We start from the raw sequence: 144,179 nt of genomic DNA, 5'->3' as shown, positions 1-144,179 counted from the left end.
TCCACACAATAAAAAATCAATGAAAAAACTTAATTGTTTGAATTAAATGAAAATTAACACCTTTTTTATTTATGATATTCATGAAATAAAATATTTTTATCCCTTGAATAAAACTAACTAAGAAATTGGCCAAAAGGCGGTAAGGTACCTTTTTAAAACATTGCTAAACGTGTTATGAGACACTCTTAAAGGTGTTATCAGACAGTCTTAAAGGTGTTATGAGACAGTCTTAAAGGTGTTATGAGACACTCTTAAAGTGTTATTTTAAACACGCAAAGGTGCTATGCCTCACCCCGTAAGGAATTGATCAACACTGATAAAAGAGTAACAATTAACTTTAAGTGCAATATAAGAGTTAAAAAGGTGCTAAACTGCACCTCATTTGCACAATTTCTATTCTTATTTTTGAAACCCATAGTTCAAATAAGTGTGATTAAATGCTTTCAGAGGTGTAAATGAACACTTGAAACTGTCTCAAATTTGGACCCATTAAAACTTCTTTAAAGGTGTTAAAACATATCCAATTTTGAGTGTGTAGACAAAGGAACAGCAAGCTGTGGCATTTTAAGACCAAGGGAAATGAGTTATTTTTTTTACTGCCAGAGTCACCTTTTGTCAGAATATAGAAACGTTTTGAACGAAAAGCCGTAATTTCTTGATCGTGAGTAATTGTCTTTCACCAATTTATGATGATGAAAATTCAGAAATACGTGGCCCTCGTAAAAAAAGCGAAGTTGATGAGGAAGATTTCATCAAGGTCGATGTAATTTAATCAAAGTTCTTTATATAGCGGTCAAAGTTGTTTTTCTCATAATACGATATTATAAGGCATCAATTTGAAAATTCCAGTGAGATGGGATTAAGTGAATCAACGAGCTAAAAAATATATAAAGCATCGAAGCTTATTAGAACAAAACATATTCGAAGATTTTTCAACATCTTTACATAGAAACGTTGATTTTATTGCAGTGTAATTGTTGTTAAATCTCGATATAAGGTTGTGGCACCGCCACCTAGAGTATACTCTGGGTGGCGGTGGTTGTGGGTATTTCATCAGCAGGCGATAGTCCGGTATGATTGGTACGAATCGAAGTTTAGACAAATCCTAATGAAATTATACGGTACAGTTATCCGACCAAGCCAGTAAAAATAATAATATTGACTACTTCTAAAAGCTACACTAGTGAATGTATCATAAAATAAATACGCTCCATGAACCCATCAGTGGCTGTTAGGTAGATCATCATTCCTTGTTTCCTTTAAAGTTAGCGCTTACAACAGGACAGGCGAATGAAAAAGTTTTATTCACCAAATCTCGTCGCTTGTTAATGCCACAACCTTTTGTGGCATTTTCATAGTATTGTTTTCCTCCCATTAGCTCCGAGCTGTATTTTTTCTAAGATCACGCGTTAATTTCCCATTCCTTGCTCTACCGAATTTTTTCGTTTCGATAGACAAACTCACAAACACGGCGAAGCACACTCTAAGAAATTGGAGTGTGATTTAACACCTTTATAAGTACTTTATATGGGTCCAAATTTGACACCGTTACAGGTGTACATTTACACCCCTGAAGGGATTTAATCACACTTACACTCTAAGAAAATGGGGTGTGCTTTAACACCTTTAAAAGTAGTTTATATGGGTCCAAATTTGACACCGTTACAGGTGTTCATTTACACCCCTGAAAGGGTTTAATAACACTTATTTGAGCAATTGGTGGCAAAGATAAGAATAAAATTGTGCAAAAGAGGTGCAGTTTAACACCTTTTTAACTCTTATATCGCACTGAAAGTGAATTTTTACTCTCATATTAGTGTTGTGCAACTCCTTAAAGGGTGCGGCATAGCACCTTTCAGAGTGTCGCTTCACACCTTTAAGAGTGGGAGATTATTTGGTAGGATAGTAGTAGAAATTCTAGTACTTTTCTTAGACTTAAGAGCAAAACCGATGACGTAAAAAACACTATAGTGGCTACATTTAGATCACTCATGAGGCATAACTCAAATATCGAGTATGGTTTTCCTGTTTAATTAAATTTTGATTATCCGCCATTCCGCAGTATTATTAGCAATTAATGCTATATTCATAGCAGGGTTCAAGGGAACTTCATCACCTATAGGGAGGAAAGTTCTCACATGCAGAACTATACCTCTTTAAGCGAAGGTTGTTGCATAAAAAGTCATTTTTGCGGGTTTATAAACTTCTGAAAAAGGCAGAAAGTTTTCAATTCGTACAAATGCATAGTGTTGGGATCATAATAGACCTTAAATAATAGACTAATAATAGACTTAACCGATAGATTAATAATAGACATAAAAGACAATACTGATTACGCAAGTTATCCGAACACTGCAATTTTGGCACAACGCTCAACCGTATGCTGCGCGACCGTCTGGTCTGTGGTATCAACGACGAACACACCCAAAAACAATTGTTGGACATCGAGAACATCACGCTAGAAAAAGCTGTATCCAAAGCGCTTGCCATGGAAACCATAAACAACGACATCCGGACCATAAAAGGTCATCCGGACGACTCCACTATTAATCGGATCACACCATACCTCCAGCACCAACACACAAAGTCTACCCAACCTCCGTCGGGAGCGCAAAGGCCACGTGCATATAACGAAAGACCCATACGAACGTCAAACCAACCTTGTATTCGGTGTAACAGTAGAGAACACCCAGAATGGGAATGCCCTTATAAAGCATATACTTGTCGAAGTTGTAACACCATCGGACATCTTTCGAAGGCCTGTCGAAAAACATTACGTAAATACAATCAGCCAGATGCTAGAAGCCGCTCCGATCGACACCTGTATCCATACCGTTCCAACCTAATAACGGACCCAACCGACTCGGATCATATCAACAGGATCCACAACGTCAAGTCATCAAATCATCTCGAAAATACCGTCCCTACCGCCCACGAGCACATGCCGGAATACGATACGTTCATGATACAGGATCAGCAGGAAGCAGTCAACACTGTGAAAAGCAGCCTCGCCTCCTCGCCGCACAACACCAACGACATCATCTTCTGGAATAGCACTCAGGACAAACCACCCCCAGCGGTGAGAATAACCTGTTTAGTCAACAACACACCACTGTCCTTCCAACTCGACACCGGTTCTGGATACACCATTGTGTCTCAGGCCGTCTTGTCAAACACACTGAACTACAACGGACCATTAGCACCTGGACCTGAGCACCTGACTGGATACACGGGACATCCTCTGGACATAAGAGGCCAAATAACGGTCGACGTCACCGGGCATGGGTTGTTTGAAGAATGTCAAAGTAAAATTACATATACGCAAGGACGCAACTACCCCTCGTTTCTATAAGGCCCGATCGGTACCCTATCACCTGAAGGCCGACGTTGAAGAAGAACTGCGACGCCTAGAGAACGAAGGCATCATAACCCCAATTCCATTTGCTAATTTTGCCACTCCTATCGTTCCATTACGAAAGAAAAACAAGAGTGTACGAATATGCGAGAAGCAACCATGAACGACCCGCTGCTCCAGACAGTCGCCAAATACACCAGAGAAGGCTGGCCCAAGAAGTCCGCGTCTTTGTCCGAAGACTTAAAAAAATATCATCGTCGAGAGTTCGACATATCTACGGCAGACAACATACTTCTGATGGGCAACAGAGTTATTGTTCCCGCGTCGCTCCGTCAATTGGTCAAAACCGACCTCCACAGTACACATCAAGGGTCACGATCCATGAAGGAAATAGCGCGATCAAAGGTGTGGTGGCCGGGCATTGACGCAGAACTCGAGGAACTATCAAAAACGTGCGAAACATGCAGAAGTCACGCAACTATGCTAGCGAAACAGTTTTCCCCTTGGCCGCAAGAGTCTGCTCCATGGCGAAGGGTGCACGTTGATTTTGCTGGACCCAGAGAGAACAGATATCTGCTGATCACTGTCGACTCCTACTCCAAATGGATAGAAGTAGACATTACGAATTCGACATCTTCTTCAACAGTCATCAGACATTTACGACAACATATGTCACGTTTCGGAATAATTCCGCTATTAATTTCTGATAACGCCCCTTGTTTCACTAGCGAGGAGTTTCGCGAATTTACCAAGAACAACGGCGTCACTCACGTCACAACGGCACCTTACCACCCCGCATCCAACGGCCAAGCCGAACGATCCGTCCAAACCGTCAAACGGACTCTGCAGAAAATGACAGGTGGATCAGCCTACGGAACGGAACTTCTCAAGGACGGCCTATTAAAATACAACGACGGTTCGTTGGAATGGCGAATTTCCCGGATACTGACAAACTACAGGAGAACACCCCTCAACGGCGGCCCATCTCCCGCTGAAAGAATGTTCAATCGCCCCGTTTTGACATCTCTTGACGTATTTCACCCGGACCAAAACAAGGCGAGCGAAGAAAATAAAATTCACGACTTCGACGCACACGAAGGACAACAAGTATACGCCCGAAATTTTGGTAAAGGTGAAAAATGGATAACCGGCCATATTATCGGTCGGAAAGGTCGCGTTATGTACACCATCAAAACTAATTCTGGAGCGACCATCCGCCGGCACGTAAATCAATTACGTTTTCAAGGAACCATCCGGTCTGAAGAGGAAGAGGGTCCACCTATGCCTAGTCATACTACATCACTATCACCCCTCAATCGAATGGATTCTGATGAGGACACCACCACCCATATAACATACAATTTAGATCATGGACACCGTATCGACGGAACCATTCAACCAAACACAACAGCAAATGCAGCTAGTGGGACAGAAACTATTCCAAACTGTCACGGGCCAGCAACGTCGCTAAATCCACAAAAACCAAGCGAGCCGACAACCCATATCCATCACGACATAGATACCGGACCAAGACGCTCAACTCGCATACATAAACCGCGCGCGATATTTAGTTTATAGATAAAAAAAAAAAAAAAAAAAGGGGGAAATGATGTTGGGATCATAATAGACCTTAAATAATAGACTAATAATAGACTTAACCGATAGATTAATAATAGACATAAAAGACAATACTGATAAGGAAATAGGTGATAAGCGAACTTTCATGTAGAGTGAAGTTAACGACGACGGCAGTTCGGCCTGAGATAACAACATGACAACTTAGAATCAATACCACGCGTGTAATCTTTTATCAGTAATAAATGTTTTAATATTATCACGTTGCTTCGTTTAATCTAATCCTTAACACATAGGGTATTAAATTAGTTTTGGAGGCTATAATATTCAAGCAGTAGATATAGACGTTCTTGTTAAATTTAATAATCTCTTTTCACTAAGAGTTTTTCGAGCACCAGAAACGCGTTAAATCTAATTTGCACTACAGATTTTACAAAAAAAAATCCATTTAGTACTCTAATATTTCTCAAAATAATGATAAAACATGTCACAAAAGCAAGTGCCCCACTTTGGCTTCTCAAGCTGGCCCTACTGTGAGGCCAGTATCTAACCTAGTCTCGTTTTTTAAGAGTATCGCTTAACACCTGTAAGAGTGTCGCCTAACACGTTTAGCATAGTTTTATGAAGGTACAACACCGCCAGATTACCAATTTCACGTGTGTGTGTGTGTGTCTGTCTGTGTGTGTGTGTGTCTGTTGTTACACCCACGTGACCGCGTTCGCAGTTTCCAAATCGGAGCAAACGTGTTCGCCATTTCCGAACTGCTTTCACAGTCACGGAAATGGCTCCTCTACTTGAGTTCTCACACCACCATCTTCTGGTTTTTGTCCACCCCACACGGACACCAGTCTGTACTTACTGGCTTCTAATCACCACCATCTTTTGGTCTTCGTCCATCCCACATGGACACCAGTCTGTACATACTGGCTTCTAATCACCACCATCTTCTGGTCTTCGTCCATTCCACTTGGACACCAGTCTGTACATACTGGCTTCTATTCACCACCAACTTTTGGTCTTCGTCCATCCCACATGGACACCAGTCTGTACATACTGGCTTCTAATCACCACCATCTTTTGGTCTTCGTCCATCCCACATGGACACCAGTCTGTACATACTGGCTTCTAACCACCACCATCTTCTGGTCTTCGTCCATTCCACTTGGACACCAGTCTGTACACCTGGCTTCTACTCCATCGTCATCGTTGGGTTTAAGACATTCGCGGCGATCAGCTAGGGTTACGAGAAACGTCTAGCCTCCCTAAGGTGGGATCGCCACCAAAGGTTTTCGCAATTGCGGTTGTTCTTGCTTTTAGCTGTAGTTCAACACCCTTATATACTACCTATTTGAGTAAGGCCAAGCAACCGGCGTATGCTTCATTTCAAACGCCAATATTAGTCAAGTCTCTCAAGATTGTTTAATTGTTCTTTTTTAAAACGATGTAACGTTCAATAAGGCGAATAACTAACGAAGAAATTATTAAATATTAATTATATTTATTTTAATATTTAAGATAATCATGTTTCTCAATTCAAAATTAATACGGAAAGAGTTAAAACGCAGTCTATGTTTTTGTCTGTGTGTGTCCGTCCGTTGTTACAGTAGTGCGCTGCGTTAAAAAATCGTTTTGTTTTGATGTGTAAAGAAATTCTACAGAACCATAATATTCCCTTTATCCTTAATATATATAAAGTGAATATGTGGAAATATTTTTCGTAATTTTGATGCATTTAGTACTTTTGTAGCTTTAAAGCTCTATTTCATTTTGATATTCCAAAGATTTTTTTTAATATTATTATTTAAAATGGATGTTTATATATTACTTAAGCTATACTACATCTGTTTATAGCATAATCCTTTCTAAAGTGAATACAAGCACAACGCTACTATGTTGGTCAAATGAACTTTTATTTGTCAATAGGCCTAGTGAACCAAAAAGTAAACGCTTGGGTTTGGTTTTCGTTTCTGTAATGCAGAGACATTAACGGTTCAGAGTGAGCCGAAAGTTAAATACACTCTTAAATAATTAGGCTTAGATTTTGGGCGCGTTCAGTAACGCTCAACGGAGGCTCCGTTGAACGATTTTCGGAACTTCCGGTTTGACGTAACGATTGTAAGCGAAGAGGCATCGAAGTCATCGGCTGTAAGAGCCGATTACTTCGTTGAGCAACGCATTTGTGACGTAGCAGCAATGGAGGAAACTTATCTCCCTGAACGATTTCGAGAAGTTAATTTGATGGATAATTTCGGAACTATTTATAAAATCGGTGTAACATCGACTGAATGCGAATGAATAGTGTCTGTTAATTATTTTATGAAATTTTTTCAATTATATCTATGAAGCTTTAAAAGTTATTGGGTTTGAAAGTTTAAGCCTTGGCTAAGTTACGGGTCAGAGTTTGCTCTTATTTCGGCTAGCAGGTCCTTGCGTTTGCATTTCCATGAACTGTAAGCAGATGATGCAACGCAAAGTTTGCAAAAACCGTTCAGTAGCCTAATACGTCACATGACATCACGTTGATCAACGGAGCTCAACGCGTTTGGTATCCGTTTAGCGTTACTCAACGCACCCTTTATAATCATGGTGGAAATCTGGGTCGCGTTCAGCAGAGCCCAGCGCTGTTAGCAGTATCCTGCATAACGGGATTTTGTTTTTGAATTGTGACGTCACGGTGTTTAGCGCTGAGCTAGCGCGGTCTTCAAAGAAAATAGTCGGCTTTTTGGATAACGTGACGTAAAACGCGTAGTTCTCAGCTTGGCGAAAAAACCATGGAGGAATTAATACAAATAGCTCTATGGGACTATAGCTATTTAATTGGCGTGAAACCAGTTGATCACGCGAGAATTTTAAGAGATATGTTAGTTTCTAATTTTAATTATAAAAGTTGTTATCAATCTCTATAAATATGTTATCATACAATTTTTGTTAAGCCTTGGTACCTTGCACGCTTTATTGCGCTAGCGTCATTTATAAAACGCTATGACGACAGAGCTCACCGGTAAACATTTCCAAAATCCGCTGTCTTTTTTGGTGAGCTCTGCTGAACGCAGCCCAGACCAGTGAAAGGTCTGATCGTAATCGGATAATAGCTTCGTGTTTTCATGCTTTTTATGGTACGCATTTACTTTCAGTGTGTGTAGCCACAAATAAGCTTTGGTGTTTGTAACGTTAACAGTCATGTTGACAAACTAAGAAAATTGTTGAGGTGAAACGAGAGGATAGTGTTTACATGGCAACCCTGTTGTGAATATGGCTTTGAACATAGAGGGCATACAGTTGAGGAGTAGAAAATCAGGCCTTTACAAACACGTAAAGGTAATATCCCTCCAAAGTTTTATCTCTTCATTTCCTGTTTTTCCCCCCATCGGATGATTTTAATGTGTACAAGTATATCATTATTGGATGTAAAATGTCGTCTGATTTACAGTATATTTGCTATGCTTTGTATACTGCTTTAATATTTCATAAATTTTAACTTAAGAAACATTTCCATATCTGGGCAAATAAGTTTGTAAGTAGTCGTCTTGACTCGGAGAGGTAATATTTTGGTTTTCCCAACTTGTTTTATTTAAAGGATAAAACTGTTTTCTTTCATGAATATCATCTTTAAAAAAGGTTTAACAAGTACATTTTTCAATAATTTTTTACTGTTTGTATTTACTTTAATATTAAAACATTAATGAAAAATAAACGAAAGACCTTATTTAAGAAACCCGCAGTATTATAATTTTTCATGTTTAATTTCAAACGGTGTTTTAATAGTGTTATTTTACACCGAATTTACACTTTAAATTGGCCTCTAAAAACTCAAGGTAATAAAACACTCTTTTGGGTGTTTTTACGGTGTTTGCACCGTTTTAACACCTTTTTAACACTTCCATTTCTTAGAGTGCACTTACAGGTTTAAAAATACTTTTTAAGATAGCATGCAATAACTCTAACAGCGTGTCAAGTTTCAAGGGCCATCAAATCAGACACGCGATCTTGTATAGACAATTATGTGATAGAAAATTACGGAACGACCCTATCAGGAGTATTTCTTTATTCAACTCAACTTTCGAAATTAAAGTACGCTAAACTAAAGTGTAATAAAAGTCTCTTATAATTCAATTCCAGGTTTTGGGGTGAAATGGAGTGTAGGCAGACATAGGTACTTAGAGGTCATTTCCATTATGTTTACGTGGATACTGCAGGTAGAATAGTGAAAAATTAGTGTACAATATATGATTAAATACTTACGTTGATAAATTATGTAACTGAAATTTGCAATGAGAGAATGTTCAAAGCCAGGTTCATAAGATATTTTGCTGAAAACATCCGTCAAATTCATTGTGCATTATATTATCGAGGTCCATAAATTGTTTAATGGCGTTGAGCCAGGATCTGACAAGAATATTTAATAAGAAAAACTGGTGCAAGTTTTATCGACGTACGAAAAGGCCGGGGATTGTTTTCTTCTGCATCGACAAGTTAACGATAATTTCGCAAAAGAACACCAGCAATGACAAAGAAAGTCCCCATGCAATGATCCAAAAAACGTTGGCGAGAAATTCAACGGAGAGCGGTCCAAACTCCTGAAGAGAAGACTTTCCTAAAAGCAGTATTTTTCTAAATCTCAAAGCATCACGTCTTTTCCTCGGTTCGGATTGTCTCGTCTCGTCAAACAGTAAAATTCTGAAATAATATGAAAATGGTTCATGCACCCTTGATTGTTTTACTAATTGAGATATTCAATGTTTCCCGAAATAAAGTTTGAGCAGGGATAGATTTAATTTTCGAAGTAGGAATGGAGAACGGTTAGTAATTACTTCATTGAGACTTATAGCCCAGTATGGAGCCCCTCCCTCCAACACGAAACGAAAAGATTAAATTGTCTTATTGGCTGCTCACTTAAACTACGTTTTGATGACGTTGCTGACGGGGACGGCAAAAAATACTTAATTAATTCCTTTTTACCTCTGTCACTATGACCCGCCTCTTCTTTCATTCCCCCCGTCCCGCGGAAGGGGGTCCGGGACTTTGACGCGCACCCAAATTACTCTGTTCTCCATTCCTACTTCTAAAATTAAATCTATCCCTGGTTTGAGCTACTTTGTTAATTTTTTTATAAATAAAATTAACAATAGAACGGAACAATAGGAACGAGGGCACTGCAAAATAGGAATTGACTTTTCTGGATATTTAAGCCCTTATTTCGCATAATATGATGGAAACGTTTGATATTTGAAATAGAGAATAATTGTGATAAGATGATACTAGAATTTCTGTCGCATTTGTAAACTCTTTTTAGACTTGAGATAAGAACCGATTAAAAATTGTTGTTTTTGATTCAAATTTCAAACGATCGCGTACATATATATGTTCCGCTCGTTATTTAAGCAGGAAATTGTTAAGCTTATCCAGGACTACACCGCAACCATTATCTTCAAAAAGTATGCACCACCTCCTTTGAGGAATTTTTCGAGTAAATTTAACTGTATTTTTAACTCACAAGTAGTTCAGTCGTTCATGAACAATCAAAGGAAGTCGTTTGTTGAATAGGGCATAACCGATTGTTGGTAAAACATTCTCTTTTCCAATGTAAACTTTTCTGTTCAATTTTTCTATTTCATCTATATGGTCCAAGAGAAAATCAAACATAATGTAGTCGCCTATGATCAATGCTCCAACTCCACTGGCGAAAAGTCCTACTTGCTATTTTAAATCTTTTAGGAAAATTCCGTTTTTCTCCATTCTTTTTGCAAGGCGAGAAAACTTCGCAGTTGTTTTATTCTTGACAACATGAATGAGAAACAAATAGGCCTTTAAGACTTCCTATTTAAGGTGTTAAGTGTGTGATTTTTGCTATTTATCGACGTTAAGTGGTTCTGCATTGATGTTAAAAGTGAAATAATGAAATATTCTAATGTTATAGAAAAGGTTTCACATATTAGCCGTTGCACCCGTTGAAGTGCTAAAACGAACATTTTATCACTACTTAAAATCCTCATTACTCGTCCGATTAGGGAACTTTCAGTTAAAAGAGGTTTTTCTTCAACAACTTAATAAATATAATAAATATTATTTTCATAAATTGTTATTTTAATTATTTGTAGTTAAATCTTTTTAAGAAACTTTAGTCCTAACATCATTTGAAACTTTGCTATTTTGGATGTTCGACATCTAGCGTATACTTTTTTGCGATTGTTTGAAAATTGGTGTATATAAAGCGGCTTATTCCGAAAATCTGATAGGAAAAAGCATATTCTTGTGAACCCTTGGAGGAAGCCTCGCCATGCGAGGCTAGCCGATCGCCGCGTATATCTTATCCCCAACGATTATAATGGAGTAGAAACGAATGTTACAGGTTCGTTTCTATGTGGTATAGTCAAAAACCAGAAGATGCTGTTGTATGAAGCCGCTAAGTACAGATTGGTGCCAATAAGGATAGATGGTGGTGTCTCTGTGGAATGGACGACTAACTAAGCTGTCTGTCGATAAGACATGATTTAGTGCGATATAAATCGACCAAATGTCTGTGAACCGTGAACTCTGTCCAGATCTTGGGAACAATTTGCTCTGATTTGCTAACTGCGAACACGGTTCCCGCCAGACAGACACGGACGTTTTCGTCCGGTGTAAAGCGTGACGTCACGGTTATTGTGTTAGCGATACCGTAAGCATGCCCATAGCCATGCCCATTACAAAAAAAATTATATAGCAAAAATAAATATTTATTACTCTAATTGCCACGCCAACCGCATAGTGTTGTTGTATTATGGGTCTTAGTCGAGGATTTTGTAGAAGGTCGTCGATATTATCCACGAATACCGATTTGTCAATTGTCATTTCGCTCTTGAGTGCGGAGGAATACAATTTTAAGAAAGCAAAAGAGAAGAATAACCAGGAACATCTTAAAACGACTGAGCGCTTGTCGAAGTTCGTTGGAACTGTAAAGATTTGAACTTGGTTAAAATTCAACATTCTGACTTAACTCGAGGAGCTGTGTCAACCGGCAATTAGAGGGTGGAATGTTCAATGCAGTACTTAACAGTTTTCGAAGAAACAACAGGTGAGTTCCCACAGATTTTCGTAAAAGGCTGTCAACTGAGAACAGACCATTGTTTTGAGGTTTTCTTCAAGATGTGATACGAAAGCCACTGCCACGATTAACAGGATCGTAATTAGCCAAGTAGTTGAATCGAAGCCTTCTATCAATAAACGTTCATCATCGTGGTTGTTGAGGGCGTTGACGGTCGTAATTATATAATGTTCTTCATACTGAGCGGGAGATGGTAGGTGAACGATCTGAGTAACATTTGGATATGTCAGGTAATATGTCGAAGAGGCATCCGCAATCTATAAAATAAATCGCAAATCATAAGGTAGGAAGCCAATAGTTTTGTCGGTACAGATAGGTGGTAGCAGACGAAAATGCAGTTGATGATTTATGTTGCTAATATTATTACCACAATAGTCCTTGAATTTTTGACATGCCGAATAGTAATTTTGATTCATAGTCACTTCAGTATGATCCTATTTCCGGAATCGAGTCTTAAAATCTCGGTTATATATCAAAGAACTAAGTAAATGTTTTTCTTTGATTTACTTTAAATTTCTATTTAAAACTATACATTCAATTAACCTCTTCTACTCGTGTCATGATGATTTAAAAACAATGGGAGTATGTTTTGTGTTAGAATTATATGAAACTCAGGCTTAATAAAAGTGATTTAGGGTATTTTCCATTCCCGAGACCAAAAACTGATCTTAAACGACGCTCAAGAAGGATTTGTGCTTGCGGACGTTTTTATAATCGGATTACAATAGAAAAAAATTAAGAAAACAAATTATTATATCTGTTCGAATAATTTAGGGAGGGGGGTAATTACTGATGTTGGCACGAGACATTTCCAAATTTATTTGAATTTGCAGACAATGTTTACAATCCGAAAAATTTAATAAAAATATCCTGCTCTAGAGCGTCAGCTTTCGCCACCATCTTGGAAAGTTGCTGCCAGAAATGCCAGCAATTGCGTTCACAGGCTTCTTAAAAATTATGAAAATTGGTTCATACTGTAAATGGAACCACTTAAACATCAAACTAAAATATTAAAGCTCTGCGTGGAATTTACAGTAATGAAAATAGCATCCCATGTATGTACACGAACATTTTTTTGTTTGTGGAATCTTCGACTAAATAAAGCTTTACCAGGATATCTCTTTCCAATCAATACCCCATAGTAAATAATTTCTTCTCAAACTTTAATAACCTTAAAATTAACGTTACCAACTGTTAAAAAAATAATAATAATATTTTATATATATATTTTTGGAGCTGTAAGGCTATCCCAGCCCTAGCTCGTCACTTCGAAGGAACAAAAAAAAACTACTGGACTTAATGATTATCATTAAAGTATTGTTTTTTGTTACTAATGGGTGCAGTTTTAAACTTATTTCAACTCGGCCTTTAATCCGAATTTCTTAGTTATGTGGTTTTTCAATCGGAAACATTTACAGTGCAAAATTAGGTCTCCCTTATATTTACGATAAATCCCCCCCCCCCCAGATTAATTGGATTATCCCTAAAGAACATGACGGTTACTATTTAAGTACGAAAAATAATCTTTACGCAGCCGAAAAATTCACTCGAGGTTGCCGAGACTTCCTTTTAGGGCAACTATCTCGGTAAAGAGATCACTCAAGATAGGAGGTAGACAACAATGATGTTATCCCACTTTCCGCAAACGGAAAACTAGACAATCGACTGGTCTTATCCCACTACTGTTGCGGATGTGATTCCGTCAAATATACGTACGGCATGGCGACCAATTATCTAGGAGAATGGGTTGGTGCGCACGGACCTTAGCCAGTTGATACTAAGTTCTGATAATATATATGTTTTGATATCGAAGTGAAACCTTCGAAAGAGTTCTTTGACATGGGCCGAGTGAAAAAACTGGGATATTCCAGTTTTTTATATTTAAGCGAAATATTATTTTTAAAACCTTACGAATTTAATTATATCGAATGGCAATGTTTGTCACATTGATGTGCGATTAAAAGTGGCATTTTTGTATATTTCAATCTCCGAGTTATGGTAGCTGATTTCCATGCCACCTTCTCATGTACCATCAAAATTTGACATTTTACACTATTTATACATGCTACAGCAATATTGGAATAGAAAAATATTACCCCGAATTCTATGGCGTATCTTATAATCATGTTGTCAAATTCATCTTTTTTTACTCCATGGTCTTCACAGACAATCGATTTCACCTCGCTAAAATTTAACAGTTCTAGGCTGAAAACATAATAAACAGGAAATGAACTATTAGTATAAGTATCATAACAACAGTAAGTGTGACACTCAATGAAATACCTTAATTGAGGTAATTTTGCGAAAAACAAAATCGAAAATCCTTCTCTATGCTTAAAACTCGACAGTAAAACCTTAGATATTTCGCGATATTTCTCCTCCGGACGCGCGCAATTAGATGTTAGGGGGAGGGCCTTGTGGGTTACTGTTATGACACGACTTTGCGCAGCCGTATGATACACAAAGTTTGCACAAACTTCTGTTATAGACATGTGCGCGCATGTCTGTAACACTACTAAGTTAACGTACACGTCTGTGACAGGAGTTTGTCCATACGTCTATGAAACGAGGTTTTCCACACTTCTACGATACACAGTTTTGCGATCACGTTTATGACACGACTTTGCGCACACGTCTACGACACGAGTTCATGCACACGTATAAGACATGCATTTGCGCACACATCCACGACCCTAGTTTGAGCATACGTTTGTGACACTAGTAAGCACAAACTCGTGTTATAAACGTATGCGCACACGTCTCTGACATAAGTTTATAAATACCTCTACGATACAAGTTTGACTATCCTTCAACGATACAAGTTTGTCTATCCTTCTACGATACAAGTTTTTCTATCCTTCTACGATACAAGTTTGTCTATCCTTCTACGATACAAGTTTGTCCAAATTTCCACGATCTACGTTTGTCCACACTCCCACGATCTACGTTTGTCCACACTCCCACGATCTACGTTTGTCCACACTCCCACGATCTACGTTTTTCCACACTCCCACGATCTACGTTTGTCACCACTCCCACGATCTGCGTTTGTCCACACTCCCACGATCTACGTTTGTCCACACTATCACGATCTACGTTTGTCCAAGCTTCCACGAGAAACGTTTGTCCACATTTCCACGATCCACGTTTGCCCACACTTCCACGATCTACGTTTGTCCACACTTCCACGATCTACGTTTGTCCACAATTCCACGATCTACGTACGTCCAAACTTCCACGATCTACGTTTGTCCACACTTCCACGAGAAACGTTTGTCCACATTTCCACGATCCACGTTTGCCCACACTTCCACGATCTACGTTTGTCCACACTTCCACGATCCACGTTTGCCCACACTTTTAACGATCTATGTTTGTTCTCACTTCCACGATTAACGTTTCTCCACACTTGCATGATCTGCACCATGGGAAATTCGAGATTTCACCAATTAGTGAACGATCCCAACTTAGTATCAAGAATTCTTCGCATTTCGCATATCAAATCCGTAAAACGATTTCAAAGTTTATTTGGCATAGTTTTGTTTACAATAACTATTGAGGGCGACTTATTGCCCTGCTTAAATTTGAAAAATTTAACATGAATAGAAAATAGTTAAAATTTTAAGTTTAAGTAGTAAAATATCTACATCACTATAACAGAAATAAATTAAAAAAAAACAAAGAGAATAAACAAAAACAATTAAAATTATAATATTGGTTCAGAAATAAGATTTTAATATTTATTGGGAAGAATAATTTTTTTATGGTGACCTTCATCTTAGATAAGGAATTTTTTTATTGAGTTGGGGATATATGATGTTATATTGCTTAATTCTAGCATGGTATACTGAATTTAGCTGTGTTTTTTTTCCTATGTTTTACACCCTGTTATTTTTAATAAATTATAACTTCTTGTGCTTGAAATTAGATTTTTAGTTTGGAATATGTCACGCGCTCCGTCAATATTTTTGTGTATAAAAACCAAGTTATTGTATGTTGTTAATTGAAATATGTTCAGAAGTCTGATTCCTTCCATTGATGAAACGCACTTATATCATATATTAACCAGGGTTGTTTGATTTAAATCACTGATTTAAATCATGATTTAAATCAAGCGATTTTTTTAAAAAATCATTTGATTAAAATCAAGAATATATTTTTATTTTTAAAAAAAGTTTTCTAAGATTCCAAGAAGTAGTTTAAGAAACTTGACTAGAAAAGACCTAAAATTAAAAACAATCATGGGTTTGGTATATTTATAAGTTTATATATATAAGTATATATAAGTTTTTCCCAGAACTCCAGTTTGTCTTGCTGGAAAGGCTAGGAAATGAAATAGCGGTCAAGCTAGTCTTTTTATACAAGCATTTGAATAGTAACAATATCCAATAGCTGCTTGAATGTCATGATTATTATGGTTTTGGTTAATTTTGACTCAAAAGTTTTCATGTTGGTAATTTACTATCTAGTAGTTCAATAAATATACAAAAAATAAAATAAATCCGATTTAAATCAAAAAAATCGATTTTTTTGAAAAAATCAAAAAAATCAACAACAATGATATTAACCACTTTTAAAGGCGCAGTCAGTCAAAAATTATTTTATTTATTTGACCTTTAGGTGGAACTTTGAATAGAATTGCATGACAAATATTGGGCTAAATGAGGGGAAAAAGTTTTTTTACGCTTAAATTTGGAAGTGTTTTAAATCCCTTAGAACCAGTTTTTACGTGTATTTTTACCTCTCCGTGTGACGTAGTCCAGGAGAGGTTCTGTAACGGCCGTGTCTGTGTGTGTGTCTGTCTGTGTGTCTGTCTGTCCGTTGTTACACCCACGTGACCGCGTTCGCAGTTTGCGTATCGGAGCAAACGTGTTCGCCATTTCCGAACTGCTTTCACAGTCACGGAAATGGCTCCTCTACTTGAGTTCTCACACCACCATCTTCTGGTCTTTGTCCATCCCACACGGACACCAGTCTGTTCTTACTGGCTTCTAATCACCACCATCTTCTGTTCTTTGTCAATCCCACATTGACACCAGTCTGCACTTACACTGGCTTCTAACACCACCATCCACTGGTCTTCCGTCTATTCCACATAGACACCAATCTGTATCATTGGCTTCTACTCCATTATCATCGTTTGGTTTTAGGATATACGCGGCGATCAGCTAGGGTTACGAGAAACGTCTAGCCTCCCTAAGGTGGGATCGCCACCAAAGGTTTTCGCAATTGCGCTTTTTCCTTACTATTATAATGGAAACGAATCGTATATATACCCCAAATTTGAAAAAAGCGGGCAAGAGGGGTACCCTTCACTTTAAACGTCAATATTAGCAAAGTTTGAGAAGATAATAGGTATAACTTTATTTTAAACGATTTAACTATTATTAATGTTAATTATTGAAGATTAAAATAATTAAAAATAATTATATTTATTTAAATATTAAAGATAAACCTCTCGTGCAAAGAGAGAGATTATCATTGCCTCCTATATCTACCAAGGCCCGTGCATGCGATATATTTCCTTCATTGCCTCCTATATCTATCAAGGCCCGTGCATTGTGATATATTTCATTCATTGCCTCCTATATCTATCAAGGCCCGTGCATTGCGATATATTTTTCAAAACAACAACAAAAATGGGAAACCCCAACTCAGAAACATAATAACGTTTTCATTGGATACTTAAGTTTATATAATCTTCTTGACACGGAGAGGTAATATTTTGGTTTTCCCAACTTGTAATATTACGTAATCACAATTTTTACTTGTTAAATTTGAATGTTTTTTTATGAAATGTTTCTTCTTTTAAAGAGATGACGATACATTTAAACATATATATTTCAAGTACCTGATCTCGCTCTTTAAACTTACGCTTAAGAAGTTCAACTCACGTCACTTTTGGAATATTTGATAAAATGTACGAAAATTGCGTTTTCCACTTAAAATCATGAAGAGAAACTTTGTTGCTCGAAATATTTTCAAAAAGATTCTCATCTTCCTATTTAAAAAACGAAACAAATTATTTTGAAACAATTGTCAAGTCATTGTAATAATTTTATTAAAAATTTAGCCCTGAAGCCGTCAAACACAGAACAAGAACAATTATATATATATATAATATACAGGGTGATTCAGAGATGTTTGCGTTCCTTGTAACAGTAGATTCCTTGCTAAACTTGGTGTCGAAATTTCCTGATCGGTTTTGGTCTACAGAGTTACCTTAAACCCCGGGCCCATTTGGGCCCTAATACCCTCTTCGGACGGTGTGTAAAATATTGGTCTAGTAAGACATAGTTTGTCTAATACTCTTGTTACTTTCGAAAAAAATGATTGTAATGCGATTTTAGTATAACGAAATTTAGGTTTTCTGAAGAAACTCACGATATCTAACAATGCCTGTCACTACCTTTCTCAAGTTCTTAAAAATTCACATTTTGCCTCCAAGCTTCCGCTGATAGGCAGCTAGAGCTTTCCACCCACTTCAGACGAAGCATAAAAAAGTACTTAAGTCGAGATGCTATTTGTGAGGATGAAATTAAGAGGTCGAATGCATAAGCTTTACTTTCAATACAAAACGATAATTTAGGAAATTTCTTTATTTCGGTGTAACAAAAGATTTAAATTGAAAAAGGTCATATTAAGGAAGTTGCTCAAAATGAGCACCATTGGCGCATGCCTGAGCCCGACGTTTAATAGACCCTTGCACACTGTTTAGCATTCCAGTGTTCTCTTTTGATATGATGTCCGAGAACATAAGAGTGCCATTCTAATACCTATATGATTTGACGCCAGGAATATTTAGGTTAGGTAATTTACAGCAATGAAAATTATTAGTGATAATAATTCGAAATAAAATTGATCTTGTTCTGGGGCTTCACTGCCCCATTATTATTACTTATGATCTGGATTTTACGTACCGGTTCCATTAAAAACCTGAACGTCATGTTCCTGTAAGTAATTTAATAATTTCATTTAAATCAGTCAACCACGATTGTTAGTTTGATCAGGAATACATGTATTTCGTCTATTACTCTATGTATTCCTGGCCTGATATATTGTGTGTTTGTGTGTGTACAGAGTACTGAAACTTTGTTCTACAAAAATCTAAAATAAGTTTTAATTAAAAGCAGAGCGGTGAAACAAACCCGAATTTGCAGAACATGCTTAGGTTAGTACCGGTTATTTTCAGCCATATGTAAAGACGTTTAGCGAGCCTGTATGTTTTGTTTCAAATATGCACATCAGCGATCTGCTTTCCCATTGGATTTACCATGGTACGGGTACGATTTCGTACCATGAAGAAAACCCCATTTTGAAGTGAAATCAGCGTATACTTTACCGACGAAGTTAGTTCCGTTATCGGTTATCAACACCTGCGGGACGGTATGTTATCGATTGGGCGTGTTATCAAAACAGCATTGTCCAAAACGGCTTTTTCATAAACGCGTTTGCCATAATAGCCATTTCTCGTTTTAGCGCATTTTGATTACAGCGTTTATATCTTGAGCGTACGAAAGTACGCCTTTTCCAAAATATTGTTGTTTATCTTCATTGACTTCCCAAAACAATATGCCTTTTCCAAAAAATTATATTTTATATTTACTTCCAATATAACATTACTCCTTTCTGCATAATATTGTTCTTTGTTCTATATACTTAATATAATAGAGATTTCCCTCCCTATCAATCACAGTTTGGGCGGAAACAGCAACCGCTGTTTCGGGAAATAGCGCTGTATTGAGAAACGCGGAAACAGCAACCGCGGTTTTGCTTCCACGCGGTTTTGCAAACCGCTGTTTTAGGAACCGCTTTATTCCAAAACGCTCTTTTGAAAACCGCTCAACTACCCGTGAACCCTGCGGGACGCGGTGTCTAGCAAAATGAGCTCTGGTGTTTTTGACTAATGTCGCGGACGTCAGGTTTTCAGGATGTCGAGTTCCCAGAACCTACTATAATAGTCAACGGTGACCAGATACTGCGTGTCTTGCGCTACCATTTGCCATGGGAGCGTTGGAATTTCTAAAGGCTTCAGTGATTCCCGATGCGAATTTTAACATCGAAGCGATTAGCGTATGAGCGTAATCGGTAATATTCGCCTTGGAAGATGCGCGTTCAATGCTCTCTTGACGATTCGGCCGAGCCAAATGTCTCTGCCGTGCCTGCATCGGAGGGTTGACCCCCCTCGCCCGTCATTCTCGCCAGCCCGTCTACCCTAAACCCTTACGCCACACCGTTCGTCCCTGCCTCGTCTGCCTTTATGGCTACCTCTCTTATAAATCGGCTTGCTCCGGTTGCAAATGACATTTCTAAACGCGCCGATGTCGGTGTTCTCCGCACCCTTGTACATTGTTCTCCTTGTGAGGAACTGAAAATTCTAAGTACAAACGCGGAATCGTTGTTAAGTAAAATTCTCGAGTTACGGAGTCTCGTCTGGGTCGAGTTGCCCCATGTGATTGCTGTCTCCGAGTCTTGGCTCAAAGACGGAACTAGTAGCATTGATGTAACAGATGGATAAAGAATGTCACGTTTCCTGGAATGAATAGACTAACTATAGACAACAACGCCTGTTGGGGTGCTCCACTAAAAGTGGGGCTGTAGCGTTGGAAACATCGCTACAAGGGGCTCTTAGGAGTACCAAAACCCCCGGTGTTCAATGATAATATTTCCAGTTACTCGCTTTACTCCAAATGAATATGATGCATTTTCAATGTGAATCGTAACTAAGGAGCTCGCGCTCTTTCATATTACAAGTTTCAATGAAAACGGTTTGCCTTTTTTTTGAGGAATTTTCCGAACAATTATGCGAAATTTTATTTACGGTTTCGTTAAACTTAGGTTGGTGAAAACCAGCCTTTACTCTCCTTTCTCTAAACCCACCCAAGAGAAACGAAACAGGTGGGAGATTTTGTTTACGTTGCCACGGCAACAGATTTGCTATGACAACGGATGGTAGCAAGTAGAAAAGGGGGAGTAAAAATAAGTAAAACAAACTAACTGTAAGTTTTAAAACCTGGGCGGGGCACATTTTTTCTCCCTATATTTTTGGATGGAAATTTAGGAGAGTAAAAAATAAAAAATAAAATAATATAAGTAAAAAAAAAAAATTCTCCGAAATTGGAATAAGCCACAATTTTTAGCTTTCATCTATAGTATGTAACTGTCGGCGTTCCAACTTTAGACGCGCCTAACCCGTGTTAGTTCTTAACTCTATTAACTGGTGGGATCAGGCTGATTCGTTTACTCTTAAGGCTCGTTTTCATAGAAGCTAGAAAATTCGAAAACGCTCACGCTTCACGAGCTTGAATACGCGCGGTAATGTATTTTTTTCGAACGTTTCCGCTTTCGCTCGAAATTTTCACGCAACTCGCGCCTATGAAAACGAGCCCTTAGAGATCAAACTTTCTATCAATTCAGAAAAATACTGTGATTTAAGTTTTCGATGAAACAAAGTTTGACTTTGATTATGTAAAGCATTCATTGTTCAATATAGAGTCGAAATTATTCCAAAAGATTCTTTATAACGCCAATAGTCATATAAATAAATAAGTTGGTAAATCCTTACAGCCACATTCAAGTAGCCGACCAACCAATAAATAACTGCCATTCTTAAATGTCCCAAATCAAAACGTGAAAATAGGAATAAGTAAACTAGCGAATAATTTTAAAACGCCGAAAAGGGCTTATAGGTATTGAAGTTCAAATAAAAGTAATGATTACTGTCCTGAAAGAGTGAATGGTCAAAATGTAATGTAATCTGGAACATCTATTACTCACCAGGATTATTTGCATAAAGATTGTGCTGAGAATCAAGCATTGATTGAAGAATCGATTGCTTAGTTAACTTTTACGTTGGAATGATTTTAATGAGTTACCTTTCATGCAATATCTTAAAATAAATGCAGTTGTGACGCAATAATGACGTGTAGTTATCAATAAAAATAAAGCATTTGAAGCTGAAGCACTAACCTTTCATGACTCTCGGCCGTGGTCTCCTGAAGTGGTACGGCTGCAGCACAAAGGGTTAGAGCAATCATGAAGAAATTCATCTTTCTTCATTGAATTACGCTATGAAAATTATGGCTACTCCTTTGATAATATTTTTTCTTTACGAATTTTATTAATCTCTATTCCAATAATATTATTTTAATAATATATATTACATGAAATTTAAGGCGCAAAAGTGTTGTTAAACTTCAATACACCTAAAAATAAATTCATTCAAAATTTACAACGGCCATACGAGTTTCTAAACCGGGCTTTCACGAATGAGGGGTGATCTTATTGGTTCGCTTAGAAATGCGCAGAGGCAGAATTTTAGTGTCAGAATGTTTTCAGCCAATGAAAAATTGTCACCTTTGAGTTTGTATTTCTGTTCACTAGATGGCGCTTCCTTCATTTTCAATCTGCCCCTTAACGGGCGTATATATATGGCCAGCTTGTTTATTTTATTTTTAGGTATATTGCGTACTGCTCTCTTTCTTTACCAATATTGACTAAAGGGTTTAGTAGAGCCGTTTATTTTATGTAATTATCGGTATTTCTCCTCTGACTTTTAATTTATTACAAAGTATTTTTAGTTTTTGTTCCCGCTATTGTCTACACTATACTTGCGAACAAATGACTCTTGGGGCTAGATTAATCTGGGAATATTTTTCCCTATTGCGTGCAATCAAATGGTTATACGCGCTTGATTAAACGGACAAGTTTTCTTACTACCTCTGCGAGTGACAATAACTTTCACAGAGAGGTATTACACTGTCTGTATGTGTGTTTGTCCGTTCACAGTTCGCATATAAGAGCAAACTTATTTGCAATATCCGAACCGTGTTCGCAGTTCACAGAAAGCAATGTTGGTTTCTACACCATTATCATCGTTATGGTTAAGAAGTACGTGGCGATTGGCTATGGTTACGAGAAGCGTCTAGCCTCCCAATGGCAGGGCTTCCACCAAAGGTTCACACAATTGCGCATTTTCTTACTAATCACTGTGAATCAATCGCCTTACATATACCCTAAATTTCCTGAATTGTGAAAAAGATGTTCACTAGAAGTCAAACGTTAAGAATAGCTATGTCTAAAATGATTTTGGACTAACGTTTCTTAAAACGACTTATTTTGAATTAAGGTAATAACTAGCGATTAAAGTAATTTATTTAATTATTTAAGAAAAACCTCTTATTTGGGTAGATAGCCCACGTCTAGACTCGGAGAGGTTTATTTTGATTTCTTAACTTGTTTTAGTCACGCATCTACCGTTTGCGTGTTTTACAGTAAAGATAATATATCCTTTTCAAAAATATTCTTTCAATTGTATCACCTTAATTCAAAATAAGTCGTTTTAAGAAACGTTAGTCCTATAATCATTTTAGACATAACTATTCTTAACGTTTGAACATATTCTATAAGCCCTTTTCGGCGTTTTAAAATTATTCGCTATATTTACTTATTCCTATTTTCACGTTTTGATTTGGGACATTTAAGGATGGCAGTTATTTAGGGAAGCCTTCACATGAGCAGTTCCCTTATGAGCGGATTTCATAATAGCGGTCCTCATAACAACAGTTCTCTAAATAGCGGTTCCCGAAATGGCAGTTTACCCATTACAGCAATTACCGATACAGCGGTTCTCGTAAACGTGGCGTACCCTTACAGCAGTTCTCTAAAGTAGTGTTCGTACGGGGTAAAAATATAATCGGGGTCGGGGTCGGGGGCAGGTTATCCCCGAAAAAAACAAGTCGGGGTCGGGGTCGGGGTAAGACATCGCATGCTGAAAAATTTTGGAAAAATGATGAAAAAAATCGTTTAATTTCTGGGTGTTTGGAAAGAAGCTTTATTTTCGTATCGCACTTAGCTAGTGACTCTTAGCTAGTAGGCAAGAAACTGTAAAAAAGCCCAATAAATTCCGACTTTCCGAGCTACGCAGCTACGATTCCCACGAAAGACCACTGCCATTACAAAAGACGGGGGAGGGCCGCCGATCCACGAGAGGGAGGATGGTGAACTTTGGAATTTTGGTGACTGTTTTTACTGTATTTTGTTTGTTGTTAGTTACCCCCTTGCCCTTTTTATTTTTGCACACGCCATCTGGCGGAGCAAAAATGTTAGTCTCTATACGGGACAATTGGCGAGGGAGAAGCCACTCGGCAATAAAGTCTTTCTGAGGGTGTAAGATGTGAAGCGTATTACGCCGTATAACGTGGAAATACACTCGGGATTACTTTTTTACAATTTTTATTTCAATATTATAAGTTTATAACAGATTGTAGGCATATCACCCGAATTTACGGCATTAAAACCTCCAAAGAGGTAATACCGGGAGAATACACCAGTAGCTGATCCCTCGGACGACGACGTTATTATCTCGTTCCCTCGAGAGCGTCGTTCTGCAGTGCGAGCCGCTCGAGCGCGTCGTTCTGCAGTCCGCGACGTTCTGCAGTGCGTCTGCGGGGGGGGGGGTCCTTCTGCAGCCTGCAGGGATGCCATCGGTCTGCAGCTTGCAGGGATGCCATCGGTCTGCAGCTTGCAGGGATGCCATATTGGGCGGGAAAGCCACCAATTGGGCTGCTTCTCTAAAATATTGGCAGGAATTCCAAATTTTTGACTTGTTTGGGCGGTTTTTTAAACTAAGGGGAGATTGCCGCGGCGCGTCAGGACTCAGGCAGCTCAGGCTCAGCTTTTCCGGTAGCCTTAATTCTTATATTATGTACGCGGGAATCTTTTATCTTCATCGCCGTCGTCAAGCTCTAACTGAATTTTCTACTTTGATTTAAATATTAATTTTTCAAGCTAAGTATAATTTTTGTGATCTAAGTGAAACCATGAACACTGTGTATTGGGCGGGCCCGCGGAATATTTCCCTCTTGGCCTTTCTTTCTCCTAATAAAAAAAAAAATCTAAGTGAAACCTTTTTTGTTCGTAATATATTGTTTTACTAATAGCTCCTAGCTTTCGCCTTTCGGCTTTGACGGCCCGGGGAGTATTGTACGCGGGAATATCTCGTATTTTCATTGCCGACGGACGTCAATGCTCTAAGCCTTTGCTTAACTGAATTTTCTACTTTGATTTAAATATTAATTTTTCAAGCTAAGTATAATTTTTGTGGTCTAAGTGAGACCATTTTTGTTCGTAATATATTATTTTACTATTAGCTCCTTAGATGATTGATTTTCGTCAAGTGTTGTTTAAATTAGAGGAATTTTAGCTGCACGAGCTTTCGCCTTTCGGCTTTGACGGCGGGAGAACGGGAGCTTGGCCGGGAGTCTTGTACGCGGGAATCTCGAAGGCAACGCTCGCTTTCACGGCGATTCGATCTTTTCCAGTAGATAATTGTTTGATATTGATATTTTAGTTTCATTGATTTTAAATAAATTGCTACTGACATCGGTTAATTTACGATATTTGCCAATTGATCATCACTAATATTTTAAATAATTTCAATTAAACGGTTCAAAACCTTTAGGATAAGCTTAGTTTTATAATGAGTAAAATTCTAATTTCAAATTAATTTATCGTAAATAATTAATTTGTCGTAGATAATTTATCGTAGATAATTTTATTAATTTATTTATCGTAGATAATTTATTTATCGTAGATAATTAATTTATCGTAAATAATTAATTTAGCGTAGATAATTAATTTTTCGTAGATAATTAATTTTTCGTAGATAATTAATTTTTCGTAGATAATTAATTTATCGTAGATAATTAATTTGTCGTAGATAATTAATATATCGTAGATAATTAATATATCGTAGATAATTAATATATCGTAGATAATTAATATATCGTAGATAATTAATTTATCGTAGATAATTAATTTATCGTAGATAATTAATATATCGTAGATAATTAATTTATCGTACATAATTAAGCTGAAATAAAAATACCGCAATGAAAGAGGAAGTGACTACATACGGGATCGGTAAATGTTTGGCGGGAGATTCAAATGTCGATTTGGATTTGGGTTAGAAAAATAAGAGAATATGGTTTTAAGCACCCTCTCCATATGGACCCAACCCTATTGTTTAGATTTAGATTTGGGTTTCTAATCATTTACATTTTTAGAGAATAGTGTCCCTGGACCCTGTATACTTTTGAAGTGTTTTGCTAATTTCCGCTCTCGCGAATTTCCTGGAGGCTGAAAGTATTTGACTTATTTTCGCCCCTTTTCAACCTTGTCTTGCTGTGAGCTATCAGGGTTCATACAAACCTGGAAAAATCAGGGAAATAAATAGTTGACAAAAACCTCAGGGAAAACTCAGGGAAATTTAGAATCTTTAGTAAAATTCAGGGAAATCAGGGAACTTTGCGTCAAACAGAGGCCGAGTAATTAAGCAAAATGTTCATGACATGAACATACCCTCCATAGGATTAACATTACACTAATCTTTGGAGGCTCATAACTCTGGTTCTACTAGAGATACGGGGATGTCCTTCGAGTATGTTTTAGTCTTATTTGCCTTACCATCCAACGATACTAAAAACTTGGGATTTTGTCAAACAGGGGCCGAGTAATTAAGCAAAATGTTCGTGAACATAACACTATGCTTTGGAGGCTCATAACTCTGATTATTTATTTATTTTATTTATTTAGTGCAACTCGAGTGATAGGGTTGTGAAGCCGCCAGGGCTTGGGTAAAAAAACAAAAACAGCATAGTTTTATTGAATGATAAGCATCGAATAGTTTTTAACCTAACGATATAAACATGACGTGTCTTGTCTTATATTAGAGATGCGGGGATGCCCTTTGATTATGTAATTGTCCTATTTACCTTTCCTCCTTCGTTAACATTTGATCCATAGGATACTCCATATACGGGAAAAACCTGGGAAACTCAGGGAAGTATATGGGGAAAAACCTGGAAATCTCAGGGAAATTTGTTTTCCAAAGTTGTATGAACCCTGCCTATTGTGTCGGTTTTCTATTTAGCCGGGACGTAAATAAGATAACTTTGAGACACTTATAGGGGTCACTGCCTCACTGGACCAATGTCCTATAAATTGATTGGGTGTGCAAAAATGTTCTGGTTGCTTGACCAGCTTGTTTTCATAAAGGAGAAGCGGAGCACTTATTTGAGACGAATGAGATTGTTTTTGGCGCAGGACAAAAAATAATTTGCTAAAAATAACCTAACCAAAATCTAACCCCGACTACATTTTACATGTTAGGTACCGGGGTCGGGGTCGGGGGAAAAAGTCGGGGATCCCCCGGTTTTCGGGGTCGGGGTCGGGGTCGGGGTCCCCGTACGAACACTACTCTAAAGAGCTGAAAAACAGATATGCGAAAAACCATAGTTGTTTATTATGGTGTAAGCTTGCCCAGCTGGGTTATATGAACTCAAATAGACCTAGGCCAGATAAGGATAATTTGGTTAGGTTAAAGTTGATTATTTCAACTAAATAGTATTAGGTTAGGTTTTGTTTCGTTTGGTTAGACTTAGGTTAGTAATAATTTGGAAATGATGTAACAATGTTACGCCTTTTCCAAAAAATTAATGTTTACAATTATCTACTTCCGAAATAAAATAACCTTTCTCGAATTATAATATGCCTTTTCCAAAAAACTACTGATTACAATTATCTGGCGGAATAGTTTTCGACTTTTCGACTTTTCCGCAAATTTTTATGGAGAGGAAAGCGGTGGCCAATAGGAAGCGATGAATGCGTGACGTCATAGGCATAGTTTTGGTAAGGTTTTTTCCGACGCCATATTTTTTTTAAATGAAGACGTTTGTTTTGTCAAGTTAAATTTCTAAAAATGTATAGACCCGAAGAATTTTTTGCAGATTTCCTTAATCGTTATTTATACAATAAAACTGTACGTCTTAAAAAAAAATTTTAGAAGATTTTAGCGAAAAATTATGCGAAATTTTATTTACGATTCCGTGAAACTTTGGTCGGTGAAAACGAGCCTTTAATCTCCTTTCTCTTAACCTACCCTAGAGAAACGAAAAAGGGGGAAAATTTTGTTTACGTTGTCACGACAACAGATTTGCTATGACAACGGTCGGTAGCAAGTAGCAACAGGGGATTAAAAATTCGTAAAACAAACTGTAAATTTTAAAACCTGGGCGAGAACACATTTTTTCTCCCTATATTTTTGGAAGGGATTTTAGACAATAAGGGCTAGAGTCCCGCATAGTAATCTTTTAAAATTATAATAAATTTTGAGAAATTGGAATAAGCCACAATTTATCGCTTTTTAGCTTTCATATATAGAATTTAACTGTCGGCGTTCCAACTCTAGAAGCACTTAACCTAATACTGTTTAGTCCTTAACTCTATACTATAATACATATATTAGATATTAGCAAATGTGGATGAGAGGGAAAGTATGACAATAGCCTTATAGCCTGTGTTAAAAAACGCGGACATTAAAGTTTCGCCAATAACTATTTAGTTTACTAGTGACTGATGGACTTGCAAACTCGCGACTGAAAGTAGTTCAGACATTTATGCTCCTTGGTTTAACCATAGCCCACTCGATCACGCGCATCACGACGCAAGCTGCTCGTGCTATAGTTAAATTACCGAGATTTGATTTAAACGTATCTAGTTTTATGTGCTCTTCTATTGCTTCGATAACCTTACTTAAATCAATATTATACCTTCAAATACCTTTTAAAACATTACCAGCTACTCTGTCCTGACAACAAACACAAATCGAGGAAGTTCTAGCATACACAATAGCAGACGACGGTAACCGCGTAACCGCGAATTAACAAGATCTATTTTAAGGGAGTGAAAAGGCCCAGTATAGCTACGCCAATAAAACGGTCAACTACGGCGAAACTCAGATGACTCGCGACTTTTGGCCATTTTCATACTTTTCCTCTCATCTACTTTTAATATTAGTTAACATTTATAATAAAAATTAATGATGAATACACCCGGCTAGTAAAGGTGAATACAAGTAACATTTTGAAGATAGTATGGCTGGAAATGCAGGCGTTCTTTAGGTGGGACCAGACTAGAGATGTGAGTCGGTAATTTACCGTCCGTAAATTACCGGTAATTTACCAAATACCGCGTAAATTACCGTTTTATATTTTACCGTAATTTTACAATGGTAATTTACCGGTAAATTACGGCGGTAAATTACCGTGGTGAATTACCAAACATTTTAATTACGCCTTAAAACTTCATTTTACACTTAAGCGATCAATTATTTCTGTGTTTACTTGCAAAATGACTCACTAGGCGCTACTCGCTAGCCAGTACTTACAAAGTTGCGCTACACTACAAATTAGTCTTTTAATAAATATTTAGTTAGAGTTCAGATTAGAAAGGCCACGGCTGCCGTCTTGGTAGCAAAAGCCGCAAATACGTGTAAAGCAGTCAAGATAGTGCTCACAATTAAACGTTGTATAAAGTAATGGATTGTAAGTAAGGGGCAATATAAATTACCAAAAATTACCGGCTGAACGGTAATTTTTGTTCTCCCTAAATTTCAATCGGTAAATTACCGGTAATTTCACATCTCTAGACCAGACTGACCCCGTTACTCTTAGAGATAATTTTTCTTCCATCAATTAAGGAAAAAAACGGATTTTTTTTCGATCAAACAAATTGTTCAATATAGAGTCGAAGTTATTTCAAATCATTCTGATAGTCATATAAATCTATCCTTACATTCACATTCAAGTAGCCGACCAAGCAATAAAAACTGCCAACCCCAAGCAAGCATAAACGTGAAGACAGGAATAAGTAAACTATTGACTTATTTTAAATTGCTGAAAAGAGCTCAGGTATAGTAGTTCCAATTTTACGCGTACTATGCCTCTATAAAAGTAATGCTTTATGCCCTGAATACAATGGTCAAAATGCAAAATTTGCATATCTGGAACAGCTACTATTCCACCAGAATTATTTGCATTGAAATTATGCTGTGAAACAAGCATTGATCAGATTTATTGAAAATGCTTCAAGAAAAGATTGCTAGGTTAACTTTTACATTAGAGTGAATTTAATGAGTTACTTTTCCATGCAATATCTTAAAATACACGCAATTGTGACGAAATAATGAGGTGTAGTTATCAATAAGAAATTAAAGCATTTGAAGTTGAAGCACTAACCTTTCATGACTCTCAGCCGTGATCTCCTGAATTGGTACAGCTACGGCACATAGAGTTAGAGCAATCATGAAGAAATTCATCTTTCTTCATAGAGTTACGCTATGAAAACTATGGCTGAGTCTACTTGACTACTATAACTCCTTCGATAATATTATTTGAATATTATATTTTTCTTGAAATTTAAGGCATAGAAATGCTTTTGAACTTCAACCGCGTACTGCTCTCTTACTTAACTAAAAGCGACTAAAGGGTTTAGTTTAAACATAGAGCCGTTTAATAGGAGTATAACGTGACAGTAAACGTATTCACGCATTAATTATGTAGCTTCGTCGATATCTTTGCTCTGGCTTTTAAAATATTACAAAGTATTTTTAGCTTTTTTTCTCCCCTCTATTCTCTACAGTATGTTGTGAACAAATGACTCTTCTGGCTTGATTAAAGAGATACTCTCAATCTTTTTCGACTAGTATTAGATGGTGGCAGTTTTAGGTAGAAAAATGCGCCTAAAATTATGTATGATACAAAAAATCTCGACTTAAAGCGTTTAAAATTAAGAAAAAGTACGTTAGATAACCAACCGCGAAATACCAGCTATCTTGTTTTCCCCGTTGTGACGTCATAAAGGGGACCTTGTTTCCTTTTTTCCATTGGTTGTTTGCAAATAGGAGAATGTAGGGAACTCTAGACGACTGTATAGTAGTTTTTCACCTATACTGGGAAGCGGCGCATATTTGAAAACACTTTTGTAAACATAATTTTGATTTTTCATGTTTATAATCTATTGTTCTCTTAACTCTTGGTTACGTTGTAGAGTAAGGATGATAGAGATTTATCCAAATTGTTACAGGTCTTGTCCAAAACACCACATTTTTTAAGCTATTTTGGCAAAGGCTTAGGGTCCTTGTATAATAATGGCATTGGTTTATTTTAGCCAACTGGTCCTAATCTAAGCTTTAACATATTTTTTTGTAATTAAACATGGTAAAGCTCTTACTTTAAACACCAAAATTACAGTGAAACTATTTTCGTTCCTTTATAACTTTCAAAGAATCCATGTCGAAATGAGTTATATAAAATAGGCGAAAATGCAAAATAGTGTCAATACTTTTAAAAATTAATTAAAAATAGTTAAGTCATTAAAACTATCCATTTATACTTGAAACCGTAATTTTAGGATCTATCTGATTAAAAAAATATGGAAGCTTTCTTTAGTAGCCAAAAGAATGATTCTATCCCTTTAATCAGGGAATATCATTCCCTACGACAGACACACATACAGACAGGTCCAGAGTAATAGCTCTCCGTGACGTCATCCTCACTTGGAGAGGTAAAAATTAGCAATCATGTATTGATAACGGTGTGTAAATGCCAACCTATTTGTGAATAGACCTTTTTTTACAACGTTCGAATAATTCTTAACTATAATTTTAACGGCAGTATTAAATAGAAATAAACTATGCATATTCAGGGAAAATAAATGACATTCCAATTGACTCGGAGAGATAATATTTGGGGTTTTCCCAACTTGTATTTTAATGAATTTAAAGGACCAAAGGGAAAAATCAAACGTTCAAAAGCCTAGGGTGAGACATAAAAATATCATTAAACGCTGCTTTAGCATTCGTTTCTAAAAATTATTAGGGCAAGTGGATTGGGCAAACCAATGATAAACACAAGCCACTTGTAGTGAGAATATAACCTGTCAGTGGAGTTGTCTCACTAAAATTGCCTGTCAGCTTAGTTGTCTCATCAAAATAGTCAGTCAGCGTAGTAAGTCTCAACACGTCTAGGACGGTCTAGTTCACATCATTGCTTCTTTCAGACCACGTGTCTCATTATTTAGAGTAGTTAAACGCAAAATGACACACTCGCCAATTTTTATTGTGTGGGTAATCGCTACTGGTCAACTGGAAGCCCTCAAATTCAGCAGGAAATCTTTCTTTCTTTAGAATATTTCTAAAATGACCAAAAACTCTATCTTCACAGGACATCAAATAAATAAGAATAAGTATTTATAAGTTGAATTTTATTAAAGTAATACTATTCACGTGATATTTTAATCCCCTCGGTATTTTGGATTATTAAGCAACCCAAGGCACATATAAAAAATAGAAAGTGTGTAATAACGAGAGACGTAAGATGGTGATTCGTATTCAAACTTTATTTTGCAATAAATTTATCCCGAAAAATAGTCGACCCTTAAGTGTCCACTTACAAGTAATTTAAAGTGATTAAACACAATCATTTAAATTCTAAAAGCAATAAAGTGCTAATATATAATTATTATAATTATTTTAATTAAATTATAAATTTAGTATAAGAAAGTAAAAAATCTATGTTCAGCAAAAGTGTAATATTAGCCGTGATCGTTTTGTTATTCATATTCAAAATACATATTTTTATTCTATCCAGTATATCCTTAAAATTGGAAAAAGGATTTTTATTTAACTTTAATTTTCCTTGTTTTAGTTTATTAAAAAAATCTTTTAATTTTTAATTTGTTTATGTTATTTGTGGTTCAAACGGTTTCCCATTAGTGTCACTGAGCAAAAATCTTTGATTTCATATCTTAGAACTACCTCAACAAGTAATGGGTTTAAATGAATTTTCGAACATAATAGTTTAAATTAGAGGTAATTTCAAAATTAACTTAAAAAATAAAATTGTATATTTAAAAATACCATTTCGGTTTAAATTAGTAATTTTGGTAAGAATCTAAAACGTTCAATTTACGAGAAATACAAATGAAATTAGCGAAAGTTTATTTTATTTTTCCTTATTGTTGTTATAAAAAATAAATCTTTTAATTTTTAATTTGTTTATATTATTTGTGGTTCAAACGGTTTCCCATTAGTATCACTGATCAAAAATCTTTGATTTGACATCTTTGAACCACCTCAACAAGTAAAAGATTTAAATGAATTTTCGAACATTGAAAAAAATATCTTTTCAATTTAAATTAGTCTTTTTTCAAGCATTTTAAACGTTCAATTTACAAGAAATGCAAATGAAATTAAACATAAACAGAAAATAACGTTTCGTATTGATAAAAATTTGCAAATAATTTTGAAAAGGAGTTTGAACATTCTATTTTCGAAAAATAAAACTGAAATTTCGGAAAGTTTCACATTGTAATTTTTGAGCTGAAATTAAAGGGCATATAACCTCAAAGGTCTTTTCACAACAAACAGCTACATTTACATGAGTTTAAAGAATAAGACGAATATTTAGTTACAACTCCTGCCTATGCAATATCCAGCGTGTGAAATGTACCCTTATTTTATGGACGAAGATTGTCTCTAAGCTTGTACCGTATTATGCTTGGTTTTAGACTCACTGGCGTATTACCTTCATTATTCTTAGCCTCAATATCGGCTCCTTTTTTAATCAAACATTCAACCACACTAAAACTATTCTCGCGAAGGGCAAGATGCAACGGTGTGTCTCCGTCATAGTCAGCCGCATTGACTAGCGCGCCCTTGTCCAACAGTAAACTAACCACTTCAACGCTACCTTTTTCAGCAGCTATATGAAGCGGAGACTGGCCGAGAGAATTTTCCGCGTTAACTTCGGCTCCTTTATTCAATAATGCTGATACAGCGTTAGCATTTCTGTGTAACGCGGCGTAATGAAGTACTGTGAAATTCATGTAACTAATTTGGTGAACACCGGCACCTGCATTCAGCAGTATAATAACGATATCAAAGTAACCTTTCATTGATGCCAAAAGAAGGGAATCATCAAGACGTTTAATGCTTTTATCGTAATTAAGCAAGAATTCCACAATTTCGGATAAGTTGTAATAAACTGAGAATTGCAACTGAGACCACCCATAATATGTCCCGTTGATATTGGCCCCATTTTTCAAAAGAAATTCAATCATATTGACATCTGAATTTTTTATTGCGTTGTACAAGGGTGGCACAATACACTTCAGCTTGGGACAACTGTAATCTTCTGATTCTTCAGGAAAAGGTGGGTTCAATGGGAGCCCGTTTTCTATAAGGTAAGTGACGGATTCAACATGGCCTTGGTCCACTGCTAGATTTAATGCAGTGTAATACGAAACTTTAGCCAATATTACAATTCCAAAGTCATTCTTTTTTTCAGAGGCGAATGATAGCCTTTGACGCATCTCCGGGTTAGCCTCCTGAAAAATTTCTTTCAATTGATCGAGTTTACCAGAAATCGCCGCTTCATTTAATTTAAGTAGGGACTGTGAAGTTTCTTCAAACTCACGACGAATGTCATCGAGAAAATCGAAGTTCCTTATGAGATTTATTAAAGGTTTTAAACGTTCTTGTATAGCATTGTCGTGATATACAGTTGCCTCTAAAATTATCTTCCTGTCTCCTGGAGTGCAGAACTGAAGAGACTTTAGAATAATGTTGGAAAGTTCAGTGTCTTCGGAGTCGAGAGTTAAGCATAGTGCCGTTTGCGAATTGGTGTTAAGAGATGTAAGATGATGAACCAATAAAGGAGTGTTTTTAAAACAGTTGAGCATGAAATCCAGTATCTTTTCTTGGTAATCCCTGGCCAACTTGTGCAATGATATATTATATATATATTCGACATCGTTATCCTTTGTTTGTAGAAACCTTTGGTGCAGAAAACAACCTATAAGATCCAGAATTGCATCTTCAAATTCGTGACGATATAGTAACTGATTAAAGAAATTCTTCACAATTAAAAATTCTTCACGATCAATGACCGCAATCATGAGGTCAAGAGCAAAAGTTTCTTCGTAGGAAATCTCTTTTAATTCGTTGATTAAGTAATCGGCAACAAAATAGTCAGGGTATATCTCAATGTTATCGAACCGTTCTTTCAAGTTGCAATATTCAGAACCGTAACTCTTTTTAACTTTATTTCCAAGAGACTTTAATAACTCGTCCGTTATATATTCCTTGGACTTTAACGCTTCTAGCCAAAGGAATTTACGCGAATCATAGTCCAAGGACGTAACAATCGGTTCTAGTGGCAAGAGTGCCACCAGGGCTTCTATATTATTCACTCTTACTGCAACGTCAAACGGGGTTTCATTCCTGTCATTCACGGCGTTAAGCTTTCCTCCACGATCTAAGAATAATTTTATTATATGCGGTAGGATACCATTAATTTTCATCGTGGGTGCGTCTAATGGAGCATCTTCGTCATAGTTTGCAGCTGCGTGTAACGGAGTATCTCCGTCATAATCTACCACGTTCACGTCAGCTACGTGTTTCAACAACATGTAAACTGCACTAGGATTTGTTGAGAAAACGGATTGATGTAAGACGGTGCTACCACAATCCTCTAAGCGTTTGTTAACATGGACACCATGGCTTAGTATTGTCTGCGCAATTTCAAGTTTTCCTTCTCTAACTGCATATCCTAATAAGCTAAAGTTCATGGTGTCAGTTTTGATAGCAGTGCAGGTTGCGTCTAGCCCAAGATTCAATAAAATCGAGATCAAGTCATCTTGGTTGTTGTCGATGATCATCTTAATAGCTTCCCAGTCTCGTAACATGTGACTGTTCTCTGACGGTCTGGAAGCTATCAGTTGGACCATTTCTGCGCTATCCCTATATACCGCTTCCTGGAGAAGGCGGCTATAAGGCTGACTGAATATGGGCATCACTGGTAATCTTTCCATGAATATCCTGGCTTCTTCAAATCGCTTCGTCCTAACCATGTTAATAAAGTCTAATGCACTTTTATAATTATATGCTAAGTTTAAAAATACCACACTATCCTTATCAGGTAGTTGTTCATAAACACTCTTCATGTCCGTTATGTTATATCGTTCACTTGCATCAAAGTGTTCGGAAATCGCGTACATTTTATCTCGAATCTTAACAGTTTTTGACTCTAATGCATCGCCCACTTGTTTTTCTACGTAACTAATAAAAGTTTTCCGCCCATCTGGTTTACAGATATTTCCGATTAAATATAACCATTGAACTTTTTTTGGTGATTCTCCTATTTTTTCAAGTAGATAATTCAGGAGTTCCTTGCTGTCCGAATCATTGATCTTTAAGGCAAGCGTGGAAGGTGTTTGAAAATCCTCATTCGGAACGCTTAAAAAATAGACTAAGATTTCGGCTGTAGGTTTGTTTAAACAACAATCCACGATAAACCTAAATATGTTTTTAAGACCCTCTTCTACAACCACATGGAGAGCGAGGTTTTCACAAACTTCACACAACGAGGTAGCTTTTTCGAAATTGCCTCTTAAAAGCTTTGAAAATGCAAGACTGAAACGCTCAACCATGGATCTGTAATCTTTCAAGTTCTTTAAACATTCATTAAAAAATACACGAACAAAATAAAACGCATCTTCAGACATGATATTTGTCATGATATTGATAACGATGTTTTCAGGGATGTCATCTTTTTCTAGGGCACTAATAAAAAATTTGGCACAAAAAAACTCCGCGAAAGTCTGATGGACGAATTGCGGTTCGTTTTTAACTCTGACAACCAATCCCACCTTTAGGGCTTTTTTCTCCAGTATCTTCAGAACTTTCGGTTCAAAATACTGCATTTTAATCGGTGCTGAATCATCATAATAGTTTAATGTCTCAACAGCTAAATGACAGTGAAATTCGTGTAGTTGACTAAGAACCAATTCCTCGCTGTCTTCCAAATCGATATCACCACGGGTATTCTTACTTTTTTCGTTCTCGTAAACTTCGATCTTCTTTTGCTCAAAGGCTTCGTATAAAGTAACCAAGGACATGTCGCTTGATATACAACTAATATCCGTGTCTTCATATACTTCGGCTAACAGCCGACATTGCAATGGAACACCGGTAAATTTTGCCGCAACGTCATCAGCGATGGAAATTTCAAATGCTTTGATCAATTTCGTGGCTTTTTCCATCAAAATATCAGGGACATCAACAACATCAATATTTTTAGACCAAAATTTCACCAGAAATTGAAGTTTATCATTTTTTGTAAATTCCCGCATTACGAAACAATGCGTTTTTAGCACCGATTCAATTTTATTTTTGGAAAACGGTCTAGTGGTGACAAAAATGTTCGTTACCTTAGTTTCCATTAGGACATTAAGCAATTCAATAAACATGCTTTCATAATTGGGGCAGATTTCATCAAATGCATCGAATAATAGTACAACACCACCGGTATCAATTAATTTTCGTTTAAATATATTTTTCTCCAATTCTGTTTCGAGTCTAGTACTGTCGTTACACTTCATAATTTTATGTACTAAGAAATCAACAGCGTTTGATATTTCCCGTTCACCAAATTTTTTAGGCTCGAATAATTTCCATTCTTTTTTAAAAGCCTTTTTACAATCACTTAGATTAATTCGAACGACCCATAAGTTCGGATTGTTTGACTTAATTTTTAAGCTTAAACTAATTAACACCGATGTTTTACCCATTCCAGCTGTGTCTGAAATGACTAACGACTTAATACGTTTACTAGCCTTTTCAATTTCAGTTTCGTCCCAACTAGGCTTAACAGTTTTACTAATATCTGAACAATTGTAAAGTTTTTCAAAAACATTTACCACGCGCTCATTATGGTTCAGATATTGTCTAATATAGTCTATGGAACCGTGGGTTTGTTTCCATTTTAAAATATTTAATTCAAGAGTCAACCAATGAACATTTTTCGCAATTTTAGAAATCTCTACTTCTTTAACTAATCGGTCAAAATTTTCGCTGCAAGATTTCTTACTCAATATAAAAATCCTACCGTGCTCGACATTAAACTGATCCTCATCGCACATTTGCACGATATCTCGTTTTAAATTATAATGTTCTAAATCGTCATAGCATATTTTCTCGCCACTAATTGCGATAATATCTTGCATATTTTCGTTGTCTAATAATACAGCCCCCTTAACTCGGAATTCTAATAAAAATTCTCGCGGGACGTAATAATCTTTTATATTTCCTAAGTCGGGGACTTGATTTCCGATTTTTACAAGACGGTCTTTCATTAGTGAAATTATAGTTGAATTGTCAATGATGTCTTGAATTGCCTGGTTTTCATTCAGAAGATTTTTCAAAGTAATTCTTTCATTAGAGCCTTGAAAAATTAGCAATTTTTTTGTCGAAAGTTCTTCTTGGACTTCAGATTTCAAGTCAGTCCATTTTAAACCTTCGAAGTCTGCAGTTATGGTGGTATCTTTAAGTTTCTTCTTGGTTAACTTTTGCAAGTACTTCGTTATATCAGTTTCAATTTCACTTATTACGATAAGTTTCACGTTAGGCTTAACCTTGGGATCAATCAGGACATCTATGAGTTCTTTAAAAAATGCTTCAACCTCATCTTCGTCCGAATTCACTGGGTTCACATTACAATCGAAAACAAAAAGGACTTTTCCAAAGGCCTGAGACATAAGTGAATCTTTAAAACTTACTGACTTATTAAGAGCTAGTACATTCTGTAAACGCATAACTAAATATTGTTCATGTTTTACAAGAGTCTTATTTATCATGGCGGTAACCACGTCAGTATCGCAATCATTGCATGTACGAATATGTAAAAACTGGAAATCTTTACTGACAAATTTCTTGACAACTTTACTAAGTGCACAATTTTTGCTGAAACAATTAGTAATTTTTTCTAACTTACTGCTATATTCTATTGACTCGTTTTTATAAGCGAATTTTCGAACCTCGTCAAATCTCAAAGCTTTTTCTGCTTTTTCTTTCAATTCAGGATAAAATACCAGTAATCTCTTAACAAATGAAACTAATTGGCCTAAATTAATTCCAACGTCACACTGTAACTTAACTTTACCAGATTTGATTTCTAAGCATTGCAATTGTTCAATTATGTAGTTACATTCATCCTGTGGCAGGATATCATTAAACAATGTACTTGGCTTAAAATACTCGGGAACACCTCGTAACCATTGAAAATGTTTTAAAAACCTCTGTTCGGGCAACGTAAAGACACTGAGACTACAGATGTCTTTTTTAAATGGTTTGGTTTGATATCTGAATGGATAATAACCTTGACTTTGATCCTGGGCATGAACGAATGCTTGGGTTTTGGTATTTGGAATTGAGCTATTGTTAAGCCATTTAAACTGGGGTAGAATTAACGTCTCACATTCGTCACCTACCGGTAACTTGTCATTCAATGGCCAATCCCTTACGATTCGCATATTAGGACTAGACGACAGGAAGTCTAAAATGAGTTTTAAACAATCACAATCTTGATAGTACTGATCAATCAAAGAAAAGTTGTCTGAATGAGGTTTAATTATAAGAAAAACTTTCCCGAGATGTTTTTTAAAACAGTTAACCACGTTTGGTGATATAACAAAGTTGTTGATGTCCAAGTTGTTCAAATCAATTGTCTTGTCTTCGTAACGGACATCAAAATGATCAACCAATCTCACTAATAAATCCTCACAACCGACGCTATCAAAGACCTCAGTGTGAACCAAGTACCCGTCATCAGCATTAACGCGTTTCAGAAAAACGTTTGTGGTACCGCGGTCTTTCTCTAAGTACTGGACACAAAATGCCGCGACTTGAGCCAACCATCCTCCGAAGCCATGTCCAGTAAAAAATAATTGGAAACGTCCGGGTATTTTGCCGTTTAATTCCTCAAGTACCTTGATGACCATGAAGGCAAAAGTGACTGCTGAATGGACTTGCTTGAAGAATTGTTCATAAATTGTTTGTATGTGACTTTTGTACGGTTCCTCGTTCGTGTTTCTAATACCGCGATGCGCTATGACTACTTGAAGTTTTTTAATGTTTAGAAAAGCAACTCCAAAGTAACCGTTTTTGCTATTAGAGGCAGGTGTTAACATCTTCCAACCTCCTGGTAATTTATCGTTCATTTCGTTCAGGTCGGCAAAGCATCTAGCAGCAAATTCCGCCAGTTCCAAAGTAGATGGTTGACTGAGCGTTTCAAGTTGCAATAACTCAAATTTAGTTTTACTTGCAATTTCCTCAAAGTGTTTATTTTTTTCAATTTTCTTTTTGATGTTTTGGTTGCCGAGTGACAAATGGATGTCGTACACCAAATTGATGGAATAAGGAGCGCTTGCTGTTTTCTCGTCTTCGGACTCGTCGGTAGAAGTTGAATCTTCGGACGATGAATCACGGTCTTCATCTAAATTATTGTTATGGTGTAAATGGTTGGCATAAACCGCAGTTCTTTGAGGTAATAGTTTAATAACTGATATTTGAAAGAATTTAAAGGATTAAAACCGAGTCAACGAATAGAAAGTTCTAAAGGAATTATGGGTACTTGTCCCCTCTTGTAGTTCAAACTGAGTCAGTTCAGTTCAGCCAGTTTTGTGTTATAAAAAACACGAACTGGAGGCAAGATTTGGAGAGATAAAGCCGACTGATAAAATGGTGGGCTTTTTTTAACGCGTTTGTTCTTTGTTTGTGTTTATCTACTTTAAGCCAGCAAATCTTATTCATATTTTGCCGAACTATTCTAATGTTGATATTTGATACTCGTATGAATTTATAATGATTAGATCTAACGTAAAGTATATTTATTTAAGAATTTTGATCTAAGCCTTGGTTGTTGAGTTTAGTGACGTCACTTCCGAGAGAATTTTGGTGACGTATGGCTGTTATAATGCGCAGGCGCGGCGGGACAAATCAACAAGGTGCGCAAGCCGTAAAAACTTTCTATAAAGGCCTATTGAAAAATATTTTAATGTTTATTAAGTTTTTAATTTGATTTTCATGCATGGAGTGGATCTGGTTTCCTCTATTCGATTAAACCATTACTTCAACCAGAAGGGGATAATAGAACAAGGATGACACTCTGTATCCTCTTAATACTTTAGTTACGTAACGTCATTCTTCTAAGGTTCACCCTTTTTGTTTACTTTCCCGCTCATCAAACTTCAGATGGGCATCGCACCGTAAGGTGAATTCTATAATTGTTTGGTATTAAATCCCCAGCAATCAACCCACAAACCTCGTCTTGACGTGAGACAAAAATCCACAAGCAAACGCGTCTTGCCAAATAGTTAAACGCTAATCGAGTAATGATGAGGGAACTATTTATCGCGTATGTGATTCGGTTTAGTACCCTTGCTCCAAATGTTAAGGGATGTTAGGAAGAATGACGTTACACTTACCCCGCTTTGTGTTATACATCTCTCGAAGTATTATATACTTCTGCTTCAACAAACCCTGCTTATTTACCTCTAGCTGATGTGGTGGGTTGACTTTCGGATTCCGTTTCTTCAACGTTGTTCTCAATTTCCTTAATGCTCAGACGAGGTTTCTTCGGTTTGGAACTCATTTTAAGTAGCTTTGGCAATTTCTTCCTGCTAAGCCTAATTGAAATACTGGAAATTTAAAAATTATTTGAACCCTAAATACGCCTATAAAAAAGATGTTTAAATAACCTGCCTTGTTAGAGTTTCATTATCTAAGATTACGTGTTTAATGGTTATCTAATGAGCGGAGACTGTTTTCATAATACATAGAGGGAAGTACATTTGATAACCCTAGCACTATTTTGGTTCATTCCGAAACTGTTAGAAGAATATCAAGTCAACTGTTTCACATTTAGTTTCTTCTCCATTTTTTTTTAATCACTGAAGTTAGAAGGCAATCTGGGCCTTGGTTTTTACCTCTCCGAGTGAAGAATGCTTGTAGCGCTTTAACTATCGATCATATATTTAACGTGATATTAATAATTTATTTAAAATTCCTCGGACGTTTCGGGCCGCGGCTCGTCATTCAGTCTATGGAACTCAAGTGAGTTCATGTTTATATACTGTTTAATCAGGGTTATTTGTTAGAAATTGTGGAAGTATAATATTTGGTCGCTAAGGGGAATACCATAAGGGTGCCGTTTTTTTTTCTAACATTATAATATCTATTATTTTTATAAGTTTGTTCACATTCCAATTATTTTTAAGTACGTACGTAACCGGCCTCTAAATTAAAGTTATTTTTAAATTTTTAAATGTAAATGCTTTCGGCAATTTTTCGTTTATAGTAGTCTTTTTCTTTGGCTAAGATGGTTGCATTATCCCAATTAATTTCGTGTGTTTCATTAAATTTTAAATGCGTGTAAACAGCATTAGTTTCTTTTTATTTTTAACGTCTCTTTTGTGTTTTTTAATTCTATCTATTTGTTTACATTCTGTTTCGCCTATATACATTCTTCCACACATTTCACGTGGGATTTTATATATCACTCCAGATGTATTTAGGGGTTCTGTTATTTTGTCCTTATTAGTATCTTCCCATTTGACTAGACTACTTCTTAAGGCCTTAGCTTTTTTATTATTTATTTTAATATTAAAAGGTCAAAGTTTCCTATTGTAGGGTTTCGTTGAAACCTTTATAGTAGGGTAGAAAAAACCATTTTTCTGGTTCAAGGTCATCTTGCCTTCTAGTTTCTAACTTATTCGGATCAGTAACTTTTAGAAATTTATTAATAACATTCTTGGGGAATTCATTATCTTTTAATTGTCGTTTGATTTTTTCAAGATCAACAGATGGTTGATTTGTGATTTTATTGATCCTATAATTATGGCTTTTAGCTAAACCATTTTTAATATGATATGCATGGTACGAGTTATAATTTAGAAACTTTTTTGAGTGGGTTTGTTTTTAGTACAAGTAGGTGTGTGCTAATACCACTTTTTGGGGTATCGAACCGGTTACCGAATACCAAAAAATTTTCCTTATCAAATACCGAATCGAATACTTTATTCCAAATCGAATACCGAATAGTTAGGCCTAGGTAAATTTTTTCTAACCGATTAATCGCGAATAGTTAACCCTAATAGAGCTATTTCAGTGGGGGAAAAATTTCGTCTGCTACGAAAATTGGGCCTGCCTTTGGCGGACCGGGGCGGCCATTTTGTGCAGATTTTCTCTATGGGCAAATAGCATTGGTGACGTAGCCATTACCCCCTCTGAAATAGCTCTATACTCGCGAACACTAGGCTTAATTATTCGCGATTAATCGGGCAGTAACCCTAATATTCGCGACGAGTTAATACAAATCATGGAGAAAAAAATTTTGAAGATCCTAAATTTCAAAATACCCCTCCTCATCGGTGGCCAAGTACTTCCTAGGTTCCTAGGCACTTGCTGGTAGTTTTTGATGGGTGACAAATAAATTTGGGATGATATTTTTTGAAATGAAGTGGGTCTCTCTATTGCCAATTACCTAAATTTATGGTAGTCGAACTTTAACCGAATAGTCAGTTTGGTATTCGATATTCGTATCTAATAGTGAAAATGGGCTTATCGAATACCCGATCGAATTATTCGGTTCGGTATTCGATCGAATTATTCGATTGAAACGGTTACCCCACACCTCTAGACCATACAAGGAATGATTTGTTTTTTTTTTGAGATTTTTTGATTTATCGATTAGAATATCAAGAAAAGGAAGTTTGTTTTCTTGTTCTACTTCTAGTGTGAATTTAATTTTTTGATGTTTAGAGTTAATACGATTAAGGAACTTAGTTCCGATTTATCGCCTATCCATTTGGAAAAATATCATCTACGTAGCGCCACCAGATCCTTGGAAATTTTGGGTCATGAGCCAGAAAATAATTTTCAAAGTAGATCATAAAGAGTTTAGCCAATTTGATCTCATTGGGAGACCATCAATTTGTTTCTATATTGTACCATCTCTGTGGCGGTGAGTTTACTATAGACCATTCCTGTAAATACTTGTAGAGAAACAAACGTGCAGGGGCGGAGAGGTGTCTTCCGACTCGCTAAGAGGCAACGCCAGATGGAGCCACAGTTCACTAAACGCGGGAGGCTAGGCAACTCGCTCTGCCTCTAGCGGTGCTTCTCAAAACACCTTAGCCCCTGTTAAGTTCTCTTCAGCCATGTCAATAATGGAATGGTCTATTAAAACTTAGACGGGTACATGAGTTAATTCCTCTTTCTTATTTTTTTAAGTTTTTCACTACGGTTAGGTTTTCATTAACCGGGGTGTTGGGGTAAAGGTTTTCTACGTCAAAGCTCACCACAAGGATTATTTAAAATGTCTAAGGATAAAACGCAGAGAAGAAAATATCGAAGGTAGATGTTCCAAACGGTACCTAGCGGGCACAATCGGCAAACCGGAAAGCCAATATTTTGAAGCGTCAACACGTGACCGGGTTCTTGAAAGTGTTGCCGCTCTCTGTCTGATCTAGCAGATCTACTAAAACCTTGCCTACTAAACTAAATTAGTGTAAACTCACATCATATATTCTTGAATTGAATGTTTGCTTTAATCAAGGATTATTCCTTTAATCTATTATTAAAATTAAATTATGATTTTTAGGAACTAACCTCATTCTTGAATCTTCAACGAAATGCTCGTAACGACCGTTGACAATTCAAAATAGAACTATACAGGCTGCATGCTTTCGAAAACTATCTCTCTTTCGTCTTTGCTGCTTTCGCGATAATAAGATAGGTGGCGCCCTATCGCTATTTGTTTTCCGTTTGACGCACCAAAACAGGTGGAGAGGAGGGGGATGGGTGAAAATTTCGGAACAACTAGAGAACATTCCCTTACTATAGAGATCTGTGTGTGCGTTTTATCCTTAGACATTTTAAATAATCCTTGCTCACCATAAGGCTATTGTCCTCAAAAGTAACGTTATTTAACCTATCAATAAAATCATATGAATTTTTAAGGCAGTCTGTGGAGTCTACGAGAACATCGAAAATCTTTGCAAAGTAAATAAGATAGGTTGCGGATTGCTGCTCCTGACATGTCGACAAATAAAAATGCATAAAGAAAACAATCCTATGAGACCTATGACTTTCAATTTCATGGTACAATATACAAACAAACTGATGGTCTCCCAATGGGATCAAATATTTTCCCTGTATAGGGACTTAGCAATTCGGGCTTAACTCCGCCCCTAGCGCCATTATGGTATGTTTTTTAACAGAATGAAAGCTATATAAGCCCCTCCTCCTGGTATGTTTTTAAGCACTAGTGGAAGGTAACCTGACGTTGCATGACGTAGTACTGCCAAGTCCCTATTGGCTAAACTCTTTATGATCTACTTTGAAAATAATTTTCTGGCTCATGACCCAAAATTTCCAAAGATCTGGTGGCGTTACGTAGATGACATTTTTTCCAAATGGATAGGCGATAAATCGGAAATAACTAAGTTCCTTAATCGTATTAACTCTAAACAGCAAAAACTTAAATTCACACTAGAAGTAGAACAAGAAAACAAACTTTCTTTTCTGGATATTCTAATCGGTAGATCAAAAATCTCAAAAAAACCAAATCATTCCTCGTACCAAAAACAAACCCACTCAAAAAAGTTTCTAAATTATAACTCGTACCATGCATATCATATTAAAAATGGTTTAGCTAAAAGCCATAATTATAGGATCAATAAAATCTCAAATCAACCATATGTTGATCTTGAAAAAATCAAACGACATTTAAAAGACAGTGAATACCCCAAGAATTTTATTAATAAATTTCTAAAAATTACTGATCCGAATAAGTTAGAAACAAGAAGGTAAGATGACCTTGAACCAGAAAAATGGTTTTTTAGCCACATCGTTTGATGTACATCTAACGATGGGGGTATTAGTTTGACTTAGTCTGAAGAAGAAGAAGATGTATCGTTCGTCTTTTTAAAGGGAGAGTGAAAAAGGGATTTTTGATTTTCAAAGGGAGCGGACTATGATTTGTGTATAACAGTGCTATGCGAATGTACAACGCACATGTTAATGAACGCACTTAGAAAGAAAAGGGATAAATTGTGTTAAGGTGATATTTTTCATTAATTGGTCATTTTAAAGGGGAAAGGCTTATGATCTATCTCTAACAGTACCATGCGGATGCACTGTGAAAAAATTAATGAACAAACAGTAATATCTGTAGTCTTTTATGAATACACAAATTTATCATATTGCCTCACCTCAAACGAGAAATTTCATTCTCTCTTTAAAATTTCTCATACTTTAAGCCATGACTTTTCTAAGAATCCGAACTTTCTATACAATAAAAAGGTTCGGGGTTTACACAAAGAAAGAACTCAAGTTGGGTATTTTACCGAATTCTTTCTCTTTCAAACGCTTCTGGGCATAAGTTCATGTTGTAGGTTTATAAGATGCGATATGTATGCGTCGGCATAAGTCTGTGTTGTAAACTCATCGAGGGGGTAATCAGTAAAACTATATGTTCTTCGATTCGCCGGAATATTACAATTACAGCACAAGTAAATTTATACGGATAATAATTTTATCACTGTTTAGGGTAGGGCATCGAGGGGCTATTCACTCTGATTTTATGCACGGTAAATCATTTAAGCATTGTAAAAGATAGCGCTATTCACTCATTAGGGTAAGGTATAGAGGGGTTATCCACTCATTAGAGTAGGGTATAGAGGGGCTATTCACTCGTACGATGTGGCTACTATTACGAGCCCTTGGGCCGTCTTGTTCTACCCTACTATAAAGGTTTCAACGAAACACTACAAAGGAAACTTGGACCTTTTAATATTAAAATCAATAATAAACAAGACGACCCAAGGGCTCGTAATAGTAGCCACATCGTACGAGTGAATAGCCCCTCTATACCCTACCCTAATGAGTGGATACCCTAATGAGAGGATAAGCAATCTATATCTTACCCTAATGAGTGAATAGCGTTATCTTTTACAATGCTTGAATGATTTACTGTGCATAAAATCAGAGTGAATAGCCCCTCGATGCCCTACCCTAAACAGTGATAAAATTATTACCCGTATAAATTTACTGATGTTGTAATTGTAATATTCCGGCGAATCGAAGAACAGATAGTTTTAGTGATTATCCCCTCGATGAGTTTACAACATAGACTTATGGCGATGCACACTTATCGCATCTTATAAATTTCTAACATGGACTTATGTCCTGAACCTTTTAAAGGAGAATGTTTAATTATAGTGATTACCAATTTTAGTGATTATCCCCTCGATGAGTTACCTTTAGCAATGCTAAAATTATCAAACGCATAACGCTCATTTAACTTTACAACATAGACTTATGCGGACGCATACATATCGCATCTTATAAATTTATAACCAGAAGCGTTTGAAAGAGAAAGAATTCGGTAAAACACCCAACTTAAGTTCTTTCTTTGTGTAAACCCCGATCTTTTTATTGTATAGAAAGTTCGGATTCTTAGGAAAGTCATGGCTTAAAGTATGAGAAATTTTAAAGAGAGAATGAAATTTCTCGTTTGAGGTGAGGCAATATGATAAATTCGTGTGTTCATAAGAGACTACAGATATTATTGTATGTTCATTAGTATTTTCACACTGCATCCGCATTGTACTGTTAGAGATGGATCATAAGCCTTTCCCCTTTAAAATCACCAATTAAAGAAAAATATCCCCTTAACACAATTTATCCCTTTTCACTCTAAGTGCGTTCATTAACATGTGCGTTGTACATTCGCATTGCACTGTTATAGAGAAATCATAATCCCCACCTTTGAAAATCAAAAATCCCTTTTTCACTCTCCCTTTAAAAAGACGAACGATACTTCTTCTTCTTCTTCTTCTTCTTCAGACCAAGTCAAACTAATACCCCCATCGTTAGATGTACATCAAACGATGTGGCTAAAAAGCTAAGGACTTAAGAAGCAGCCTAGTCAAATGGAAGATACTAATAAGGACAAAACAACAGAACACCTAAATACATCTGGAGTGATATATAAGATCCGACGTGAAACGTGTGGAAGAATGTATATAGGCGAAACAGAACGTAAACTATAGATAGAATTAAAGAACACAAAAGAGACGTTAAAAATAAAAAAGAAACTAATGCTGTTTACACGCATTTAAAATTTAATGAAACACACGAAATTAATTGGGATAATGCAACCATCTTAGCCAAAAAAAAAGACTACTATAAACGAAAAATTGCCGAAAGCATTTACATTAAAAAATTTAAAAATAACTTTAATTTAGAGGCCGGTTACGTACGTACTTAAAAATAATTGGAATGTGAATATTATAAAAAATAATAGATAATATAATATTAAAAAAAAACGGCACCCTTGTGGTATTCTCCTTAGCGACCAAATGTTATACTTCCACATTTCTAAAAAATAACTCTGATTAAACAGTATATTAACATGAACTCACTTGAGTTCAAATGTTCAATAGACTGAATGATGAGCCGCGGCCCGAAACGTCTCAGGAATTTTAAATAAATTATTAAAATCACGTTAAATATCTCCTTTAACTGAAGTATTCTTACTCTTTTAATTCCGAATACCGAATAGTTCGGCCTTGGTAAAATTTTCTCTAACCGATTAATAGCGAATAGTTAAGCCTAGTATTCGCGAATAGTTAAGCCTAGTATTCGCGAATAGTTAAGCCTAGTATTCGCGAATAGTTAAGCCTAGTATTCGCGAATAGCTAACCCTAATACTCGCGAATATTAGGCTTTAATATTCGCGATTAATCGGGTAGTAACCCTAATATTTGCGAATAGTTAATACAAAGCAAGGAGAAAAACATTCAGGAGCTCCTAAATTTCAAAATACCTCTCCTCATTGGTGACCAAGCATTTCTTAAAATTTTCCTAGGCACTTGCTGGTAGTTTTTGATGGGAGACAAATAAAATTGGGTTGATATTTTTTAAAATAAGTTGGGTCTCTTCTAGTGCCAAGGACCTAAATTTATGGTAGTCGAAATTTAAGCGAATAGTCAGTTCGGTATTTGATATTCGTATCAAATAGTGAAAATGGGCTTATCGAATACCAGATCGAATTATTCGATTGAAACGGTTAACCGCACACTGCTATAAATATAGAAAACAAGCCTCTCATATATACATGTGCTGTAATTATTATTATCTATTGCAGTTTAAATATTATTTGGTGGCGCTGTACTCGCTACGGAGTTCAGACGAGAGCTACAAATTCTTTCACCTAAAGACGGCACATAGTTCGTATTTAATTTTGTATTTTTGAATTTCTTTTGATTTTCAAATATCTGCCAGTTTTTCACATTTTGTTGCATATCAAACTATCGATATTAAACGGTACTATCCATTTTAATGTCATAGAATAATTTTAAATAAATTTATTTACCGTACTTTTGTTATGATCAGCTGATTGAGAACCGCACTTATGAGATGGCATATTTATTATAATATTTCATAATTTCGGGTTATTAAAACTAAATTAATTCTTTGAAAGAAACAATGTTTAATTTACGTTAGTTTGGGAACGCTACTAACGGCCGGATTTCTGAAGTACCTACAATCCTCGATAAAACTAAATGTTTAATCAAATAGATGATAAGACGAGAAACCCTTCGTTATTGGTTAATTCTTAAGTCAGCTTACAATGATGTCATACAGGGTGATCTACTTAATCGAGAACAATAGCTTCTATGTAAATGTAAGAAATATCCATTTCTCCAGATTTAAATTCTGAAAAAGAGTATTTCGTTCGTCTCTTGTCAGCACGCAAAAAAGCTACGTTACACAGAGACCTGGCTTTGCGCGTGCTGACAAGCGAAGCCGTAACCATGCTGTAACAGAGTATATTCTGAGAGAGCGGAACTCAGCGGATAAGACTTCATAAGGAGGGCTTTTTGTTTGGATGTAGTTTTTTTATTGTATTAACTGTTTTGAAAAAATTCCACAGAGCTACAATTTGGGCCCTCAATATGTGGTTAAAATTTCAAAGAGATTCGTTAATTAGTTTATTTTATTAAAAATAAAGTTGCTAAGGGTGGTTTTCATTTCCATAAAATTAATCACAGATTTTGACGAAAAACTGGAAAAACTCCATAGAAATAACATGGGAAATTTTCCAAAATTACCTATTTTTACAGAATAACCTGCGGTCAGATATAGGGGGTTGCCTATCCTATAGCGTGAAAACAAATTTCCTCGCGCACATCCTGTACTCATGTCTCTACCCTTGCAAATTAGAGTGTGATTAGACTCCTCACGTCACGTGTAATAGGTTTTATTTTGATTTAAGGTTTTATTGATTGGTTAGATTAGGTAATAATTGCTAAAAAGTTCCACCTGTTTGGTTCGGATGGTTATATAGGGCGAAGATTGAATACGATATTAACTATATAAAGTTTTTGTCGTTGATTAGGGGCCATTCCGCTCGGCCATTCTTTACATTAAACCTTTTAAGTAGAGGTTCTTGAGTCCTCATTTTTAGGTTTTGAGTCCGAGTCCTGGAAAAGTGGACTCGTCGAGTCCATCGAGTCCTTAAAACATGGTTTCGAGCCCACTTCGAGTCCAAAATTCTTAATCGAGTCTAATTCGACCCCCAATTTGCCTTTAAGTCCAAATTTATTATTTCTTTACAATAAATTTACCGGTCTCATTTTTCTAAGTGTTTCAAAACTAAACATTAATAATATTTTTACTTTTTTGAAATATGAAAATATTTTTATCCCTAACTGATAAAGTTGGCTATTAAAAAATATTCGCAAATTTTTAGTTATACTACGACGTGTGGACTACAATTCGTATTGCCATGACAAATTAAGATATATCAAAGAGGGTAGAAAGAGGGGGAGTAGAAGCTAGCGGCTTTGGCAAGGCATTTTGGGTGTTCTCGCTTGTCTTTTTTATTTATTTGTTATATTTTCCTCCTAATATCCGGTTCACCGTATTTCAACCAATAAGAGGGCAGAGAAAGATGCGCGCGCACACCGGAAGCTTAGAGGTAAACTTTCAAAGCGAGAACACTCCAGCCAAGCCTTCTACTCCCCCTCTTTCTACCCTCTTTGGATATATCAAGTCACAATACACCCGATGATAGTCTTAGCGTCACATGTTCACTGCCATCAAGGATCTCTCTTGTTATACAGTTAGCCCCTTTGCCCCCTTAAGAAAAAATGGAATCGTCGAGAAAAAATAGCCTCGCCCAGCCCTAAAAGGCCGGTAATTTTAGGCCTTGGACAAGGACCCGTTGGAGTCTTAGAAAAACGAGTTGCACAAAAAACGTAATGCACAAGTGCCAATGTGACAAGGAACACTTTAATGTTATAAATAAATTTATAATTTTATTAACATCATAGTACATGTATACAAAATATAGATCTAACTACATATCCAACACAAATATTTATAAATACTCCTAAGTATAATAGAAAACCATTTTGTTTTCAATCACATGACCCATCTTTCCATCCATCCAACCACCTTTCATCAATCCTTGCGCAATCGAATGTTGGTTTACCTAATTTCTTATTAACAACATTATGCATTCTACAAAACCATTGGGATAATTCCCATCTGCTAGTGGTTTTTGGCGGGTCCTTTTTAATGCTGAAATAGATTGCAACAACCAATTTGAGTGTTCAAATTCCGCGCCAAACCCAAGGGAGTGAGCAAGATGTTATGCAACGAAGTACATACTCTTCTCTAAAATCACTGGCACATTCGTGGCAAGGGTAGAATTTGGAAAATAGGTTTATGAATTGATTCATATCCTTTTGTTGATCGCTAGTAGGCTTGTCTGGAAAATAAGCCGCCATAGTGTGCAAAAATGACCACGTACTTCGTCCCAGTTCGGCCCTGTCAAGCGGACATTCACGTTGGCTTATGTCAGGCTCCTATAATATTGCGTAATACTATTAAGCCTTGGCCAATTTCCACATTTTCTAATCAAAGACTCGCTCCGAATAGGTAAATGAATTTAAAATTGACAAAATGTATTTACCGTATTGGCTTTAGGTTTCATATTGCTAAATCCGGCCCATGATTTAAAATCCGAGCAAGCTTTGCATGGTTTTTTACGGCCACCGGTTCCGTAAATATCATCATCATACGAGCTCGCCATTTTATTTTGAGGTCAAAGTTTTCAAACCATATCAGGCTGAGAAATAAGGATTTTTTTTTAAACTGGCCCAGCTAATTTTTAAAGTGGACATTTGTCCAGAGCCACCGCTTTTTTCTCATTCATTGGTTACATTTGGTTAAGGCTGAAAAATAAGGGTATGGCCTGGACAAATATCCGCTGTAAAAATTAGCTGGGCCAGTTTAAAAATTAAATGCTTGTGGGTCTACTGGCCCAGTCGCCACTTTTATTTAATTTAAAAAGTTTCGAGCTTTCACCATTTGAACTGGCCAATAGTTCTTTAATTAAAAGTGATTTGGCTCTACTGGACATATGGCCAGTTTAAAAGAATCCTTATTTCTCAGCCTGCAATAAATCCTTCTTCATTGATCGTCTGCTAGGTGTTCTGAAGGTCATAAAAATGGCGACTTACGCTAAAAATGCTGCGAAAGTTATTCCAAAATGTAAGATTTATTCAATTTTAAGTGGTTTCTCCCTTCATTAATCATTTTAAAATGTAATTTAAGCTTATGGAATAATCAAACAAGGATTTAACGAAGTTCCCGAACTCATGCTGGCAATTGGGCTTGGATTAGTTGGTTCGTCACTATAATACTAAGACTTAATGAAATCTTTTTAACTAACTTAAATATTACTTTATTAGGTTCGGGTTTGCTCCTTTACGGTGGCTATAAGGCTGATTTGAACGAAGATCAGCATAAACATTTCAAAGTTCGATACACGGGTAAGTATCAAACTAGGGCTTGTGGTCACCAATGTAATTAAAACCCATCTTTAATATTTTCAGTTTATAGAGAAGGTGACCCAAGAATAAAATATATTAAAGATATTAAGCTGCCTCATTGATTGTGAAACTAATTTTATTGTATAGTATGATATTAAGAATAAACTAAACTTTCAACTCTATTTGGTACTTTTTAACGTTAAAGTTCATTAAACACAACTCTGACATTTGAAAGGGGTGGTGAATCTTCATAGATGGCGCTCCCTTGTGATACCATAGCCCACTTGATCACGCTGGCTGCACGCGCTATAGAAGCCCGCTCAATCGACCCTAAGAATGAGAATAACATAGGTTCGGTCTAAAATTCAAACCCGTCTGGTTTTAACATGGGCCTCTATGGGAGGGGACGAGTTTTATCAACGTTTTTGACAATATTAGTGCATCCACTGGTTCAAATCTCTTGAATTTTTAATGAGACGTGTATTGAAAGGTTTGATATTATCCTGTAAAATTTAAAGTCTTCAGCTATAATAGTTTTTTTTATAAAAAATAAAAATCATCACATAGTAGAGAAATTGATAGTAGAGAAATCCTTCAATTTCTCTACTATGTGATGATTTTTATTTTTTATAAAAAAACTATTATAGCTGAAGACTTTAAATTTTACAGGATAATATCAAACCTTTCAATACACGTCTCATTAAAAATTCAAGAGATTTGAACCAGTGGATGCACTATTTGGGCCAAAAACGTTGAAAAAACTGCTTCCCTCCCATAGAGGCCCATGTTAAAACCAGATGGGTTTGAAAGTTTAGACCGAACCTATGTGACGCGCCGCATTCGCGAGTTAACATGTAAAAAAAATCGTTTGGACGGGCTTCTAGAGCGCGTGCAGCCAGCGTGCGTGATCAAGTGGGCTATGGTGATACCTACCCTCAGTACCCTGGCCTCCCTGGGCGGGCTCAGAAATAAGGATTATTATTTTTTATACTGGCCATATGGCCAGTAGAGCCAAAGCTCTTTTAATTAAAAAAAAACTGGACATTGGCCACTTAAAATGCTGAAACACACATACAAGGTGGCCTTCCTCCCTAACTCCGGGTTTAGCTTGCCAAAGGCTAGTGGGCGGGATTTGTAAGGGCACTTATAAACCCCGCCCAAAAATGCCTTCGCCAAGCCAAAATTGGAGTTAGTAAGGAAAGTCACCTTGTAGGGGATCTACTGTACACGCGCTTCGCTTTAATCAATAAGTAATCAAGTGGATAATTTTATTAATACCTGGAAAACAAATTACATTCTTTACACTCATTTAAACAAATACTGAATAGGTTTTCAAATATTAAGCAAACATAAAACTAGTATTTCTTTTAAGTTTAATCAATTTTGTGGTAGTGGTTTCCCAAACTCCATTAACATTTCCCGTATCTCATCTGATTCGTACCAATCAATGCCGCTAGCGAAAACCATTCGGGAACCCAATGTCGATATAAGTTCCAGCTTTCTTTTAGCCTTATTGATTCGATCTTTTCCATGTCTAGCCAACTCTTTCATTTCTTCCGATTCAGGTTCATCTGGTAAACATTCGATGTCCAATTGTTTAATATCGCCCATTAACTCTCGTTTTTTATTCGCTAAAGTCTTTGATTTTTGAGTTAAGTGTAAGATAGTATTTTTGGCTTTTATGATATCTTCCTCAATTTCGGCAGTATCCATCGATAATATTGCAATTTCCTTAAAGAAAAATAATCAACGTGAAAATTCTTCGCTGTAAACTGATGTCAGTGGTCAGGGGTGATTCTTTATATTTTTTATTCGGTTACAGTAAGCATAAGTTCATAAGATATGTTTGTCACTGGTTACAAACTGGAGCTTGTCATGAAGTGACGTAGGTGAAACGTATAATAGATTCGACACCTGGTGAGGCGCTGTCAAAGGCCTAGCACAGACTAAATAGGAAGATGGACAGCAAAATTAACCGAGTGTAGTACTTCAATTCTAGCTTGTCGTTTTCGAACTTGCTCACAGGAGTAAGTCTCTAACATTACGAAGACAAGGAAGTGTCATACTAATGGAACATATCTTATAAACTTATGACGTTATGTATAAATAGCTCTCGCTATAGACTAGTGGCGGTAGAGAGGGCGTAGACTGTGTATCCCTCCATCTGGGCGCGTTCTTGTAAGAGGGGATACTGTGCGCTCCCAGTAGGCGGATGACACTGAGCTAAGAGATAGAAGGGTATGACGTTTGCATACGTAGTACTGCCATTACTCTATAGGTTTTTTTTTCTGCTATAGGGAGCTAACAGTTCTGACCCTGAAACGTCACACCCTTCTATCTCTTACTGGAGTTTTATCCCCCCCTAACGGTTGGAAACAGTATTCTACGCGTTAAAATTCCAACCAGAGAGGGGCTGCGTGACGTCAGACTATCTCTTCCCCCTAGCCAGTTGTTAGCTCCCTATTTCACAAGTGTTGTCACGCCATTAGCGAACCAAGACCATGCGGATAAAAAGTTCAGATTGTATTAAAAATTAACTAATTTGGCTCATAGAGGGTCTGACAACACTGAAACTGACATTAAATCCGCAAGATAAATTGAAACTTTATGCTGTTTAGTATCAATTCTTCCTGATTTTTCACAACAATTGAACTTTAGCTTGTGAATTTACTTTAAGATAATTTTCGACTTGTTCGGAGAAAGGGGTACGACGGTTTTCACTGATGGTTGGATGAACTAAATGCGATAGTTGTGTTGATTCGATTACATAGTTTTTTGCGAATTTTAGCTCGTTTGCTGTAAACAAATCCATGTAGTTTATGTCAACTTTAATCTCATCGATATCTTCAAGATTATTTTGAACCAGTTCTTGGTAACGTTGAAATTTGCTGAGTTCATCTTGGTATTGTTCAAGATGTTTTATGTCCATAGCACAGCGTTTTGTCGATGATAGTACGATTGATTCTTCATCATCCGAATTTTGCAATTTATCCAGATCAACACTAATTTCATTTTCCTCACTAGTGCCACTGATATCGGAAGTTTCCATCGCAGCTGCCATCACGAAACTAGAAGCTTATAAAGTTCTGTTGTTTTGCTTGTTGGCTAATGCTTCCCGTTTCCCGCCTTTTTACGAAAATTAGCAGACGACAGTACTATATTTACTTTCGATTGGTTAGTGGTTACTCTCCAGCAGGGCAGGAAATAAGAAAAATTTGTTATAGGACATGTGTCCAGTGACCCCCTGTTTGACTGGAAAATTTATAGGACATTGTCCACTGGAGTGTGCAAAAATGGTGTCGCTTCTCCATAGTCAAGGTATCAAAACTTATGGGTCAAAATGTCCAGTGACCCCCTTAGTTTTTAAAAAAATTATGGGACATTTTAAAATTTTATTGGACAATGTCCAGTGTTCTGTGCTTATTTCCGGCCCTGCTCTCCAGTCTCCACCGAATAGAGGCGCGAAACTACGAATTTTTCTTTAGAATACTTACATTGAACTGTGAAATACTAATTTTAATTCTAAAATATACAATTTTCTATGAATGCGTCAAACTTGGAAAATTTATTACGCTAATTGTAGGTTTAGGTTTTCCATCCAAAAATAAATGTTACACATCATCAAGTGTGCCCACTGAAATACTCAGTCCGATAGCCCTTTACGCTGATGATGTTAAGATGTTTCGGGTGATCACATCGTACGAGGATGTTAAAACTATGCAAGACGACCTAGCTCGTTTACACGTGTGGGTCTCCTTAAACGGCCTATCTTTCAATTGTTCTAAATCTTACCATCTCAAACTCTCCCCGTCATCCTCGCCATCACCCGGTTCGTGCTCCCCTTATTTCCTGAATGGTTCCAGGTTAGAACGCATTAGTGACCATCGGGACCTAGGCGTCATTGTTTCTTCTGACCTATCCGCCACCAAACAGTGCGCCAAGCTTGCGTCCCGCGCCAGTAGCGTTGTCGGGGCTCTTAGCCGAAATTTCTCGTACCTCGACCAGTCCTCCCTTACCCTCCTCTACAACCAATTTGTGCGACCCATATTTGACTACTGCTCCCCGATTTGGCGACCACATCTCGTTAAGGATTATTCATCCCTAGTCTCCATCCAAGCTCGTGCCTCCAAGATCCTCCCTGCCCTGCGTGGGGTTCCTCGAGACCTTCGACTTGAAGAGTTGGGCTGGCCTTCCATCCACTCTCGCTGGGATACCATTGACCTCATCCTCCTATTTAATATCCTCTCCGATCCCACCCAACCTTACTTTGAAGCTAATCATTCCTCCACGCGCGGTCACTCTCGAAAACTTTACATTAAACGTCCACGACTCAACGTCGTTAAACAGTCATTTTTTTACCGGGTTGTTCCCTTATGGAATTCCCTTCCCAATGATATTATTAATTCGACCTCTGTAAAATCATTAAAACTTAAGCTCAAAAACCACTTCTCAAATATGTAACTGTTCTTAACTCTGATGTATACTTTAATTTTTCAATCTGGCCCATACCTACCAAATAAGTCCCTGTTTCCTTGATACTATTATAGTCTAATTTTAAATATGCCTCAAGGAGCTGCTATGGCCTGCTCCCTAGCTCCACAAAAAACCAGAAAAAGAAAAGAAAAAGAAAGAAAAGTGAAACACGCTCTGATTATACAAATTTTTCAGACTAAGAGGTTTGATACCAATTACACCAGGAGACCGGGCTATTTGGTGCTGCACTTTGTCAGCCAAGTAGCCTGGTCTCCTGGTGTAAATGGTATCATTCCTCCTAGTCTGAAAGTTATGTATAATTTTAAACAAGTCCAGAAATTTAAAATTTTAGGTGCAACCTTAAATCGATTTTTTTTTATTTGAAATACAGCGCTAGAAGGCCTCTTTAACACTTCGCAGGCTTCATTTCAAAGCTTAGGCTTATTCATATTCTCTAAACATTTTGCGAGAGTAAGCGGGAAGGGAGCACTATCATATTGAAGTTCGTTATCTTAAAGATAGATGTCGTACTATCATTACCTAATAAGGTAAAAGAAACGCCGGTTATGAAAAAAAAATGCAATGACGTCTCTGAAAGTCTCAAAGAAGTTTTGACGTTAGTCAGGCTACACGTGCGATTTTTCAACGGGGCACCACCACATAAAACATTCCTAGCCTCGCACTAAATGGTGCAGTAAATGGCTTCGCAGAGTTTAAGCTGTGTATAAAAATAAACAACGATTTAAGAAAGTTATAATAATCAAAACTAATCTTTTAAAACAGTAATTATGGATTTAATACAGGTATGTGTACCATTTAAATAATTTTTACTAGGTCATGTCTTAAGGGGTATTTAAATATAATTAAATTTGCCCCAGTGACATTTTTAGAAAAAGTTTTATTAGAAAATAACTGAACAGCTTATCTCGTTAAGGTGCTTAACTGTAAATTGATAATGTGTTATAAACGTATCGGTTTCATGTCTGATTAAAAAGTGAGAAATATATGAAAGTGCTCAACTAGATTAATTATTTATCTTAATTTATTTTTAGTTTAAGAAAGAATTCATTCATTATTTTAAGTATTTGGATAACTTCAAACATTCTTCGAAAATTCTATTATTTTAACGTGTTTTAGTTTTGGACGACTTATACTCAATTAAATTGCTGTCCGTCGTGAGATTGTGGGCTAGTGGTTTTTTGGATCTAAAGGGTTAATGTATGATAAAAGTTTAGTTTAAATTATGAAACTGTATTTAAAATTACCAAATTTTGGTAAATTTTTAATAAATTTAAATTTTAATTCAGAGAATTTTTTTTTTCAACGTTATATTTCAGAGTCTGGTAGCAATTTCTTTCTATTTGTTTGTTTATGCATTATGTCATCTAACCGGGAGGTTTGATAATGTGGTGTTTAAGTTATGACGTCACAGTACGTCACTCTTGTTAAATACCATCATTTAATCCTAATCCATGCAATAATACAGCTCTTTACTGTTAATCCCATGTTTCAACGGTTTCCTAACCCGTGACCTCGGGGTCAAAAAAAGGTTTAATTTCACCCCTGGTATCACTACCTCCTTAGGTCAAATCGGAGGTACCCGCGAAGAGGAGATGAACAAGTAAACAATTATATCCCAAGTGTTTTGAGGGTTTGCTTGCCCCTGTGACCTTTTGGTCAAAAAATCAACCAGGGGTCGTAAGCTTTCCTTGGCCACTCATTTGTTCAAATCGGAAGTACCTGTGAAGGGTTGAAGTATACCATAAGTTCATAAGATATGTTCTATAAGTTTGACACTGGTTAAAACTGGAGCTTGTCATGAAGTAACGTAGGTGTAACGTAATAGATTCTCGTAAAGCGACGTCTGGTGAGGCGCTGTTAAAGGCTTAGCACAGGCTAAATAGGAAGATGGAGTGCAAAATTAACACCGAGTGTAGGACTTCAATTCTCCCTTGTCGTTCTCGAACTAGCTCGAGCTGTAAGTCTCTAGCATTACGAAGTATAGGAAGTGCCATACTTATGGAATATATCTTATAAACTTATGGTAGTACACAGAATCGCGTGAAAACATAGAAACTAAAAGGAATTAATTTATAGATGACAAAAAGGGACATTAATCAACGACTCTATTAAATGTTCGATACTGTATTATATTTTTCGGTGAATTCGTGACATTCGTCGAATATACGAATAGTATTATTGGTTCCTATCGCGACTACTTATTCGAATATCCAAAGTTCGCGTTTATAAAAACATAGTCGAAACGTCGCCGGCTTGTCGAAAGACAAGTTCAGCGAAACAACCGTAGTTCTTGTTTCGTTGCCCGAGTTTTTCCATCACCCTATGGAAGAATCAAAATATATTAACTCAAAGATGTCAAAATAGGGACAAATTTATGCCTTTACTCGAACAGCTCTCGCGCTGAGAAAAAGTAACCTAACAAAACATGACCATGGATAAAGAATGCGCGTGAGGAAATTTGTTTTCCCGCTATAGGATAGACCACTGCCTCCTTTACTAGTAAAGGAGGCAGTGGATAGGCAACTCCCTATCTCGGACGACAGCTTATTATGTATATACTCTGTTACTACATCGGTTGACAGCACGAGCAAAGCTAGGTCTCTATGTAACGTAGTTTAGTACGTGCTGACAAGAGACGAAGAACTTCAGGATTTAAAATATCCGCGAGTTTTTTAGCTCGAGTGCACGGACCTCTAGGCCTAGTTTCAAATACGTGTAGTAGGCTGTAGGCAGTTTCACACTATTTGAAACTAAGGCCTAGAGGTCCGTGCACTCGAGCTAAAAATTTAAAATCCTGAAGTCCAAAGTTCGCCAGAGGTAGCTTAAACGAAACTTCAGCCAAATAACGAGTTGGTTGGCAGAAATCGTGTATAACGTATTTCATTCAGTGTCGTACTTATCTTTGTTATGTTATTTGTGATAGTAGTCAGGGGAGAAATAACGGTACAAGCAAAGAGGTTAAATAGAAAAGGAGTAGAAGGTTAAGGCCTCGTTTTGTTTGTTTTTTATCACTTTTGGCATGGAGGAAGTAAAGAAAGGGAAGGTAAAGAGGGAAGGTAACTTGAACGGCACAGTCGTTTCGTTTCTCACACACATGCGCCCAAATACCTTGGCCGAGTAGCCAAACATGACGTTTTACCGTGGCACTGTAATGTAAGCGTGCTCTAACAACCTCAGGCTCCGCAGGCCGCAGCAGAGCTAAGCCTCGGCCGTGAGTTGTACACTAAAATCGAGACCCATTGCTAACACTAACAAATTTTGAAAAATTAAACTTTCATTGAAAATAATTGTTTGAAAAATGAAAAAAAAAAAATTAAAGCCTTCCTATTTAATCGAAAAAGAACCAGGAATAAATTTGCACTGAAATTTGCAGCTGAGAGTATCCCTTTATTGTACAATACAGCTCCGTGGAATAACCGAAGTCAACTGCAGAAGTTTGGCGTGCGCCCCCCGCAGAAGCGCAGCAAAGAGCGATGCACTCTTTATTATCTATGGTCAAGCTATCAAAAGTTGGCAAAAATTTATTGGTCAAATGTCCAGTGTCTTGTGCTTATTTCCAACCTTGACTATAATTGTGAACAAGCGTTTAAAATATTAAAATAAAAGACCTTGATAACGCTTAAAGGGTCTGTATAGTTTTGGCGGACCGTTGGAATTGTTTTCTTGAAAACGTCGTTATTGACGTGACAATCCCCGGGGGTGAGCAAAACGAAAGTATTTCTACCAAGACTCTCTAGCAGATGCAGCCAAAGAGGGTAGAAAGAGTGGGAGTAGAAGGCTTGGCTGGAGTGTTTTCGCTTTGAAAGTTTACCTCTAAGCTTCCGGTGTGCGCGCGCATCTATCTCTGCCCTCTTACTGGTTGAAATACGGATATTAGGAGGGAAATATAACAATTTAATAAAAGAAGAAAAGCGCGAACACCCAAAATGCCTTGCCAAAGCCGCTAGCCACAACTCCCCCTGTTTCTACCCTCTTTGATGCAGCGAGAGTCTCGGACTCTCGGCGGTGAATACTGGGGAAACACCGAAGCGAGGCGTCTCACAACCAATCACAAGAGAGGGGAGGGGATGTCGGGTGACTTAAAAAAAATTCAACGGTTCGCCGACACTTTACAGTCCCTTTAAATGGTGTAGAAAGACCCAAAGTTTGAAAGTTGGTTCAAATATAAGAAAAATCACTTTCATTTTGAAAGGTAAATAATAATTAGTAACGTTTCGTTAATATACTTCTTATTTAGAAAAAAAAAAACACTGACATAAAAAAGGCTTGCTAATTTACTTACCACTTTATTAGCCTTCCAGATACTTGAAATTAAGGGCACGTTCTTAAAATTGCGTAATAATTATTACAATGCGTTATCAGCACGATGTTCTATGTATAGTCGTATCGTATAGACGTTCTATATTTTCATATGCTATTTTAAATAGCAATTGACACCACTTAACCTAAGCGCTGTTGTACAGTGATGAAATGTTTTCTTGACCCGCATAAACGTTTCCGATTCAATTGAGATTAATTATACCACAGTAATTGCACTTTTTTTTTTCGTGTGTGGGTTTCCCTGAGAGGGAGATTCTGATTTTTATGGCGTTTTCCTTTGGGCAGATTTTTTACTGCCGGAGGCGCTCGAAAAACCTTTGCGTATTCCAATGGTTTAAGCTCAGTAGTGATGAGACGCGGTGCATGCTCCATTGGTAAAATTAGCCTTGAACTCCCAGCGCCATGCCAGCACTACGACTTGCCAACACGGCAATAGTAATTGGAAACATGGCGCTTATAAAGTCCATTGGAATACGATTTCATGGGCTATCGTTTCATAGTTATCGTCTGCTCGAACGTCGGCGTGCTAAGTGGTGATGTAATAAACGCGGAGCGATCGTGTAATTATCAGGCATATTCATGTCCCTAGAAAAAATGTAGATGGCGTTGGTAAAGCCAAAGCCCAGTTGGATATCCGCAAAGATCCCAAAGGTCGAAAAGCAAAGTGGGTGTGGTAAAGTGCATCAAAAATGATCAAAGAATGGCACTGCGCAAGCTCTAAATTGAGTAGAACTGAACTGAACTACTTTTCGGAAGGGAAATTCGGCTTTCACGCTTTTGTTCCGGCAATTAGGGCGATGGGAATGTGACATTTTTCCAATGGAATATGCATACTACAACATTTATTGTGTCGTCACGATCACGTGATCGCAACACCAATGGATTTACATGGCAAACTTGCATTTATCGATTCTTAAGGGGCATTTTCCACCCTACCAATGGAATACGCACTTTGTACTAGTATAAGAACTGAGTTCTTCTGAACATAGCTATTTCGTACCAAAGTCGAACGAATAGTGTGTTCCATTGAAACAAGATTAAATATGTTACTGTCATGGGTATATTCCATTGACATTTGAAGTTGTCGATAATTTGTTTGATCCTGTAACAGCATTACGCGAAATTCGGTTTTTTTGCCGCCAGCGCCGGCAACACAAAATAGGCCCAAAGGAAAACGGTATTAGATAGCTTAATCTTAAATTTTATTAGGGTTGCGTTTAGTAGAGTTCACCGCTGAGTCCGCTAAGTCAAAACTGTCTTGAACCGGATTTATATTTTGAATTCACCAAGAAAATACTCGGTTTTTGATCACGTGACTTTTGGCGATAAACAATAGAGTCATTAGAAATAGCCCTTGCTGATTCTGATGGGACTATCTATTTAATTGCCTTGAAACCAACTGATCTTGCGAGAATTTTAAGATATATGTTAGTCTTTCTAATTATAAATATTGAAGTTGTTTTTATTTATCTTTCCGAATATGTATTCATCCAAGTTTTGCTATGCGTAGGCCAAGGATAATGGGGGGGGGGGGAGGATGCAAAAGTTGAGGAAAAATAGGCGCGCTAACTGTGGAACAGTTCAGGTCCGGTGAGGCCATTTTACCGTGTATTCCTCCCCCATTTCATAAGTCCCACCGGACCTGAATTGTTCCAAAGTTAGCGTGCCTATTTGCATGATTTGCTGTCATGTTTTAAAATGGCGGCTCGAAAAGTAGTAAAAATGTCCCAAAGGACTGACGGGAAACGCCGGGATCTTTTGGTGCTGCTAGTAAATTGATAAATTTAAAAGAGTCTAACGCCCACAAACTTGCGCGGTCAAGTAAACATATTCTTCGATGCAATCAAGGGGCTCATCACTCAGCGTAATCGGTGTGATGACGCTCTAATTTAAAGTACACCGATTGTGAATTTTAGCATTTTCGAGTGATTATCCCCTCTGTTGTACCATTCACCCACATACTAATTTCAGATTACTTTTAAAGCCCCTCCATTTATGTGATTTATGTCACTAGACTACTTTGATTGGTTTATTGAGATATTTCTTAGGTGCCTTTAGCCGTGATATTAATTTCAAGTAGTATTTAACTAACTAAAGGCTGATAAGTTAATGCTCGTAAACTCAACCAAACATAACTATATTATGATAAATTATCTATTGAAATATTTATCTAACATTTTTGCGCCTTTTTTTTCAGGATCATGCAGTATTGCCCATTACGTTGGAAGAGGGTAAGCTGTTTTTATGAATAACTTGCGAAGTTGATGTCTGACGAAGAAGTGATATCTAGTTTATTAGGGAGAAGGTATAAATTCGCCACATTTATAATCTAGCTTTATCTCCAGTCCAAAAGACGTAGGTCCTGAGTTAATCCCGCCTCTAAATTACAACCAACATCTCATTAATTCTTGAAAACTCACGTCAGCGCGACGTGAATGACGAAAATTACGTATTTTCCAACTGAGAAGAGGCGAAATATAGTCCGGCCTTCTTTTGCGCCCCCCCCCCTTGTATTTTGAAAGGGGGACTGGGACTATGGCGCGCGAATACTTAGGCATCTTATACCTTCTCCCTAATAAACTAGATATCACTTCTTAGGGATACTTAACGTGGCCGTGGAAGTAGAATACAATCTAAGTTACTGTTGACTGAAAGTGGATGGGTGTTAAGGGATAGGGTGGTAGGACCAAAGTACAGCTGGGCTCTATGACATTTTTTTCTCATGGGACACCGTTTACAAGTTATGATTGGAGTGTTTTACGTATGACCCCTTAATTAAATTAGAAATCATTGTCTTTGCCTTAATTAAATTGAAGGGAGCATCCGTAAAATACAGCAATCATAACTTTTAAACGGTGGCCCGGAGGACAAAACAAAGTGTTAGAGAACATTTTCCATTCAAAACCGTTCTTAGAATTCTTTGTCCTTGAGTAATAAGAGAGGCTCAGCGTTGTCTGTCTCTCTGTTAGTAACGCTCTAACAAATTTTAACAAACAAACGTGATTAGTAATTTTGGTGATAATATTATAAGGGTAGGTTTTAATATTAAGAACGTTGACCTTTGACATGATAGAACTAGACAGGCTATCATCTTCTACTGCGCCAGCCAAGAAGCGATATCTAGTTTACTACGGAGAAGGTATGCCTAAAAATTCGCGCGCCATAGTCCCAGTCCCCCTTTCAAAGTACAAGGGGGGCGTAAAAGGAGGCCGGGCTCTTTCGCCTCTTCTCAGTCTGAAAATACTTAATTTTCGTCATTCGCGTCGCGCTGACGTGATTTTTCAATGAGATGCTGGTTGTAATTTAGAGGCGGGAATTAACTCCGGACCTACGTTTGGACTGGATATAAAGCTAGAAATGTGGCGAATTTATACCTTCTCCCTAGTAAACTAGATATAACTACTTGGTATAATAAAAATTTAAAAATATAAGCAATAATATTAAAATGGGTGTTTACTGTTTGTATTTTCGTTTATAGCAATTGAAAGATTAATTTCTATTTTACACCATAATTTTGATTTACTTAACTCTCATAGAAATTTTTCTTATGTACCATTTTGTTAAAGGAACCATTTTAAAACTTCGAATTAATCTGTTTTAACAATGTTATCCAAAAAAAAATAATAGGTTAGCTTAAAAATTGCATTAAATTTATAACTCGTACCTGGAAGTTATTTTTATTTTATACAGTATAAAAAATACAGTTTTTCTGGTATATATATCTGATTCAAACTAATAAACCCCTAGTCATGTGCCCGTAGTCAACGTCTCTTTGAGTTAGGTAGTAAAGGGGTGGTAGTACTGCACCTGCTGAAACCTAAGCTAACACGATAAAATCATAAACCTTTTTTAAATTTGAAGGAAAAACTGAAATAAATGCTTCTTGGTTTCAAAACATTCATTTAAGCTTAAAAAAGGAGTATTATTCTCTAATTTTGTTTCAAAGAATCTCAATAAATTAATTATTAACAATAAATTATAGAGACAACGACAGTGCCATTTTTAAATGATAGCGGGTTCGTTTTCTATTCGTTAATATCTAGACCAATCAGGTTTCAGCTAAAACTAATCTGTCGTCCGCTTGTGTTTATTACCAATTCTTCCCACTTCCCAGCTGTGAAAATGTCGAAGTGTATCATAGAAGGGTGTAATATGACATCAAAGAAAAATAAAGTTAGTTGTTTTAGAATTCCGAATGTTGAATCTAGTTTAGAAGTGGCGAGAGCTTGGATGAAATTCGCCAAAACACCAGTAAGAGAGGAATTTGAAGCACTCGTAACTGCGTTGAAACTTAAGCCTTTGTCAGAAAGGCGATTTCTAGTTAGCAAATTTAGAGAGTCTAATAGAGTTTGTCAGTTACATTTTAGTCCTGATTGTTTTAATATCCTTCGTTATGGCCGAAATTTGCCAAGAGAAATATTTACACTCAAACCTTTATCTGTACCCTCAATAAACCTCCCAAATATCACAGAAACGATGGATATTCCAATTATAGAACAGGTTAGAATTAAAAATTCAAGACTCATCAGTTGTCACTGGTTAAAATATAATTATTTTGATAATATGTATTGATTGCTATAGGTTCCAAATGTAAGTGAGAGCAATAGTATAACTGAACAAAAAAGAAAGAAAATCGGAATTAAAAGTACCGAACCCATGCGAAATACATTTGCTAGTATTGAGTCTGATAGTTGTATGTCTAATTGCGCTAACAAAAAGAAAATTAAGTTGGAAGTGTTAGCTTTGGATGAACGCACTGGAGTGTCAAAAGATCTCTTAAATGTTGCTAAGAGTTCAGATTATGAAACTAGTTCGACTCCAAAGAATAATGCGATTAGTGGTGACAAAGCAATTGTTTTTCATCGTGATAATTCCAATTCAGTAAATTTGAAAGATAGAAATTCATCACATGCATCCATAAGCGCGATTTCTGATAAAACCTCAAATGTTTCAAGTCTACACAGATTAGCATCTACATCTAACCATTTATCCGTCCCAAAACATATTTCTCAGAACATTGAGGATAAAAAATATATTGTTTGTGAAAGCCAACTAAAGAAACTGCTATCGAGGCTTAGGTGTGATGAAGCTGGCTGTGAAAGTACATTTGATGTAACTGAAAATTTTATATCTGAAAACGGTGGAACGCTATTAACTGTCAGGATGACCTGTGCAAGTGGCCACGAATTTATTTGGCACTCGCAGCCTTTGTTTGGAGGCATTCCAGAGGAGAATTTGTTCTAGTGTCAAATATATTGAGTTTGAGTAGTAATTAAAAAGAAAATGTTTATTTCTTAAGTACTTGTTTTGAAATTATTTAAATAAATACAATATTTTTATAACCAAGAAGCATTTATGAAATATTTGTCTTTTAAATGGCCCCAAGTTAGCTTAGCAAATATGGATTTGAAAGAAAGTCTCAGCTGTGGTTTAGTTTAAACAAATGCTACTATTCCTAGATGCTCCCATAATGGAGGGGTGGAGTTGACTGCCCCTCTAGGCTTAAAAGTGGCTAGTTTTAGCTCCGTCCTCAATAAATTACGAGTTCTGATTGGATCCTGCCTTTGGCAAGATAAAATTTATGTGTAGAAGATCTACCACAGGAGCCAACGTTTGATTTAAGGCTCCATCTAGTAATTTCATATTGAGAATAGACTATTTTCCAAAGGGGGGGACCGCAGTATCGTCATATAGGGTGCAGACTGAACAAGCGGTATGTGGGCCCAAAGACGTTAGAGAGATCTTCAAAGTTAACAGTCCATCAAAGTTCTTTAGTTTGTTGAAGTCTTTGAATCCACATAGGGGATGTGACGTCTTAAGAAAACAAGGTGGTCAAACCTTGAAGGAAAGAGGCAGGTCGCCCATTATTATTTCTACTCCTTATCTCATTTCTCCCTGGTCTCCCAGACTTTTACTATCTATTTTTGAAAAGGCCTATTATTTTGCCTCTTACTGGGGCTGCGCTCCTAATTGCTCATTCTTCTCCGTGGGCCTTTTCTTTTTTTAAAAAAAATCTTTAAAAACTGTTTTGGGGTGCTACTGCCCCTTTGTAAATATGAAATAGAATAATTTTAGTGACGTTTGTCTATTGCTTGGCTTTGCAAGTGTGAAAAAGAAGTATTCTTAAACAAACTTTTTAAAATTTTTGAAAATCCCTTTTCATTCATTCCTGTGTGGATTTGAGGTCTAGCTTGTGAGACGGTTATGTTTGTCTGGTAGTTTTTTTTATTTATTTATTAAAATGGTTAGAATTCGCCTATAAACTAATGTAACAAACACCAATATATAACAAACTGCAGTTTACAATGGTAAATTGTCAATGCATTTTAGTATTTTTTGCACTCAAAAACCTACCTGTAAAACCTTAAATTACTATAAATAACCTACAAAAGGGTAATTAATTTTTCACGAAATTTGAATGGGTAATTAAAACATTGGCCTTTATAAAAAGCTCTAGAAATAGAGACCAATCAGTTGGGTCAATTCTACGTCAGACCCTCAGTCTTATCTAAGTTCCGGCAGCCATGTTGGTGGGTTTCAGCTTTCTTCCACCATTCAACTCACCAATATGGTCGTGTATATTATCTCACAAATCATTGCTACTTCCTCAACTAAAGCTCTCTGTACTATACGGTACAAGAATAAGTCCATTAATTTATTTCTGCTCCATACGTCTGCCACCCACAACGTCTCTCCCGCTCATCAAACTTCAGATGGGCATCGCACAGTGATAGGGTGAATTTTATAATTGTTTGTCGCTAAATCCCCAGCAAACAACCCACAAACCTCGTCTTGACGTGGGACAAAAACCCGCAAGCGCGTTTTGCCAAATAGTAAAGCTAATAAGCTATAATACAGTAATGATGAGGGAACTATTTATCGCGTATGTGATTCGGTTTAGTAACCTTGCTCCAAATATTAATTCCGATGTTTGGGAAGAATCATGTTACAATAACCCGCGCTTTGTGGTACATTTCTCTCGAAGAGAAGTATTATATACTTCTGGTTCGATAAAAAAATTTTTATCCGCTTCCGCTTCGGTTATGGAGAGCCTCCAAAAGGTAACATGGCTAACTTGGTATAGTCGCTTTACGGATGGATATCACAGTAAGCGATCGTTTCCGTTTAAGGTAATCCTCCACCAGAAGAAGCCTTGCAGTCTCCGCTAAGAAAATACTCTCCCAATAGGCCATTCCATTAATTCCAGAAGAGAAACAAACACCATCTTCTTGGGCCAAGAAGCATCACTAGAGGCACTGCGAGTTGGCTAGCCTCCGAATGTAGTGAACTCGGCGTTGACTCTTGGCGCGAGGGATAGCCTAAGAGGGCGCCTTCCGCATGTGTGTTGGTTTCTCTGTAAGTAATTAATGGAACTGTTTTCGAAGAAAGAGTTGAAAATTTAAAATTTTCTCCTAAATGTTGTTGTGTTCTAAAGATAATATTTTTTGTCCGTTGTTAAAGTGGATAAAGCCCCGTTACATCGCTCTAGTTACCAGGGATAGATATAATTTTAGAAGCTTCTAAAATTACACCTATCCCGGAGTTACCATAAGTTTCGAGAATTTATAAGCTCAGAGTTCTTTGTGCCTAACAGGTGCGCGGGACCGAGTAAAATGGCGACAATAAACCCCTAATAAGACTACGATTCCAGCGGCAACATGTTTCGCGGCTGAGTTGCACAGTAGCGATCTTACTAGTGCACCTCACATTTTTCCCCATCTCGCCCAAGGGCTTGAAATTGTAATCCCTCTCCCCCTACATGGACGAACCAATACTGAAGGACCGATAGCAGCCCATAGAGCCCCATTCTAAGCGACGAAACAACGAATGTTAAGCTTACTTCCCCCTTTTCAGCCCCAAAATGGAGGGGCGTTATGAAAAATACAGAGTCAAATCCCGGAAAAAGCTAGCGCCATCTAGACAAAATAAGACGTTAGATGCATCCCTCTTTAGAACGTTGATTCCCCCATAAAACCCCCACTATCCGGTTTGCTACTATCTGCCGCTAGAAGGCGAATTAACAAGTATTTTTCAACTTTATCCCTCTGCCATCCGTCCTTCAGTATTAGTTCGTCCATGCCCCCAACGTACTGATTTAACTCCTTTCTATACGTGCTCCCAGTCCAGACCTAGGGTAGAAAACCCAGTCAGTAACCCTATATTCCAGCCTCTACCGCGAATTCTTGTTTCTTTGTATTTTGTCTACCTTTTTTCCAAATAAGTCTCCCGGAACCTTGGTTGGCGATATAAAAAAAAATGTGTCGCACACCCCCGCATATTTCTTCAACTTCTTGGTGGTGTCGAGGGCGATGCGATAGGCGAGGGGTGAGAGTGCTACAGACTACGACGAATTGATTGACGCGGGCCCCCTCCATTGGTGACGCTAGTAGATATAATATAACCCACGCCACCCACTTCCACCCCACCTTCGGTCCCCCTCTGCTGATTCTTGAAAGAACTCTATTTTAACCAAAACTCACGAAACTTTGTACCCTAAAAATTGTCTGCTCATAAATTTTCAAATCTCATGCACCCATTTATTATTTTATTTTTATTATTTTTTTTTTTTTGGATTTGCAAAGTGTTTCTGTAACATTTTAGTAAAATATAAGATTACAAATTTTACACTAAAATCAAGATATCCTTGCGATAATGATAAAAACCAGGAAAGTGGCTTGAACTAATTTTATGTAGTCTCATTCGAAAATTAAAGGTATGTCCAAAGCTTGTCAAGAACTATGTTTTGAAGTAGTAGTGTTACGCTTTCGAGGAGTAGTGATTTGGTGATATCACACGACTGTATGCGTGGAACGATTTGGCGGATGGATCATGGATGCAACGGAATTCACTGAAAAGGCTACGAAATTCGCGCATGCACAGTAGAGCTCTATTTGATAGATGATTAGCTTGATCTAGGCTGCATAACACTTTGTACGTTCCTTTAAAAACAAATATTAAGCTAAAAAACGAGGGCTAATCACTCTAGTATATATTTCAATAAAAATATGCAGGTATTATCATATGAAATTTTAGTTTGAAATGATTTTAAATTTGAGCAGAATTTTATTATCAAATGAAGTTTGTAATTTGAAAGTTTAAAGGCCAAGATCCAACTAAAAGGGTTCTAGGTAATGGTTCAATGTCGGAATTCTAGTTTTACAAAAATTGTGCGAGTAAAGAGGAAAATAGACAATAGGTCGTTACATTTTTTATTACATTGAATTTTAATTCGGATCTCCTAAGATGACAACAAGCAAGGGTTTCTTGACAAATTGAAATCGAAGTTTTGATATCGAAATTTTATATAAGTATAATAGGCCTTTCCAAAAAACAATAGGAATGCCGGGTAAATCGTCTTGTGGCAGTGTTCGCGCAGTTACTAGAATTTAATGGTTGTTTTAATTTAAAGAACAAGGCTTAACCTGATATCATGGATAAAGAATGCGCTTGAGGAAATATGTTTTCACCCTATTTTCTTCTGGTTTTCACGCTAAGAGGATAGGCAACTCCCAATCTCGAACGACAGCTTATTCTGTATATACTCTGCTACAACATCGTAACCCTATCCTATCGCAGCGTATTTCTTAATCCTAACGATGGGAGTAGAAGCCAAAAATTGCTTTCTGCGAACACGTTTGCTCCGATTTGCCAACTGCGATCGCGGTGTCAGACCTTGGTCAGACACACAGACACGTCCAGTGTAATACCTCTCCGTTAGGTCATCGTCACTCGAAGACGTAAAAATTATTCGTAATAAATAATAGACATGTTTAATGAGTGTGAATTTAACGATTTAAATGAGACTGTGTGGTGAATAATGGCCAGAACTAACAATGAAACATTTTTACAAGAGTATATATTAAGAATTACGCGTATTTGTACTTTGATGACCACAAATTTCATCAGTATCACCTTTCAGACCCAGGAATAATTAAGACTTTGTGTAAACCCTTGGCTTCTTGACTCTCGTACTGCACCAAAAGTCAGTCATTAATATCAATCTTGTCAGGAATTTCCCCCCAAAAATGTATTTTTTTCTTTTTCTGCTCTTTGGAATCTTTAGTGCCCTGTATTTATAGTAGTCACGTGATGGTACTGCGTGTAATATTTAAGGCAAAGAAATACGCGTGTAGCGGAAGTACCGAGTTTGTTATGGGTAATTATCTTCCGCTTTTTACGATGTCTTATTGGCGTGGCGCCTGCCGTTGTCTTACAGAAGAACGGTAATGACAGGAGACGACGTTTTTCATGCTTTTGTCGCATGCTACATTTTCATTTAAAAGAACATTATCTTAATTCCTATTAGATTTCGGAACGATGTGGTTTCCTTCCACGGAAGTAAATAACGATGAAGTAAAATATCAATTATTATGAAAAGAAAAGTTTTCAGATAACATAAGATTATTAATAAAAACTGTCATTGTAGGCGAAGATGGGAAAAGATAAGTGTAGAAATTAATTGCCTGAAGTGATACATATATTAAAATTTTCACTTTTGAAGACGTGACTATAAAAAACTACGAGGTTTAATTCTAAGGAAGTAAATAATTATGAAGTAAAATATCAATTTTTACGAAAAGAATAGTTTAGATAACATAACATACCTTTAAAGAACGGTATTTTTCTAAACATAAAAGGAATTAAAATTAAAAGATCTCTTTTAGAAAATAATTAGCATTTAATTAGTCTAGAAAATGAGGACTACTGCGCCATCCGTAGAAAGTGAGTCGGTAATTTACCGTCCGTAAATTACCGGTAGTTTAACAAATACCGCGTAAATTACCGTAATTTTTACTATATACGCATTAAAAGCTTCATTTTACACTTTAATGATCAGTTATTTCTGTGTTTACTTCCAAAATGACTCACCAAGCGCTGTTCGCTAACTAATACTTACAAAGTTGCGCTAGAAATTAGTCTTTTAATAAATCTTTAGTTAGAGATCAGATTAGAAAGGCCACGGCTGCCGTCTTGGTAGCAAAAGCCGCAAATACGTGTAAAGCAGTCAAGATAGTGCTCACAATTAAATTTTGCTTAAAGTAATGGATTGTATAAGCACGGGAAAATATAAATTACCAACTGAACAGTAATTTTTGTTTCCCCAAAATTTGAATATTGAATAGGTAATTTATCGGTAATTTAAACGTTTGCTATGGTTTCTCTACATTTAGTGGAATGGTCTATAGAACTTTCAGATTCGATACATCGATGCTTAACTAGGGGTTGTCCTTAAAGCTAAAATATCAGGACCTTCTTTACAGTCTTAATGTTTAGGGGTTCACTTCCGTCCCAACTATCAGAACTCAACCACATAACCACTTCTAAAACCTACCCCTAGTGTTACTGATATTAACCGTGCAGTTTCGTTATATTCGGTATCAAATTGACTCTGTACTAGTTTGCATTGAGAACAAACATCAACACACAAACAACTTTCAAGGCCACCAGCAGGCTAGACACCCAGCTTTGCCCATCAGCCCTTTGGAACATTTTTATTACTTTTTGCTCGCCATTTTTAAAGATGGAGGCAAATCGAAACCGAAAACCCATAAAACTCGTCTATAATAAATTTTCGATAGAATTGAGTTAATATTACCAAATATTGTAATGCAGGGTTGCCACGGGTCAGGGAAAACCTGGGAAAGTCAGGAAATTTAAAAATGGGCTAAAAAGGTCAGGGAAAAGTCATGGAATTTGATTTTAGTGGGTAAATTTCTGGGGATAAGTCTTTATTGAAAGAGTAATTTGAAAGTTTCTCCTCATCCTCTCTTTACACAGAAAACTCTAGAGCAATCCTTAAAAATGTCTAGAATGGTTTTTGTAAAGTAAATTCGCTCTAAAAAATATGTTAGTTATATACTGTTATTTTTAGTCAAAATGTTTCTTAATCATTTTGGTGCAACAAATACATTGGAAAACTTAATGTAGAAAGTTTATTTAATTATAAGCACTTAAAACGTGCTGTAAACATTTACACTTTTTTCCTAAAAGATCGGCGAAAAGGTCAGAGAAAACCTGGAAAAGTCAGGGAATTTGGTTCTGAAAATTCTGTGGCAACCCTGTAATGTTTACAACTTATCATCTCAAATTTCATATAACTTTCTTGTCGATCTTCGTGAATAGGAATCGCTAGTTCAGGATTGGCAACTACCTATCCAGTCCGGTTTAAACCACCTGGTTTAATCCGGATTAATCCACTTAAAAAAATCCACCTAAAATATCCGGCTTAATTATGAATGGGGAAAAATCAATTTTGTGCCATAAAAATAATTAAAATATAACCAGAAACAAGGCAAAAGTATAGGAAGCGACAACTAAAGATTATTTATTATAAATGATAAAACTAATAGTTGTGTTACCAGTTGCTGTCCAGTTACAGCTTACAATATTTTACCAGTATTACTCGAACTTAAAACAGCGTGGTTCCTGTGGATCCCCTACAAGTTGACTTTCCTTATTCGTTATAATGATTAAAGAAAAACGTGATTATCGAAATATATGTCCATTAATTTTGAACAATATTGGACGAAATCAAAAACATTTTTCATTAAAATAACTAATTACAAATTATAATAAGCATTATAAACTTAAAGTAAAATCGTGATTTTAATATCCCATAAAGCTCCAAACTCCGTGCGTCATATTCGAAAAAAGGTCATTCAAACCTCGGAAAACAATAACTTCAAGACAGATTTGCGAGAAACAAAGAGAAAATAGAAACAGGTGAAATAACGGATTTCACCGTTGTATTTCGTTATTCGTTTTCTAACAATTTGTTTTGGTGTTACCGGAACATTTAGCTTTGTTATGCTCAAATGCCTAAACACTTTTTCTATCAAAAGGCTATATAACTTCCACCATAAGTAACGTAACAACTAGAAGTATAACGCTTAAGTAAAATTTGATTTCCACCAACCAACTTATATATCAAATTCAAAACGCCGTCGTAGAAGTGACCCCTGGAAAGTGAGGCAGAGTAAAATATATTTAACAAGTTGAAAAACCAAAATAAACCTCTCCGAGTCGAGACGCAATTAAGAGGTTTTTCTTAAATAATTAAATAAATGTAATTGATATGAATTATTTTAATCGTCATTAATTTACCTTAATTCTAGTTAAATCGTTTAATGAAACTTTATTCCTAAAATCATTTTAAACATAGCTATTGTTGACGTTTGAATTCAAACTTATGCCTCTTTAACAATTTTTCTAAATTTAAGGTATGTAAGGCTATTGATTCACAATAAATGATATGAAAACTCGCAATTGCGGGAAACCCTGACATAGTGAGGGTCTAGACGTTTCTCGTAACCCTAGCCGATTGGTGCGTATTTCTTAATCCTAACGATGGGAGTAGAAGCGAAAAATTGGTTTCGCGAACACGTTTGCTCCGATTTGCCAACTTTGAATGTGGTGACAAACACACAGACACGTCCAGTGTAATACCTCTCCGGGACGTCATCGTCACTCGGAGAGGTAAAACGTTTCACTAACTAATAGGAGCTTGAAGCTTCGTCATTTTTGGGAGAGGCAGTTAGAGAGCAAGGAGGATATGCGGCAACATTCTCTGTAAAAGAATAGCAGGTATAGATTTAATTTTAGAAGTAGGAATGGAGAACAGAGTAATCTAGGCGCGCGTCAAATTCCCGGACCCCATTTTCATTCTCGGAGGGGTATGAAAGAAGAGGTGGGTCATAGCGGCAGAGATAAATAGGAATTACGTATTTTTCACCGTGTTCATCAAGCAGCGTCATCAAAACTTAGTTCAAGTGAGCCAATAAGATAATTTAAGCTTTTCGATACGTGTTGGAGGGATGAGCTCTATACTGCGCTATGAGTCGGACTGAGGTAAATACTAACCGTTCTCCATTGCTACTTCTAAAATTAAATCTATCCCTGAGAATAGATAAAGGCAGAGGCTAGTGAACGTTTTTTAAATCCAACTAATTAGGCCTAAACTCCTGTAAAATCGTATGTTTTGAAGTTTCCCGGAACTTGCTAATGTTTCCAGTTTAAGGCAAAACCCCTATATGGCAACAAAATATCAGTAAGAAATTTATCATTAGGGTACTTACTGATAATATGTTATTTAATTATGCCTTTAGTTACGAAGCAGGTGCTCATTTTTGTATTGTCGTGAATTTTATTTGGTTTATAATTTATATCGGCCGTGATTCATCGTTTAAACATACATTATCTCACCCTCATATCTTTTGTTTTCATTTCGTTATATTGAGGTCAATTGTAGATGGCGATACTGAGGTATTGTAATTCAAAAATAATATCATAAGGACATCATTTCTCTAAGGGCCCAAGCGCATCTATTAGCAAAAACATCTAGTTCTGCTAGATGTGACGTAGATTTTGTATAGGGGCTCCTTCCGAATTTTTCGTGAAATTCGCGGGAGAGAAAAATAATTTTCAAAATCAGCTACGACCGATATCCTAAGCCGGTCGTGGTCTAGACGCGAGCTCTGAGATAACGCTCCCAAGCGGTTGGGAATCAGATTAAAACAGGCGGGTAGGCGAGAGAGGAAGGACTGAGGGGAAAAAATAAGTAAGAGAATTTCAAAAACCACCCAGCTCTCTCAGACACAAGAGGTAAATTCGCGCTTAGTAAAAATCACGAAGAGCTGTCGTGAGAAATCTTTGAAGGAGGGAAAAATGTTCAATGCCGGGTTACTCTGCAGCGAATACGCTCGGCCTCTGTTTAGGCTATACAATTATTATACCACTTGAGATGAGACGGATGGCTGACCAAATCGGACATACACACATTTCAACCGTAACATAGAATCTTGGGCCCTTAGAGAGAGATAATGTCCTTATGATAATATATATTTCATTATAATTTTAGAGCAATGTAAGCAATGAAATATACATAGGCAATATTTGTTAGTTCACATTGACAAATGTTTCTAATGCCAATAGTAAAGAAATATTGGAAATATTAGCTTAAAAATTCGTCGTTAAATTTTGGATCGATACTTTTTTTTAACAAGACGACCTAAGGTCTGGACTCGTAATAGTAGCCACATCGTACCGTACTTAAAAGGCGTACAGAAAATTTGGGTGAATAGCCCCTCGATGCGCTATCCTAAAGAGTGAATAGCCCCTCCATGCGCTATCCTAATGAGTGAATAGCCCCTCGATACGCTACCTTAATGAGTGAATGACCCCTCTATACCTTACCCGAATGAGTGAATAGCCCCTCTATACCTTACCCTAATGAGTGAATAGCCCCTCGATACGCTACCCTAATGAGTGAATAACGCCTCTATACCTTACCCTAATGAGTGAATAACCCCTCTATACCCTACCCTAATGAGTGAATAATCCCTCTATACCTTACCCTAATGAGTGAATAGTCCCTCTTACCTTACCCTAATGAGTGAATAGCCCCTCTATACCTTACCGTAAAGAGAGAATAGCGCTATCTCTTACAATGGTTAATTGATTTACCGTACATTAGCCTCTCGATACCCTACTCTAAACAGTGATAAAATTATTACCCTTATAAATTTACTTATGCTATAATTGTAATATCCCCGGGGAATAGAAGAACAGCAGATAGTTTTAGTGATTAGGCTAGAGTAAGAAATCCATAGGCACTGTTATTCATCCAAGGCACTGATAAGCGACATTTGGAAGCCTTTAAAATGGAATAATGTGCCTGAAAAAATCGTCTGATTCGAGGCAGCCTGTTTTTGTAGATAACTAGCGGCCTCTATGTTTAGCAAATATAAGACTATCAATACTAATTAGCTGATCCACTCAAAATTAGTTCTCTTCATATTCCCTTTTCAATCTGATTTAAAATTGTGAATTGATAGTTCAATGAGGCGTACTATTTCGATTGCACAATTATGCTAATTTTCGATACGTGTTTGTTCTTTTATTATAAAAACTAGCACCGCATACGATAGTTATTCTGAAAGTTAGGTAACCATGAAAAAGGGTGTAACCTTTTAAACAACAAAGCCAAGTATACGTGTACTCAAATACCGAATAAACCTTCTGTCAAAAACACTCGGCTTTCTTTTGAACTTGATGTCAACGAGTATAGGCAGTCTCCCACCTTTGGTTATATCAAAGCCAAACGAATAAAAAGCATGGGTGCCATTTCATCATAGAGGCACCCAAGCATATTTCCATAATAATAATATAGCATGCTCTACTATCAAGAATCAATTCAACTATCCAGTGAATGTTTCAGATGTGTTGTAAGCCATGGTCTACATCATAGTACTAAAGTGATAATAGCGCATAAATCAACAATTAAATTTTAGATCACAATATTTTCGGGATATCTGAATCAAAGCATATTTTTTTTTAGAATTATTAAATTTTCAAAGCTTCAATTTTAGACATACTTAAGAAATTTAAGACTATCAAACAGAAATTAAATGCTAGGCTACTATGGCTTTAAATTTTTTGATGATGACACTTAATTTCTAGCAATAGGGAGCTAACAGTTCTTACCCTGAAACGTCACACCCTTCTATCACTTACTGGAGTTTCATCCCCCTAACGGTTGGAAACAGCTATTCTACGCGCAAAAATGCTAACCAGAGAGGGGCTGTGTGACGTCAGACTATCTCTTCCCCCTAGCAGTTGTTAGCTCCATATTGATCTAAAAACAAGGAAACCGATTGTAAAGATTCTAAGTGTACTACTCTATTTGAATAAAAAGTCAGTTGGTTGCAGTTGCAGTTAGAACTTTTGAAGTTAAAAGTTTGGGCTAAATTGTCCATTTCAATAGGATTAGAGTTTTAGATTCAGAGTATCAGAAAGACAAATCAGGGTCATGATAATGTCAGCTACTGATCTAAAGCAGGAAATATTTTGACTTCAATGCGCTTCAATGCGTATCATATAACGCCTACCACTTGAGTTATCGATATTCGACAAAGACATGTTATTAGAACAGTATAGCCATAAGTAACTTAATAACGATAAGTCTATGCCGCGCTACGGCGACCGCTAAAATTTCGGCAGCGGAACTTTGCGCCATTTTCTTAGGTGCAATGCTACCAGACACTTTTCCCCATTTGAACTGATTGCCAGCTGCAATTTTTTCCGTTTTCAGACTCAAAACAAACATTTGGCTTAATTTTAATAACTATAAGCTTAAATAAGCCACCAAAAATAGTAAAACCTCAAGGAATGCATAGTTTTCAGACGTGGAGGATTCATCCCATTTACACTATAGGAGGTCAGACTACTTGGTGCTTGGTGGGTAGAGTATAGTATGCACCAAGTACCCTGTCCTCCTTGTGTTTATGGTATTAATCCTCCACGTCTGAGAACTATGTAATAGCCAATAGGTATAAATACCAAGGAGTAAAATAGTTTTTGAGTTCCTCTGAACTTGTCCGACCCATTTTGAAGAAAAATCGATATCTATAACATGGGGAACCAATCGTCCTTATGAGAATTAGTACAACGGTAATTTAGAGTGTCATACTTGTTCTTATTACGTTACTTGTGATTAAGCCTTACCGAGATACGCGTTGTACCTACAGTACCGATATAATAGGGATTATACGTAATATTTAAAAGGCATTATCCTTGACAATAATAAAACGATTACACGCAACCCGTAATCGGTGTACAGGGATGTTCACTATGATTTGTTCCTGGTTCACCCTGAAGAAATATTTCAAGGACATCGTAATAAAAATCGAAGGATGTTTCGCTCTTCGCATCCAATACTGAACTATAGCTGACTAGCTAAGCTACTGGGCATTTCCCGGGTGTTTTAGTGGACAGAAAACCGGGAAGAAGTCTATGTAGACACTAAATAACCAATTGTCTTTCGACTAGCCCGTGTGAAATATCTGAATAATGTCTTTCTTTAGAACTTAACCTTTTCTACATCTTTCAAATTCAAGAAAACGGTGTTTATTTATTATTTAATCATAAAGCTTAAATGTTCGTGGTCTGGAATAGGACTTTCTTAAAAGGCTTAATGGCTAGGTGTTGCCGCCGTCCGAACCTATATCGACCACCAAACCACTTCAAATGAATCTCTCATAGCATTACCATAAGTCTGACACTTATGGTAATGCTAGAGACTTACAGATCGAGCTAGTTCGAGAACTACAAGCGAGGATTGACTACACTCGGTTTTGCAGTCTATCTTCCCATTTAGACTTTATTTAGATTTAGGCCTTTGACAGCGCCTCACCAGGCGTCGCTTTACGAGAATCTATGACGTTTCACCTACGTCACTTCATGACAAGCTCTCAGTTACAGTAACCAGTGGCAAACTTTTGGAACAAATCTTATGAACTGCATGGGTGATATCAGTAACAATGTAAGTTCATAATGTATGTTCCATAAGTTGGTCACTGGCTACTTAGAGCTTGTCACGAAATGACGTGGGTGCAACGTCATAGATTCTCGTAAAGCAACGCCTGGTGGGGCGCTGTCAAAGGTTTTGTACAGACTAGATAGGAAGATGGACGGCAAAACCACGTGTATAGTCAATTCTAGCTTCGTTCTCGAGCTAGCTCACATTACGAAGTATAAGAAGTGTCATACTTATGGAACATATCTTACAAACTTATGGTAACAGTGATATTAACCAAGTAGTTTTGTCAAATTCAGAAATTAACGAATTGTCACTTTGCAAACATTCAAACATATAACAAACAACTTTCTGAAATATATATAAAATTATTATATAGCTAAATACTCAGTAAAATATTCATGGGAACATTTTGCAAACTCTTGTTACCCTACGGTACCGTTTTTTTCAGTGTTTAAAAAAATTCCAAAGGCTTTGCATTTAAAGCTGGAAATTACGATGGGCTGTTTCTAGGAGTTTTTAGAGGAAGTTTATGGACATAAGGTCGACATTCTTTGGTCTAATAAGTATCTACCCTTGGGGCTTCGAAGCGAGATATTTCATACGCTCAAAAAACATCTTTTGAATTCATTATTAAGCTTAAGGTGTATAATATAATACTGTCTGCAGGGGATGATTTTTCTAGATTTGCAATGAAAATTTAAAAAAAAAGTTCTCATTCCTTTCAGTTTTGGCCGAGACCTTTCGGACAGCGGATCCTGCTGGAAAAGGGTTGGTTGATTGTAAAAGTGTTGTCAATTTGGTCAGAAGAACACTCGGGACATCCTTGACACACGGAGAAAAGGAGAGGATCATTGGCAAAGCGGAGTTGTTAGCCAAAAGAGGTAAAGAATATTTGATCTATAGATGGTTTTCCATGGAGAATTCATTCCATTTACACCAGGAGACCGGGCTACCTGGAGGACAAAAAGCAGACGGATTTCTGTCCTCCAGGTAGCCCGGCCTCCTGGTGTAAATGGTATGAATTCTCCATGTGTGAAAACTATCTATATTTTTAATTATAAATAAATAATAGTGCTGATTTAATGACGTGCAGCCTTAATTACTTTACCCTGGTACTGGAACTAGTTTTACATGTATTACTTTTAAGTAGTAGGTACTTGCAAAGATAGATTTTGATTTTACAGATATACCATCCCCATCTTCTAAATCGGCGACCCGTTAAGTGTCAATTTGTTAAATATTTGCTTACAGGCAACACCATTTGCTGCCAGTTTTAAATAAATAGTTGTCACTAAAAGGTTTTTTTGCCGAAATTGAAGTGGCCTCAGTATTGCCAGGCCGTTATTTAGCTAGTAGACAAAAGAAAGAAATACTTGGACTAATTTGGTTTATAGAGAGTCTGACAGCTCTGCATTGAAGTTAAAGCTGAGATAGGGAATTATTTTCCTCAAACCTTTTTTATCTCACGTCACGAATAGTCCAGGGAATCTAGACATTAATTAACCTTGAATAAATTAGGAGAAAGCTGAATTATTGCACAATGCTAGTATATGATGACCTCATAAAAATACCAAAAGTCCCCAGTAATCCGAGTGGTGCTTCCCCCGTTTCATCCCCCCTTATATCAAATTTGTCTTGTCAGGCTCTCTTGACATATCTATTCACAAACGTTTCTCAGAATGCTGAAATATGGCTCATTCGTTAGAGAAAGAGCCATACTATATTTAATTATAGTACGCCAAACACCTATCTTTAATCACAATCAAATTAATTAAGTCAAAATAAAAAAAAAACTTTAAAACTTAACCCTAACATTTACAGTTTTAAACTGAGTTTTCCAAATTAAAAATTTTAATTATACTTTTTTCTTAATATCATCGTTTAGAGCTGGTTGTAAGCTTTAAAAAAGTATTATTGTACATTATAATTACTTTAGCGAAAATTAGCTGAAAAATTAAATAAGGATTCCCTCTCCCTGAAAGGGGCGTTGCCAGTTGCCACGGTATCTGTCTGTATGGAACTCAAGGAAGAAGACAATTCTTTGGGTCCTTGCCCGTTTCGCCTTCTTTCAAAACCAAAAATTATGAATTTAATACTATATGAATGAAATCATAATGATTTTTAACCAATTCAAACAAGTGAAACGAGGTTTAGCATTTAAAGTTCTTTTATCACTTTTATTGAAACAATACGATAAAAGTTTCGTCAATTTACAACAAATCAGAATCTTCTTCTTCAGCAGCAAAACATATTTCCGGTTTGTTTGTGCATGAAGTACCATTGCATTTGCCACACATCGACGTACAAAGTAATCGACTCTTACGACATCCACAGGATGAACGACATCCTGTTTTGCAATTGCATGAAATCAAGTTAATTAGTTCGTTAGGAGCTAATTGTTTTAGGCAAGTAACTGGCTGCAGAATGCCGTTTTTTAATTCAAAGCCCCATTCGGTTGGATATAGCTTTCGACCATTCCAATTCTGAACTTGCAGATATGATCTAAGCATGGGGTGGAAAACATCGCCGCGAGCGTGGTACTATGCGATTACCTAGAAGAGAGAAGGGAAGATAGGGGGAGGAACGCTTGTCTGAAAAGCTCTCGCTCTTGGGACTTGGATTCAGACTAGTTGTGTTCAGCCAAATAGTTCATTTTATCCTCCAAACTGGATTTTGTCGTCAGACATTTTTAAAAGTCCAAGCGCTGGCTGCGTACAAATCCAACCCGTGCATTGTTGAAAAAATGGATCACAATTCACAAACATAGTGGTTTTTGTTTATGTTTACTGGCGTAAGACCCTTATTTTTTACAATTTTCAACAACCCTCGCACTTTCGATCGCATTTTTTTAGGAAAAGGAATAAAAAACACGCCTTTTATTTTCCTATTTGTAGTTTCATAGTTTATGCAACTCTTATATTTTCCCGTTTTAATAACTTGCTCATGGGGGAGTCCGTGTCAATAGTTCGTTAGCAATAGTTCGCGCGTCATTTGTTCGCAAGCAATAGTTCGCAAACAAATAGTTCGACAATACAAACAGTACGCACACAAATAGTTCGACAATACAAACAGTTCGCACACAAATAGTTCGACAACACAAACAGTACGCACACAAATAGTTCGAGTAAATAAATAGTTCGCTAGAAAATAAGTTCGCCAATGTTTTAGATCGTTTATTAAAGAATGTTAAAAAGCAAAATTATGAGCTAGGCCGCAAAGATAAAACATTAAAATATAATATGTCTACAATATAAAAAACGTTAACATGCTAAAACATAACCAAATATAAACATAATTATTTAATTCCTCTTCACTGTCAGAACGTTTTACATGCAGTACGTATCGAGTGACCGCGTAAACAAACTGTTAAAGATCGAGGGAAGATCACGTTGTCAATGGAACGCCCAAAACCAACAATTCATCAGAGGGATGGAATCGTGGGTTCTTGACATTAGTCGGTGGACATCACCCTTCAATTTGGAAGTTCATAGACGCTTTAAAGCACGAACAGAGTGTAAATGAAATCAAAATTTAGCAATATTTTTCCGGTCAGAAACATCATTTGAGTAAAAAGAAATACAGGGATCTTAACGAAAGAATTGCGAGGGTTGTCATCGACTTTGAAAATCGTGACACAATTGATTATCTTCGCGGCCTAGCTCATAATTTTGCTTTTTAACATTTTTTAATAAACGATCTAAAACATTGGCGAACTTATTTTCTAGCGAACTGTTTATTTACTCGAACTATTTGTGTGCGTACTGTTTGTGTTGTCGAACAATTTGTGTGAGTACTGTTTGTGTTGCCGAACTATTTGTTCGCGAACTATTGCTGTCGAACTATTTGTTCGCGAACTATTGCTGTCGAACTATTTGTTCGCGAACTATTGCTGTCGAACTATTTGTTCGCGAACTATTGCTTGCGAACAAATGACGCGCGAACTATTGCTGACGAACTATTGACGGTCACCGTCATGGGGGCCTACAGGCTCCACATTAATGGCTGTTGGATTCCAAGACTTTGGGACTACAGCCATACTAAGCTCTTTCGGGAGTACGTCGCACTTGAGCCGTCGTTAACGATGTGCTCTGACAAAACCGTTACCAGTTTTGACTTCACTAAGCCATTCAGCATCCACTTTCCCAGTCGGGCCGAGTGGACTAACCTGCTGCCTCTTGGCACTGGGGGTGAAACTATTTGGTTCACCGATGGTTCCAAGACTGATTCTGGCGCTGGCGCCGGCTATTACTGCCAAACCACAAGGGTCGGTTTTTCTGCTTGCCTGGGCACCTTTGATAGTGTGTTCCAGGCGGAAATTGCCGCGATCTGTTATTGCGCAGACTACTGCATTAACAAAGGGTATACCGGACGGACTGTGAGAATTTACTCTGACAGTCAGGCCGCCTTGAATGCGCTGAACCAGTGTCAGATTACCTCTCAACTGGTGCGCAGCTGCCTTGTTGCATCCGGCAACAGGGTTCTGTTGTACTGGATGAAAGGGCATAGCGGATATTATGGCAATGAGCAAGCCGATAGATTTGCGAAAAGGGGCGCGGAGGCCAAGCTCTTGGGGCCGGAGCCGTTCGTCCCTATTCCCTACGGGTATGTCAAACGAAGTCTGCATGACAGGCTGACTGTCATACAAAACCAGCTCTGGCATAACATGGAGGGCCAGGGACAGACAAAGCAGTTAGTCAATGGCCCCTGGCCCCCTGCAGGTCTCGTTCTAGAGACCTAATTTCGCTCAGCAGATGGGATATTAGGCTGGCCACCGGTCATCTGACCGGACACTGCCGGCTAAATAGGCACCTCCATCTGATGGGTTTTGCCGACTACCCTCTCTGCAGGTCGTGTCGGGAGAAGGAAGAAACATGCGCTCACGTACTTTGCGAGTGCGACTGCTTCGCCTCGCTTAGACTAGAATATTTTGATTCACACACTGTGGAACCCAAAATAACTTAAGATTATATATATATTTATATATATTTCCTTTTAAATTTAGAAAAGGCCGTTCTTTTAGGGTATAATGTTATCTTACCTAACCCTCGCCTCGAATAAGTTCAAGATCGCATGAAACGTGGACGACATTGAAAATTACATCTTTTACAAAACTTGTTACATGAATATAAGACTTTCCTTTCGTCATCTAACCTGTTCAGTGCGGCTCTATAAACTTTGATCTGTTTACGTAACAGAAACAATTTGGCATCATCAAAGACTACAATTTTTCCTGACATGAGAAGTATTTTTTTTATTTTATCCAATGTATAGGCCTAGTATACAAAAACATTCCTCATAAGTTTTGAGATTTTTTAATAACAAGGCTTGTGTTTATAATGGTTCCTTTTTAATGACGAAATCCTCGATCTGGATTCTTAATCGTGGATATGAAAAAACACCATATTCGGCGAGTTGCTTCGGAGATAACCTCTCCAATACAACATGTGAAGCTCGTAGTTTGAAGTTTTGGAGGGAACATCTCATACCTTTATGTTGAAACAAATTGTGTTCATTTGCAAACGCGGTTTTGCAAATGTAGCACTCATAAATGACAGGTTTCACATCAGTGCTTGAACAGTTTTCATATCTTCGCGAAGTTTCGAAATATTTGTCATACAAATGATTAGATGTCTCGTGTGCACGACGGGATGTTTCGGAAGGGAAACACAGATGACATTTAGAACACTTTAAAGGTTTAGCACGGCAGTGTAACAATTTATGTTTCTTCAAATGTGAGCCACATTTGAAGGCGGAACCGCATTCCGTACATTTAAACGGTCTATCATCAGTATGGACAATTTTTAAGTGTTTCTTTAACGAGTAAGGGTCTTTGAAGGTTTTGCCACACTTTTCACAAGAAAAGGGCCTTTCGTTCTGGTGAACATAAATCTTGTGACGATTTAAACTACGTTTGATTTTATATTTCGCGTCACATAAGTCGCATTGAAATGATTTAGCAGTTATATGAGCTCCTCTCTCGTGAATGTTTAACAAATATTTAGTTTGGTAAGAACGCTCGCACTGTTGGCACTTGTATGGTTTATCCTCCAAGTGTCTAGTCTTGTGCAAATTTAGTTTCCATCTAATTTTGAAAGATTTATCACACTGATCGCATTTAAATGGTCGCTCCGAAGAGTGAAGAAGCTCATGCCTTTTTAGTTCCTGCAATCTTTTAAAGGTTTTATCACATTCAGAACATTTGTGGAGTTTCAACTGAAGATCATATTGTGATTTGTAACTAGAGTTACAGAAATCATTTTTGGACATGTGTGTGAATCGATGTTGTGTCAAACTATATTTCCTTTTGAAGGCCATATGACACACTTGACATTTAAATGGCCGTTTGGACGAGTGTATAAGTTTATGATTTGCCAAGACGGTTTTGCTTTTGAAGGCCTTCTGACACAATTGGCATTTAAATGGCCGTTCGGACGAGTGTCTGAGTTTATGATTTGCCAAGTCGTTTTTGGTTTTGAAGGCCTTCTGACACTGTTCACATTGAAACGGGCGATCAGATGAGTGTCTAAACTTATGACTTTTTAAAAGTGAATTAATATTAAACGATCTGTCACAGATGTCACATTTAAAAGGCTTCTTAGCATTGTGTGATTGTCTGCCACTCATCAAAGGGGATAACTTCCTTTGTTCCTGATTCTCCGTAACTTCTTCCGCATTGTCAGTGTTTTCCACTGGGGCATGAACCGAATCTACTTCTTCAGAAGTGCTAGTCTCGTCATCATCGTTCTTAATGATGATTGGCCATTTCACCAAAACGTTTGAAGGTGTTTCCAAATTTTCCACTTCATCCGAGTCCGGCTTCTCAGTTTTTATGAATTTAATTGGACGAAACATTTCAATAGATGATCGTAATTACTTTATGTTGTTATATATGAAACTGGTATCCAAGAAATCAGTCTCTACTCGATTACAGCTTACAACGTCTAGGTTTCAATAGGATTGAAGTACGGTCATAGTGATATATTTCATCTTTGGTCTTGAGACTGAATTCCCAAACGTAAGAAAGCTTGTTTGGAAACACCATAGCACTTTCTGTTTGACATAATGAAAAAGGTTTTAATTACTGAACTTGAGAAATCGCACAAACTTTGATTTCATTCACGTTCATTCAATGATATAAAGTGTTTTAACAATATATTTACGTACAAATTCAGAGAAATTTGATTTCCGAGCTAAGAGCAACGCTGAAGACACTCCATTCTCCAAGGCCACCGTATATAAGACTGGTTTGGTGCATAGCTACGAGATGGTTATCTTGAACGCTGGGCTCCACGCAGCATGAGCAATGCCATCGACCTCTCTTTCTCAAAAGCATTGGTTTTTTGTGCTTTTAAAGAACAAGATGGTCTAACCTATAATTGCACAACATCGTTTACGTACTCTCGCTATCCGTACTTCAATAAACTTTATCCTAGCGAAATATTCCCTAATATATGGCTACGTGACAACGTGAATCACATGTCGCGAACTCCCTACTTACTTCCTCTCTTCAGTCATTAATACTTCTACTACTATTACTATTCGGGTAAAACTATTAGTTCCAACGATACCAATAGACCTATGGGCAAAATCGCCAATGCACGCCTCTGTATAAAGAAATCACCGTCGCCAGCACCGACTGCTTATATCTCCTTTTCCTCGCTTTTGAATAGCCAGTGTGTAGAGGGTAGCGCGAATCCTCCCCCGTTTTCACAGTGGCGTCGCTAGGCCTTTTTTTGGGTGATAGCCCCCCCAAATTTCAAACTTAGCCCCCTCAAAATAATCCGTAAACCGTACCAAAATATTGCTCGTAGCCCCCCAAAACTTTACAGCAATATATAAAAATTATATTCATAGATTTGTTAAGTTTCATCTTTGTAGAGATGAATTTCAAAATCAAAAATTATTAGTTTGAAGAGAAAAGAAACAAACAAATAAATAAATAGAGAAGACCACTCAACAGATGGAGACATGTAAAACTTTTCACGTTCATTCGAAGGGAGTCCCAGTCATGGACAAAGCAATACTGAAGGACCGATGGCAGCCCATAGCAGTCTTGGAAATAAGGATTTTTTTGAAACTAGTCCTCGGGACCAGTGACCCCCAGCGTCTACAATATTAAACTGGTCCTTGGGACCAGTGACCCTATCCCTAATTTATTTTTTACTAATCCTATTGAAAAATTAAGGGAGTATTTCGTTGACGCACAGCCCACTCGATCGGGCTATAGATGCAAAATTATGTCAAAAATCAGAGTTAACTCTTAACATTTCCGTCCTAATTTTGAAAATACTGGTTGAAATCTCTTGAAATTTTAATGAGATTTGCAAAATAATGTTTGGTATTTTTGTGCAAAGTTTTTCTCTTACAAAGCTTTTTGTAACAACATTAAAACAAAATGAACCATAATTTAATGGCTTAGTCTCAAACAGTTTAAATTTGTTTCTTTCAGCTTCACTGGTTCGAGTCTCTTGAAATTTTAGTGAAAGTTTTTAAAATATTGTGGAAAATTTCGAACTTTTAAAACGAATAGTCCTTTTCCTAAAATTTCCCTAAGCGACTAAATAGGTTGTAGGATTATGCACAAGCACAATTTTAATGAATTTTTTGGAAGTGAATTGTTTCTTTGAAAACTTCGAAACTTTGCATCATAACTTAAAACCGTTCAATGTGCCTCTCACTAAAATTTCAAGAGATTCGAACAAGTGAAACGGAAAAACTTATTAAACCGTTCCAAGACCAAGCCCTTTAAGTAGGGCTAATTTTCGTTCTAATATTTATACAAAAAAACTATAGAAGGGAAACTTTTTAAAATTTCCAAAACATAGCAAACGTTGTTTTTTCACATCTCTTTAAAATTTCAAGAGGTTTGCACCAATAGTTTCAAAATTAGGGCAAAATAACGGTGTTCCTCCCATAGCCGGTCATGTTAAAAGCTGGCTCCTTGGATTTTTCGAGCGAAAAAGCTCAAAATTACCAACACGCGCTTTTACATATAGGTAAAAAATTGTGTGGAGGGGCTTCTATAATCTATAGCAAAGCGTGATCGAGTCGGCAGTGGTTGTAGCAAGGAAGGAAGGAAGGAATTAGAAAATGTCAAGGCTAGGAGACTATATCCATGGAGTAGAAATTTATAATGTCTAGAATTTTTAAACTGGTCCCTCCTGAATTTTCATAAAAATTCTCAATAGGGGCATGCTTTTAAACTTTAGATTTGACCATTGCAATTTCACTATAGATATAGTTTAGGGTTATGTTAGGTTTGGCTATGCTACAATAGGGGCATGCTATTAAACTTGTGATTTGACCATTTCAATTTCACTATAGATATAGTTTAGGGTTAGGTTTGGTTCCGTTGGGGTTAGGTTAGGTTAGGTTAGGTTAGGTTAGGTTATAGTTTACGCTACTATAGGGGCATGCTATTATACTTGTGATTTGACCGTTGCAATATCACTATCGATATAGAAAAGTGTAATCATAGACGTAAGCATTAAACCAAGTGTGATTTTGTTAAAAAAGAAGTAAAAGGAGCATTAAAAATAAATCTTTCGTTAAAAAGCAGTCATAAAACATCACATTTTGGCTCTTTTCGGACCAATGGGCAAGCAACATAAGTTTAAGGTTTTTAAAATGTAATCAACTAGAAATATTTATTTTTCTATTTTTGCAAACTGTGCGGAAATGGGTTATGAAAAAATGCGCGGAAACGGGCTATAGGTTTTTAAGGTGTGAAAAATAAAACTGTGCGGAAATGGGCGACCACCCTTTAGAATACGAATAATTTCACGAGAGACACAAATTTTCGTAGAGTTATAAAGGTCTACACATATTCCAATGAACTAATTAAGCGAAATTTAATTACTAATTTCTTATAATAACTTTAAAATTTTTGGCCCAGATTTAGCCCCCCGCCCCTCCCCCGAATTTCAAACCCTAGCGACGTTCCTGCGTTTTCATCGTATCTCGGGCAGAACCCGTCCCTTTGTAGGCTAGCCAGCTTAACATCGGACTGATCGGACTTTCAAGCCAAAGGTCCCGGATTCGATTCCCGATGGTGGTGGTGAAGAAAAATAACAATATCTGACATAAAATTTTGAATACCCACTAAACGCGTAATTTCAGTACTAAATTTGGCATTTTGACATTTTAATTTAAAAAATTATCCACTCTGAAACTTTTAACTTTTTCGTTGGTCAGTCTCACATCTTGTCCTTGTTAATTCTGAGTGAGTTAATTGGATACAGAATCTGCTCTATCTGACACTATACCAACGATTTAGCTTGTTTACTCTTAATTCCTTTCATTCCAAGACCTACATTGTTTCTACAGTAAATCATAATTCTATAACGAAAACGTACGGGTGTAAAAATGATAGAGAGTATAGCATAATATCTTCCTCCAAACGTCCAAAGGTTTCATCTCCAAATAGCAACAGAGTCATGCCTTTAAGAGAGATTCATCGACACAAGATGTCCAACTACCATTTTATGTAGTAAATATCCTTTCGATGCACAACTATAAACAGTATAATACACTTTTGGTATTACATAAGTTTATAAGTAATGCTCCATAAGTATGACACTACCTAGACTTCGTAATACTAGAGACTTACTGAGAGCTAGTTTGAGAACGATAAGCGAGAATGGACTACACTCGGTTTTTGCAGAAATTGCAGTCGATTTTCCAATTTAGTCTGTACTAAGCCTTTGACAGCGCCTCACCATGCGTCGCTTTAAGAGAATCTATTAAAGGGACTGTAAAGAGGTCGGCGGACCGTTGAAATTCTTTTTTTAAAAAAACTCACCCGACCCATCCTCCCCTCTCTTGTGATTGGTTGTGATCCGCCCTGCTTCGGCGTTTCCCCAGTTCTGCCCCGCGAGAGTCCGAGACCCCCGCTGCGTTTGCTAGAAGGATTTAAGGAAAGACTTTCGTTTTGCTCACCCCCCCCCCCGGGATTGTGACGTCAATAACGACGTTTTCAAAAAATATTTCCAACGGTCCGCCGACTTCTTTAGAGTCCCTTTAAGTTTCCCTTCATTTCTTGAACACCTTGCATATTTCAGAAAGTGGTTTGTTTGTTCTTTATAAACAAACACAATTTGAGCCCGCGAACCCCTAGCCATTAAGCATGTAAATAATGCCTTATTCTAAAACCGTTACACTTCAGCTTCATGTATAGCCTCCTAGATAAGGACGAATTTCCTTCAATTTAAATTTTGGGGTAAAAAAAAATATACTAGAACAAGTTGGGAAAACCAAAATATTACCTCTCCGTGTCAAGAGGTCTACTACTACAAACGTATTTACCTAGATATGGAATTATTTCACTTTTTTGAAGTAAAAATTTACGAAATATTGAAGCAGTATTCCAAACATAGCGAATGTATAGTAAAGCAGACGACATTTTACATCCAATAAGGATACATCTTGGACACATGGAAATCAGTCAATGGGGAAAAGAACAGGAAATGAAGTCTACGCTTCAGCTGTTTACCCTATATTCTGAAAGCTACATTCACAACTGGTTTGCAGTGTAAACACTATCGTCTCGTCTCACCTCAACAATATTCTTAGTTTGCCAACATGAATGTTAACATTAAATAACACCAAAGCTAAATTGTAGCTAGACGCACTAATAGTCAATGCGCACCATAAAGAGAATAATAAGTCTGTAGTTACTAGCCGTTTACCATTAGCCCTTTTACTAACCTTATTATTACTATTTAAGAGTGTATTTAACTTTCGGCTCACTCTGAACCGGTGATGTCTGTTCATTTCAGACACGAAAATCAAAGCCAAAAGTTTACTTCACCTCAGGCCTCAATTATTTACTCTTTGTTTCACTAAGCCTATTGCGGATAATACTTGTTGTACGCGCCTGAGTCTAGGGCTTAGTTTTCTTCATGAAATTACTAAACCAAGGATTATTCTATATACAGATGTAGTATAGCTTACGCAATATATAAACAGCCATTTCAAATAACAATATTAAAATAAATCTTTGGAATATCAAAATGAAACAGAGCTTTAAAGCTACAAAAGTAATAAATGCATCATAATTACGAAAAATACTTCCACATATTCACTTTATATTATGGAAAAAGGGAATATTAAGGTTCTGTATGATTTCTTAACACATCAACACAAGGCTAACTGCTAACGCGACGCACTAGTGTAACAACGGACGGACACACACAGACAAAAACATAGACTGCTTTTTAAATCTTTCCGTATTAATTTTGAGTTGAGAAACAAGATTAACTTTAATATTTAAATAAATATAATTATTTTTAATTATTTTAATCTTCAATTATTAACATTAATAATAGTTAAATCGTTTAAAATAAAGTTATACCTATTATCTTCTCAAAATTTTCTAATATTGACGTTTAAAGTGAAGGGTACCCCTCTTGCCCGCTTTCTTCAAATTTTGGGGTATATATACGATTCGTTTCCATTATAATAGTAAGGAAAAAGCGCAATTGCGAAAACCTTTGGTGGCCGATCCCACCTTAGGGAGGCTAGACGTTTCTCGTAACCCTAGCTGATCGCCGCGTATATCCTAAAACCAAACGATGATAATGGAGTAGAAACCAATGATACAGATTGGTGTCTATGTGGAATAGACGGAAGACCAGTGGATGGTGGTGTTAGAAGCCAATGATACAGATTGGTGTCTATGTGGAATAGACCGAAGACCAATGGATGGTGGTGTTAGAAGCCAATGATACAGATTGGTGTCTATATGGAATAGACGGAAAACCAGTGGATGGTGGTGTTAGAAGCCAGTGTAAGTGCGGACTGGTGTCAATGTGGGATTGACAAAAAATAGAAGATGGTGGTGGTGGAAGCCAGAAAAGTACCAGACTGGTGTTCATATGGGATGGACGAAGACCAAACATGGTGGTGTGAGAACTCAAGTATAGAGTAGCCAACGGAGAGAAATACAATTTTCCAAATTTCTGTGAACTGTCAATGCGGTCCGGAAATTGGGAACACGTTTGCTCCGATACGCAAACTGCGAACGCGGTCACGTGGGTGTAACAACGGACAGACAGACAGACACACACACACAGACAGACAGACAGACAGACACGGCCGTTACAGAACCTCTCCTGGACTACGTCACACGGAGAGGTAAAAACTATATCACGCAGATATTTAGTGTTTATTGTTTACGTAGATACGAAACTCGTGATGGTTTCTTTTAACTTAAAACAACCAAGCAACGCCAGGTAGCATAGACAGATCTAAACATTAGTGAAATCGGTTGAAACGCTAGTAAGTTATTCCATAATAGCATAAGAAAATAATACATAGCTCCCTAAAGGGAGCTAAATATCATTTTCTTATGATAATAGATATATGGCCACGGATTCAATACTTTATTATTAAATATCGGGAAAAAAAATTTTAATTTTCCAAAATTTCTTATCATCTATATCTATATAAATCCATGTCCTGACTGACTGACTGATAATCAACGCCCAGCCCAAACCGCTTGCCCTAGAAGGCTGAAAATTTGCAGGAACGTTACTCATGAGTAGTAGGCGCGTACTAAGAAAGATTTTTGCAATCCGCAGCCATCTTAATAAATGGCGCCCAGAAATGTAAAAAATCTTCTCCATACAACAAAGTTCGCGCGTTTCAACCGATTTCACAAATATTTAGTACACTGGTTTCCTTTAACCTATAGACGGGCTGAATGGTCTTTCGGGTTCGATTTGTTGCCATCGTTTTAAATGGCGGCCAGAAAATAAAAACCCTTCTTTATGTAATAATGCCCGCGTGAAAAGCAGTAAAAAATGTCCCGACGGGCTGATGGGCAACGCCGAGTGCCTTCGCTCCTAGGGTGCTACAAAAATATTAGTCATCAGTAAAATCTTCCCATTCTTCATATCATTTTGATGGAAGTTCTTTTGACACGCGAGCGACGCCGCGGTTAAAAGCTAGTTATAGATAAATGGAAGATATGATAGACCTCGAAATATGAGCAGTTTTGAAACATTCGAAAACTGTAGCGATAAACCCTGGCAAAACACATCAAATCACGAATTTAGAGGGCTGCAAACTGAAAAAAGTCATTCCCAAAGCCTGCCAACTCCAATGGTAAAATTTTCACAAACGCCACTGCCACCCTAACGCCATTGTTATATTTTCAACTCCTCTCTAACGCCACACTAAAGTTCTTTTCATTTTTGAATCCCTGCCAAAGCCAATTGTGAAGTTTCACACGAATTCCAATCCCTGCCAAAGCCAATTGACAGATTTAAAAATCATTCCAATCCCTACCAAAGCCAATTGATAAATTCAATAATATTTCCAATCCCTGCCGAAGCCAATGTGAAATTTGACAATTTTTCCAATCCCTGCCAAAGCCAATGAGATATGCAACAAGTTTTCTAATCCTTGACAAAGCTAATGAGAGCTCCAACAAACTTTCCATATCCAAACACAAAAGCATTTAACCTAACAAATTTTCATTTATATTTACCCCAACGTTTCCCAGCCGGCCGTGTGGTATATTATGAACTTATATATTATGAACGTTTTCCAACGTTGTCCCACTGCATGTTTTCAACTATTATTATTATAAACTGGAAAATTGTTTATAATTGTAGTTTCCCTTTTTAGCCATATCGTAGTTTACGATAGGCTCTTAGTTTGACCCGAGCCGTCGTCGTAGTAGTAGTAGTAGTAGTAATAGTAGTGGCCGGGGTTGTCGCTTCGTTATCGTCAGATTTTAGCTTAAAAGGAACTCTATATTACCACAACCCACTCATAGGGGTTACTGGGCTCGGTTAGAGATTTAATTTTAATTAAAATTTTTTCAGGTCAGATCCGGTAATCGAACCCGGGTCGCTGGCATAGTAGACAAACATTCTACCACTCAACCATAGAGACTTGATAAAAACCCCGAGTTTTTTATCATTTATTTTTATCTCTAAAATGTCGGGGTGATGTGGAGTGGGGTATCTCTTAATCTGTGGGGTCGGATACTTTTGAATTTTTATCTGTGGGGTCGAATTTGTATGTTTGGGGTTTTTATATTCATTTTATTTTTAGGTATGTGCTAATTAAATAGATAACGATTTTCCCCGACTGTTTAGAGTAGGGAATCGAGGGGCTTTTCACTCTGATTTTATGCACGGTAAATCATTTAAGCATTGAAAATGATAGCGCTATTCACTCATTAGGGTAAGGTATAGAGGGGTTATCCACTCATTAGGGTAGGGTGTAGAGGGGCTATTCACTCGTACGATATGGCTACTATTACGAGCCCTTGGGCCGTCCTGTTAAGTTTAATCTAAGGCGACGGAAAAATTTATGACTCGCGAACGCGAACCTAAAAAGAACAAATAGTTTTAGTTTCGTTTTCTCTCGCAAAGCAATTAATTTGTGTGATTCTTTTGCGGAGGAAGGGCGCCGCGACCGTCACGTGTCGTCTGTGTGGGGTTGAACTTCATGCATCCCGCTTGCGCCAAAACAACCGCGTGGGAAATTCAAAGAGGAAAAATTGACTAATATCACTAATTAATAAAATAAGGATGGCTCTCAATGCCACCAACTCCATTTGGATACTATAAATGCCAACGCCAGCCGAAGCCACTTGAATCCAACAATAATCCAGTCCCGACCGACTTCCGTATAAGTTTTTGAAATATTTCCACTCCCTCCCGACTCCGTTCCATTTCAGAGATAATATTCCCAAAGCCACCCAAAGCCAAATTATTTATTTTACCCAACTCCAACTCCGACCAAAAATGAGGGAGTCCCTTGGCTTTCTAAGGAGTTGGAGTTTTCCCAAAGCCTTTGCAGTCCTCTACACGAATTCCCCACCGTCGTCCAAGCCTTTAAACGATAATCGTCGGGGTTAGATGAAGTCACGGTTGAACAACAATTTTTCATCCTGATCTGGTCAATCGATTGGCCGGTTTTGGTAGTGGCTTCCTAGAAGAGGTATTACACTGGACGTGTCTGGGTGTGTCTGTCTGTCACCGCGTTCGCAGTTCACAGAAAGCTTCTACTGCAGTATCATCGTTAGGGTTAAGAAGTAGACGGCGATCGGCAAGGGTTACGAGACACTTCTAGCTTCCCAATGGCAGGGTTTCCACCAAAGGCTCACACAATCGCGCTGTTTCTTATCCCTTATACGGAATCGGTCAACTTATATACCCTAAATTTCCAAATATTGTTAAAGAGGCATAGGCTAGAATTAAAACGTCAACAATACCCATGTTTCAAAGGATTTTAGGAATAACGTTTCTTAAAACGACTTAAGTAGAATTAAGGTCAATTGTTTAAGATTAAAATAATTATTATCAATTATATCTAACTAATTATTTAAGAAAAATCTCTCGTTGGTAGATAGCCCTCGTCTCCCAACTTGTTAAGATTAAACCAAGAAGCGACATCTAGTTTACAAGGGAGAAGGTATAAATTCGCCACATTTCTAGGTTTATCTCCAGTTGAAACGTAGGTCCGGAGTTAATCCCCGCCTCTAAATTAAAACCAGCATCTCATTGGTTCTTGAAAACTTACGTCAGCGCGACGCGAATGACGAAAATTACTTATTTTCCGACTGAGGAGAAGCGAAATAGCCCGGCCTCCTTTTACGCCCCCCTTGTATTTTGAAAGGGAGACTGGGACTCTGGCTCGCAAAGACTTAGGAATCATATAACTTCGCTCTAGTAAACTAGATATCGCTTCTTGATTAAACTATATATGGTTTTAAGGTACATTTGGTGTTTAAAGAAGGTTAAAGTTTAGCTCTCTAAACCAAGATGGCAGCACTCATTTACTAGATAAAAATGGCAGGCAGTTAACCCCTTCAGTGAAGGTCACACCCTTTGTGCGCCACGTGTATCCTTGGGATTTATCTACGTATCTCTTATTGCAATTAGGGCTTCTAATCTGCATTGCGATTTTAACTAAAACAATTTTTTCCTCTAAGAATCTTAATTCATACAATCTCCATTAATTTCCGCCAGTACACCACCATTATCTGAATAAATATTTTGTCGGCTTGCCCTCCACTTCAAAGCAAAGCGACTCATGGTAAAGGGAGAATGGAATGGACTCACAATTATTATATAATTGCTTAAGATACCAAAATCAGTAACTGAACGTACAAATAATATTCCGTTAATTTCATATAAATTTTACGGATTTCGAAAGTTGACGTGTTGAGACTAACGGACGTTTTAGTCTTTTAGATTTATAAACGTTCATAGAGAACTTAACATAATTCAAGTGATGCGCATCTCTATGAATGAAATTAAATTAATAAAATTTTATGTGAAATTAACGGAAGCTTTTTAGTAACTATTGTTAAAGATTTTGAAATAATTTTGTCTAAAGCGATTAAAGAGATTAAGAAGTATCTCAACCTAAGCAAACCTGGCCAAGTCTAAACTATCATAACTTAATCAAACCAGGGATAGATGTAATTTTAGAAACAGGAATGGAGAACAGAGTAATCTGGGCGCGAGTCGAAGTCCCGGACCCCCTTTACGGAGGGATATGAAAGAAGAGGCGGGTCATAGCGACAGAGTTAAAAAGTAATTACGTAGTTTTCGCCGTCCCTGGTAGCAACATCATCAAAACGTAGTTTAAGTGAGCCAATAAAACAATTAAAGTTTTCGTTACGTGTTGGAGGGAGGGGCTCTATACTGGGCTATGAGACGGACTGAAGTAAATACTAACCGTTCTCCATTCCTGCTTCAAAAATTACATCTATCCCAGATCAGACCTAGCCAAGTCTAACCTAATCTAAGGAAATCTAACCTAACCTTCATGAATACTATGGTGGTCAGATCCCCATATTATAGGCTTAGGTTCGGGATAGGTTCAGGTTTAGGCTATGTTCAATTGGAACGGTTCAGGTGTCTGTCTTCTAGCCTGATAAAAAAATTGTTTCAGGCCATTTCATATTCCCTTTAGTTGAAAAAAAATCATACTGCATATTAAAAAAAAACACGCATGAGTAATCTCTTTAAAAAAATTCTGATAGCAGAGCAGTAGAGCAAAGATATTTAGAGAGAGTTTGTTTGAAAGAAGAAAAAAAGTAACCCCCAGCCTAGAGAACGAGCATCAAGTTTGTGTCACACAAGTTTCCCTCTACTATATTTGACAGTTCAAAGTTTCTTATCTGTCTGACAGTTTGAAAAAGAAATTTGAGTAGGTCGCGAGCTCTTTTCATTAATAGTTTTGATGTTTTTGCGCGTGCAACATCTACGGAAGCCGGCTTGGATAAGCGAGAGTTTTAACTACTAGGCTTGTAAGTTTCAATTTTATTATTAAAACGTTCAAACAGTAATAGTTGTTCTTGAATCCAGACAAGGCTTAGAGTAAAACTTAACTTTTTCTTAGACAATGCTAAATGAATAGTTGTAAGTGAAGTTATTAAGTTGAAGAGTCTAGAAATTAACGTGAAATACTAGAGTCATTCTCTGCGAGTTTTTGTTCAATAGGGTGTTCCTAAAAGGGTGGTAGGACGATTTTGAGTGTGTTCCGTGACATTTTGCCTTCCGATTGAAGTGTTTAACTGACGACCCCTTAAATTTGAGTAAGAAACTGAAACACGATTGTAATTTAATTAAGGATACATATAACTTGTAAACTGTGGCCTGGCAGAATGTCATAAAACCGCTTTTACTCAAAAACTACCATAGAACCAACTCACTTTACTTCGGTCCAACGTCCCACTTTGGAACACACTTTTTTATTCGTACTTCCCTCTCTTGCCTCTAGTATCACTGCACTAGGCACTATAGTTTTTGCATAAGTAACGTAATAACAAGAAGTATTGCCGTAGTGCTAAATGTCTCAAGGGAGGTTTGTTCCCACGTTATATTTAGGTTCCTAGCAGACCACATTAATCTAGGCTGTTTATACCTATTGGCTCTGACTCGCCAGGGATTGCTACTATGAAGGTTTGAACACATATTGAATTGGTTGCGGAATAAGTCTGCATGTTCTCTCCCCACATGTTAAAGGAGTTTTCTCCGCAGTATTACCCGGTTTCTCCTTTCCATCAAAACTTGCTGAGGTTCACTATAATAGGCCTAGTTAGTGTAGCGAGCTGTCGGTAAAGCTATGCTTTGTAAAGGAACCCACCTGTAAATAAGCCACAGGCTCGCTGTGAACATCCCTTCGTAAGCAAAGCTTAGATTATTTTTCCCCAAAAGTAGATAGATATAAAAACAAAAGTATACCTTAATGGAGCTTGCTCACGCCGTGTAGTATTAGAAGCCCTCCTTTTCCCCAGAATGTCGACCCCCTGCGTATGTTTACCTTCCCGACCGCGGTACAGGGAACAAGCCGTTAATAGGCTCATAAAGTGCAGATGTTAGCTATAGTACCAAAAATTAACGTTTGGATCGCCAGCATCATGTACTACTTTCTATAAACCTGTTACGACAAGAAGCTCTTTTTTGATTGGTTAGTTCCTGTAGGGGGTTGTTTGGTTCTCGGTACACGTCGTCTACAGCCACAGGCAGGGAATTGTTAATGAAGTGCACTTTTTTTTATATCTATGCATTTTTGATAATACTATTATGATATAGTTCCGAAGTTTAAAGGTAGCAGGGTCTACGCTTATTTGCCATTTTATAAACGTAATTTAGCGATTTAAAGATGAATTTCATGCAAAATAAGTTTTCTCTCACACAAAGTTATGTCGTCAAAGGCAACGCTGGGATTGCATTGATTTTATTTAGCGACTGTCCCGAAAACCTATTCCATTAAAAGTGAATTTTCAAGATTAAGACTGATTTACGTCAAAAAGTGGACTTCTAATTATTTAGTAGCTGATAAACTAGGGGATATCCTGCAGGATATGAAGCCGCTAGTTCCTCAAGTTAATCGTAATTTTTATCAATCATTAGACGCCTTTTCTTGAGGCCTTGCGTTATTTTTAAAAACAAATTTCGCAGTTATGTCTTGTAAATTTAAGTGTTAAGAAATGAGCCAGTGCATGCATTGGCCCTGTTGTGACGAAGATAATTGTAAATTAAAACCCATCAGTGTCACTTTTCTTAATCGCAACGTTCTATATACATTTCTATTCGCAGGCTATCTAACTATTCAAGATTTCCTCGCTGTTATGGCCGACACATTGGCCGAAACCACTCACTGGGGTAATTTGAAAACTGAAGTTACTGGTTATGTTGGTATCGACACGTTGCAAGAGCAGATACGAAAAAAGGTTCTTAAACGAGGCTTCGAATTTAACGTTATTGTCGTGGGTAGGCAATCTTAATTAACTTTCAGAAGTTTCGTTGATTATTTCTTTCGGTATAATAGTGGACCAAGGCTTAGTCTTATAATTTAATTTCATTATAGGTCGCAGTGGCTTGGGCAAATCTACTTTGATAAATACGCTTTTTAAGGCTAACGTAAGCCGCAAAACTTGCACGAAAAAGCTACAGGAGGAACCAGAAATCATTCCCAGAACCACGGAAGTGAAGTCAGTCAGTCACGGTAAGTTTAAAGGCTTATAGATAGTGAGCAGACAAGTGTTGCCAGTCATTTGTGAGAGCAATTCAATCGCTATCTACAACAGACTGAAAAGATTGTAGTTCTCTTCGATTCAGGTCATTCTGTTCCAAACCTGAGATGATCTCACAAGTTACTGGCAATCCTGAAGCGTAGTTAAAGTTAAGAAACGGGGCAGTAAACTTTTCTAGCCCCTTTAGTGCACACTTCCAACTCCTGACACTACCTATTTATGTATATTTCCCGCCTTTTTCAAGTTGAACTTCCATGACCTTTCCCCGCCACATTTCTAGGCTTATCTCTATCTGAACAAAGACTAGTGCGCAGTACCCATTTATGTATATTTCCCGCCTTTTTCAAGTTGAACTTCCATGACCTTTCCCGCCATATTTCTGGGCTTATCTCTATCTGATGAATGACTAGTGCACAGTACCTATTTATGTATATTTCCCGCCTTTTTCAAGTTGAACTTCCATGACCTTTCCCGCCATATTTCTAGGCTTATCTCTATCTGATGAATGACTAGTGCACAGTACCTATTTATGTATATTTCCCGCCTTTTTTAAGTTGAAGTTCCATGACCTTTCCCGCCATATTTCTAGGCCTAACTCTACCTCGGAAAGTCCATTGGTAAAAAATATCAATTATTTAAAACTAATAAAAGCTGTTTGTGATTTAGTTATCGAAGAAAAAGGAGTTCGTTTAAGGTTAACTGTCACAGACACCCCTGGATTTGGAGATCAGATTAATAATGACAATTGGTACGCCTAAATCTTCTTTTTATAGCTTGTTTCTTTTTCGATTAAACCTAAGCCTGATGTGTTGCTTTCACCATTATAGTTGGCTTCCAATAATCGAATACATTCAAGATCAATATGAGCGCTACTTAAGCGAGGAGCAAAGTGTCACTCGTAAAAAGCACATCCCAGACACAAGAGTACACTGCTGTATATATTTCATACCACCAACAGGTCATTCGTAAGTGTGAAAAAGTTTTTTTTTTTGTCTTACAACGGTTTCGGACAAAACTGTTGTTTGCGGAACTGCTTGATTGCATTGAGAAATAATAAGTTTAGCTGATCTTAATTACTCTGCACTTGCTTGTTGTTGCCAATGTTGTATAGTTGTTCATATAATAGGGCTTGGTCACTAAATGAAGCCAGGGAAAATGGGTAATTGAAAATTTGTTGTTCGTCTTGGGATTTTTAATTTTTATAGTCAAGCACTGCACAATCATATCAATTATTTATAGAGGGACACGGAGATCGTTATATCTCCGTCTTCACTCTTTAAAAGGATGAGCCTTCGCGATGTTGACAGGTACTTTGTGAGCTCGCAATGTAGGGTTTTGTTGATGCCGCTTTAAAATAGAAGCAACAACGGGAATTTCTGTCTCTCCTGTCACCAACTTCGTGGTGTGGGCGCGGCATCTCTAGTAAGATCAGGACGTGTGCTTATATTGAAGGGTATTATTATACAAGCTCCAACCACATCTATAAATATCATTACGGTACAATGAGATTTTTCCCGAGTCACCTGTATAAGTTTCTAATAGCGTATAACTCTTTTAAAGTTTCATAATTTGGAAATGGTCATTTGTTCCTGCATTTTTTCATTTTGGTCATTAATAGCTTTTGACATTTCATGACGTTGAAATCCGAACTGTTTTATACCTTTTATTTCTGTCAGGTCTTTAAGAAATTATGAGGGTGTTGTTTGGGCAAATTTGAGTCGAAAAATTTCAATGACATTTTGCAGTACGGGCCACCATTTTCAAGTTATAATTGTATTGTTGACCCCTTAAATTAAATTAATAATCTAAAAGACATTGCTAATTAAGTTTATCGGGTCATCCGTAACACTCTCCAATCACAACTAGAAAACGGTGGCCCAACTAGCAAAATGTCATAGACTGTAAATTGCCCAAAGAAACTTCCCCCTTCCCGCGGGCAATAATTTCTTACAGACCTTACTGAAACACCCTGCACCTTCATTATACCGCTTGGGAATTAGTTTTGCGCGTTGTCAGTTTTCCGCTTTATGACTGTTTTATGTCCTTAAAGTCGATGAGACACTTTTATTATCGCTTTTGCACTTCAATTGTTGGTTTAATCCGATGTTGCACTAGTAGGAAAAGTGTCTAACCATGTTTTACTAGAGAAGGATAGATTATTTAACTAAGAGACTTTAACCTCAGATTAATAATTAATTAATCTGATCTTTAACCATAGTTGGTAGTTAGGTAACAGTAACACCACGGTTGTTATAACTTCATTGCAATAACCTGCCTACCTGCAAAACTATGGTTGCTATTGCACTGACACATGCTGGCTAACTTCTAAAAATCACTGTGATCCAACCGGTATTTGATTCCAACACGTGGCATTTTGTTTAGCTTGACGCCATTGGATGTGGAGTTTATGAGACGTTTGCACAAATGCGTCAACATCGTGCCCGTCATTGCCAAGGCGGACACGTTAACCATCGAAGAACGTGCCTCGTTTAAAGCTAGGATTAAGGAGGAATTGTTGGCTAAAGGTATTTGCGTTTATCCCATGAGAGAAGTCGAAGAAGATCACGAGGAAGCCGTCATTAACAATAAAATGAGGGATATGCTACCCTTTGCCGTTGTTGGGAGTGACAAACAGTACCAAATTAATGGTAAAACTGTGTTTGGACGGAAAACTCATTGGGGTCTTGTTGAAGTCGAAAACAGGACTCACTGCGAGTTTCCTGACTTAAGGGATATGCTGATTAGGTAAATGAAACATTTGTTTAAATGGTTCATTCAGAAAATTGAAATGATGAGAATATTTTGGCGTTGGGTAGTGACAGTTCAACTAAGTTTTTACAGGGAGGAGAGACGTGAGAGGGAGTAATAAAGTGAATAGGCGGGTTCGTTCGCTTCATGGCTAAACTCCTTTCTCTCCGGCGCTGGCTATGCCACTCGTCGTGGTGTACGGGCGCATGCGTCAAACTTAAAAACCGGCTTTGAACTGGAAGGGGAAGGTGTTTTTTGAATATCCGTCATGGTGAACTATAAGAAGTGTTGTTGGCGGTAGTAAACGACGTCACTCGCGCCAGCGCCTTAGCTAGAATCGTGGAACGGAGATTGAAATTCCTACCCTCACTTTTTTTCGCAATTACCATTTGTATGATGGTTTTTTTTAGCATTAGATCAACACTCCTTCTTAAGTCTCTCCTCCCTGGTGTAGTCAATTCTCGCTTGTCGTTCTTGAACTAGCTCTCAGTAAGTCTCTAACATTATGAAGTACAGTTAGTGTCATATTTATGGAACATATAAACTTACGGTAATACGGAATACTTGTTGGAGATTTTAAATATGCCCAATTTTATCCATTTATTTCCGAGGCTGCTATAGCATTTAATTTTTTCTGGATTTCTAGTTAGGCAATGAAGTTTTTAGTCAGTTATGACATAAACACGTTCTAATATTTGCAGAAGTCACATGCAAGATTTGGTTGAAGTGACTAAATCTCTTCATTACGAAAACTTCCGTCATGAGCGTTTGCGTGTTCGATTAGATCACAAACGTTCAACTGCCAGGATTAACGGACAAGAAATAGACATTCGCAATATGAGTGAAAGCAATATTTAAAAAAAAAATAGTATTCCGCGTCGAAGCAACGTAAGAAGTACAATTCCCGATTATGGCAATCGGGAAAAACTTAGTCAATCTATGCAAAATTTGTAGCCTTGTAGGCGCATGCGCATTTATTTTATAAGGCCTTAAGCGATCTCACTCACTATAAGGACCAAGTTGCGTTTAAATTTATTTGTTACTCTTTTATGTTTAATTCAATTTAAATAATTTTTTGTAGTTTTTTATCTGTTAGTGCAATGAATTTGTAAAAAAAGAACAAATGAAATCTCGCTAAAATTAAATGTTTTGAATTTAGTTTTTTCTTTATTTGTTTTAGTTAAATCGAAAGTTCAACGGCCGGGATTGGTTGAATTCTCAAAGGCATAAAGAGTTAAGGGTAAGTGCGTGTATAAAGAATGTGGGTGAGGAAATTTGTTTTCACGCTACAGGATAAGCAACTCCCTATCTCCGAGGGAAGCTTATTCTGTTTTTAGCACGCACAAACCTAGGTCTCTATGTAACGCAAGTTAGTGCGTACTGACAAGTTGAGAACCCAAATAAACCTCTCCGAGTCGAAACGCATTAAGAGTTCATTTTTCTTAAATATATAATTAATAAATATAATTGATATTATTTTAATTGTCATTAATTTAGCTCAATTCTAGTTAAATCGTTTTAAGAAACTACAATCCTACAATCATTTTAAACATAGCTATTGTTGACGTTTGAATTCAAGCGTATGCGCCCCTTTAACAAATTTTGGAAATTTAGGGTATATAGGGCCATTGAGTCACATTAAGGGATAAGAAAACCCGCAATTGCGTGAACCTATGGTGGAAGCCCAGCCATTACGAAGCGAGGCTAGACGTTTCTCATAACCCTCGCCCTAGCCGATCGCCGAGTACATCTTAACCCTAACGATGATAATGTTATAGAAGCAACGGTAAATATTTATATTTGCTTTTGCTGGAAGCCAATAGACCATGAAATAAAACCCTTCAAAATTTTCAACGGTCAAAGCTAGTACTACATTGCATGCTGGGAAATAAGGTTTTTTTCATATGCCCCAAGCGCATGCGCGAGCGGTATATTTTTTTAAGTCAGAAAGACTGAAGTAAAATGGACGGAGTTGTAATGTAAGGATATAGTTTTTATAGTCCCATTTCAAAATAAAATTCTGGATTTGGTAAGACGAGTGCGTGGAGGGTAAATTCAAGTTCAACATTATTTTCAATTGCAAAACTTCAAGCACTATACAGACTGAAGAATGTATACGATTGACGGTCGATTGTTGGGATTTATATTTTGAATGGGCCAAGGCTTAGTAATGTATATACTAACTAGTGCTATGCTTATATGTTTAGAGCTTGACAAAACATCGTGAACCACCTTTCACACTCATTTTGATTTTATCTTAATTAAATTAGACCGGTCACTGATAATACGAAGTTTAATTTATAATAAATACTTGAAAAGACGCTAAGCCTAGGTCTGAAAACATTCTAAATTGATGAAGCAGACGATTGTTAGCCTATGTTCCCAATACAAATATATTATTTTACTCTCTAGATAGCACCAGCATCGTAACAAGTTTCACCCCTCTTGCAGCCCCCTTTAGGAAAAAAACCTTTCCGACCTCGCGCGACGGGCCAACTTGTTTAGTTTATTTCATGGTCTATAAAGAGTAGATTTTTCCAATCCGTAGTCATCTTAAAAAATGGCGCCCAGAAATGTAAAAAATCTTCTCTATGCAACAAAGTCCGCGCGTTTCAACCGATTTCGCAAATATTTAGTACACTGTTTCCTTTAAAGTATAGACTGGTTGAATGGTCTTTCGGGTTCAATTTGTTGCCATCTTTTTAAATGGCTTGTCCGCGTGAAAAATAATAAAAAAATGTCCCGACGGGTTGACGGGCAACGCCGAGTGCCTTCGCTACTAGGGTGCTACAAAAATAGTCATCAGTAAAATCTACCCATTCTTTATATCATTTTGATGGAAGTTCTTATTACACGCGAGCGACGCCGCGGGTAACAGCTAGTTATTCATTAAATTTCAAACTTTGGTAACTTTTCGGATGTTTCACTATGAAGACTGGTCGTATAATTAGAAGAAGAAAAATTGATAGCAGTTATTTGTTTATTTCGGAAAATAATTTTTAATTTCAAATTTGAAAGATAACATACATCCCTACGCCATTTTTTTTTGTTCAGCGCCTCTATTTTCAAATAGTTAGTTGTATAAGAACTTTAAATATTAAAAGTAAAAATCGAATTAAATTTAGACATTTTAAGAGTTTCACATTACAGTAGATCAAAATGGATTAAATGACGGGATTCAAATTAACTTTAACCACCTCGTAAAGATAAGGTGGTTTTTTCATTCTGACGTAATAGCATCCGTGATAATTCCCTGAATCTTCCAATTTTGTCAAAATAATGGAACACTGTTTCATGGTAAACTGATTTTCAAGATCAACAACGTCATCATTGTTATGAAAACCAAACTCATTCTTCAAGTGATCAATTGGTTCTTCCCATTTTAAATTTAATTCCCGCCTCGATGCTACAGAATCTGGGCCATAAATCGCTTCGTTAGCTAAAAGAGGCATTGCAGTTTCTTTTTCCAATTTGACACAATTTAAGTTGAACTCTGACGTAAAATTATCGCTCGATACACGTTCGGTTTCTTTCTTAATTTCATCAGAGGTTATAGTTGGACATATGGTATTAAATTTACGCTTAGAAGGCCAAGTATTGGAAGAAGTCCCTCGGTTGAAGTTCGAACCGATACGTTCTGGATGAGTAGTACAATTAGAGTCTCTCGCGTTTCTGGGTTCATCGGGATCTGATTCAGAATCCATTTCGACTTCTTTTAACTGATCACTTTCATTACGAGAATCATGGTTTATATTTGTCACACTATTATCTGAATGCGAACTTCCACGTTTGTTGTCTGGTTTCAGTTTTAATGGGAAGGCAAAATCCGCAACAGCAATTGATCTACTTTCAGACTGAACTTCGTTAGAATCTGATATTTGTGACTCCACGTTTCCCTGATTTGGTTTTTCAGCATTGTCTTTTGGATGACGTCTAGCAATGTGACATCTTAAACTTCGTTTTAATTTGGCTGCGAAATCACAAAAAGTACACTTAAATGGGCGCTCGTCACTGTGAGTCATGGCATGTCTCTTTAAAGTCGTACGAAATTTTGCACGATATTCACAAATGTCACATTTGAATCGACGCTCGTCTCTGTGAGTCACAATGTGTGTCTTTAAAGTCTTACGACATTTTGCACGGTAATCGCAAATATCGCATTTGAATGGACGCTCATCGCTGTGAGTCACGACATGTTTCTTTAAACTATCTGGCCATCGGGTACGGTAATCGCAGATGTCGCATTTGAATGGACGCTCATCACTGTGAGTCGCCACATGATTCTTTAAATTTGCAGCCCATTTGAAACGATAATTACAAATGTTGCATTTGAATGGACGCTCATCGCTGTGAGCCGCGACATGTTTCTTTAAATTATCTGGCCATCGGGTACGGTAATCGCAAATGTCGCATCTGAATGGACGCACATCGCTGTGAGTCGCCACATGTTTCTTTAAACTACCTGGCCATCGGGTACGGTAATCGCAAATGTCGCATCTGAATGGACGCTCATCGCTGTGAGTCGCGACATGTCTCTTTAAAGTGTCAGCCAATTTGAACCGATAATTACAAATGTCGCATTTGTATGGACGCTCATCGCTGTGACTCAAGACATGTTTCTTTAAATCGTTGGGCCATCGGGAACGATAATCACAAATATCGCATTTGAATGGTCGCTCATCGCTGTGACTCAAGACATGTCTCTTTAAATCTTTTGCATTTCGGGCACGATATTCACAAATATCGCATTTGAATGGACGCTCATCGTTGTGACTCAAGACATGTCTCTTTAAATCTTTTGAATTTCGGGCACGATATTCACAAATATCGCATTTTAATGGACGCTCATCGTTGTGAATCGCGACATGTTTCCTTAAATTCTCGCGTGTTCGACCACGATAATCGCAAATATCGCATTTAAATGTCCGCTCAACGTTGTGAATCGCGACGTGACTCTTTAAATATCTTGGCACTCGCCCACGATAATCGCAAATATGGCATTTGTATGGACGCTCATCATTGAGAGTCGCGACATGCATCTTTAAATAACCTTTCTTCGAAACTAATTTGTTACAGAGCGCGGAGCAGACTACACCGTACTGTTGAGAGCAGTCTGGGAAATAAGGATATTTTTTAAACGAGTCCGATACTGTCCGAACCAAGGTGGGAAATAAGGATTTTTTTAAACTGGACATTGGGATTGGGCCAGTGACCCTCCCTGGCCTGGAATAAATAAACTGGTACTAGTCCATGACCATTGACCAGGGCGCGTCGTCTGCTAAACTAAAGAAGTGGGTAATTAAAACAGTTGAGATAATAATTTTCTTAGTGGTCCCGTGGACCACTGACCCCCCTCGGATTTAATTTTTAAACTGGTCCTGGCAATTTTTAAAGTGGTCATTTGCCCTGTGCCACCGACTTATTTCCCACGCTGGTCCAAACTCTGAAATAATAAACTCATCTCCGGACTGGTCACCGCCTTTGTTCTCCAACCTCTACAGATTTGCAATTAATAAATGACACGTTATTCCTAAAATCATTTTAAACATATCTATTGTTGACGTTTGAATTCTAGCGTATGCCTCTTTAACAAGTTTTGGAAATTTTGGGTATATAAGGCGATTGAATCACAGTAAATGAAAAGAAAACCCGCAATTGCGTGAACCTTTGGTGGACCGTGGAAGCCCTGCCATTGGGAGGCTAGACGTTTCTCGTAACCAGTCTGGGACATAAGGATATTTTTTAAACTAGCCCTTGGGACCAGTGACCCCCCTAGTGTCCTAAATAATAAACTGGTCTCCGGAGTGGTCCCAGCCTTTGTTCTCCTATAGATTTGCAATTAATAAACTGGTCCCGAGGACCAGTAACCCCCACTTTTTGAATTAAAAAACTAGTCCAAGCAATTAATAAACTGGTTTTGGACCAGAGGAAGTGTGCTATTTCCCAGACTGCTCGTAACCCTAGCCGATCGCCGTTCGCCGCGTACATCTTAACCCTATCTACGATAATGGAAGTTGGAACTGCGAACGCGTTGCGGATATAGCTAATATGTTTGCTCCGATCAGTGATTTGTGCTCCCTGCTCCCATTTGCCAACTGCAAAAGCGGTGACAGACACACGCACACACACAGAGACACGTCCAGTGTAATACCTCTCCTTGACGTCATCATCACTCGGAGAGTTAAAAAAGAACCTTGATTAGGGGTTAAACATGAAGCTTGTCATGAAGTCACGTAGGTGAAACGTCATAGATTATTATAGCAAAACGATGCCAGGTGACTGAGGTGAGGCGCTGTCAAATGGTGGTACAGACTAAATAGGAATATGGACTGCAAAATTAATAACTTCAATTCTCGCTTATCGTTCTCGAACTAGCTCGAGCTGTTAAGCCCCGTTTTCATGAGCGCGAGATTCGAGGCGATTTGCGAGAGCGAGAGCGAGAGCGAGTTTCCAAACAGCGATATCGCTTCAAGATTTTAGGGAGACTTAACCATAGACTTAACATGCCTAATGTTTCAAACTTTTCTTAAGCCTAATGTTTCAAACTTTTCTTAAGCCTAATGTTTTTAACTTTTCTTAAGCCTATTGTTTCAAACTTTTCTTAAGCCTAATGTTTCAAACTTTTCTTAAGCCTAATGTTTTTAACTTTTCTTAAGCCTTATGTTTCAAACTTTTTTTTAAGCCTAATGTTTCAAACTTTTCTTAAGCCTAATGTTTCAAACTTTTCTTAAGCCTAATGTTTCAAACTTTTCTTAAGCCTAATGTTTCAAACTTTTCTTAAGCCAGAAGAAAATAGGGGAAGTGGGTAGCTTGGGCAACTTCGCGAGGCGTCCCGTTTACGGATTTTTCGCGCCATTTCCCTCCCCGTGGGGGTAAGAGTGATAGGATTTTTACGCGCATTAACACACAAGTGACGTGTTCTGTGGACAGTACGGTCCTACGCCTTCCAACTGACTAGAGGCGTCTGCTAGAGGCAGTGAGGCACTCAGGCAGAATGGGAGAGGCTGGAATCGAGTGGTAAGTACTAAATTCATAACTTATTTTAAAATATGTCTTTATTTTTAAAAACAATGGTATTTCTAAGTTCCAGGGATAAAATTAACTTGTCCGAAAATTTAAACTGTGATAGGGAAGAGTTCAAAGTAATAAAGTTGTATCCAAGTTGTTGTAGTTTGATTTTTAACATTGGGATTGGTTTGGGTAGATCTTACTTTTCCTTTCAACACAGCCTGAGTTTTCTTATCGGTAGTTTCCTTGTACGTTAAATCACACTGCGTACTCTTAACGACATTCATTTTATTAAATAACCGAATTTTCGTCCTTAATTAAACCAATATCCGCATTAACCCGTTGCCTGACGTAACCCTAACTCAAACTGAAGCACAGCAGAAATATAAGCAGACTACACAAGTTAGTTCCACAGTTCGCTACATGGTGGCGTTCGCAATGAAATCTGGTACTATTTTATGCTTCGCGCCGATTGGCCAGATTCAAATTTTAAGGGTGGTAGGGGAATCGACCATTGTAAGTGAGAATCACTGGACGACTTGTATGGCTCAAGGCTACGGCTACCCACTTCCCCTATTTTCTTCTGTTCAAACTTGTTATAACAAGACGGCCCAAGGGCTCGTAATAGTAGCCATATCGTACGAGTGAATAGCCCCTCTATACCCTACCCTAATGAGTGGATAACCCCTCTATACGTTACCCTAATGAGCGAATAGCGCTATCTTTTTCAATGCTTAAATGATTTACCGTGCATAAAATCAGAGTGAATAGCCCCTCGATTCCCTACTCTAAACATTGATTAAATTATAACCGTATAAATTTACTTATGCTGTAATTCTAATATTCCGGCGAATCGAAGAACAGATAGTTTTTTAGTGATAATCCCATCGATGAGTTTACAACATAGACTTATGCCGATGCACACTTATCGCATCTTATAAATTTCTAACAAGGACTTTTGCCCAGAAACCTTTGAAAGAGAAAGTTTAGTTATAGTGATTACGCATTTTAGTGATTATCCCCTCGAATTACCTTTAGCAATGCTAAAACGATCAAACGCATAACGCTCACTTAACACTATGTTAGCTCTATCTAAACCCACATTTGAATTAACCGCCAAAACGTTCCAGTCAAACATAACATAGATGACGATAGCTACCGAACGAGAACGAAAAAAGGGGAAAATCGTTATCTATTTAATTAGCACATACATAAAAAGAAAATAAATATAAAAACCCCAAACATACAAATTCATAAGTATCCGACTCCACAGATAAAAATTCAAAAGTTTCCGACCCCACAGATTAAGAGGTACCCCACCCCACATCACCCCGACATTTTAGAGATAAGAATAAATAATAAAAAACTCGGAGTTTCTATCAAGTCTCTATGGTTCAGTTGGTAGAATGACTGCCTGTTGCGCCAGCGTCCCGGGTTCGATTCCCGGGTCTGACCTGAAAAAATTTTAATTAAAATTAAATCTCTAACCGAGCCCAGTTACCCCAATGGGTGGGTTGTGGTAATATAAAGTTCCTTTTAAGCTAAAATCTGACGATAACGAAGCGACAACCCCGGCCACTACTACTACTACTACTACTACGGACGGCTTGGGTCAAACTAAGAGCCTATCGTATACTACGATATGGCTAAAAATCGCTGAAGCGAGAGCGAAGAAATCAAAACCAAACAGACGTTTGCGATATCGCTAAAATTTGCTAAAATCGATCTCGCATGCTCTTTCTCGCTATTATCTCAAAGTTCTCGCAAACGTGAAAACGGGCGAGAAAAATTCTAGCGCGATTTTTCAGGTTTTTTCTCGCAAATCGCTCTCATGAAAACGGGACTTTATTCTCTAGCATTGCAAAGTATAGGAAGTGTCGTATCTTAGAAACTTGTGATATAAGTGACGTGTTAAGTAAACTTATTATTGACTATAAATAAAAAACAACATACACTTTCTGTAATGGGGATAATTATAATTTTTACTTTATTTGACACCCCAAAAAAATTTGACAATTAGACATTTTTTTTCTCTAAAGTATCTTTTGTATTGAAAGAGAAAAATCACAAAATAGCCATAATTATCAGAAATGGGGAGAGGAAGAAAATTATGATAATAAAATTTATCTTAATAGTTATCTAGTATTTTAGAATTAAAAAAAAAAAAAAGAATTCCAAATAATTTCGACATTTCAAATTGACCCTATGCCCAATCATAGGCACCACCAGCCAATGGTCTGTAGCAAAAACGGATTTATGTACTAAGAACGTCGGATCGTAGATTTAGCCTCTAGTACCATCCTCGCATACTTTATTGAGAAACTTCGTCTGCTTATATTTTGACTCCACCCACAAATTCGATCTCTAGAAGTATCTATATACAGAATTTGTGGGTGGAGTCAAAATAAAAGCAGACGAAGTTTCTCAATAAAGTATGCGAGGATGGGTAGTGAATTTGCTACGTTCAACGTTCTTCTTACATAAATCCGTTTTTGTCTGTAGGTATTATTTTTCTGATTAACTTCGTCATTGAACCACTAACAACAGATATTGAAAATTTAAAGCAAATAGATCATGGTTGCGCGGACTGGCCATATGTTCAATTTAATTGCCTTACAACTAGTTTAATAATGATTTAATTGTTACGTACGAACATGGGAGTAATTTTATGGGTCCATTCATAAGAAAAAAATATATAAAGGTTCCTATAAGTTTGACTCCCGAAACGTATGCTTTCTAAGATCAGTATATAGCTTGAGATGTTCATGGATGTTACAATATGGTTAACAACTGTTTTCACAGCAAATAAGGAGTTGGCGAACGGATTCAAATGCCATCGATAAAACTTCAGCCCCCCCCCACTGACCTTCCCCTCTGTAAAATTAGTGGCCATTTTCGTGGAAAGGGGAGGAGTCTTAAACCACACCCTTCTGGCCTCTACCTTCAATAATATGTTAGTAGGGTTTTAATACAAAAACGGGTATACGGGATTTAACAAAGGTATTTCTAAGGGCGCTGCCATAACCTGTCGGGGTCTAAAAGCTAAAAGAGGGCCAATAGACCCTTTTGATGTAAAAAAGGGGGTATGCATACAAGGGGCTGATCCCTTGCCGACTTTGCGGCTGCTCATGATCCCCAATCCTACAGCGCAGGCGGTACGGAAGGCCAAATTTTACTCCACTTCGCCTCTTAGTTACATCAGGGATGGATTTAATTTTAGAAGTAGGAATGGAGAACAGAGTAATCTGGTCGCGCGTCAAAGTCCCGGACCCCCTTCCACGGGACCGGGGGGGGGTATAAAAGAAGAGGCGGGTCATGGCGGCAGAGGTAAAAATTAATTACGTCACCGTCAGCAGCGTCATCAAACGTAGTTTAAGTGAGCCAATAAGATAATTTAAAATTTTCGTTACGTGTTGGAGGGAGGGGCTATATCCTGGGCTATGAGTCGGACTGAAGTAAATACAAACCGTTCTCCATTCCTACTTCTAAAATTAAATCCATCCCTGATGTAACTAAGAGGCGGAGGGGAGTAAAATTTGGCCTTCCGTACCGCCTGCGCTGTAGGATTGGGGATCATGAGCAGCCGCAAAGTCGGCAAGGGATCAGCCCCTTGCAAGCTTACCCCCTTTTTTTCACCAAAAGGGTCTATTGGCCCGCTTTTAACTTTTAGACCCAGACAGATTTTGCCATAGAAAAACCTCTCGTAAATCCCGTATACCCGTTTTTGTATTAAAACCCCACAAACATATTATTGAAGGGAGAGGCCAGAAGGGTGTGGTTTAATGTGACTCCTCCCCTTTCCACGAACATGGCCACCAACTTTACAGAGGGGGAAGGTTAGTGGGGGCCTGACGTTTTATAGATTGCATTTCGACCCGTTCGCCAACTCCCTATTTGCTGTGAAAACAGTTGTTTACCATATTGCAACATCCATGAACATCTCAAGCTATATACTGATCTTAGAAAGCATACGTTTCGGGAGTAAAACTTATAGGAACCTTTATATATTTTTTTCTTATGAATGGATCCATAAAATTACTCCCATGTTCGTACTAACTAACTTTTCGGATGTCTCACTATGAAGACTGGTCGTATAATCAGAAGAAGAAAAATTTATACCAGTTATTTGTTTATTTCGAAAAATAATCTTTAATTTCAAATTTGAAAGATAACATACATCCCTACACATTTTTTTTTGTTCAGCGCCTCTATTTTCAAATAGTTAGTTGTATAAGGACTTTAAGTATTAAAGCTAAAAATCGAATTAAATTTAGACATTTTAAGAGTTTCACATTACAGTAGATCAAAATGGATTAAATGACGGGATTCAAATTAACTTTAACCACCTCGTAAAGATGAGGTGTTTTTTTCATTCTGACGTAATAGCATCCGTGATAATTCCCCGAATCTTCCAATTTTGTCAAAATAATGGAACACTGTTTCATGGTAAACTGATTTTCACGATCAACAACGTCATCATTGTTATGAAAACCAAACTCATTCTTCAAGTGATCAATTGGTTCTTCCCATTTTAAATTTAATTCCCGCCTCGATGCTACAGAATCTGGGCCATAAATCGCTTCGTTAGCTAAAAGAGGCATTGCAGTTTCTTTTTCCAATTTGACACAATTTAAGTTGAACTCTGACGTAAAATTATCGCTCGATACACGTTCGGTTTCTTTCTTAATTTCATCAGAGGTTATAGTTGGACATATGGTATTAAATTTACGCTTAGAAGGCCAAGTATTGGAAGAAGTCCCTCGGTTGAAGTTCGAACCGATACGTTCTGGATGAGTAGTACAATTAGAGTCTCTCGCGTTTCTGGGTTCATCGGGATCTGATTCAGAATCCATTTCGACTTCTTTTAACTGATCACTTTCATTACGAGAATCATGGTTTATATTTGTCACACTATTATCTGAATGCGAACTTCCACGTTTGTTGTATGGTTTCAGTTTTAATGGGAAGGCAAAATCCGCAACAGCAATTGATCTACTTTCAGACTGAACTTCGTTAGAATCTGATATTTGTGACTCCACGTTTCCCTGATTTGGTTTTTCAGCATTGTCTTTTGTAGAAATGCGTTCACTCTCGCTGCTTCGACAAATATTTTCGTGGGAAATTAAAGAATCGCGACGATTGAAAACATTTCCACAAAATCGGCATTTCCGGATGATTTTTTTTCGACCGCATTTGTTGTTTCGTTTTGACAAAACAGTCCTCTTAATTTTTCGTACAACTCCAGACTTTGATGGATGACGTCTAGCAATGTGAGCTCTTAAACTCCGTTTTAGTTTCGCTGCGAAATCACAAAAAGTACACTTAAACGGGCGGTCGTCACTGTGAGTCATGGCATGTCTCTTTAAAATTTCTGGCCATCGGGCACGGTAATCGCAAATGTCGCATTTGAATGGACGCTCATCGCTGTGAGTCAAGACATGTCTCTTTAAATTATCTGGCCATCGGGTACGGTAATCGCAAATGTCGCATTTGAATGGACGCTCATCGCTGTGAGTCAAGACATGTTTCTTTAAACTATCTGGCCATCGGGCACGGTAATCGCAAATGTCGCATTTGAATGGACGCTCATCGCTGTGAGTCGCGACATGTTTCTTTAAACTTATTGGCCATTGGGTACGATAACTACAAATGTCGCATTTGAATGGACGCTCATCGCTATGAGCCGCGACATGTTTCTTTAAATCGTGGGGCCATCGGGTACGATAACTACAAATGTCGCATCTGAATGGCCGCTCATCGCTATGAGCCGCGACATGTTTCTTTAAATCGTGGGGGCGTCGGGAACGATAATCGCAATTGTCGCATTTGAATGGACGCTCATCGCTGTGAGTCGCGACATGTTTCTTTAAATTTCCAGCCCATTTGAAACGATAATTACAAATTTCGCATTTGTATGGACGCTCATCACTATGAGCCGCGACATGTTTCTTTAACTCGTGGGGCCGTCGGAAACGATATTGACAAATATCGCATTTGAATGGACGCTCATCGCTGTGACTCAAGACATGTCCCTTTAAATATCTTGCATTTCGGGCACGATATTCACAAATATCGCATTTTAATGGACGCTCATCGTTGTGAATCGCGACATGCTTCCTTAAATTCTCGCGTGTTCGACCACGATAATCGCAAATATCGCATTTAAATGTACGCTCAACGTTGTGAATCGCGACGTGTCTCTTTAAATATCTTGGCACTCGCCCACGATAATCGCAAATGTCGCATTTGAATGGACGCTCATCATTGAGAGTCGCGACATGCATCTTTAAATAACCTTTTTTCGAAATTACTAAATTTGTTACAGAGCGCGGAGCAGACTACACCGTACGGTTGAGAGCAGTCTGGGAAATAAGGATATTTTTTAAACTAGTCCGAGCGTTGCCTACGTTAATCAAGGCCTGTGCACGGTAGTTTCGAAGGGGGGGGGGGACTTTTAAGAAACGGGACTTCTTATTTTCTCCCTATTTTACCGCGAGATTTCATTGATAGCTGGACCCAAACGCGCGCGAAAATGAGTATTTAAAATTATTTAGGTCCAGCTAATAGCGCTTCAGGTGAGAGAATTTGGCAACTTAAATTGCCAAAATAAAAATAAAAACAAGTTGGGAAAACCAAAATATTACCTCTCCGTGTCAAGAGGTCTACTACTACAAACGTATTTACCTAGATATGGAATTATTTCACTTTTTTGAAGTAAAAATTTACGAAATATTGAAGCAGTATTCCAAACATAGCGAATGTACAGTAAAGCAGACGACATTTTACATCCAATAAGGATAAATCTTGGACACATGGAAATCAGTCAATGGGGAAAAGAACAGGAAATGAAGTCTACGCTTCAGCTGTTTACCCTATATTCTGAAAGCTACATTCACAACTGGTTTGCAGTGTAAACACTATCGTCTCGTCTCACCTCAACAATATTCTTAGTTTGCCAACATGAATGTTAACGTTAAATAACACCAAAGCTAAATTGTAGCTAGACGCACTAATAGTCAATGCGCACCATAAAGGGAATAATAAGTCTGTAGTTACTAGCCGTTTACCATTAGCCCTTTTACTAACCTTATTATTATTTTTTAAGAGTGTATTTAACTTTCGGCTCACTCTGAACCGGTGATGCCTGTTCATTTCAGACACGAAAATCAAAGCAAAAGTTTACTTCACCTCAGGCCTCAATTATTTACGCTTTGTTTCACTAAGACTATTGCGGATAATACTTGTTATACGCGCCTGAGTCTAGGTCTTAGTTTTCTTCATGAAATTACTAAACCAAGGATTATTCTATATACAGATGTAGTATAGCTTACGCAATATATAAACAGCCATTTCAAATAACAATATTAAAATAATTCTTTGGAATATCAAAATGAAACAGAGCTTTAAAGCTACAAAAGTACTAAATGCATCATAATTACGAAAAATACTTCCACATATTCACTTTATATTATGGAAAAAGGGAATATTAAGGTTCTGTATGATTTCTTAACACATCAACACAAGGCTAACTGCTAACGCGACGCACTAGTGTAACAATGGACGGACACACACAGACAAAAACATAGACTGCTTTTTAAATCTTTCCGTATTAATTTTGAGTTGAGAAACAAGATTATCTTTAATATTTAAATAAATATAATTATTTTTAATTATTTTAATCTTCAATTATTAACATTAATAATAGTTAAATCGTTTAAAATAAAGTTATACCTATTATCTTCTCAAACTTTTCTAATATTGACGTTTAAAGTGAAGGGTACCCCTCTTGCCCACTTTCTTCAAATTTTGGGGTATATATACGATTCGTTTCCATTATAATAGTAAGGAAAAAGCGCAATTGCGAAAACCTTTGGTGGCCGATCCCACCTTAGGGAGGCTAGACGTTTCTCGTAACCCTAGCTGATCGCCGCGTATATCCTAAAACCAAACGATGATAATGGAGTAGAAGCCAATGATACAGATTGGTGTCTATGTGGAATAGACGGAAGACCAGTGGATGGTGGTGTTAGAAGCCAATGATACAGATTGGTGTCTATATGGAATAGACGGAAGCCAGTGTAAGTGCGGACTGGTGTCAATGTGGGATTGACAAAGAATAGAAAATGGTGGTGGTGGAAGCCAGAAAAGTACCAGACTGGTGTTCATATGGGATGGACGAAGACCAAACATGGTGGTGTGAGAACTCAAGTATAGAGTAGCCAACGGAGAGAAATACAATTTTCCAAACTTCTGTGATCTGTCAATGCGGTCCGGAAATTGGGAACACGTTTGCTCCGATACGCAAACTGCGAACGCGGTCACGTGGGTGTAACAACGGACAGACAGACAGACAGACACGGCCGTTACAGAACCTCTCCTGGACTACGTCACACGGAGAGGTAATAGGCGCTGCGCACAGGCCTTGATTAACGTAGGCAACGGTCCGAGACCGAAACTCCGATCTCTGAAGTAATAAACTGGTCTCCGGACCAGACTTGTAAATAGTGATAATTTCAACGGGAGCCCTGCGGGCTCCCGACCCCCTCGAAGCCCAATTTTTTTGGGTACCCGGGGCTCCCTAGTGGACAAGGGTAAATAAATAAAAAAAAAAACTTGAATATCATACTGAGGCATAGAACTAGTTTGGTGTCGAGGAAAAGCCACGTATTTATAACTTTTACTTTCACTTTTTGAGTCTTGAACTCTTGATCCTAGAAACCGCGTCACACTCGCCTAAAGGGGGAAGGGAACAGAGGCTAGGGAGTAAGGGGAGCAAGCCCAAAACAAAATGTGAGGGAGGGAAGGATGCATTCTTGGCTTTCAGTTTTGAGGGAAAATATTCGTCAGTTTATTTTTTATACTCTTTTATGAGAGCTGTTTTGGTCTATTTTTCAGGGTACCCGGGTTGTACCCGACCCCCTCTAAAAATATTTTTTTCAGGGTGTCCTGTGAATTTTCTTGCGTGTCACAGGCTGCCTGGTACCCCCTATTTACAAGTCTGCTCCGGACTGGTCCCCACCTTTGTTCTCCTACAGATTTGCAAATTAATAAATGACACGTTATTCCTAAACTCATTTTAAACATAGCTATTGTTGACGATTGAATTCTAGTGTATGCCTCTTTAAGACGTTTTGAATCACGGTAAATGATGTGAAAACCCGCAATTGCGTGAACTTTTGGTGGACCGTGGAAGCCCTGCCATTAGGAGGCTAAACGCAGTGCTAAACGTTTCTCGTAACCCTAGCCGATCGCCGCGTACATGATCGACTATAGTGGAACTGCGAATGCGTTCCGGATATAGCTAATACGTTTGCTCCGATTTGCCAACTGCGAACGCGGTGACATACAAACTGACAGACAGACACACACAGATACGTCCAGTGTAATACCTCTCCGTGACGTCATCATCACTCGGAGAGTTAAAAAAGACCCTTAATTAGGGGTAAACATAAAGCTAAAATGTTTAGGGCCTAGAATAGGACGTTCCATTAGTTTATAAAATATGTAACATTAGCGGAGGAAGGTTTTAGAAGTGGTTTGGTGGACTTACTAGCGGCTGGATTCGCCAGTCCATAGCCATTAAGCCTATAAGAACGTCATAAGATATGTTCCATAAGTTTGACACTAGCTACTGAGAGCTTGTCATAAAGTCACGTAGGTGAAACGTCATAGATCATAGTAAACGATGCCCGGTTAGGCGCTGTCAAAGGCTTAGTACAGACTAAATAGGAAGATGGACTGCAAAATTAACACCGAGTGTAGTACTTCAATTCCCGCGTGTCGTTCTCGAATTAGCTCGAGTTGTAAGTCTCTAGCATTACGACGTATAGGAAGTGTCATACCTTAGAAACTTATGATATAAGTGACGTGTTAAGTAAACTTATTATTGACTATAAATAAAAAACAACATACACTTTCTGTAATGGGGATAATTATAATTTTTACTTTATTTGACACCCCAAAAAAATTTGACAATTAGACATTTTTTTTTTCTCTAAAGTATCTTTTGTATTGAAAGAGAAAAATCACAAAATAGCCATAATTATCAGAAATGGGGAGAGGAAGAAAATTATGATAATAAAATTTATCTTAATAGTTATCTAGTATTTTAGAATTAGAAAAAAAAAAAAGAATTCCAAATAATTTCGACATTTCAAATTGACCCTATGCCCAATCATAGGCACCACCAGCCAATGGTCTGTAGGTATTATTTTTCTGATTAACTTCGTCATTGAACCACTATAACAACAGATATTGAAAATGTAAAGCAAATAGATCATGGTTGCGAGGACTGGCCATATGTTCAATTTAATTGTCTTACAACTAGTTTAATAATGATTTAATTGTTACGTACGAACATGGGAGTAATTTTATGGGTCCATTCATAAGAAAAAAATACATAAAGGTTCCTATAAGTTTGACTCCCGAAACGTATGCTTTCTAAGATCAGTATATAGCTTGAGATGTTCATGGATGTTGCAATATGGTAAACAACTGTTTTCACAGCAAATAGGGAGTTGGCGAACGGGTCGAAATGCAATCTATAAAACGTCAGGCCCCCACTAACCTTCCCCCTCTGTAAAGTTGGTGGCCATTTTCATGGAAAGGGGAGGAGTCATCTTAAACCACACCCTTCTGGCCTCTCCCTTCAATAATATGTTTGTAGGGTTTTAATACAAAAACGGGTATACGGGATTTACGTGAGGTATTTCTATGGGCGCTGCCATTATCTGTCGGGGTCTAAAAGCTAAAAGAGGGCCAATAGACCCTTTTGATGTAAAAAGGGGGGTAAGCATACAAGGGGTTGATCCCTTGCCGTCTTTGCGCCTCCTCATGATCCCTAAGCCTACAGCGCAGGCGCTATAAAGCGGTACGCAAGGCCAAATTTTACTCCCCCCTCTTTGTTACATAAGGGATCGATTTAATTTTAGAAGTAGGAATGGAGAACAGAGTAATCTGGGCGCGCGTCAATTCACGGGACCGGGGGGGGGGGGTGTATGAAAGAAGAGGCGGGGTCATAGCGAGAGAGGTAAAATGGAATTACATATTTTTCGCCGTCCCCGCCAGCAACGTCATCAAAACGTAGTTTAAGTGAGCCAATAAGATAATTTAAAATTTTCGTTACGTGTTGGAGGGTGGGGCTTTATACTGTGCTATGAGTCGGACTGAAGTTAATACTAATCGTTCTCCATTCCTACTTCTCAAATTAAATCTAATGGTCTATTCTGAAGAAATTTCTGCGAATTTGCACTCAAATTGAGCTCAAAATACGCTCTCAACAGCGTTTGAGCTATGTTTATAAAACAAACTTCGAGCTCTCTAAAGTAGTAAATGAAAATGTTCGAAGAGTCTAACGTATATGAACCTATAACATTTTTTTCTTATGATACGTACAATCCATGGCGTTATACGTGGTGGCATTGCATTACCACTGCAGTTTTTAAAATAGTTGATAATACTCCATGAATGTAAAGAACTACATTGAAACTTAACATTAACGATACAAAAAAAAATTAATTCATTTTAATATTAATTTACCCTCGTAAGAAAATTAAGAAAAATTCCGAAAATTTCTAATTAGAAACTAAGAAATGAATTGTAGGGAGTTTTAACGAATAATTTCTTTTAAACCTGTAATTTTTAATGTCTTTTTTAAATTTAAATCTTCATTAAGTTTTCTTGACGAAAAATGTGAGGTATTAATGCAATTGTTTTATGTTTTATTTCTGAGGAGAGACGGACTTTATGAGATAAAGTTTCTTGTGGTTATCTTCGGATGGCACTAAAATAGTCGCAAACTGCATTTCGTTTCGTTTATTTCTGAATCTGAATAATGAATGAGGTTTTTTTATATTTATTTTTTATTTGAATTATGAATTAGAAAAACGATAATGATTTTTTTTTTCATGTGAAAATTGGTTATTTTTTTTTTTTTTTACCTAAAATGAAGAAAACAAGGGAAAAGGGGGATTTAAATATATTTTAGTTAATTATTTAGCAATAATTTGATTTGTTTTAAATGTCAACCAAAGGAATTTGAGAGTTAAATAAATTGACTGAAAAACTTGTATAATTAATAATGTTTAGCGCTCTAGACGTAACGTAACGTAACGTAAGATTTTTCAACTTCTTTTTTACAAATAACTCGTACATGTAATCGTGAAATTTGAAGACTTGTGCAATAATGCTAATGCATGGATGAAGTATGCGCGTGAAAAACATTCGACGCTCAAGAGGATGTGCAACTCCCTATACTAAAAAGTAGACAAGTCGATACTAGCGCCGCCTGGCTACCAGCGCTGGAAACTCTCGAGGGAAAAATAAAAAATACTGGACATAAGAAAAAATCCGTCTGTTTTGCTTCTAGCAGACGACGCTAAGGAAAAAAATCGGATGGTAGCGCGTGTTTTTTTTTCTTATGTCAAGTATTTTTTATTTTTCCCGCGAGGGTTTCCAGCGCCGGTAGCCAGGCGGCGCTAGTATCGACTTGTCTACTTTTCAGTATAGGGAGTTGCACATCCTGTAGAGCGTCGAATGTTTTTCACGCGCATCCTTCATCCATGGCTAATGTTCTATCAAGTCCATCGAATTTTTAATACATGTTCTTGTGAAATGGAGAACTTCCACAGCAACTTAACGTTTAACGCTCTAAGATTTTTGAAAGTTGATCGAATTTTATTTAAAACATGTTCTCGTAAAATGGTAAACTTAATTGTATAATAAGTTAATAATTAACATAAGATTTTAATTTCAAATTAGGTTTAACTAATAAATATTCTGGTGAAATTTAAAACGTCTAGAGCTCTAAGTCTAAGCATAAGACTTTTCAAATTTATGTTGGTTTTCATTTGAAATTGTGAATAATTCATAACATGTTCTAACGAAATTTGGAACATCTAGTGCGCAACACGTTTTTCAGTCAGTTTCTTTACTCTATTAATAAAATCATGTGAAATTCCTATTTTGTTTTTTAACTTTTTTAATTAAAGCTTATTGGTGACTTTTCCGCCGCCATTAACAAATATCGTTTAATTGATCGACCGCACCGATGGGAAGGAAATATTGTCATTCATTCTTATGATACAAAAGGCTTTTGTAACGTAACAGAGTTAAAATTGAAAGAAAAAAAAAAGACACACTGTACTAACTTAGCACCTTCGAAAGCCTACTGCGGAGGAAATCACATAATTCATTTTCCAGTTTCCGTACATAACTTAAAACAAATTTAGTCTCGGTGTTATAATTATAATTATAATTTTAAATTAATTCAATTTAGTTCATAGCTAACTCTCAGGAGACCACCGAAGGAGTGAACTTTAAACTTTTATTTCAGCGATGCGTTAGTGATATTATACATCAGACAAAGCTCTCTCCTTCGATGATGAAACTCTCGTTAAAGTAAAATTTTGCCAAGTGTTTTTAATATTAATATAGATTTTGATAGTTTTATCATGGTTGTTTTACGTAGATGGTCATATTGCGCTCTTATCTCTTTCATGCAAATGTTTCGACAGTAGGTGGCGCTACAAACAGAAGATGCTAACTTATCTGTTCATTTTATATTACTGCATATAATTCATATTTGCATAATATAGTGAAAGGCTTATATTAGAGATTTATAATATGTAATTTTTCTACACGATTTTAATTCATAACAGGTTCCAATTTCCAAAAGGGGTGGTAGGAGTCCTACCAAAGAACAGGTGTTTGATTTTGAGTGGGAAATATTTTATGATAAAACATTTTGCACCTTAATTAATAAAATTAGCATTGTACTTGGATTTCGTAATTTAAATTAAGGGGTCATCCATAAAACACGTTAAGTGTAAATGGTGTCCCATGTGGCAAAAAGTCACAGAACATCTTCGACTCCAAATCACCTCATAGAACCCACAGTACAACCTTTTTGGTAACACCCTGCATTTTAAATTAAATTACGCAACTTTGAAAAACTAGATGGCGTTGTGATAAACACCTTTCACGAAGAAAAGAGTCGATTCAAGCGATTAGGACCATCTACATTAAAAGACCATGGTAACTTTTATAATTAATAGTTTAAATTTAATTAATTAAAATTGATAAACCTTTGGATGACATTACATTCTTATTATTTACTAATAGAGGGTAAAGAATTCTTAAAATTGTTTTTTTTTTTGCCTCGAAAATGAGGCTACGTTTCTGACCTAATTCGCTGGTCCAGAAAATAGTCCATTATAATTTGTTAATATCATTTTTTTTCACCATTAGACCCTATTAAGCCAATTACTTCCATATTTTACACACTCATTTAATTAATTAATTAATTAACAATCTCTTATTATTTTCTCGTTCCCAAAAATGTACAATTTATTTCCTAATACCAATCAGTCAATTTGATAAATTTATTTTCCTTTAATTTATTCCGCAAAAATAGATTATCCTTCTCACATCACAGTTGTTTCCCCAATTGCTTCGTATCTTTAACCAGTCTGTTCAGTGTGCGCAAGTTTTGAGATTTTTTTTCTTTTTCAATTAATTAATTTTTTATTAATTTTTTTATAAAATAATTAAAGGATTAATTACGTGAAGGTTCTTTAAGGAAAAGTATTAAAATTGCATTTCAAATTTAAATAAATTGTTTAACTTCTAAGCCTAACTCAAATGCGTGGCTAATTAAGTATAGGTCCACTGAAACGCTGCATGCTTATTGAGGTTTGGATAAATTTGTACTTTTATCGGTAATTAGGATGTACTCTAATCATTTTGTAAAATATTAAACCCATTGGAAGGTTTGGCCAATCGATATATTGCACTTTCATAGATCTGCCTTGTGAATTTTCATCGTTAACGAATTAACTCATCCCCAACTACGTACGCAGAGCTAGGGAGGATGTTTTAAAACGGCATGTACGATGATGAAGCGGGGGAAAGTAGTTCTCCCGAACTGTAGGTAAGTTGGTAGTCTATTTACTTCGTTTGCAATCTTTATTAGTCTATAAAAACATATTCCCTGAGAATGAGAAACCACGGATAAAGAATGCGCGTGAGGAAATTTGTTTTCACTCTACAGGATAGGCAACTCCCTATCTCGAACGACAGCTTATTCTGTATATACTCTGTTACAGAATCGCATGTAAGCACGCCCAAAGCTAGGTCTCTATGTAACGTAGCTTTGTACGTGCTGTCAAGAGACTAAAAACTTCAGGATCTTCAGGATTTAAAATATCCGCGAGTTTTTTAGCTCGAGTGCACGGACCTCTAGGCCTTAGTTTCAAATACGTGTAGTAGGCTGTAGGTAATTTCACACGTATTTGAAGTTTTTTGTCTCTTGACAGCACGTACAAAGCTACGTTACATAGAGACCTAGCTTTGCGCGTGCTGACATCCGATGTTGTAACAGAGTATATACAGAATAAGCTGTCGCCCGAGATAGGGAGTTGCCTATCCCATAGCGTGAAAACAAATTTCCTCACGCGCATTCTTTATCCATGGAGAAACTATTGAATTATTCTTTGTTAAAAAACCTTCACGTAACGAAAGACTGGGATTCTAATTATTATGAAAAATAGTTGAGAAAAAAGGGGGAAGAGGAGGGGGGGTAGTATATCAGTTTAATGATAATTTGTTTTAATTAATAGTAAATATATGCCTAATTTAATTTGTTTTTATAAACTAAAAATTAATTTCATTTTAAAAACCTAAGAAACGTTCTCCATTATTTCCGCACTATCCTCTTGACCTTTCCGCGACCTTTTACTATCTAAATTGTCCGAGCTATCTTCCTGCACCGTTTCCGCGTTGGGTCTTTTGATAGACTTTACTTGGCCATTTGATATTTCGGTGACCTCCGCCGTTGTCGCAGTCGCCCCATTTTTGTTATGGTTGTTGTTCTCCGTTTGGGTAACAAAGGCGACGTTGCCGTAAATGTGTCCACCTTGGGTGATGACGGACGCTCCGGGCATGGTAACCATGGCGACTAAAGGTGTACCACCGTGATAACCCTGTCCTTGCGTTAGAACACCTCCGGCAGACGCTTGCACTATCACGCTTGACTGCAACTGAATATGTTGCTGCTGTTGTTGCATCGGAGACCGAGCTCTATTTGACCCTGTTGAATCCGCTTGAGGTTTCCGTAATAATTCGCCACCGCTACTCGTTTTCACTGTGTCACGGAAAGTAAAGTGATTTAAACAATTCAAAATGCACATTATTTTAATTCCCCCCAAAGTTTCTAAGTGGAGGGAAATTTCATCTGCGGTTAAAGTAAAAGTAACAAAAATTGTGAGAAGAACGCTGGGCTTACTTTAAAAGAGGGTTTAAGACCTTAAAGTGATCAAAAAATACCTAGAGCTCCAGACAAAAGATCGAATTGACGGAAATAAAGCGTAGAACATCTAGGGTGCTTCATGTTTTCGCACAAGACTTGATAAATTTTCTAAACTCTCTATAGACCATTCGATTCAATTTTTGCAGAGAAACCAACGCACAGGGGAGGGGACGCCCTAGCGGCAAGACAGGGTTCGCACAAAATTTTCGAAATTAAATTCCCTGACTTTTCCAGGTTTTCCCTGACAAAATTCCACAAATTTCGCTGACCATTTGCAATAACGTACATGGCGAACACATATGAAAACCAATCTAAATTCACTTGAATCATTTTTGCACGAGTTTTGTTATAAAAATTAGCCAATGATTGTGTTTAAATGTAACTCTATCAAAGTAATAACCGGAGCGAGCGAATCGAGCTCCGCGAATTTGGGGCTCTGGTCAAATCTCAGACGACACATTTTCTGGTCACCCTTGTACTGCTATCCAGGCTTTAAATTTCCCTCCAATATATTTTTCCCTGGCATTTCCCTGACTTTTTAGGTCCATTTTCAATTTCCCTGACATTTTAGGCCCATTTTCAATTTCCCTGACTTTTCCAGGTTTTCCAGGTCTTCCAGGTCGTGTACGAACCCAGCAAGAGGCAACGCAAGATGGAGCTCGCGTTCGCTACAAGTGGAAGGCTAGTCAACTCACACTGCCGCTTGCGGTGCTTCTTAGCGCGAGGGAAATATACTCCTATGGCGGCCCGTCTCCCGTGCTGTTTGCTTTTCCTGTGGCATTACAGGAATGCAGAGTTCGTACGACATTTATACATTGAATATCCCTGACTTTTCCAAGTTATCCCTGACCAAATTTTGCCAATATCCCTGACCATTTTAAGGTGTTTGCCAGAGCCCACTTCATCACACCTGTCTCATATTTAGCATTGCCCGAAGCATGGTTTGGTATACCAAACAAAATCCCTGACCTATCCCTAACTTTTTAGGAAAAACTTTTAAATCCCTGACTTTTTCCCCTAATTTTCATATCCCTGACTTATCTAGGTTATCCAGGTTCCATACGAACCCTGGAATGGTCTATTGAGTAGTCACATTTGAACTCGTTTCAGAGACGCAATTGTGGCGAATGCCTTACTTATAACTGCTCATTGATTAGGTATCAGTCAGCACATTATAATGTCACACTTCACTTCCCTATTATGCGCCCTTTTTTTAAAGTTCATGTAAAATAGGCCTAAACTCTGAAGTCCCGTTGAATCACAGAGCCATATTATATTAAATCACTGGTGCAAAATGAATTAACTTAATTAGACTGTAAGATAAGCAGAATGTTTCGTGTGCACATTTTTATTAGCAAGTGAAAACCACATTAGAAACTTAGGGGGAAGTAAGTAACAATTTAATTAATTATTAATATATTTTAAATTAAATTAATCTAACCATATTCAGTTCTATCTGTCGATCCATTAGCCGCAGAGACACCATTGGTTGATGTCAATGCGATACTAGGTTGACCAATTGAATTTTGAGCAGTTACTAAGATTTTCTGTTGTTTCGCATTTGTAGTGGTAGTTACGTGTTGTACATTGCCTACGAAACAATTTGGAAAGAAATATATATATCGTTTAATCATTTGAATAAAACTTTTTATTCCTTTATAAAAAAACGTATAACGAAAAATTGTGAATTTTAATTTTGTGAACTCTCGATTCAAAATTTAAAAAAAAAAATGTTCAGTTTTACGGAGCATGCATGCGTCTAATGAAAGTCAAGACTCACAAGGTGAACCAGGTGACGTGTTATAGCTGCTCATTTTAGCTCCATCCATAATTGGCACTGTCAAATAGGCCACTGTTCCCGCCGTTTGGGGTGGAGGTGGTCCCAACGGAGAGGGTGAATATGTGGGTGAGACAGTCCGCGAGTCTCCGGTCGAAGCCGCTTCGTTATCCGGTACCGGACTCGGTTCCCGAGAAAGTGAATCGGGGGTAACTAAACCGCTACTGAAACTGCTATGACTGGGTGATGCCGGAGCCGATCTGGAAGATAATCCCGAACCAAATGGCGCTCTAAAACAAGGCATGCCTCTCTGCCTTCTACGACGAAACGCTTGCTCGACTAGCTTCAATTCCGATTGTGGGTCAATGCGCCAAAACGAACCCTTACCGGGTTCTTCTTGGGATCGTGGGACTTTCATGAAGTATCGATTCAGCGATAAGTTGTGACGAATTGAATTCTTTGGAGTAAAACCCGAAATTAGAATACGGTAATATTTACGTAAGTACTAAGAATGTTTTACATCCCTCTTGGGAAGGCTACTTGTGAGCCCTATCGCTACAGACACAGCGAAAACATTCGTAGTACTGATATGTCCACGTCAATTACCTGCCACCCTTTATCAGCTGTTCGATAATAAGGATAATTTGTCGTAATATAAGCGTAGATCCCGCTCAGTGTCAACTGTTTATCCGATGCGGAGGAGATGGCTTGTACAATTAACTGCGCGTAGGAAAATGGTGGTTTTTGGTCGTCCCTGGCTTGTTGCGCCGCGTTATTTTGATTCCCAGAATTATTTTTACTCGTCGAAGTGGGTTCACTCGAACTGACGTTGTTGTTGTTTGCGGCTTTAGATTCGCTATTTTTTGCGTTCGAAGCGGTTGATGACGCGCTGACCGCTTGTTTCTCCTCGTAACTATCATAGTTTATAGTTAATTCACTGGCAAAGTTACGCCGATGAGTTCCACCCCGAGGACTTGTCGGACATGAATTGGCCGCACTGAAACGAATTTTAAGCATTCAAATGTTGTCCGACTGCAAGAGCAAGGTCAAGTTCTCAATGAACAATCTTGAAAGGGTCTTGGGGTAGCTAAAAGCATCGCTTTGCAACTTAAATAAGCTTTCTGCAATTATCGATGCACCTTTGTATTGTTTATTTTGATATTATTATGATTGGAAGTGTTAAGGAAATCATAAAACAGCTACATGGGATCTGTAAGACGGGGATTTTTCGGTTCATCTGCTCAAATAAATGTTGTCCCTTTATGGTTTACACATTAACATCCAATTCTCAGAGTAAATGTATAATCAGACGTAACTGCATTCAAGGGTTAGCAAAATTGCATTTGCTCTAGAAGTCTGGCTCATTCGTACCATCAGAAGGGTATAATAGAAGAAGGATGCCACTCTGCATCATCTTAATACATTAGTTATGTAACGTCATTCTTCCCAGGCTCACCCTTTTTGTTTGCTCTCCCGCTCATCAAACTACAGATGGGCATCGCACCGTAAGGTGAATTCTATAACTGTTTGGTACTAAATCCTCAGCAATCAACTCCCTAACCTCGTCTTGGGGTGAGACAAAAATCCACAAGTGCGTCTTGCCAAATAGTTTAAAGCAAATAGACTAATGACGAGGGAACTATTTATCGCGTATGTGATTCGGTTTAGTAACCTTGCTCCAAATGTTCCGATGTTGGGAAGAATGACGTTACACTTACCCCGCTTTGTGGTACACTTCTCTCGAAGAGAAGTATTATATACTTCTGGTACCATTTATGGCTGAATCATTGCGCCAAGAATGTTTGGGGTGTTTCGACTAAAGTACGAATACTAGCGAGTCGACTTGGTATAAGCATTGTTGAACACCATACTCAAATGTGTGACGGTGTCTAAGCGCAACGCGGTTAGTAAACAATTTTCGTTATCTTGACTAGTGTACAGTACTTAGCGAATGAGCCCCCTTGACTGTTTTTAGGTGGTTGTCACGTCTTTCAAATTTTGTCTGCCAAGGGTTTGCCGAAGAAAGCTAATTAGCCTTATTCCTGATCAGCGCCACCTACCCATAGCGGCGACTTTGATAACTACTGTAAGCGGCAAGCCAATCAGATGTCGCTAAAATCTGGTGACGTCACTGACGGGCACTCTCGGGTCTTACCAAAAATGACGTCACCAGATTTTAGCGATATCTGATTGGCTTGCCGCTTACAGTAGTTCTCAAAGTCGCCGCTATGGGTAGGTGGCGCTGATCAGGAATAAGGCTAATTGAACGAGGTACTTCTAAATAATTGATAAACTAACGAACCACGATGTTCATGAAAAACATTTTAGAGCTTGAGCCCGAGCTCGTATGTCACAAACTGAGCTTAGTTTAATAAATTGAGCAAGAGCTTGGAGCTAAGCTTTCTAATGGATGGAATTCTTCTGTCCGAGTGAAGCTAATTCTTACTATGAGCCTGCTCGATTTAAGAGCGTGCTCCCTGTGAGTTCATTCCTTCAATTATAAAAAATAGTTGAGCTTGAGCTCGAATTTAGCTCCAAGGAAGTACTTTCCATTCTTGAGCTCATTGTGGATTTATATAAAGGTTAAGAGGGCTGAGACCAAGTCCCGGTGTACAAACTATGCCCTTAAACACGATTCGTCGCGAACACGGGTCACTAAACGAAACGCCAAGTAATAATGTTGAAAGATAATGATAATTACCTTATTGTACCAGTAGGTGATGGTATGGGCGATGCGAAATTATTGGCATCGGGCTCGGGAATGTTGATTTTAAGAGGGGCGATGATGGGTTTGTGCATAGCTAGGCTTGAAGCCCCGCTACTGTTTGACGTTAGATCTCCCAGTCCTAAATTATGAGCTCTGATGGGTGAACTTGATTCTCCTACTAGTGACTGAAACTGAATTTTGATATTCGTACTCGGGAAACGAAATACGCATCTGAAAATTAACAATTAAAAAAAAGTGAAATTAGATAATTATGCAAATTAAATAGTTTAAATACCATTTAACTTATTGAAAAAAAAAAGAAGAAACCTAGAAAGAAATACATTTACACTGAAACAATGATCAAAGTTAAGTAGTAATTGAAGTGATAGCGTTTTGTTTAGAGGAAATAAATTTTATTTTTTTCAGTTGTTTCGAAAGATTACCCTGGAAAAGTGGTGTATGTTATTTGTTTTGCTAGTTTTACGAGATAACTTATCAAGTTCAACGAAATCCTAAACAAATTGTCCCCAAACAAAGAAACTATTTGCGAAAATTGAAGCTGGGTTTCAAGAGGTTTCGGTTTTAAGAGCGGGTGTAAACAGCGAAGGGAGTTTCTCGCTCTCTTGCTGCGTTATGAGCGTTTGTAAACGACTAAGGGAGTCTCTCTCACTGCGTTATGAGCGTTTGTAAACGACTAAGGGAGTCTCTCTCACTGCATTATGAGCGAGTGTAAACGGCGTAGGGGGTTTCTCTCACTGCGTTATGAGCGGGTGTAAGAGGCGAAGGGGTGTCTCTCTACATTATGTGCGGGTGTAAACGGCGAAGGGGTGTCTCTCTACATTATGAGCGGGTGTAAACGGCGAAGGGGTGTCTCTCTACATTATGAGCGGGTGTAAACGGCGAAGGGGTGTCTCTCTACCTTATGAGCGGGTGTAAACGGCGAAGGGGTGTCTCTCTACCTTATGAGCGGGTGTAAACGGCGAAGAGAGTCTCTTTAAGAATTATGAGCGTTTGTAAACGACAAGGGAGTCTCTTTAAGCATTATGAGCGTTTGTAAACGACAAGGAAGTCTCTTTAAGCATTATGAGCGGGTGTAAACGACAAGGGAGTCTCTTTAAGCATTATGAGCGTTTGTAAACGACAAGGGAGTCTCTTTAAGCATTATGAGCGGGTGTAAACGACAAGGGAGTCTCTTTAAGCATTATGAGCGGGTGTAAACGACAAGGAAGTCTCTTTAAGCATTATGAGCGTTTGTAAACGACAAGGGAGTCTCTTTAAGCATTATGAGCGGGTGTAAACGACAAGGGAGTCTCTTTAAGCATTATGAGCGTTTGTAAACGACAATGGAGTCTCTTTAAGCATTATGAGCGGGTGTAAACGGCGAAGGGGTGTCTCTTTAAGCATTATGAGCGGGTGTAAACGGCGAAGGGGTCTCTCTCGCTGCATTATGAGCGGGTGTAAACGGCGAAGGGGATCTCTCTCTCTCGCTGCATTATGAGCGGGTGTTAACGCCGAAGGGGGTCTCTCTCTCGCTGCATTATGAGCGGGTGTTAACGCCGAAGGGGGTCTCTCTCTCGCTGCATTATGAGCGGGTGTTAACGCCGAAGGGGGTCTCTCTCTCGCTGCATTATGAGCGGGTGTAAACGCCGAAGGGGGTCTCTCTCTCGCTGCATTACGAGCGGGTGTAAACGCCGAAGGGGGTCTCTCTCTCGCTGCATTACGAGCGGGTGTAAACGCCGAAGGGGGTCTCTCTCTCGCTGCATTACGAGCGGGTGTAAACGCCGAAGGGGGTCTCTCTCTCTCGCTGCATTACGAGCGGGTGTAAACGCCGAAGGGGGTCTCTCTCTCGCTGCATTACGAGCGGGTGTAAACGCCGAAGGGGGTCTCTCTCTCGCTGCATTACGAGCGGGTGTAAACGCCGAAGGGGGTCTCTCTCTCGCTGCATTACGAGCGGGTGTAAACGGCGAAGGGGGTCTCTCTCTCTCCGCATTACGAGCGGGTGTAAACGGCGAAGGGGGTCTCTCTCTCGCTGCATTACGAGCGGGTGTAAACGGCGAAAGGGTGTCTCTCTTACTCCATTACGAGCGGGTGTAAACGGAGAAGGGGTGTCTCTTTAAGCATTATGAGCGTGTGTAAACGGCGAAAGGGTGTCTCTCTAACTGCATTACGAGCAGGTGTATACGTCGAAGGGGTGTTTAATTACACGACTAAACACGTTTCAGAGATATAGGTGCCAGAATGTTGGTGAAAATGTAAATTTCAGCCTATCCTCAAAGCAGTATGACCCAACATACACTAGAACCCAGCTAGTATTGAACTTGAAAACTTCTAGTTCAACCAATTAAAAATAAAATCCAGCCTATGTTCAAAATTAGTTTGCCCCAAGACGTCAAAAACAAACATTTTCCTAGACTATAAACATAAACATTTGTCAAAAAATCAAAATAATAAGTATTGACAGACATTATTTGCTAAACGCATACACCCTCATTATAAATAAACAAAATCCATAGCATAAAATTGAACCATGTTGGTATTAGAAATTGCAAAACACAATTTTCCGGGATTAATATTATTTCGCGAAACCCACTCACTGAAAACGCGATAGGCTAAAAAAAATTTACCCGCTTGACAAAATGTAAACAAACCAGTCTCTTCCCGATTCCGCTAGGGTCGAAAATGGCGCCCTTTTTGGGAGTCGATTTCAAAGTGCGCTTGGCAACAGATTGAAAAGAACTTTACCACGCAAAATAAAAAAAAAATCCGCGTTGACTCGGCAACAAGCTAACGAGACAGCGCTATTAAAAGAAGGGCCCATTTTACAGACGCTTATACTCCTCGTTGCCAGGTTAAAGTGTCGTCGACCGATAACGTAAACTCAACTGCAAAGAAAAAAGCCGATTTCGACATTTCGAGCCAAGGCCAAAACGAACACAAACAGCTAGGAGTTTTTTTTTAACTATTATTTTTCGCCAAGCAACGTTTGGCTTAAGGTCTAGATCACATTATGACTTGTTCACACGCGAAATGTGAAAGTTATTTATTTATAGGCTTACTTAACCCCGAGGGGGTAGACACTTTGGATTTCTGTGTACACCAGAGTTCAAAAGAGTTCAGCTTTGACAGTGCATTGAGTTCAAAGCCTTCGGAACTCAGAGTTCAGCTTTGACAGTACATTGAGTTCAAGACATATTGTACACCTGAGTTCTCAAGTGTCTACCCCCTCGCTTAACCCTTTGATATTTCGTTATTCTAGCTAACGGTATTTACACACTTCAATGGCTCGTAAAACATCTGTGATATAATGTTACAGTTACAGAATCGTTGTCGCGTGTTGTATAGATTGTTTGCTTGGAATCATAAGTTCGTAAGATATGTTCCATAATAAGTTTGTCACTGGTTACAAACTGGAGTTTGTCATGAAGTGATTGAAGTAGGTCATAGATTCAGGGTAAAGCGACGCCTGGTGAGTGAAGTGCTGTCAAAGGCTTAGAACAGACTAAATAGGAAAAGATGGACTGCAACTCTCGCTTGTCGTTCTCGAACTAGCTCGAGTTGTCTCTAGCATTACGAAGTGTTGGAAGTGTCATACTTTTGGAACATATGTTGTAAACTTATGTTGGATTATATCATATTATCAGAGCTTTCTCGTTAACCATTTCTTCGTAAGGTGATGATAATACCAATTTAATAAATTCTACTGACATCTTGTAGAATCGCGAAAGAGATCCATAATTCTTCTCACATAATTGACGAGATCCAAAGACGTTAGACAGGGCTTCAAAGTTACCAGTCCACCAAAGTCCTTTAGACCAATTGAAAAGGGTAGATAAGACGGCAAGCTATAGTATTCATGGTTTTAAAGTAAGGTTGGGTTTACGACTTTAGGTTATTTTTCGTTTAGGTTTCGGTTTTAAGTAGAGAGCTTTCAGTTGGCCGAGTAGTACACGTCACACCCTCCCAAGTCTTACCACAGTTTTGGCAGATATATTGGAAAGTTTCAACCCACCAGTATGGCGGTGAAAATTATGTCCGGAATCTTAGTTCCTCCAAAGAGAATATACCAAGAGGAGGAGAAACTTTGTAAATAGGGACCGGCTCTGAATTTGGAGAAACTAGTTCCGGTTGTTCACGTGACCGTGTTGTCTGCTTAGAAATTACCTTTTGTACGTCAACGGTCAACCCAGAGATCAACCCTTTGCCACCACCAAAATTAAGCAGCCGACATAATTTAACCAATAAAAGGCGTCGCTGCTTAGCCAATCAACAAAAACCGGATCTAGTTACTCCAAAACCATGGCCGGCCTTTTCAAAAGCCTGGTGAAAGGCTAAAGTTTCTGCTCCTCTCGGTGTATTCTCTTTGGTTCCTCCACACAATCCAAAGTGCTCTTTGTAAGGCGCGGGGGTCAGGACCGTCAGGTTGCTATCTCCTAGCCTACAGGGTTTCAATTGTAATTATAGGCTAAACTCAGACGCTCAAAGAATATCTCCGATGAGTCCATACAGGGTTCGGACGAAATTTTTATATTGAAAATCCCTGACTTTTCCAGGTTATCCCTGACCAAATTTTGGCAATATCCCTGACCATTTTAGGGTGTTTACCAGAGCCCACTTCATCACACCTGTCTCATATTTAGCTTTGCTCGAAGCATGGTTTGATAAACCAAACGCAATCCCTGACATATCCCTGACGTTTTATGAAAATGTTTTAAATCCCTGACTTATCCCTGACTTTTTCCCCTATTTTTCATATCCCTGACTTATCCAGGTTTTCCAGGTTATCCAGGTTCCGTACGAACCCTGCCATAGTTTTAATAAATCGTCCAAAGAAACCCAAAATTTTCCCCGAAAAAATTAAAAGATGCTTTTCATGATTATTTTTAATTTTCAAACTGAAAACTTCTTGATTCGCACACGATATTGTAAAAATTAAGTTTAAAACGTCTAGGGCGCTTCAAGTTTTCGGTAAGTTTCTTAAACTCAATAATTTCTTCGTTTTGCGTAACAAAACACCATTACGAAATGTATAAAACGTATGCTGTAGATAAGCCTGCGTAAAAACCACAAAGTAGCATTTTACAAGATCGCAACAACTTCAAATCAAGGGTTAAGGTCCCCAACTTTGACCTTTCGGAAATTAGTTCCAGGGCATAATTAATATTTCCTAATCTGTGGAGCACCCTAACAAATTATTCAAAATTTTGACGTTGTTGAAAGCGGCGATAACCGAGGGGTCGGACATAAAGGGTAAACACGTCATTTCCAAACCGCCTCTTTTTGACACTAAGGTTACAAAACCTATGGCGATTTCCACCTAGAATAGTGGATAACTTTATGAGAGTGGGGGAAGATGCTATGTAGAAGATTTCGGTCCCTTCGCCCGCTCCCTCTAGTGTAGTCAGGTCAAAGGGGGTTTCAGTGTACTTAAAAACACTTAGGTCATGTTTGAGTACTTGTACAAAACGTCATTCATTAGAATTTTTTATTTAAAAAACCAATTTAAAATGCCCCAAATACTTCTTATTACTAACCTAACGACGTCATACCAGCAATGCAACTAAGCAGACGACGGGTAGTGATTTAAGAGTATGGCATCAGATCAGAACAAAAACCACACCGCCAAATGCCCGACCCCTTTAACTACTGCGGTCGAGGCTTACGAAAGACAAACCATTATACAGATACGTCCTTAAATACTAGTAGAAAACTCCACCCTTATTAATTTGCGTTCAATGTAGATACACGTTATTTAATTAAGCCTTTGGGGAGAGAGAAAGAGGGAGAAAGAGTCGTTGGGTTTTGTTGTTTACATAATAAGTGCGAACAAACCATCCTATTGGTCGGTCCAAGGTTTGACGTCATAAAGTTTATACTAGCGGTCTAGCACCAGCCGGGAACGGGGAGGGGGGCAGAAAAAAGGGGGTTAGTAGATTAATGAAAGAGGTACAAAAAATATAAAAAAAAAACATACTAAACTGCTAACAGACTCGAGGGGGAGTGGCTTACTTCTAAAGTATCTCTCCGGCAGAAGGGAGTCACCAAAGGGGGGGGGGAATGTTTCGAAAAACGAAAACAAAATAGTTTGAACGCTAAAAATTGTTTAGCTAAGCCTAAAAAGACTCCCACCACCACCAACCGACTTTATCGGAAAAGATATACAAAGTTTCATTGGGTTGTCAATAATAACTTCTACTCTTACTTTTCCACTAGCATTAGCAAAGGCCCGATCTTAAATGAAAGTAAAAGGCTTTTCTAAGCAATTTAGGCTTAGCATTTTTATTTACGTTGGATAAACATAACATAGAGAGGTTATAAACTTGAAGTTATCAGTGACTCGATTTACTGGGTTTTTCCCCAAACAGACTATTTCGGAAATTACACACAGGGGCGAGGTCGCCATCGGGGTTTTCTCCCTCTCGCCAAGAAGCGCCGCTAGTTGCAGTGAGAGTTGGCTAGCCTCTATCTAGCGTTGGTCCTTGGCGCGAAGGAGATGGCCCCAAATGGGGGCCTCAAACACGTGTTTGTTTCTTTGTATGTAATTTCCGAAATGGTCTATTACATTAACCCCTCAAGTTTTGCCTCAGCGGGGACTCGAAAATGTTCATTGTTAGTCTCGATGGTCGGTTTTCAGTTCCCAAGAACCCTTTTCGTTGAAACTCGGCCTTTAATTTGGGGTTATACATAAAGCTAAAATGTTATTGGGGGTTTAGAATGGTACGTTTTTAACAGGCTTCGGACCCAACCTTGGAAAAAACTCAACCAACCCACTTTTAACACCTCAATTTCCCTAGTGTTACCAACCATGCGCAGTTCGGTCAAATTCGGGAAACAATTCTGAATATGCATTACATACAGGGTTCGTACGAAATTTTTACATTGAAAATCCCTGACTTTTCCAGGTTATCCCTGACCAAATTTTCACAATATCCCTGACCATTTTAAGGTATTTACCAGAGCCCACTTTTCACACCTGGCTCTTATGGTATACCAAACGAAATCCCTGACAAAGGCTGACATATCCCCGACTTTTTAGGAATTTTTTTTTATCCCTGACTTATTTCCCTATTTTCCATATCCCTGACTTATCCAGGTTCCGTACGAACCCTGCATATTTAGCAATGAAGGTTTGATATACTAAACGAAATCTATGACCTATCCCTGACATTTTAAGAAAAGAACTTTAAATCCCTGACTACTTATTCCCCCATTTTTCAAACCCCCAACTTTTCCAGGTTCGTTACGAACCCTGTACAGGGTGGAATATATAAGATGGTTACCGGCTTGGCAGGGTTCATACAACTTTTAGAAAACAAATTTCCCTGAGATTTCCAGGTTTTCCCCAAAATTGAGTATCCTATGGAGCAAATGTTAACGAAGGAGGGGGGGGGGGTAAATAGGACTATTACATAATCAAAGGGCATCCCCGTATCTCTAACATAACCAGAGTTATGTGCCTCCGAAATTTAGTGTAATGTTAATCCTACGGAGGGGATGTTTATGAACATTTCGCTTAATTACTCGGCCCCTGTTTGACGCAAATTTCCCTGATTTCCCTGAATTTTACTAAAAATTCGAAATTTCCCTGAGTTTTCCCTAAGGTTTTTGTCGACTATTTATTTCCCTGATTTTTCCAGGTTTGTATGAACCCTGTAATATCAACAGTTTATTCCCTGAATTTTCCCTGAGATTTCTGTCAACTATTTATTTCCCTCATTTTTCCAAGTTTGTATGAACCCTCTTGTCAACTATTATTTCCCTGAGTTTTCCCTGAGATTTTTGTCAAATATTTATTTCCCCGATTTTTCCAGGTTTTCCCGGTTTGTATGAACCCTGGTTGGGAAGGGTTAGAAGCGACAGCGGGCATTCGTTCGTCTCTTCCATTTCCCGCTGAGTAAGGGAAAACTCCCCAAATATGGGTGGGAGGAAAAATTAGCTAGCTCGTAAACGATTTCTAAATGTGAGAGCAGTTGGTTACCAGACCCTTTTGATATTTTTTGTAACTTTGTAACTTTGTGTTACTGTATTTCTGACATAATATATGGATTGCGTGTAGTGGTGGGAGGGGTTACCGCTACCTCAACAACCATTCTATGGATGGATTCAAAGGGTTTGCGTGTTTAGAAAAGGTTTTTGACAAAAAGGGGTCGTTTTTGATCGAAGGTTAAGCCTACTTTAGGGCAAGTTTTATTATATTTTAAGCGATATTTCCAACTATTTTGGCACTATTTGCAATATAAATTAAATTAAAGTAGAAATTGATTAATTAAAGTTATTTAGTTAAATACATTTTTGTTTTTTTCGGGCAAGGAGGATTGATACCAATTACACCAGGAGGCCAGGTTACTTTCGGGTATCCCTAGGCTAATCTTTTAACTTTACGCAGGGATAGATTCAATTTTAGAAGTAAGAATGGAGAACAGAGTAATCTGCGCGCGTTAAAGTCCCGGACCCCCCTTCACCGCAACAGGGGGTATGAAAGAAGAGGCGGGTTTTAGTGACAGAGGTAAAAAGGAATAAGGACTTGGCAGTACTACGTCATGCAACGTCAGGCTACCTTCCACTAGTGCTAAAAAACATACCAGGAAGAGGGGCTTATATAGCTTTCATTCTGTTAAAAAATAACATACCATAATGGCGCTGGGGGCGGAGTTAAGCCCGAATTGCCAAGTCCCTATAGAGTAGTGTCGGTAGAGAGGGGAGTAGACTGTGTATCCCTCCCTCTAGGCGCGCTTTTGTAAGAGGGGATACTGTAGTGTACGCGCCTGGTAGGGGGATGACACTGAGCTAAGAGATAGAAGGGTATGACGTTTGCGTACGTAGAACTGACATTACTCTATTGCGTATTTTTCGCCGTCCCCGTCAGCAACGTCATCAAAACGTAGTTAAGTGAGCCAGCCAATAAGGTAATTTATAATTTTCGTTACGTATTGGAGGGAGGGGCTCCATACTGGGTGGTCTATGAGCCGGACTGAAATACTAACCGTTCTCCATTCCTACTTCTAAAATTATATCTATCCCTGCTTTAAGTGTGCTCTTTAAAAGTCTTCTAATAAAAGCCCTGATAAAATCAATACACGTAACCTATAATAAGTGTACAGGAAATCTAAGAGTGATTAGCCCCTCGGCTGAGCCCTGACGGCAAACCACTCACAACTACACGAAAAGCCCAGTTGTACGCGCAGAACACGAATGGAAGAAGGGTAATAGTATCGAAAGTTACTGGCCTTGACCTGGCCTAACGTTTGTTAAAGCTATTAGAAGCTTGAAAAAGGAACGACCTGCCATGTCCCTTTACAATATTTATATTCCCTTTAATAAGTCAATATCGGTTGCAAACGTAAAAAATTACACAAAAACCATATTAATTTTATTGGAAAAAAATTCCTTTACGATCTTTATACTCCCTTTAAAAAGTAAATATCATTTGCAAATTTAGACTTTTACACACAAACTGGTTAATTTTTGAAAAAAACACCTTTAGTTATGCCCCCTCAACGTGACTTGACTTTCGTTACAAAAAAAATTTAAGCCTATTTTAGGCCTTGGCAATAGACACGCTTCTTTATACTCCCTTTAAAAGTCAATAGCGTTTGCAAATTTAAAACCTTTCCACAAAAACAGGCTAATTTTTGAAAAAACACCTTTAGTTATGCCCCCTCAACGTGACTTGACTTTCGTTATAAAAAAAATAAAACTAAAGCCTATTTTAGGCCATGGCAAAAGACACGCTTCTTTATACTCCCTTTGAAAAGTCAATATCGTTTGCAAATTTAAAACCTTTCCGCAAAAACTGGTCAATCTTTGAAATAACACCTTTATTTATGCCCCCTTCAAGTACTCGGGTTCTAAAAGATTAGAACTTAAGCCTATTTTAGGCCTTGGCAAAAGACACGCTTTACAATCTTTATACTCCCTTTAAAAAGTCAATATCGTTTGCAAATTTAAAACTTTTCCATAAAACTGGTTAATTTTTGAAACAACACCTTTATTTATGCCCCCTTGAAGTGCCCGACTTAGGTTCTAGAAAAATTAGAACTTAAGCCTATTTGAGGATTTGGCAAAAGACACGCTTAACAATCTTAATACTCCCTTTAAAATTTCAATATCGTTTGCAAATTTAAAAGTTTCCACAAAAACTGGTTAATTTTTGAAAAAAACACCTTTAGTTATACTCCCTTAATGTAACTGACTTTCGTTATAAAAAAAAAATAAAACTTAAGCCTATTTTAGGCCTTGGCAAAAGACATGCTTCTTTATACTCCCTTTGAAAAGTGAATATCGTTTGCAAATTTAAAACCTTTCCATAAAACTGGTTAATTTTTGAAATAACACCTTTATTTATGCCCCCTTGAAGTACCCGACTTTAATTCCAAAAGATTAGAACTTAAGCCTATTTTAGGCCTTGGCAAAAGACACGTTTAACAACTTTTATACTCCCTTTAAAAATTCAATATCATTTGCAAATAAACTTTTACATAAAAACTGGTTCAGTTTCGACAAAACACCTTTAGTTATACTCCCTTAACGTAACTGACTTTCGTTATAAAAAAAATAAAACAAGCCTATTTTAGGCCTTGGGAAAAGACACGCCGCTTTACGATCTTTATACTCCCTTTAAAAAGTCAATCTCGTTTGCAAATTTAAAACTGGCAATTTTTTTTTTTTTTGAAATAACATCTTTAGTTATGCCCCCTTTACATGACTGTATTTCGTTATAAAAAATTAAAACGTAAGCCTATTTTAGGCCTTGGCAAAAGACACGCTTTACGACCTTAATACTCCCTTTAAAAAGTCAATATCGTTTGCAAATTTAAAACTGGCAATTTTTTATTTTTTTTTTTTTTTGAAATAACATCTTTAGTTATGCCCCCTTAACATGACTGTATTTCGTTATAAAAAATTAAAACTTAAGTGTAATTAGGGCACTGGCAAAAAAGAACTCTTTACAATCGATAAACCGAAAATATTGATAAATAATTACAATACCTTTACAAGGCTAAAGCGATATTAACCTTGAGAAGGCTTAAAAGAGTTCTTTCAAACCATTAAAAGGTTATTTCTATAACGCCATTTGCAACTTGAGCCTATTTAAAAGGGGGAGGGGTGCGTATTACATCCCCCCCCTTACGGTAGGAAAAGAACGTAATAGATCCTTTTGTTTACATTTGGGCTCAATGGCGCCAGTGACCTAATTTTAGCTCGCCCGCTAAACGGCCGTCTATACTATCTGAGGCTGGTCTAGTTGCAACTCGCACGCCACGACATGGCTTCAATCTCTTCTACTAATGTTTGTAACGTAACAAAACCCCTAAACTGGCCCCCTTAAAAACCGAAAAATACTCGTGTTCTACTTCTAGATAAGAAAGGCTTAAATTTTAAACGTCGTATCATAATAATTATTTATGTTATTATTAAGTTCTGCCTAATTAATATTGTCCTAAATTAATTGTTAATAGAAAGTTTGTTTACATTTTATAACGTCTATTTTGATCTTTGACCTCTAAACGAAAACAAGTCTCGGTACTGGTACTACTAAGCATGAACGGCTGTTCCAATAATAAACGAACAATTAGGCTTAACAGACGACCGCATGGCTTGCCTCAAAAAGAATAATTTCGAAATTATATATTTGCCTTTAAATTGTTTATTTAGGTTTTATCTGTCAAATTGGTACTATTGTTTGTAAACAAACTATAATCAATACACGAAAACTTAATGCTAATAGTATTTTTGCAACATGAAAGTCTAAAGTTTCAAGGGAGGATGAAATATTAGCCAAGGCTTAGCTAGCATCATGGCGCGATTCCCCGTTTAGGAACGAACGGGATTACGGTTCCCCCTCGTGTTTTAAGGCTTAAGAAATCGGGGTACTTACGTTTTGGGTAGCTGTAAAGGCGGTGCTCCTTTGCGTTGAAAAACGCCATCGACGAAAACTCCGTTTTTCCCATTGCAAATCATGTAAAAATGGTAAGCTTCGAAAAAAACTTCCAAATGCCGCCGTGAAATGAAGCTGGAGTGCCCCATGTTTACGTCAACCCCACCGCGGCTACTGTTACGGCCGATGACGATACGCCGTTGCCGGATCATATACTCGAATTCCCGGCCTTCGAGCCGCCCGATCGCCGCGGCTTTTGGCTCGGGGCTCCATTGAACTTTGGAGGGGCTGGCGGGGGCCGATTTTAGGGCTAAAAGGGCCCAAGCGTCGCCTTCCGAATCTTTATAGTTGACCGACATTAAGGAGCCCTTAACCTAATAATTTTAAGTTTTAACGCTCCGCGATAAACTCGCCAATAACACCGACTCGAAAAACAGCGAAACCCCTCCGCTTTTTTATCAATATAAAATGGCCGACCGCTAGACACGCTGAAAGCGGCTTAGCTTAGCGGAGAAAACTCAACTCTCTGCTGGCTCGCTAACCGGGAATCAATGAATGGGCTTGAAAGGCAAAACCATTTAACTTCAAATATTTCGTCATTGCTTTTTTTTTCTTTTTTATTTTTATTATGTTTACACATCCAAGGCACGTTCTATTTTCTAATTAAAGAGACAAATTTTATGGCGTATCATAATTAATTAATCAGGCTTAAATGCTTTCATATAGAACTTTTGTAAGATTGATTTAATTCTTCGAAAACAATTTTATGATTTGATATGCGGTCTTTGTGGTTGTGTTTTACATTTTTATATTTAGATTTTTAAACCAAATTATCTTTGACAAGAATCATCTTGAGATTTCTAATATTTTCATTATATGGAGCTTTATCGACTCATTTACATATTGAAATAATGTTTATCTAATTCAATTATTCAAGTTCCACTTTAATAACTGAAAAGTTTCCCCGCAATAGTTTTACAATCCCAGTGTGTCATTAGTCTATGGAAATTCAGTTAAGTCCTTTTGGCATTGAAGTTAAATCCGGTGCGCGTTGCTGGGACCTCCAAGGACGATGTAACCGTCTCTGATTGGTCCTTTCAAATTTTACAGTACCGAGTGAGAGAAAAATAACTCAGAATTGGGATTGTAAACACACGATAGGAAAGCGTGGAAACGTTCTTGTATTGTTATTCCCCCCTGTTCATTATACACACGGATAATTTTATTTTTAGAATATAAATGAATATGGTCTCGCAGGATCTGTTTATTTAATTAGGCCTAAACCTCTCCTAAATAGTTTGTGACGTTGTACTTGTTATTATATATTATCAATTGTTTTTGTTATCGATTGGTCTGTTTTTGTTTTAGATCTACAACTAAAGTTTTCGATAGACATTTTTGGTGTTTTGGGAGCGAGGGGGGGATAAATAGATAACGTGTGTGTTATGTTTTGAGTATGACTGGCCAGTGGCCACCCTACCCTCCGGGTCTCTTGTTTGGGTGGAATGTGGGGTTTGA

The 144,179-nt window shown here is 37.6% G+C and overlaps 9 protein-coding genes across 13 annotated transcripts; 3 read left to right on the top strand and 6 right to left on the bottom strand.

The window, feature by feature from the left end:
- Positions 1 to 9,229: 9,229 nt before the first annotated feature.
- LOC149618992 (uncharacterized) lies at positions 9,230 to 10,579 on the bottom strand. The gene is made up of 2 exons (XM_089855456.1): positions 10,425 to 10,579; positions 9,230 to 9,607 (listed from the first exon to the last, which is right to left on the bottom strand). The coding sequence occupies exons 1-2, from the start codon at positions 10,571 to 10,573 to the stop codon at positions 9,355 to 9,357; spliced, it is 402 nt and encodes a 133-aa protein (XP_089711582.1). The 5' UTR covers positions 10,574 to 10,579; the 3' UTR covers positions 9,230 to 9,354.
- A 40,474-nt stretch (positions 10,580 to 51,053) lies between these two features.
- Alr (Evr1_Alr domain-containing protein Alr) lies at positions 51,054 to 51,895 on the bottom strand. The gene is made up of 3 exons (XM_089855644.1): positions 51,740 to 51,895; positions 51,436 to 51,632; positions 51,054 to 51,345 (listed from the first exon to the last, which is right to left on the bottom strand). Exons 1-3 carry the CDS (start codon positions 51,857 to 51,859, stop codon positions 51,183 to 51,185), a joined length of 480 nt encoding a protein of 159 aa, XP_089711770.1. The 5' UTR covers positions 51,860 to 51,895; the 3' UTR covers positions 51,054 to 51,182.
- A 305-nt stretch (positions 51,896 to 52,200) lies between these two features.
- NdufA3 (NADH:ubiquinone oxidoreductase subunit A3) lies at positions 52,201 to 52,783 on the top strand. Its single transcript, XM_089855646.1, has 4 exons — positions 52,201 to 52,320; positions 52,384 to 52,455; positions 52,521 to 52,601; positions 52,665 to 52,783. The coding sequence occupies exons 1-4, from the start codon at positions 52,278 to 52,280 to the stop codon at positions 52,721 to 52,723; spliced, it is 255 nt and encodes an 84-aa protein (XP_089711772.1). The 5' UTR covers positions 52,201 to 52,277; the 3' UTR covers positions 52,724 to 52,783.
- A 1,056-nt stretch (positions 52,784 to 53,839) lies between these two features.
- LOC149618989 (uncharacterized) lies at positions 53,840 to 55,723 on the bottom strand. Its single transcript, XM_089855643.1, has 2 exons — positions 55,273 to 55,723; positions 53,840 to 54,332 (listed from the first exon to the last, which is right to left on the bottom strand). The coding sequence occupies exons 1-2, from the start codon at positions 55,660 to 55,662 to the stop codon at positions 53,979 to 53,981; spliced, it is 744 nt and encodes a 247-aa protein (XP_089711769.1). The 5' UTR covers positions 55,663 to 55,723; the 3' UTR covers positions 53,840 to 53,978.
- A 1,967-nt stretch (positions 55,724 to 57,690) lies between these two features.
- On the top strand, positions 57,691 to 104,146 carry LOC149618986 (septin-9-like). 3 transcript variants are annotated; one of them, XM_089855633.1, is made up of 9 exons: positions 57,691 to 57,877; positions 63,613 to 63,646; positions 80,457 to 80,612; positions 99,804 to 99,977; positions 100,075 to 100,212; positions 100,907 to 100,988; positions 101,068 to 101,205; positions 102,623 to 102,985; positions 103,690 to 104,146. In XM_089855633.1, exons 1-9 carry the CDS (start codon positions 57,863 to 57,865, stop codon positions 103,844 to 103,846), a joined length of 1,257 nt encoding a protein of 418 aa, XP_089711759.1. In that variant the 5' UTR covers positions 57,691 to 57,862; the 3' UTR covers positions 103,847 to 104,146. The 3 variants fall into 3 exon arrangements, with proteins under 3 accessions (XP_089711759.1, XP_089711761.1, XP_089711760.1); XM_089855635.1 differs by lacking the exons at positions 57,691 to 57,877; positions 63,613 to 63,646; positions 80,457 to 80,612 and adding an exon at positions 97,037 to 97,344; XM_089855634.1 differs by lacking the exons at positions 57,691 to 57,877; positions 63,613 to 63,646; positions 80,457 to 80,612 and adding an exon at positions 97,777 to 98,008.
- On the top strand, positions 65,453 to 66,699 carry LOC149618988 (uncharacterized). The gene is made up of 2 exons (XM_089854201.1): positions 65,453 to 65,915; positions 65,997 to 66,699. The coding sequence occupies exons 1-2, from the start codon at positions 65,538 to 65,540 to the stop codon at positions 66,657 to 66,659; spliced, it is 1,041 nt and encodes a 346-aa protein (XP_089710327.1). The 5' UTR covers positions 65,453 to 65,537; the 3' UTR covers positions 66,660 to 66,699.
- LOC149618987 (uncharacterized) lies at positions 84,956 to 87,464 on the bottom strand. Of its 2 annotated transcripts, none has more exons than XM_089855631.1 (3): positions 87,145 to 87,464; positions 86,896 to 87,076; positions 84,956 to 86,781 (listed from the first exon to the last, which is right to left on the bottom strand). In XM_089855631.1, exon 3 carries the CDS (start codon positions 86,581 to 86,583, stop codon positions 85,063 to 85,065), a length of 1,521 nt encoding a protein of 506 aa, XP_089711757.1. In that variant the 5' UTR covers positions 86,584 to 86,781; positions 86,896 to 87,076; positions 87,145 to 87,464; the 3' UTR covers positions 84,956 to 85,062. The 2 variants fall into 2 exon arrangements, with proteins under 2 accessions (XP_089711757.1, XP_089711758.1); XM_089855632.1 differs by having other exon boundaries at positions 86,896 to 87,101; positions 87,230 to 87,464.
- A 1,814-nt stretch (positions 104,147 to 105,960) lies between the features above and the next one.
- On the bottom strand, positions 105,961 to 116,365 carry LOC149618985 (uncharacterized). Its single transcript, XM_089854542.1, has 3 exons — positions 114,313 to 116,365; positions 112,863 to 112,937; positions 105,961 to 108,225 (listed from the first exon to the last, which is right to left on the bottom strand). The coding sequence occupies exons 1-3, from the start codon at positions 116,278 to 116,280 to the stop codon at positions 106,153 to 106,155; spliced, it is 4,116 nt and encodes a 1,371-aa protein (XP_089710668.1). The 5' UTR covers positions 116,281 to 116,365; the 3' UTR covers positions 105,961 to 106,152.
- Positions 116,366 to 119,910: 3,545 nt separating this feature from the next.
- Positions 119,911 to 143,213, bottom strand: LOC149618984 (forkhead box protein K1-like). Of its 2 annotated transcripts, none has more exons than XM_089854884.1 (6): positions 142,662 to 143,213; positions 130,781 to 131,017; positions 128,686 to 129,076; positions 128,083 to 128,536; positions 127,744 to 127,893; positions 119,911 to 126,137 (listed from the first exon to the last, which is right to left on the bottom strand). In XM_089854884.1, the coding sequence occupies exons 1-6, from the start codon at positions 143,018 to 143,020 to the stop codon at positions 125,674 to 125,676; spliced, it is 2,055 nt and encodes a 684-aa protein (XP_089711010.1). In that variant the 5' UTR covers positions 143,021 to 143,213; the 3' UTR covers positions 119,911 to 125,673. The 2 variants fall into 2 exon arrangements, with proteins under 2 accessions (XP_089711010.1, XP_089711011.1); XM_089854885.1 differs by lacking the exon at positions 142,662 to 143,213 and adding an exon at positions 131,082 to 131,210.
- Between the last annotated feature and the right edge of the window lie 966 nt (positions 143,214 to 144,179).

Source organism: Phalangium opilio, unplaced genomic scaffold (genome assembly GCF_054372755.1).
Source record: "Phalangium opilio isolate 3A_F unplaced genomic scaffold, DU_Popi_V2 ptg000209l_1, whole genome shotgun sequence".
In the NCBI taxonomy this organism is placed as follows: domain Eukaryota; kingdom Metazoa; phylum Arthropoda; class Arachnida; order Opiliones; family Phalangiidae; genus Phalangium; species Phalangium opilio.
The sequence above is the reverse complement of the archived record's forward strand: the minus strand, read 5'-3'. Positions and strand labels throughout refer to the sequence as shown.

What these genes read in the sequence shown, in the direction of transcription:
- LOC149618986 (XM_089855633.1), top strand. An exon ending in ATACCACCAACAGGTCATTC is followed by an intron (nt 101,206 to 102,622) that starts GTAAGTGTGAAA and finishes CATTTTGTTTAG; the next exon opens with CTTGACGCCATTGGATGTGG. An exon ending in TTAAGGGATATGCTGATTAG is followed by an intron (nt 102,986 to 103,689) that starts GTAAATGAAACA and finishes TAATATTTGCAG; the next exon opens with AAGTCACATGCAAGATTTGG.
- LOC149618984 (XM_089854884.1), bottom strand. Translation starts at nt 143,020, where the DNA reads ATGTCGGTCAACTATAAAGATTCGGAAGGCGACGCTTGGGCCCTTTTA. An exon ending in CAGCTGATAAAGGGTGGCAG is followed by an intron (nt 128,537 to 128,685) that starts GTAATTGACGTG and finishes TTTACTCCAAAG; the next exon opens with AATTCAATTCGTCACAACTT. An exon ending in GACAGATAGAACTGAATATG is followed by an intron (nt 126,138 to 127,743) that starts GTTAGATTAATT and finishes TCCGTGACACAG; the next exon opens with TGAAAACGAGTAGCGGTGGC.
- NdufA3 (XM_089855646.1), top strand. Translation starts at nt 52,278, where the DNA reads ATGGCGACTTACGCTAAAAATGCTGCGAAAGTTATTCCAAAAT. An exon ending in AATTGGGCTTGGATTAGTTG is followed by an intron (nt 52,456 to 52,520) that starts GTTCGTCACTAT and finishes TTACTTTATTAG; the next exon opens with GTTCGGGTTTGCTCCTTTAC. An exon ending in TTTCAAAGTTCGATACACGG is followed by an intron (nt 52,602 to 52,664) that starts GTAAGTATCAAA and finishes TAATATTTTCAG; the next exon opens with TTTATAGAGAAGGTGACCCA.
- LOC149618989 (XM_089855643.1), bottom strand. Translation starts at nt 55,662, where the DNA reads ATGGCAGCTGCGATGGAAACTTCCGATATCAGTGGCACTAGTGAGGAA. An exon ending in AAGTCGAAAATTATCTTAAA is followed by an intron (nt 54,333 to 55,272) that starts GTAAATTCACAA and finishes TTTTTCTTTAAG; the next exon opens with GAAATTGCAATATTATCGAT.
- Alr (XM_089855644.1), bottom strand. Translation starts at nt 51,859, where the DNA reads ATGGCGAGCTCGTATGATGATGATATTTACGGAACCGGTGGCCGTAAA. An exon ending in TGAAACCTAAAGCCAATACG is followed by an intron (nt 51,633 to 51,739) that starts GTAAATACATTT and finishes GCAATATTATAG; the next exon opens with GAGCCTGACATAAGCCAACG. An exon ending in GCCAGTGATTTTAGAGAAGA is followed by an intron (nt 51,346 to 51,435) that starts GTATGTACTTCG and finishes AATCTATTTCAG; the next exon opens with CATTAAAAAGGACCCGCCAA.
- LOC149618987 (XM_089855631.1), bottom strand. Translation starts at nt 86,583, where the DNA reads ATGTTTCGTCCAATTAAATTCATAAAAACTGAGAAGCCGGACTCGGAT.
- LOC149618992 (XM_089855456.1), bottom strand. Translation starts at nt 10,573, where the DNA reads ATGTTTGATTTTCTCTTGGACCATATAGATGAAATAGAAAAATTGAAC. An exon ending in CATGAACGACTGAACTACTT is followed by an intron (nt 9,608 to 10,424) that starts GTGAGTTAAAAA and finishes ATATTATTTCAG; the next exon opens with AATTTTACTGTTTGACGAGA.
- LOC149618985 (XM_089854542.1), bottom strand. Translation starts at nt 116,280, where the DNA reads ATGCATGTCGCGACTCTCAATGATGAGCGTCCATTCAAATGCGACATT. An exon ending in TTAATTTGAATCCCGTCATT is followed by an intron (nt 112,938 to 114,312) that starts TAATCCATTTTG and finishes ATATTATTGAAG; the next exon opens with GTAGAGGCCAGAAGGGTGTG. An exon ending in CTAATTTTACAGAGGGGAAG is followed by an intron (nt 108,226 to 112,862) that starts GTCAGTGGGGGG and finishes GACTAGTACCAG; the next exon opens with TTTATTTATTCCAGGCCAGG.
- LOC149618988 (XM_089854201.1), top strand. Translation starts at nt 65,538, where the DNA reads ATGTCGAAGTGTATCATAGAAGGGTGTAATATGACATCAAAGAAAAAT. An exon ending in ATATTCCAATTATAGAACAG is followed by an intron (nt 65,916 to 65,996) that starts GTTAGAATTAAA and finishes TGATTGCTATAG; the next exon opens with GTTCCAAATGTAAGTGAGAG.